This window comes from Xenopus tropicalis, chromosome 4 (assembly GCF_000004195.4).
Source record: "Xenopus tropicalis strain Nigerian chromosome 4, UCB_Xtro_10.0, whole genome shotgun sequence".
NCBI classification, from domain to species: Eukaryota; Metazoa; Chordata; class Amphibia; order Anura; family Pipidae; genus Xenopus; species Xenopus tropicalis.
In genome coordinates, this window is record NC_030680.2 from 122579398 (window position 1) to 122720654 (window position 141257).

Sequence of the window (141257 nt, forward strand, 5' to 3'; positions counted from 1 at the left end):
AAGCAACTTTCCAATATCAATTTATTAAAAATGATTAGTGCTTTAAAAGTCATATGTAAATGTAATTGCTATTGAAAGCAGCATTTGCTAAACTCCTGGTTGTTACTTTTTAAACAATGTTGCAAAGGTCAGTCTCCTCCAGCAAGGCAGGTCTGTCAGTCTGGTGAATTGTGTTACATTGTTTCAAATACAAGAGGCTCCAGGCAGAGAATAGAAAGGGCAGACAGACACTGCTTCTGATAGCAATTATATATACAAATAACTCAAAAACCATTACAAATATGTAATGAATGTATACTGCACAGTTGCTTAGAATTACGTTTTCTTTTATTAGGCAAAAAAAATTTTTTGGGGTTGACATGTCTGTGCTCAGTTTCAAACTTAACAAATCCATAGATTCACATATTCCAGGGGCAATATGACAATGTACACTTTTGTTTTTGCTTTATTAGTGATTTTTTTTTACTTCACCCAGAAGAGGGAGCCCATGCTTTGTTGCTAAGAACCTCTATACAGGTAATATTCCAAATACATAGGTGATCATTTGGAAATCTGCGGGCTGCAAGTGGCCCTCCAGGATATTTTGATGATTCCCTAGCCCACCCAGACGCTCCACAGATTCCTCTCTATAATGTCATCATTATGTGGTTTAGCCCCAGATATTAACATTCTATCTATTTATCTGTCTGTCTATCTATCTATCTCCCCACACAGGAGGTACAAGAAAATTCAAATACAAACAGGACTTTATTAGAAAGGTGAGTAAAAAGAGTTACACATTTGCAGAGTATAAAATACAAGGTGGGATTCTTAAGGCTATCAGTCCATAGACGTCACAAGCTCAATAAATAACCCCGTTTACTTAAGGCACAATGGCAAATTGTCATTAACCATCTCTAGATAAATGAAATCCATTACAATTTTCTCTTAACCGTTGGTTCACAAACCAAAATGCAGATACATTTCAGACCGTGACAAAGGGAAATGCATTCTAAAAAAAAGATTTATTTTCTATTTACCTGTCCCTGGAAAGTAAATTCTGATGCCATAAGCTTATTGCATGTCCTAAACATTCCTTCACTCTATGGGGCAGATTTAGCAAAGGGTGAAATTAGAGCTCACCACAGTAAAATATAACTCTAAAAATCCCATAGGAATGAATAGAAAATGGGGGAAATTTACTGTGGTGAGCTCTAATGTCACACTTTGAGAAATCTGCCCCTATATTTGTAATAATAGATTTGAAAGACTATTAAAAACCATTCAATAAAGAGTTGAAGGAAAAATATCCCTTCCATACGTAAGAGAAGAAAGGTGATTGTGTTCATAGGACACTTCTTCCTTCTCGGCCTACATACACAGATCTGTAGGGACTTTAGCTGGTGTATTTTTTGTGTCACCTCACAATAGCGACTGTGTCCCTAAATGCTTTAGTTATGGCAAGCAAAATGGTAGGCCTAACTTTACCTTATGTAAAATGCAAATATACTCAGGCCCCAAAGAAACACTCAATAACTTCCTTCCTGTTTCAGCCAGTTCAGCAAAACCATTTAAATACCAAACCTGCAACTTCAGCCTTTCCTCGCAAGGCTGCACTTGTTTGTGCAAGGACAATGAGCTTAACAGGAATTAGTCTAGAAATGTTATTTATGTCTATTGTATTACAGGATACAGCAGGCTAAATAACTGTGAGACACTACTTTAAACCTAGGCAGCAGCACAGACACAAGGGTCAAACATGGCTGTCCGAGTGTCATCCATGCAGCTCCACCCTTTGGTCTAAGCTTTATTGAGGCTATACGGACAGAAGTTTACTAGAACGGATAGTTTCTTATTAGAGGAGACATAAAATGAAAGATAAATCCTGCTAATAAATAGGGTATTTTGGTAATTTTTCAACTTTAAGTGCAGGTCTGTTTGTTCATTAAGTACTGTTCTACGATCCACTGCGTGAAGCAATCCAGTGCAAATTTGGAGCATGTAGGATGTTAAATACAGAAAAAATACACAATTAGAGTGACAATAAAAATGATATCTTGGCTGCTTGACGAGATTGGACTTTTTTTACTCCATAAAAATATGACACTTTAAGGTCAACTTATGCAGACGTACAAACATTTAAAGCCAGATGAGATTATGAAGAGGTATATGGTACATCTGGTTAGATTAAGAGGGGGGCTGTACATATTCAGAGCCTTTCTATTTCACATAAATGCACAGTATCTTTAAGCCACATCCTATTGTCCACACTTCTGTTCAGACAGTGTGATTTAGCACCAAAAGCCATATCCTTTCCAGCTATACCATAATGACAAATGCAAATAAAAAGCTTGCTTAGGAACAATACAGTAACGTCGGCAATTGCTGCTTATCTTAGATAGGCCATAATAATAGTCTAAAATGCTCAGTTGTTCACAGGGTATGAGTTAAGACAGTATGTTATATAGGATACCAAACCCTCACATTGCTGCACAGTCTTTAATTATCCCCACTAATGGGCACACAATACATCACTCTTACTTCATTCCAACACACTCATCACAAATAAACATTGAAGACCCAGTGTTGTTCATTTCTCCCCCCATGCAGTTGTTCTTGTACTGCTGCCCATAGCACCCACCCTGTGCTCTTATAAAGCACCCCAACTTCATCCAGTGCCATTTTAGGAAATGCACGGGCCACTCCAGTGTTTAACACTGCTCCCCTTACATCCACGACTGACATTTAAATACAATCATTTACAATTTAGCATCTGTAACAGATAATGTGGTGATTTCCCAGCAGGCCTCCGCACACACGGAAACTCTTCTGGGCTATGTGACCTTGTGACGTTGATTCAGCTGTGACACACAGAAGAGAAAAATCCCTGTTTAATAATAAAAATAAGAACTGTATAAAAATCTGTGATTCACATATAAAGGAAGCAGGTCTGTGGAGCAGGAGGTGGAGTCTTGATATCACAGTGTTCTTATATGTGCATATGATACATCTCCATCTTTTGGGAACATAGATCTGCTCTGTGTTCAGCAAAAAAAAAAAAAAGTGACAATTTTCAGTAAAACAACAAACGCACAAAGTTTGCAGTAACACACAGAAACCAATAAGACAAATGCTTTAACCAGATGACCAGTAAAAAATGTCTGATAATTAGTTTCTATAAGTGACTAGACCTGTCCCAAACTTTACAGCCTTTATTACAAAATCCCATTAATCATAAATGCACTCACTCGACACTCACACCTGTCTCACCATTATTCTCCTACACTGTTCCGCAGTGCGGCCTCTTCACGCAGTGCTGCCATTGCCAACCGCAAGTGTTCCTTTAGCTGGTCAATCTCACGCTCTGAGCGACTCTTAATATTGTTGAGTTCCATGTAAATATCCTTGTATTTCTCTGAGGCATAACGCTTATCCTGGATGGGGAACAAAATATATGAGTCACTACACACTACACAGGGTAGTGGAGTAATTGCCATGCAAGTCTTGATCTCATTTCCACTATTATACCATTTCTGATCTACAGTAACCTAATGGCAGTTAAGATCTTTGCCTCCAAACCTTTCCCATCTATATGGGAACCCTTGTCATGGGCCCTGCAGCCTTGTACATGCTCAAGCATGAATTACTGTGGTCCAATATTTCAGCCTTGATCTAGACTGTGGGTAGATTTGAAGACAAGTCTATGGATGCCCTATAAGCACTTGTATCTGCTTTCACATTCATATAAAATGGATATATATGTTGTAAAATCCAAATGCCGCAAGATTAGTAGTTCCTGTGTTGGCTGCACAGCTTCACAGAATCTGGGGCAGATCCCATAAAACCTAACCCAGACCTAAAACGACTGCTATCTCATGAAAAACTAAAATGTACAAAAGGCCTTATGGATAAGGCACACAAGGAGATTTGTTGTAAGAAGGCATTTCCTTGTGATTATACAGGATCGCTCCACATGTCTTATACATGCAGCAATTCTATTGCATCCGGGTGGGGAGGTATTTATCTGGTGAATCACTATGTATGCCATTGCCCTTCAAGTTGGATAGGTTTGCCAGAGGCATGCTGCATGGAAATATTATAGGTGTGTGCATCTTAACAGATGCAGGGCAAACCACGGCAGAAATGTACGATGCCTTAATGATTAGAATACTGAACTACATTGTTTAATGATTTACTTACTTATAAAAATGTTTGATTTGCCAGACTTAACCTTATTTTTATCTAATTTGTTTTCACTTCAGTCAAGCACATTTAGGCTAATCCCCCATGGAGAAAATAGACGCCTGCGACAAATCTCTGCTACTATGGGTGACTAATCTCCCCGAAATGTTTTTCTATCAGCAACAAAGTGAATTGTTGGTGAAAAAGGCATACGCATTGTTTTTCCAAAATCGCACAAAGTTTCCTCCTGTAGGCATCTTCAGAAAACCTGATGCGTAGGCCTTTTTCACCGGCGATAACCTTTACTGCAGATGGAAAGGCTTTTCGGGGATATTAAAGGAACAGTAACACCACAAAATGTATATATTTTAAAGAAATTAAACTATAATGTACTGCTGCCCTGCACTGGTAAAAGTTTTGTGTTTGCTTCAGAAACATTACTAGAGTTTATATAAACCCAGGTGTGTAGCCATGGGGGCAGCCATTCAAAAGAAGAAAAGGCATAGCCATTCAAAAGAAGAAATACAGCAGCTAACAGATAAACCTTGTAGAATACAATGGTGTCTTATCTGTTATCTGCTATGTAACCTGTGCCTTTTCTCCTTTTTTTCCAGCTTGAATGGCTGCCCCCATGGCTACACAGCAGCTTATTTATATAAACTATAGTAGTCTTTCTGAAGCAAACACCCCAGTTTTACCAGTGCAGGGCCACAGTACGTTATATTTCCATTACTTTGAAACACTTTCATTTTTTGGTGTTACTGTTCCTTTAATATCCACGGTAGCAGAAATTTATCTTGGGCGAGTAATCTCCCTGTGGGACATTAGCCTTATTAGCCCAGAACCTACAGAGCATACACAAGACCCCCTTTTTTATAGTGCAGCTATAGTGCAACATGGAGGCAATGATATTTACTGGCATAGGTCTCTTGTACCCCTTGGCTAATAAAAAAACCCAAGCCTAATCTTTTGTCTGCTCCAAGTGATAGCTGAAAGGAAGTTACAAATAAATAAAGAATCCCTCTTCAAAAAACCTAATGCAAAAAGATTTAAAGAATATAACATTCTACTCTTCCCACCCATGAGCCTGCAAATCCCAGAACTTATACTCAGGAATGAAGCACTTTGATCTGTTTCTTAGAACCAAGAATCTTAACAGTACGTAATATGCAACACTAGGGTTAAATCTTTTGAAATGTGAGCACAGGAGGCAACAAGTGAAGCAAGTATTTAATTAAGTGAAACCATTAATTAATCTTCAGTACTGGTGCTTGTTTTCCATTTTAACTTAGAAAGCTATTTAATACAGCTTCCCTTCAGAGCCCTACTACAAACCTTTGGGAATAAAATATTTGGAACATCCATTACACCAGGAATAGTACAAAGCAAGCTCTGAACAACTGTTAATAAACAGACTCAAAGCAGAAAACCCTAAGTATGTTTCCTATCCTTCTTCTCCAAAGTGCAGGTCCTCACCTTTTGCATATTCTCAAGATCTTCACGTAGGCAGGAAATTTCCTTTTGCAAATATTGCAGTTCGTTGTCTTTTACACGCAGTAAAACCTGTTTCCAAGAAAAAGTGGGAGTTATAGGAGAAATAAAACCTCCACCCCCTTGTTTTAAATGATAACACCCCACAGGGGACCCCTGCCCCTCTCCTAACTACCCTGTGGCACCCCATACCAGCTCTCTAACTACAGATAAACACAGTTGGGTTGGCGGACACCATCTACATTAGCATCACATCCTGTTACTATCTAGCAGAATTTGACAACCAGGAAAACATGCAATATGAATATAAAACACTGAGAGGAGCACTCAAGTATAATAAAATGGCTGACTGGGTTGCAAATGATATAAAGCACTGCACTCAACAGGAGGCTTCATTAAATTACCTTTATTTAAATAAAGCCTTTTCATTTTTTGCATAAGTCCTGTTGAGCGCAATGGTTTATATCTATGAAAGAGTGGAAAAAAACACCAGTTGCAAATAACTATAAATCAAGCTATGGGTTAAATTAAGAAGTTAAAAAATAACAAGAGCCCAATAAGCACAGCCCTTCCATGTGTGTAAGAAGTTACCTCAAGCTCCGTGCTGTTCTTTTCCCCTTGGCGAGTTCCATCACTGGGGCCATTGCTTGCAGTTAATGATCGAAGTTTCCCAATCTCCTCTGACAAACGTTTGTTCAGTTCCTGCACCAACAAAGGCAATCAGTAAGGCTAAGCCACTGATTTGTACTCACCTACATCTGCTAAAACTGCTAAACTTTTTTAAATTACAGTATGGGGTCTGTTATCCAGAAACCCTTTATCTAAAATACTCCGAATTATGGGAAGGCCATCTCCCATTCAAATTTTAAATCATGTTTTCACTGTAATGACAAAATAGTACCTTGTAATTATAACTTGTAAAATATAATTTATCCTTATTAAAGGCAAAACAATCCTATTAGGTTTATTTAAGGTTTAAATGTTACATTAGTACACTAATGCGTTAAGTATGAAGATCTAATATACAGATCCCTTCTCCAGAAAACGCCAGGTTCCGAGTATTCTGGATAATAGGTCTCATACCTGTACATCTTTTTCCTATTTGTTTCTTATTACTTTTGTGTAGAAATACCATTGTATTGCCTTCTGGAAAAGCCCATTATATGGAAAATCTAATTTACCTGATTCTGCTTCAGCAACTCCTGTCCCTCTGTCTGACATCTTTGTAGTTCCTTCTCCCTCTCCTCCCCAGCCTGGTTCAGTGCACTAATCTCTAGGCATTTCTGCGAGTAACGCTCAGATAAAGCCTGCAATTCCCGCCTTACAGATACCATTTCAGACCTGGGAAAAAAAGCCAGATGTCTTTTTATTTAACTGTACATTGAAGATTATCAATGCAGCCTTAAATCAACATGAAAAGCAGGGGTGTGATAGATTAGTAGTAGGAATCATTAACAGGGAAGACATAAAGAAAGGGAATGGATAAAAACATACTGGTTTTGTCGGCGAAGCAAATCTTGTGATGCAGAACCACCATGCTGGAATGACCGGGCTTTCTCCACCTCTCTCTGCAGCTCCTCTTTATGTGCATTACGAATAGATTCAATCACTAGCAACACAAAGAGGTGTTAATATATCTATATTGAATGAATAGTGGTGGGTCAAATATTACACTCTCAATAACTACCTGAACAACAACAGAACAAAACAGCGTATCAGTTGTATCAGCAGTATCAGGAGAACATCAGCCAAACTATTTTACATGATAACCATCCCCAGGATCTAATTATTTGTACAAATTACTGGGGCTGTGAGATCATAAAACATAATGCAATAGCCCAAAAGTATGGAAAAAAGGATTCAGACAAGGACTACAAAAATGAGCTGCTACATACAGCCCTCCATTGGTTTATAAGGGTTATATCCAGTCGTACAAATACTGCACATTCCTCACACGTACCAGATGCGGTGGCAGCTGCCTCTTCTGCAAGCAGCTGCTCTTTCTCCTGCCGTAGCCTCTGTATCTCCCATTCATGGTGTCGCTGGAGCTCAGACATCAGCTGTTGGTGGGAAGCCTCCATCTGAGAAAGACTTCGTTCACAGGCTTCCTGTAATACAAATAAACAATTCACAAGATTTATGAAATAGAGACAAACTGTACTGATGGAATTCACAATTACAGGGCAAAGAAATTTATGTTTACAGACAGACACACAGAGTAACCCAACTGGCAGTGAAAGAATCATATTAGCCATTTAATAAGATAGGGACAGCTTCCACTATTACCAAGAGAGTGTAACTTGTGGAAGATCCTTATCTTGCTCACCTCATAAACAGTGAACAAAGGGTTTAGTGTCACTTTAACCACCATTTTGCTTTTTTTTTTAATGAAACGATTATGCTTCCTTGATATAATGCAGGAATTCTGAAACCGTTTTGACTGTTATGTGTAAATTCATTAAGGGCATTTTCAGCTATTACTAGCCCTTTAAAGCACTCTATAGCAGAATGCACCCATAGGCCTCTTAAAAACAGAGCACCTGAAATGGCATAGAGGGAGTGTGAACAGTCAAGTAAACAGCAGACTCACCTGTGAAATGTAGCCAGAAGGAACAGCACTTCCTGATTTCTGAGACTCTAGCTCTCTTTTAGCTTTTTCCAGCTGTAGCTTCAGACTCTGAATCTGAAAGAGAAACCATAGAGGGCATTAAGTAATGGACATGCCCAAACAATCATGATTTGCAGCCAGAGAAAATGAGAATCCCCTACTGCCTTGTTTACAAGGGTGAAATGGACACACATTGTAGCCAGCATGTATTTGTCATGGGATATTTTGTTTTTCAAAATTCTGGCTGCAACCACCCAATGTGAATTCCCATAAAATGGGTGGGCATATTATACTATGATATGTTTTCAAACCAAAATGAGTTTGCCAATGGCCACTGTACACAGAGAACATTCAGCCAACAGAAAGTGCACCGAACTCAGTTTTTCGGGTTCGGCCGAATACTGAACTGATTAGCATATGCTTAGAATTTGGAAGGAAAAATTTTACACCTCCGTGTTTATGTGGCAACATTGACCTTTCCAGTTGGTTCTGCCAGGACTGTGGATTTGGCTGAATCCGAACCATGCAGAAAAAGGCAGAATCCAGGATTCGGTGCATCCCTAGCTGAAACCACCACACTTGAATTGAAAGTGTGTTACAGAACTGTTGCTGAGACTTTTCAGCTCAAAAGCATGAATGAAAAGCATGAATTATATACAAACTAGAATTCATTATGCAAAGGGTAATTTAAAATGCAAGCTGCCGTAGTTTTCAATGCACAATAATAATTCCAGCATAACAGAGGCCTCAAAGTGGTGATGTGCAATTCTTTTATGTCCAGTTACATCTGAACGATTGAATTAGCCCTATATCTCCCACCATAGGTGGGCATATTGGGAGAAGATCTGCTCATTTGGTGACCTCACCAAAGGAGCGGATCTTAATGTGTATGGCCACCTTAAGAAAATTCCCTTGGCATAGCCTTATTTACTGCTCGATACTAAAAATGGCATGAGAGTTAACTAAGAGTCAGTTGTAACATAATAAATATCTGATCATATTATTTCAACAATATTCAGCACAGCCCTTAAATTACTTTAAGCTTTCACCTGTTTTTCTAGTGCTCCATCGCTGTCCCCCAGTTTGTTCCTTCCTCCTCCTAAAAGACAGGTCAGGGGGGTCTGTTTGGAATCTCTGAGGGGAAGACGTTCTAGTTCCTTCCACTTAGCTTCTATCTCCTCATTAGCTTTCTGCTTCTGCTCCTCCGTAAGCACTTGAGGAACACGACGAGCGGTATGTGTCTCTCCGATAGGGGGTGCTTCAAACCAGCGCCTACGTTCTTCTAACCTCTGATCCCTTTCGTCCCCTGGAGAAAGTGGGGACAGCTCGACATAATCGAATGAACTGTGTCGGGTGCCGGTAAACTCTACCTTCCTATGCTTGACTTCTGATCCCAAACGTAACTCTTCAGGCCGATTAGTTGTGTTTCGTGGTGGAACAAAGGTATTCTCCTTGTTACTCTCAGACAATCTATAAAAAGCATAATATCAGTAAATATGCATAACCCACAACTAATCTAGGCAGAGGTCCTTCCTTAGATATTATCTGGTTCTAGCAGAACGTCCTTTCTATATATTACCCCCAAGTTTTGATTTGTACATTATCCTAGTTCAGCAGCTTAGCAACCAGGCAGAGGTTTGAATGAGTGACTGAAATATGAATATAAAAGGGGCCTGAATAGAAAGATAAGGAATAAACCGTAACAATAATAATAAAATTGTAAGCTCACAAATCAATAGTTTTTTAGCTGCTGGGGTCAGTGACCCCCATTTCAAAGCTGGAAAGAAGTAGAAGATGGAGGCAAAACATTCAAAAACAATAAAAAATGAATAATGAAGAGCAATTACAAAGTTGCTAGGTCTTGGATTCTATTACATATTAAATGTTAACTTAAAGGTGAACAACCCCTTCAAATTCATTTTTAGTATGTTGTACTAAAATTTCAAATTATTTAGTTTTTTGTTCAGTAGCTCTCCAGTTTGGAATTTCAGCAGCTATCTGGTTGCTAGAGTCCAAATTTCCCTAGCAGTCAGGCAGTGGTTTGAATGAGAAACTGAAATATACATAGGAGAAAGTCTTAATGAAAAAAACAAGTAATAACTGACAATAACAATAAATTGTAGCCTCAAAGAGCAAAAGGTATTTTGGCTGCTGGGGTCATTTGAAAGCTTGAAATAGTAAATAATTAAAAAATAAAGGTGAACCACCACTTTAAAATGCTCAAGATTCCTGAACCTTATGCTAGTCACATAGCCCCATTGTGGTTATTATTCTGCCTTGGCTATAGGTCCTACATCAACATTATCTCATTAAAATACCTGCCTTCTGTACTTATGAAAGAGACAGTTCAAAAAAGTTATCTAAAAGCCCAGGAATACAATGTTCAGGACATGATTCACACCCTGGAAAATGCACAACTACACAACACACAAATAATGCGAGTCACAGCAGCATGCCCCTAATAGCAGGTCCTGCATAGCACTGATCCAACCATAACAATAATGGCACATTGAGCATTTGGTGATATTTGTGAGCTTGAGAAAAGGCTTTAAATCCTAAAACTCATGGCAGGGTGGATGGTGCTTTATATTCCTAATCTTTTAGATTTGCAGAGTTACAAGCAGGTAGCCACACATCACCAGAAAGGCCTATTAGCAAACCCTGCAGGTTTTTTCTCTGCATACTAGTCTTTTTTGGACACTGGCCTATGTGGGGGGTTGCACAGACTGAGTGAGAAATTAAAAATAATCTGGTTTGGGTTTTGATACTGCAAACACAGCTGCAAATATCCTCAGCTTCCTTATTATTACTCATTATTAATATGCTGCTTCTTGGCAACACCCAGCAGGCCAGAATTCTAAGGTATATTATTAAAGGCTAATTATATTATTTAAAAAAAAGCAATTATTTTATATGGCTTTTTGTGCAAAGTAAAACAAGCGCACTCCCATGTCCAAAAGGTGCTTGGAGCTTGATAAAACCCAGCATGTGTTCTAACATTTTTCATGCTAAAATGCAAGTCCATTAAGAGCTATTAATACAGCTAGGAAGAGAATCAGCCCACATGTTATTAAAAGGAAAGACAAATACCCGAACCTATGTTGTAATAGATTAAGAGATATAGCTCTTGTTCTTAGAAATATATGTATGTGTGTGTGTGTGTTTGGCATGTTGGGGATTGACTAAATATATCTGTGGAACTCTCAGATGTGTGTTATATCTTCGGGATCCTGACCCACAGTTTCGAGGAATGCAGGTGTAGGGGGTGAACATATGATTATTTATCATATTCAGGGTTAGGGAGAGGCACATTTCGCCTAAGTCAGGATTTTCAAATAAACTACAAAAATATTCTCTTGTGCAACTTGCTCCCCCACCCAACATTCCATGCAGGACAGGCTGAAAGTCTCACTTGGTTACATCAGGGATGCTGACAGGGTGCACATTTTTTCTCAGTGCCTCAATCCAGTTCCTGCGTATCCCAGAAGTCATAGCAGAAAGTGTGAACACACCTTCACGTGTCTGCAGAGAAAGAGAAACAAAATAATATTCATGTTACGTTTCTAACACAAAACAACAAAAAATGATCAACCAAATGGATGGAATGTTTTCTTGATGAGCATCCCCAGTGGAGAGGAGTGAGATTTAGAGGTGATGAGAGATACTCACATGAATCTGAAAGCCATAATTTCTCTGTACGGCAAATTCAGGCACGTTGGTGCAAGTCCGGAGATCAATCTCCCCATCCAGCTCATCTGCCTGAGGTGAGCACAAAATACAGTATTGTACATGCAGTCAGTAGTCTTTTTCGAAATCATTTGTATTATAATATGTAATACACATTTTAATGACATAATTTAAATGTGTTACAGCCGTTTTAGCAGGGCAATTCAGGATTTTCTTTCAGAACCATGTGCTGTGCTGCCACTAACCAACCCAAACCTGATACACTGTAAGTTAGATAATTCAGAGACCATAATGTTATCAAAAGTCTTTGGGTTTACCCATTCCTTTAACTCAGTTAGAAATTGGCATATAGTAGTCAGTGATATGCCAAAGTTTTCTTTATGGCTTTGTGTTATGGAATATGCAAAAGTTACAATTTATTAGATACGTGGCCTTGTTACATGACGCTACATGTCACCCTTTAAAAAGAACAGTGGATCATTGGCCAGCTCTTGGCTTCCCCTTACAGGCAGCTCAAATTCCTGAAAATAACATTTCTGTCATTCTCAGGGAATCTAACTGCCGCAAGTAATATTACGAGGTGTGTTTTACCCAAGGTGTTCTCACATAGAGCTGAACACACATTTCAAGCAACTTACTTACTGATGATGGCTGTGGTAAAAGAAGATTTTCAACACTCTGTGGCTCTATTACATAGGGCAAAGCAGTGAATACCCTTAAAGGACAAGGCAACACAAAATATAATTTTTTGCCTTATAAAAGAAACCAAAGTTCTAAGCAGCTTTGCAATATACATTTATTACAAGTTTGTAATGGTTTTTGAGTTATTTGTATATATAATTGCTATTAGAAGCAGTGTTTGCCTGTGCTTTCTATTCTCTGCCCTGGTGGCTCTGACTGTTAAAAAATGTAACACAAGGCAGCAGCCTGACAGACCTGACTGGCTGGAGGAGCAATACCATTGCAACATTATTTAAAATGTAACAACCAGGAGTTCAGCAAATGCTGCTTTCAATAGCAATTACATTTACAAATAACGTTTAAAGCGAAACAAACTTTTAATTATTTCATATTGGAAAGTTGCTTAGAATTATGTTTTCTTTCATTATGCAAAAAATTATTTTTGGGGTTGACATGCCTTTTAACTTACACACAACATAAATTATGACAGGTTCACTTAAAAAAAATCAGCCTGACAGGTACTGATCGACTACAATTGCAAGGATCCTTAGCTTCCGGTACATTTTAGCTAAATCCTGTGTTGTAACCAAGCATATAATTACATTCTAATACATATAAGTCTCACCTCCTCTGCATTGGAATCCCTGTAATACTTGAGGCTGGAATCAGTCAGGACAAACCAGTGTTTCTTCCACTGTGAAAGACAGAATTACAGAATAAGTGTGTTTATAACAAGCACAGAGAGACCATGAACATTCACTTCTTAACTCCCCCAACTCCATGGCCCAGACATCACATGTTCAGACAAAGTGCAGCAAGGACTCGATCCATCACAAAAGCAAAGTCACATGCCTTCTAAGAGCAACTTGTACGGCAACTTGTATCTGTCAATTTCTAACTTACACAGTGCTTAACTAACAATTCTACCTCTACAAAAAAAGACACAACAAAGTCAATGTGCATACAAGTTGTGTTCTCACCTCTCCATTGGCATCAAGCAGGGACATCCATCCCTTCTTAAAATTGAGCAAGTCTGGCTGTAAAAAGAATAATACAGTGAGTGCCAGTGAGTTCTTTAGTCTGTAACAGGGAAAGCTGGCAGACAGAAGCTGGCAGAGAAAGGGGGAGTAAGTGGAGAAAGTGAAGAGTGTGCTGTGGGGAGGAATCTGAAGACACAAGGGAAAGTGACCAAAGACATGAAACACAGGGAACTAAAGACAGAGACAGGGTCACAGTGACACAGACAGCAACAGTCACAGGAAGATTCTGTAAAAAGGTTCTGCAGACAATGCCTGGTATTTTCTCTTCTACGGCAACATTTCAACCTTCTGCACTTGTGCTTTGATCACTTTAAGCGCACATACCTCCAAGTCTGTGCGGTCACCAAATTCTGATGGGTACCTCTCGCCCATACACAGCATGGTTGTGCCTTAGCGTGCCATCTGCGCTACTCTGAATAGTTGTCTGTGCTCCTGTTTCAAGCGGCCATGGCTGTGAGTTGAGAGCAGTGTAATACGTCCAGTCTCCAAAATTAATTCTTATTAACCATGTGTTTGTTTTTCGCTGTCTTGCCTTAGTTTGCTGGAGTATTACTCACCTTGTGCCTGCTACAGAGTCACTATGTACTCTTTCTGCCATGTTTATCCCAAGTACAGACAACAGGTATGTATGTAATAAATAAACATCTAACGTAGGGTAAGTCGTCTTATTCCCTTTTCATTCTTCAGTCTCTTTTTCTGTCACTTGTTCTCCGTCTCTCTAAACTGTCTCACTGCCTGGCTTAGTCCTTCCTGTTTTTGTGCATTTCCCCTCGCTAACTCTCTGTCAGGTTTTGCTAGGGCCTTTCTCATCTCCAGTTTCAGAGAGTGATCGTACGTGTATCTAGGGGAGGGGGGTGTCAGTGCCACCCACTATGGCTTTAGTCCTGTTGGTTAGATGTCACAGGGGGGCAGAAATGCATCTGAGGGATGGGGCAGATTCTATTACAAACTCTGAATACCACTCAATAGACACAAGAAAGGCAGAAGTGTCAGACTTGTAGAATGACCCTGAACACTAGATATCCAACACCACAGTGGGACTCTACGACATGAAATTAAGAGACAGCTTGGAAAAAGAGGACACAGAGACAGCGGCAGCAAGACACATCTCAGGAAAGAGATACACACAAAGTCCGAGAGAGAGACAGAATGGCAGAAAAGAGATGGAAGAAAGATGGAGATACACATAGTAAGAGACTGCACACAGAGAAAGAGAGAAACAAGGCAGACAGGTTGGGATGAAAAAAGAAAACTGGAGCATGAAAGGAGAGGCATATGTTTTATATCAGTCACAAATGAACGTCTTCAGCAGTATATTACAATAAGCAGATACTGTAAAACAGATGTGGATAACAAGGCCAGTAATGGGATGAATCCTCAAAGAGAGAATTATGACATGTGTGGGAATGGCCAAAAAAGAGATTAGCATAAAAAGTATCAGCCATTAAATGTTCATATGTGCAAAACACAAATAGAGGGCAGAGCTAAGCAGTGACACTTTCCTATCTTTCATGGGCAAGGTGAAAATATTAGACACGTTGGGTCACCAACCCTTTTGACCTGTGAGCCACATTTAAATATAAAGAGTTTGGGAGCAACAGAAGCTTTAAAAAATTTCTAGGGGGTGCCAAATAAGGACGGTAACTGGCCATTTGGTAGCCCCTATGTTAACTGTTAACCTACAGAAGGCTCTGTTTGGCAGTACATCTGGTTTTATGCAACCAAGACTTGCCTCCAAGCCAGAAATTCAAAAATAAGCACCTGCTTTTAGGCCACTGGGAGCAACATCCTAAGGGTGAAGACACAGAGCTACTGATGCGGATCATTTACTGATAATTGTCTCTATGTGTGTTGTAGCAGAAGCAATTCTCAGTCTGCAGGGTATTTTCTGGGGTTTAGTAGCTGTGACAATTACAGGTATGGGATCTGTTATCCGGAACCCGTCATCCAAAAAGCTCAGATTTACAGAAAGCATGTCTCCCATAGACTCCATTTTATTCAAACAATTCAGATTTTTAAAATATATTTATTTTTTCTCTGTAATAATTTTTGAATTTCTGACTTGGGGGCAAGTTTTGGTTGAATAAAAACAAGAGGTACTACCAATTAAAGCCCCTTTAAGCTGATAGTGTGCATAGAGACAGCCTAATAGCCAATCTTAGCCCTTATTTGGCTCCTCCATGAACTTTTATGGTGCTTGTGTTGCTCTCCAAGTCTTTTTACATTTGACGGTGGCTCCCGAGTAAGAAAGGTTGGGGAGCCCTGATAAAAGGTATGGAGATCCAAATTATGGAAAGACCCCTTATCCCGAATACCCTTTGTCCTGAGCATTCTGGATAATGGGTCCTATACCTGTAGTTGCTACTAAGAAGCTCCATCTGTCTTCACCCTTAGGGTGTCTTTACTCAATAGACAATACTGAGAATTGCCTCTCCAAAAATACGCAGAGACAATTATCAGTAAATAATCAGCATTATCTATTTTTGTAGCCGTGAAAAGTAGCTGCTACTAGTAGCTCCATGTGTCTTCACCCTAAGGGAGGTGCCAGACGGGAAGTTGAGTTGCTACCACAGGTGACTAATCTTCCCAAAATTTTATCCCACCGGCAAGAATGTAAATTGCTGGTGGTATGGCATACGCGTCACTTCCATTTTCTGAAGTAGGCTGAAGTTGCCTTACACGGAAACTTCGGGTGACTTTGGAAAACGTAAGCGATGCGTATGCCATCCCACCAGAGATTTACATTCTTCCCGTCTACCACCTTCCTAAGGGTTGCTAAGCAACAAGTTACTCCTGAGCCTCTGGTTGGGGATCACTGATCAATGAAGAAGATAATGTGAAGCGGTGATCCCCAACCAGTGGCTCACAGGCAACATGTTTCTCTCAGTGGTTTCAAAGCAAGTGCTTATTTTTGAATTCCTGGCTTGGAGGCAAGTTTTGGTTGCATAAAAACCAGATGTTCTTCCAAACAGAGCCTCCTGTAGGCAATCAGTCCATATAGGGAATACCAAATAACCAATAATGGTCCTTATTTGGCACCCAAGGAACTTTTTTATGTTTGTGTTGCTCTTCAACTCTTTTTAAATTTGACTGTAGCTCACAGGTAAGAGAGATTGGGGACCCTTGATGTAAAGAATATTTACAGCTAATTGGAACTTTCAACCCATCCCTTAGACAAATGTGAGGTTTGCATGCTCAGTACTGCATCTGGAAATAAAGGACTGCTGCAGCCCAGCAGAGGGTTGGGGGTAAGCAAGGATTGTATACTGACAAACAGAATGGCACTGGGCAGGCTGTCATGCAAAAATGCACTTTTGTACACCCAATATTGCAGGAGTATTACAAGTGAACCCATATATCACCAGGTTAGAATTGCTGTTCTAGAAGTTAAACATTAAAGTCTACTAAATGGTTATCCATTGCCAACTTCACGTGATCAGACCCTCGAACAGTTTCTCTGGAGGCAGTATTGTTATTTTCATGCAACAATAGGAAAGATATGTGAAAGACAAAATTGTAAGGACTTCTGTTGCCTGTGATCTGCTGCAGCAATGGCTCCAACGAAAGAGAGAAAAGATATGACCGACAAGGCAGCTCACTCACAACTCTATGGGCTGAATTATAGCAACCTGCTTTGGCAACTTTTTCCAAGTATCTAACAGTGGGTGCAAGCTAGGTCTCCCTTGACCATCAGCATCATAAAACACTAGCTGAATCCTATCTAGTAAAAGAAAAAGAACAGAAAGTCATTTTTGACCTTTTAAACATAAAATGAATCTGACTAGCTACAGAAATGCTGCTATTCTAACTGGACCAAATCTGCAGTATGCTTCAGCTGTATCATTCACTTAGGTCTGTACCTGCATAATGGGAACTGACTTAAGGGGACTATAACCTTTGAATTAACTTTAAGTATGATATTATGAGACCATTTGCAATTAGTCTTCTTTATTTTTTGTGTTTGTTCAATTATTTAGCTCTGTGTCCAGCAGCTCCTCCAACCAGACAGAGTTTCAAACTGCCAGCTGGAAAGAGGCAAGCAAATCACTACAAAGTATGCTAAATTATGACTAATTGAAAACCTGCTAAGAATAGGTAATTCTATAACATCATTTAAAAGATAACTGAAACCCTAAAACTACTATAGCCATATTTTATATATGTATTGCCCCAGCTTAAAGGCTCGGCATCTCTATAACAATGAGGATCTAGGCCTTCAAAATTGTCACAGAAGTTCACCATCTTGGATTTTTTTTAATTGTCAGTGACACTGCACATGCTCAGTGTGCTCTAAGCATGCAAAGCTTAGGGGTCATTGCGAATCATCAAGCGGAAAATGAGGTTTGCCATATCTTATGGCACATATCCTTACCACTAAAGGGATGAGGTTGCTTTGGGCTAGTGCAGAACCCCAAAACATAATTTGCTGCATTTCTACCATACAGTACTTCTTTGTTAAGCTTCGGTTCTCTTTTAAAGATAAATTACCTCTTTAACAAAAATCACTTGTGCCTGTCCAATATGCACGTAAGTCTGTAATGTCAATTAAAGCGGTAGTTCAACTATATAAAGTTCACTTTTAGTGTGAAGTAGACAGTGCTATACTTTTAGTAGCTATCTGGTAGGGTTCAACTTTTCCCTAGCAACCAGACAGTGGTTTGAATGAGAGACTAGAAGATTAATAGGAGAGGAGCTGAACAGTAGAAAAACAAAATTTACCAATAATACAAATTGTAGCCTTACAGAGAATTTTTTTTTTGTTGGCATCAGTGACCCTCATTTGCAAGCTGTAAAGAGGCAGGCAATTAACTTAAAAACGATGACAAATAAAAAATGAAGACCAATTGAAAAGCTGCTAATAGGACAGTCTTTCACATACTAAAAGTTAATGGATACATTCTGTCCCTTTATAGCTTACAATCTAGATGCCTCTATGAAATAATCTGTGTGTTAATCTTCAAAGCAGATGTTTAGATGTAAAGCCCCCAGGTCCCAAGCACTGTGTATAACAGATCCCAACCTGTATATAGTAATGTGCGCTGTGTGTGAGGCACTGAGCCTACTGATCAGTGCAAATGGGGATACACCTATGAAGCAGGATCTCCTTCCTGCGACTGAATGACACCTCCTGTCAGGGAGAGCTGGGAGTTGCAGTTTCAGGGCAGAATCAATGATCTCGGTTGAACACATGCAGAAACACAAGCCCCACTCTCATTCTTACCGTCATGTCTCCTCCTGTCTCTGTGGCGCTGCTGGGAAGGATGTCACACTCCCGTCACCCCACGGGCCTGCCTTAAAATTTCCCAACTATTTTACAAATATTGTAACCTTTTCTGCCAGTTTCCTAGGGTTTTTCCTCTTTGCAAACTTCCTGGGAGGGGACAGGAAAAGCGAAGGCCAGTTAGGAAGGAGGTGCCCGCTGTGGGGCGGAGGGGGAAACCAATTAGCCAATGAGGAAGTGGAAGCAGGGGGGGGGGAGGACTGTATAGCCAATGGGGAGCGAGGTAGGAAGTTCCCGCACTTAAAGTGCTACGCACAGGGACTGGTAACTTTTTGCTGGTGCCAGTTCTTTTGCCCTCTGGAGCGGGCATGCTGGGAGTTGTAGTCCCAGAAGAACTCTTGAGCGTTGCCTGCCCCTCAAATACACCTTTCAGGATTTACCCTGATGCCTGTACAGAATACATGTCAACATGTGTGTGTGTGTTATGAAGGTTGCTACAATGTAACTGATGAGTTGGTAACACATATCCATTGCTTAGTTGTTGCTCAGGATTGAGCCTTGATGCTGCTGCTGTAGGCCCTTTCACTACCCTTGCACTGCACATCACAACTACAGATTCTATTTATGGTGGTAAATAAGTCTCTAAAGCACTCTCTATAGCTCAATGTATGAAACAGTCTACAGTGGGGAAAATGGTGTAAAAAGTAGTGTAAAACTGTATAACTACTGTGTGACATATTCTATGTGTAAAAGCATCTGATCGTGCTTATGTGGTTTGTCCTCATTTACCACAAACCCAGTGTCACCGGTGTCAATGTGATGAATTCTGCTATAAAGCAATAGCAAAGGAACAGGAATTTGTAAACTCCCACAATCAATACAAATTATACTTAATGGGTATTACACAGTGATGTCTGGCATTCAGGCAGTGACTTGGTGAATTGGCATGCAATGTCTTACTCTGCTTAATAAAAAGACAGAAAGAGGGGCAGAATTACTGAGGTTTGGAATAAAAAAGCTCAACCTTTTTATATCTGACAAGTCGACATCTGGATGATTTTGATGGCCCCATACTAGGGCCGATAAACTTCCCACGTAATTATTCACTAATACTGAATAATACAACTTGCTTTATTTCATATTAAAGTGACCTTTCCCCATGTCTTTTTTGTATTTAAGAAAAGCTGGGTAAAATGTTTTCCCTTTTTGATTTTCTATTGCAATCTGTACTACAGATATGCTCTAATATCCTGCTGGCTTAATACCCAAAGTAGACCTTTTAAATTTAGCCCATCATCATTCAGTCTCCCACCATTCAGCTCAACTGTCCTTCTGTACATAATTAAATCTGGGAATGCTAATGTTTTAGACAGGTTTAAAAACCTGAGCCTAATGCACACCTCCGCAGACATCATAGAGTAGTTGTGTGTCAGGGGCAGCACACTCACAGGTTTCGGGCATACCTAGGTATCACCATCATGCTTTTTTTATTTTATGTATTCTTCCTTTGAATAAGGTTGCCATATTTTCTGGACAAATCCTTAATATTGTACCAGTCATGTAGATTCCACAGTTTCAGGCTTGGACTGGGATTCAAAGTAGGCCATGGCTGCCCCCCACCATCGCATTAAATAGTGACTGTCTATGGCATCTTACTGCAGCCCCTCTGGCATTTGCCTGAACCCACAGATTGTCAGTCTTGATCAGCACAGGTGGATCTATGATGAGTTTAGTGGTTACTGGCAACATGTGGCACATCACAATCAAAGGGTCCCAGGCCATACAGATTGGATTTTACCCACATCAGTTAGCGTATTTGCCAACCAGGTGGCACCCATACCTCTAAATGCTACATAGATTGTAAGCTCTACGGGGCAGGGACCTCCATCCTCTTGTGTCTTTGACTCTTATCTTATTACAACTGTACCTTGTATTTATTTGTATTTATTGTTATACTTTGTATTTATCTATTATTATCTTAATAACCCTGTTTGTATTAATCTATTCTACTGTACAGCACTGCGTACATAAGCAGCGCTTTAAAAATAAAGATATACATACATTCACTACTGCCTGTGACTATGGAATTGTATTAGTAGCAGTGATGTATGCAATAGTTTGAAAAACCAGAGCTGTCAGATCAGGCAGGCAGTGGGTCAGATTCTATGTAGGTACCTTCCCATTCTGTGACAACATGTTGTCCTACTCCTTTGGTGACATAACTGTGTAATCTCACTGCTTTTGTGACATCACGGGGTTGGGTTCTGGGGGAGAATAAAAATAGCAGAGGATGGAGGGCCTAACAGGCGTAGGATAGCACAGGGCTGGTTAGGGGCTGGTGTGGGTCCAACCCATGTATCACTACTTACTAGCCCTATCAATTCTAATTCAAAGGTATGCATTCTGATTCTATTCTGTGTAGTTCCTCCCTGAAGCAATTGTCCTTAGAAATATACATTTTTCACATATTTTAGTGAAGGTTCACAACAGTAAAATTGTTGGACATTTTGTGTCCCTCAGATCTAAGGTTAGTCACACCCAACGCGGCAACGCCTTATGCATTTGGTGATATTTCCCATGCGCGTGTATAGCAACATACCAGCGGAACATCAAGTGTCAAAGTTAGTTCACACCACCCAGGATGTGGTGGTATGCACGGAACAGGCAAGCAAGTGCTTGATAAAACATTTCCTTGGCAGTTGTGCAACTAGAAACTATTCCAAGGGAGTTCAACCTTTGCACCTTCAGCTTTTGTGGAACTACAACTCCCACATCCTCTGACACAACCCCTCCAGCCTCCCACACTTGTAAGATAGGGGACTGGCCACATTTTAACTCTTAATATGTCTCCTTCCATCATGTTTACTCACCCTTTATACAAACAAAAATGATATACAAGAACTAAGGTAAGCTTAGTAGAGACCTTGTGAGAGATCAGCCACAACGTACTACTGCTACTAACAATATAATATAAAACATTTTTAAAATGAAAACAAGCAAACAACTGTCTTGTAGATGGATTAGAGGGCAGTACTAGTTTCACAGCCTTTTTCTGGCAGCCACAGTTCCAAAGCCACAAGCTGCTGAGACGGACAGCCTTAAACACCCTTTACAAGCATTTGAGTGTAAGTAACATAGTACTTACTTGAGATAACATCCCCGTGGGTTCCCACTTCCTGATCCAGTCTGATGTAATAACAAGTGGAGTTTCGCATAAGGCCACTGGCTTTTACGTCACAAAAGAGAGGTGAAAGGTGGCCATTTAGCAGAATAAAAACAATGGTTAGCTCCGCGACAACATAATATATTAATTGAGTTTCTTGTTAGCTATCTGGTTACACTTTCCCTTTATAGTATGTGTGTGGGTGGGTGGGTGAAAGAAAACAGGGTGGAGACCAGAGTGCAAGGGGAGGAGAAAGGGGACTAGATTATGTATGTGATGGAGGGAGGAGGCATGCAAGGCAAGGGAACAAGACAGACCAGAAAAAGGGCAGTTAAGGGGGTTAGGCATAGAAGAGAAAATGGCAAATAAAACAGGGAGCTTATTTGGTTATGGATATTTTGTGAAACAGTAAAATATCTGGCATTATGCATTAATGTTAGGTGTGCGGGGTGGCCAAGTATGAGTGACTGTCCCTGGCCCACCCAAGGTAGCATCCACCAGTAAAGTGAAGGAAAAGTCAGTCATCAACACCTATTTGCCTTTTGGTTATACAGGTAGCAGATAGGGTGCCACAATTTCAGGAAAAATGTACCAGCCTTTTCCATTGGCTTCCTGTATAATTTTTAATCGCTGGGTCAGTAAAATACCAACCAGGTGCAAAAACCCTATTAACAAGGACTGGCACTGGGATAAAGCATATGGTGATGATACATAGTAACTGTGTACTAATTAAGGAGCTGATTTCCTGGCTGTATTAAAAGTTCTTAGTAGAACCGTTCTTCTTCACAGTAGAACTGTTGTAAAATTTAATATGTTTTGGGGTATGGAAAAGAATATACATTGGATGTTTAGCAGAAGGCATTTGTCTTCCATGCAGAAGCTTTTGGGCACGTCACCTTTTGTTAAAAATCTGCATATGCTGCAGAGGGACAAGTGCCTATGTTTAAAAGCAACAGCAGCCCAGGGAGCAGAGCAGCGTGAGTGGTGCTGGCAGAGAGGGAGTTACTTATATATATAAATATTTGTACTGTAATTACTTATTTATGCAGTGGTTACATTGCCAAAGGCTATCTATTTCTTTGCCAAGCAAGAGTTTGGCAAAGTGCTCTATGCCTTATTGGACATGACTTCAAACCCACAATGGCCAATGGCAGCATCCCCTACTAGCCAATTTTAATGAGAGTGTTTGGAGCTGTAACTGATGAGATAATCTTGGTGTAACTTAAGTATTTGCAGAACTCAGATATCTGCATTGTCAGTAACCTGGACTGGTTTAAGGGCTGTGACACATGGAGCTACTGTAGCCTGCTACTTGTTGTGGCTACAAAATGCCAGAAAATGACTTTCCATAGCAATACTGAGAATTGTCTCTGCTAAAATACACAAAGCAATTATCAGTATTGTCTATTTTGTAGGCACGACTATTAGCGTCATTGCCCTAACAGATGGACATGTGGTCCCTGGTCTCACTAGAGGAGTCGCAGGGACTGTTACATTGAAGCAGGGCTGCTTAAGGCTGATGGCCCACGGAGCGAGTTAGTTAGATCTTTAGTTAGTTAGATAGATCTTTTAGATCTTTGCTACCGTGGGCGACTAACCACTCCGAACTTCTGAATTTAAGCAAAGTTTACTCCTGCAGGCAAAGCTGAAGCGATATGCAGGCCTTTCCTTTGGCGATTCCCTTTGTTTCTGGTGTTTAAATGCATTTTGGAGAGATTAGTCTTCTGCAGTAGCAGAGATTTATCACGGGCAATAGAAAGGGGGTAGGCCTTTACACCGGTGATTCCCTTTGTTGTGCATTAGCAGAGATCTATCACAGACGGCTAACTTGCATCAGGCTAAGGCTAATGCCACACGAGGCATAGGGCTGAAATTTTGGGCAAGCGGATAAACGCTTGCCGAAAATTCAGCCCTACGCCTCCTACTTGTGCCTGCACCCGAATGAATGGGATACGCTCGGGTGCAGGCACATGTAGCCGATATACGCATTCTCTCGCGTTTTCATGCGTATATCGGCTACATGTGCCTGCACCCAAGCGTATCCCATTAATTCGGGTGCAGGCACAAGTAGCAGGCGTAGGGCTGAATTTTCGGCAAGCGCTTTTCCGCTTGCCGAAAATTTCAGCCCTACGCCTCGTGTGGCATTAGCCTAAGGGTGATGACATACGGAGAGATTAGTCGCCTGTGATAGATCTCTGCTACCATTGATGACTAATCTCTCCAAAATGCCTTTCCACTGGCAACAAAGTAAATATCTGGTGGAACAGCATACTCGTTGTGGAGGAAAAACAACGTAGGCCTTTCCACAGGTGATTCCCTTTATTGCTGGTACAAAGGCTTTTTGGGGAGATTAGTCACCCGCAGTAGCAGAAATTTATCCATGGGACACTTTCCTTAAGGTACCAGTCAACCCAGATTTCACAGGGGGGCTCTCACTAGCCAGTGATTTCCCCAAGCTCTTTTGAAGAGTGCTTCACCCAGCTTTTTTTTCCGGCAACTGGCTCTCGTTCAGTCCCCACCTTATGTGCCCTAGTAGTTTTCTTTTCTCACACCAGCAGGACTGTGCACTGTATTTGCAGAAGTGCACTGTCCTATTGGCTAAATATTGACTGCTACAAAAAATCTAAGATAGAAAATCTATCTAGCATGTGAACAATATAATTAGACAGGCAGTGAAGAAATGGTCTGTGCTTACTGAGGTAGACATGACCTCCAGGTGTGTTGCTCTGGGCCAACAGCCATGTGAGCAGATGAATGACAAAGTGGTGATGCCACAAGAAAAACACAAAGACATAACCATGTGTGCCATCTCTGCAGGATGCTACTGTCAAAAGTTATCACAGATGAAATGTCTTCTGTTGGCCCCCCTATCCTGGCAGCCTGGACAAATGCCCCTTTTGCCTATTTTTTTTTTTATTACTTTTTACTTATTTAGTTTTTTATTAACAGTTAAACAGAGAAAAATAACCATTAATTGTATCAAGTAGTTCAACACCCTTTTGCTCATTTCTTAAAATGTCCCTGCGTTGAAGGCAAAGATACCATGTATCTTTTTTTGGTTTTTGTTCAGCACTTAGTATGAAAAGTCTGATGAACATGCTGTACAAAGATAAGTTAACACATGTATTAAATCAAAAAATAAAGCCAGTCTTTAAAAATAATTACCAAAAATAATATGAGAATGTTTCATTGTTTTCATTGTCAGTGTCAAGCAACTGCTAATAAAATGTTAGCATGAAGATGTATGCCCCAAAAACTGAATTTATTGACAATAACAAAGCCACTAAAATGTCAATCAATCTGTAGGGATGTGAAAATAGTTGGAAGAATGTTCCACAGGGGTGACGTGTCCTGTAGTAGGGACGTATTCCCCCACTGCCTTCAGGTTATTATGGGATACCCTGTCCTCTAGTTGATAAAAGAGGAAGGATTGCCATAATGTAGGCTTTTGGTGCTCCACTTGAATAGCAGGGTTCAGAGGCCAAAGTAGGCCTTACTACTGGGATTAAGGGCAATGACAGATTGGGAGTTTTGTTGTCTGCAATTTGTTTCAGTGGTAAAACACCCGATAATACCTCTCAATTGGATGGAGAGAATTGACTTAAAGTGATTCTGTTATGATTTTTATGGTGTACTTTTTATTTCTGAATTACATTGCAAATAATTCACTCTACTATCTAGTATAAGTAAATCTAGAGCAACTGGAGACGTTTCACTACTCATCCGAGCAGCTTCTTCAGTCCACTGAATGGTGTGTGAAGTCCTGGGCCTATAAACTCTTCCAATCCAATCCAATCACAATGGCACATTGTAACTCTTCAGAGAGGTGACATCTCTAAGTCTCTTAGTAAGGACCCCAAAATCACTATCCTGCCAGCAGATAAAGCTCAACACAGCTCAACACAACTGACTATGACTGCAAAATGACCACGCTACTCAGTGATAGCAATACATATAAACCTTTAAGGAGAAACCCAAGCAGCAGTTACAAGAAAAAGGTGATAGATTGCCTACAACAAATTAAAAAGGAGAAAGTCATTCATTGAGCCTTATACCACCGTCTGTACCCCAGAGAAGCTACACCATGCTTATATGGACTCCCCAAGATGCACAAAGATGGAGCCCCACTCAGGCCTATTGTCAGCAGCATCAATTCAGTGACTTACAGCATTGCAAAATACTTGGCCAAAAACAGTGCATCATATTCAAAATGCCAAAGAGTTTGTCAAGATTCATGGAGTTAAACTAGAGACAGAAGAAACAATGGTATCATTTGATGTCACTTCACTGTTTACATGTATACCTACCACAGAGGCAACTGAGAATGTAAGAAATCGACTGCAGCAAGATAACACCCTCAGCAGCAAAACGAAGCTCAGTCCTAACCAAGTATGTTTGTTGCTAGATTTGTGCCTTAACACAAAGCAATGTGGTATATGCCATCTCAGTGCATTGTGCCTGAGTCTGAGCTTTCAGAAAGAGCCAGCGCTACACATTAGAACTGCTTTCAGATAACCTATTATTTATCTTACTATCATGTAACTGGAGGAGTCCCAAGCAGGACTTGGATTTCTTACTATTGAGTGCTATTCTGATATCTACTGGGAGCTGCTATCTTGCTCCCTTCCCATTGTTCTGCTGATCGGCTGCTGGGAGGGGGTGATATCACGTATGATACAATGGAAACAGTTATGTGTGGGCTGGTATGAGAAGCTTACCCATTAATATGGTGGGTCCAGGTGCTCAAGCTCCGGACCTTCAGCAAAGAGGAGCCAACTAAGTGCAAAACTTGACAGAGAGAGCAGCTGGCACATCCTGATCACCACCAAAACAAAGAAGACATTCCTTGGTTTAAATTAAAAGCATTCCAAATTTATTGTTGTTTATACACAATTATACATATATCCTGTTTATTTACACAATTTATGTATAATTCTGTATAAACAACAATAAATTTGGAACCAAGGACTATCTACTTTGTTTTGGTGGTGATCTGGATGTGCCAGTCGCTCTCTGTGTCAAATTTTTCCCCTTAGGGGGTGATAACACTCCAACTTGCAGCTCAGCAGTAAAGTGTGACTGAAGTTTATCAGAGCACAAGTCACATGGCTGTGGCGCCCAGGGAAATGAAGAATTTGGCTAGCCTTATGTGAAATTTAAAAATTAAATAATAAAAAAATCTGTTTGCTTTTTTGAAAAATGGATTTCAATGCAGGATTCTGCTGGAGAAGCTCTATTAACTGATGTGTTTTGAAAAAACATGTTTTTCCATGACAGTATTCCTTTAAAGTAGGGTGATCAGATCACTTGAAATTCAGGGACACTTCTAGAAAATCCAACTAGTAGGGCTGCCCTACCACATGCATTTATTAGACTTTACTGAATTTTCAAGTGATCTGGTAACCCTAACTTAAAGGGCACCTATCATGTTAATATTGTTTCTGCCAGTGGAGGTGTGGCTAATAGATCCTGCACTTTGGTTAGGGGAAATAATAGTATATTGTGAAGAAAACTCGCCTTGCAAGCCCTATTCTGTCTTCATCAGCAGAAAATGAAAAGGCAGTGTCCTTGGTCAGAGTGCAACTGTATATTATAAAGTGTCTCAGGGTTATATTTTCTTTCATTATGTAGAATACCATTTTTTGGAGGCAATTCAATAGGAGCCAAACATAATTCTGCCCATGTATAAATCATTAATTAAAGCATCTGGTCTATAGGGCACGGTTTTGGAAACCCAAAGAAAAGTAGATGGAGAACAACTGAAAGAGGTTCACAGAAGGGCACAATTATTTATTTAAGGAATAATAAGAGTGATCCAACATATAAATATACATAAAGTCAATATACACATTTGTCTAACAATCTCTTCTGCCCAAGGACACTGCAAATGGCAAGAACACATCCACTGAAACATTGGTACAGAAGTAAAGCCTCTTTCCAGGTTTCCATCCTACTCGTCCCACTCCGGTATCTCTGTTCCTATCACTCCCCTTTCCAGTCTTGAGCTGCTGTCAAGGGGCCACTCCTTTAAAACACAGGCCCTTGGTAACCTCATCATTATGCATGGTAAGCAGACTCATAAAATAGAACAAAGATCTCAAAGATGAAGCTTGACATCATATCTCCCAAATTACCCCCAGTAAAATACTTTTTTTATTATTAGTATTACTAAATAACTGAACCCTCCCTGAACTGAAAGAGCACAGAAGAGACATGGCAAAGTCATAGATATACCTATGAAGTAAACACACAAGGTAGAAGAATCATCTAATTGAATCCTATGCTGACATTCCTACAGAGTGTGCTTGCTTCTTAAACATGAGCAAACAAGATTTATTAAAGAGAGGAAGGATAGAAGCCTAACGGTAGCCACATTAGTAGAATACATGTTTTTTAATGCAGTTTTTGAAGTAAAGTGCAGGCACTATGTTTGCTATATAGCTGCAATCAGTTCACTATCTGCTCCCTTTACAGTAAATACGACCCCAAGTTCACCCACTTTTAGACTAATTTCACAACAATGCATTTTTTCCCAGCTAGAGACAAAACACCAGTGTCATCCATAAGTGTAGTACAGGTATGGGACCCATTATCCAGAATGCTCAGGACCGAGGGTATTCCGGATAAGGAGTTTTTCTGTAATTTGGATCTCCATACCTTAAGTCTACTAAACAATCAATAAAACATTAATTAAACCCAATAGGATTGTTTTGCATCCAATACGGATTATTTATATTTTATTTGTGATCAAGTACAAGGTACTGTTTTGTTACTACAGAGAAAAAGAAAATCAGTTTTAAAATTCTGAATTATTAGATTAAAATGGAGTCTATGGGAGACGGGCTTTCCGTAATTCGGAGCTTTCTGGATAATGGGTTTCCGGATAAGGGATCCCATACCTGTAATAGGCATAAATTAGATCTGCCTTTCCCTGTGCATACGGAATGGAATTGCTTGGAAAATACACACACAAATAGTTTTCTGCCAAAATCCGCTCTGTGTGTGTACAGTTACTACACACATAGCGTGGGATGTGTGTTTTAATGACAACAGAAAAAACCATCATGTGACATTAGCCTTGGGCTGAACCCTATCTAGGAATACAAAGCACCTTTAGCATTACTTTATTGTGCAAAAATAAACAGACCATAGCCAACTACACAGTCCAAAACATACAAAGCTGAATCTGCCATGAAAAAGGAGGGCTGTCTAGAGATCCAGTCAGTCAGTGATCTGCATGCTGACAATGCATGTCACACAGAGTACTATACTCTCTCTCTCTCTCTCTATATATATATATCCATACCTGTCCATACCCGTAGACCCAATAGGATTGTTTTGCCTCCAATAAGGATTAATTATATCTTAGATAGTATTTAGTACAAAATACTGTTTTATTATTACAGAGAAAAGGGAAATAATCTTTAAAAACTTGAATTATTTGATTAAATAATGTCTATGGGAGATAGCCTTCCCGTAATTCTCAACGTTCTTGTTTCTGAATAATGAATCCCATACCTGTATATATCATACTTCCACCAAAGCTAGGCAGTGGAACTACAAATTTGTGCAGAATAAACTCTACACACATAATTTACTGAAAAGGCTTGGGGTGATAAGACAGAATGCATCTCTACTTATGAGTAAGGCATACTTTGTTTTCAAATTTAGACTCCCTTTATAGCTCATATCTTGTCACAAACATGGAATACGTTTGCATATATTAGTACTGCAGATTTATTTTTATAGTTGTACAATATTTACAAAGATTTATTTTTATTGTTGCCTAGTCTAACATTCAATTCTGCATGTGTAGCATTAGATGTATGCTGGTCTGAATGTTCACCATCCTATACAAATCATTTATATTATTACTAACACAGGGAAAATGAAACCCAGATGTTGAGAGCAGACATATACATTGCTGCCACTTATACTGTATCTGCACAATACTCAGATGGAGCACACCTAAAGGCACATTATAGTATAGGACCCAGTGAGAGGGGCTCACAGGACAAAGGCATTACAGGTAGGTGGAACCATCAACTGACCAAATCAGAAGCCCCCCCCCCCAAACAATGGTACAGAAATAAAGCCCCCTTCCTGATTTTCACCCTACCTGTCTCACTGCAGTGTCAGTGTCTTTGTTCTCAAATCTCCCCTTTCCAGTTTTGATCTACTGTCTCTGCACCTCAAGGCCTTGTTCTGAGACCACTCCTTATAAATACAGGCCCTTGGCAACCTTGGAAGTAGCCTTCCAGTACAGATGATACAAAGCCCTGTCTCTCCTTTCCTGACTTCTCACCCTGACCCTCTCAGTCTGCAGAAATGAGGCTCCAGAAATGTAAGAAGTGAAAATAGGGAACAAATATAACAGAAAATATCCTAAAAAGTTACAAAAGGTGCAAAACATTTAGACAAATATCAGGATTTTAACTCCAAGCCCTACAGTTGTGACACTGGTGCATTTTGTTAGCTGTAGTTCAGTTGCAGGGAATGTACCATACATGTTTGGAGACAGATATAATAAGATAAAATACATAAAAATAAAAAAAAAAGACACTGCACGCATGCAATTCCAAACACGATATGATAAATACCTGTCCATCTTTCACACTTGTATTGAGATACAAGTCACTGTCACGGGACTCTGTGTGTTTAGGCACCTGCCTTAGGGCTGGTGGTCCCTCACTGAGGTGGTATCCTGTGGCTACTTGTTGAACTTGCCATTTCTCAGAGTGCAATGGACCATTAGAATGTTTCAAAACTGACCTGTCAGAGCCAAGTAAGTCAGAATTTTGTATTGTTCCGTAATAGTCTTTATTGTGTGATTCAGAAGTGTGTGGCTTTTGTGACCCTTTGAAGACACCATAAGTGGGATCCATGTGTGAGTTGTGCCCACCAGCAGAATTCCTTATTAAATCTGATGGCTGTCTATAATCCTCCAAAGAGTTATTCCTACTAGCTTCAACTGGAGGAGTTTGAGGCCTGAGATAACCTGTGTATGCCATGTCAGATGTTGCTCCTCCTGATGATGTGTAAGGTCTATGGGAATTCCTATATACAGATTCTTGAGGGGATGCAGTCCGTAAATGAATTGTCTCCTTGGGCACATGTATAGGAGAAGGTATTTCTTCCTCTGTCTGTGTTTTATACTGTGACCATTCAGTGCTGAGGTACGTACCAGAATATTGTTGTGGTTGTGGTTCTGGCGTATGGCTAGACAGTGGACCTGCAGGCTTATACTTGAGTCCATCACAGTCATTTTTTGAAATATAATCATAGCTGGAGCCTGTTATGCTATTATATAGTGGTTCCTGCGCAGGAAGGGGCTCTGCTGAAAGCTTGTACCCGGGCTGTGTCTTCTGATTCTGGCTTCCACTGGTGTTTGAAGACCTGTATTGTAGCTCCTCCTTCTGTGCCACAGGTGTCCTCTTTGTGTATTGATGCTGGGATCCCAGCGAGTTTCTGCGTAGGGGTTCTGCCAATGGCTCCTTCACTCCTTGGTGCTGAAAACATGGAAGAGAGAATAACTGCAACTTTAAGGGTTAGTGGAAATGCGTGGAAACCTTCTGGAAACCTGCTGCGTGTCTGATGGTATGACATGAAAAATGTGCCGTAGAAACATCTTGCAGATTTACACTTTTACCAAAAACACTTTGAATTAGCAACTTGAATACCTACTTAATTTTTTCTAATGCATATATATTGCAAAAATGCTTCTTTTGGCACTGAAAAGCCATATATAAATTTTATTACAAAGGTGAACCACCCCTTTAATTAATATTGAGAATTCCACACAAGTACACAGCCAACCACATGATCTTCATAGATCCCAGGAAGGAACTAAGGGGTAGTGACACTTATTTTAAAAGGTTATTGGAATAACATCCGGGGTGCTACCATTTCTCTCCAAAATGCCTGATTTTTTACACTAGAGCTGCTCAAAAGTTAGGGACATAGGGCAGCAACCTGGGACCTGGGAATGATATACCAATGAGCTTTTCACTGCTGTCTGCATCTCTTGAACAAACTTGCTGGAACCTGGGTTTCCAACAAGCGTGTTGTAAAACCCTGACATGTTTTTGTTAGGGTTTTACAACAGGTAGGATATCTACTGTACCTACAGGCCTGCTTTATACATTCACATCTTTCAGATCTGGATATTCATATTTACATGGTCCAAAATAATCTAAGTCTAAGTACATTACAGCATTACAGCTATTCTTATTATTTTCAGTTCCACAATACTGTATTTTATAGAATTGAAAAAATACTTTTATTTCTTTGATGCTTTCATTTTAAATGAATGCCAGCATGTCTGCATTTCCCTTTCAATTTTACTTGACATTTCACAAGGCATTGTTTTATCTAAATTTATTATACAGTCATAAAATTAAATAAATAGTGATAGTAAAACTTCAATCCTGCGGCACCGCCAGTACACAACATGTGGCATTTACATGAAAACTGAGACTGTGAGATCTATGGCACTGGCACTTTTATAGCGGTACCATATATTTTATAACACCCGGGACTGAAACGGTTAAAGTTGTGGTGGAGTTGTTTCCTGTTACTTGCTATATATTACCCTATTCTAATTAATATGGGTTCAAAATTTTGTGGCTAAGCTCCTGGATATATTTGTTTATTTTTTTTATTCCAGGTACAATGTGGAACAAAACACAGTCCATGCAACAAGTGCATACAGACATCAAACTGTATAAATCTAGTGCATTACATTGTGTTTGAGTCATGATAAATTATGTAAGTTTACATACAATGTACCATTGTAAATGTATAAATGTACAATTAAACAGATAAAGAGGTAAAATAGAAATGCAAGGTTAGATAAGGAATTAGTGAAAGAAGGGAGAAAACTGAAAAAGGAGATATATTTTTACAACAAAAAATATGACTGAGTACACAGGGTCAGTTTTACACTGATTTGCCAGTTTCCACTAATGATGCCATAAAGCAAATCTAATTTGTCACTGGGGTTGCCACCTGTCTGTTATTGAAGAGACTGCCCAGTTCAAAACCTCCTGGCCAGCACCAATTGCATGGGTGTGATGTCATAGCCCCACCATCAATGCCATTGGCAGCCGACTGACATCACTGCCCCCCCCCCCCTTAGTTCAGATTCTGTATTGTACATAGGTGCCTACTTGCCACAAGTTGTTGGATCAAAAAGTTTAGAAATTACTGCAGAATAACTACATACAGTAACACAGTGTCCCTCACCAAAATTTTATTGCTGCCCAAGGTAATTATTTTGCAAATCTATTGCCACTGCACCTCAGTCCCCCACTACACTCTTGGTAGACACTGGGTACGCTGCCATTTGTTATTGTGCATTACAACTTATTGTATGGACCTTTTTTTAGCACTGTATTAGGCGCTCCTTCTTATGGTAAAACTCACCTCTTTGTTCCATCCATCAGAGGAGGGAGATCTGAATGACTGCCTTGCGTAAGGATGTTCATTCTGCTTGGGGCTTACACTCTCAACCTACAAATTTGAAAACAGAATGCCTTTATCAGTGCTATTATATTTTACTATTCCAACCACTTAGATTGTAAGCTCTATGGGGCAGGGACCTCCTTCCTACTGTGTCTCATACCACATGGCACTTTCTCCCTGTGTATTTATACTTATTTATTGTATTTATTATAACACTTGTCCTTTATAAATAAAGTTATACATACATACATACATACATACATACATACAATGATCCTATTGTTAAAGGGGGAGCAATATTATCTGCAATATTTTAGTTTAGCCAGCTCAACAAACTAGTAAATCTTTGCCTGACAGAGGCCCATTGGCCAGCAAATGTGCTGTATGCACTAAAATAGTCAAATGAATGGTTACAAAAGACTTTTTACTTTATTTTACTTACAATGGGGGTTTTTGGTAAAGTTCCCTGGGAAAGTTCTCAGCTAGCATCATGGTTACTTTGAGTTTACTGATTCTTGTCAAAGCTATACTTAGTACTATATCTTGAAGTAGCATGTTATAGTGCATACTACTAGTCTTCCCTACCCACTGAGGATTTATTTTGGGCCCATTTTATTATTTAGTAAACCTACGGACATGAGCCATTGGATGCCATGTTTCAAAACCTTGCAAAGATGATCTTTATAGCTGACTTTAATCAACTTTTTATAAATGTTGTTATTTATTATCTTAAACATTTTTCACTATTTAAATACTCTGGTACACAAACACCTCCCCATGTTTAGGTATGTTTGTTAAAGTGAAGATATTTCTGCTGGCAATCCAGGCCCATTCCAATATAAAAGATAGAATGGTGATTCAGGCCATACCCCCCCCCCCCCCCCCCAAAGGTGGTATATATATTTAGAATTTTCTCACCGGTTTAAGCAACTTTTCTCTGTTGGTCCAAGGAATTTGATTATTGTTTTCTTTCTGAATAACAGAAAAAAAATGATTAGGAGTTTGATGAAAAGAAAGACAAATGGTCAGGTACAAGAGGAGACAGAGGCTTGGCATTTGGAATTTGTTTGCTGTAGATATTTATCCATCAGTTAAATTGCTTTATATTGTTGTACTCTTTCTTGGATGCTGGGGAATGATATGGGTGATATAAAGTTCCCAAATATCTAATGGTTGTTTTTTCAATATGTAAGGACAGGCTTGGCTAGTAACCTTAGGGTTTCCACCTGGCAACCTCTACTTACTGGTAAAATACCAGCCAAGGGCAGAGTTAATATAACTAATGTACTGATATACTAATGTGCCAGTAAATTTGTAGTATATAGTCCTCTGACCCTGACCCCAAATCACCTAGACAAGCTCCCCCTTTAGGGCTCTGGCACACGGGGAGATTAGTCGCCCGTGGCAAAACTCCCTGTTCGCGGGCGACTAATCTCCCTGTGTGCCAGAGCCCTAATGCATAAGTATGCTAATACATTATATTCTAATTACTTTAAAACACTTTCATTTTTTAAATATCCCATCACTAATTAAGTCTTTAAGAGCCCAGCAAATCAAAACAAAATTTATGTGCTCGCTAACCAGTTGCGGCGGGAGTTAAAGAATTTTTGCTTTTCCATTTTCCTCATGTAATCCAGAAAAGGCTTTTCCCTTCAAAGTACTTAGTTTATTTATGGGACCCATGGGGTTTACAGAGACCAGAGTGCAGCGCACAGAGCAAACCTTGTCTTGTCTTTCAGTAGGGCGTAATAGTTTATCCCTGTTCATCCATTCGGGCTCTGGAGATAACTGTCTGCCCTTTGAGAGAGAATAAATGGTGATTAGACAGATTCCAAAAGCAACCACTAATGTTATACTTACTTAATGAACCTCATCCCCCAATGAGTGTCTCTCTTTCTAGCTGGGCAGTCATTTACCTGGCTCCCTGTACGATGAGGTGAGGAGTCCCGGCTCCATCTGCCCGGGCTGCTATAACAATCCTTTTAAAACCAAGAGAAACACCATATTTTATTTAAAATGCTCTAGGCACATCAGCATGATTAATATAGAAATTTTACAATAATTAATGTAATGCTTTTTACTTAATACCCCTGTTCCATTTGTCTGCGTGCAGTTAATCATAGCAACCAATCTAATGTCAGCTTTGATCATCAATCTGCTGCTGGTAAAATCTGAAAGCAAACATATGATTGGTTGATATGATTTACTCCACTGAGGCATATGTTATAGAGGAGCAGCTATGGATCTTCTTATTGAGCTTGTTACTCCAGGGCAAGACTATTTTTGTACTTAGATATTTAAGCCTGTTGTGTTTCACTTTTGCATGTCAACCTATATTAAATGGACACTTTTATTTACAGGTACATTAGGCAAATCCAATGTTAAAATAGAAAAATATAGAAAGCAATTAAAAGAAAATATAATTTCTGCTGCTGCTTATTGTCATTGTGATATATCTGCCTTCTCACCCTGTCTGTTCTTGGCGGTGGGTGTAGACTTGCTCTCCGCGACCTCAGTTCTTGGCGCATAAGCACTGACTCCTGAAACCAACCATATTATTATAAGTACAAAATGAATTCAGAAAAGCAACCCTATTGATAAGGATACACTTAAGTTCAAAAACAGGACATACAAACTACAATACAATATAAGTGCCCTACCTCTTAATATCAAATGATAAAGTTTCATACAGAGACTTGCAAAAGTAATTCTTACTAAACAACAGATTTGAACCAGATTGAATTGGTATGTTGATTTAAATATCAACACAAAGAACAGAATTCCAGTATTCCAGTGTAGGATTTGTTACTTACAAGGGTCTGAATACTTTCGCAAAGGAGCATTATATTTTGCAATGAAAGACAATTTTGGTTTTGAGTTTGGCACAGGTTTCTGTTCCCCAAATCCACTGGTTTCTCACCTCTGGGTACAAACAGGGAGTAGATTGCCTTCTTGTGAGCCTCCTCTGCAAGGATGGGTTCTTATCTGGCAGTCTCTCAATTAATCCAGCCTCTAGGGCCTGAAAAGCTTCAAGCGCCTCTGCTGTTCTGAGACCCAGTACAATAAAAACAATTATAATAGTAAACAATTTATACAAGGAACAAATCAAGATTGGATGCTTACAGTAGTACTGGAATAATCATGCTTACAACTATAGATAGACAGAGGGATGGGACTGCTGAAACACACATTAAAGAACTATATTCTAAAAATTCAATAATATTAAACATATTAAAAATAAATCTTTTTAAAAATATGAAGCAAAGGGGGAACAGAAAGGGTGAAAAAATTGGTTCTTCACAGGTAAACAATGATAGTTTATATATGTTGGGTGGGATGACAATTCTCTTTCACGCAAGGATTATTTCCTTTAGTCTGTAAGGATAACATACTTTATAAACTTTATCATACTGTTTTAGGCAGACTTTCACAGCCGGTCTCTGCCCATCTGTACCTGGTATTATGTTACCTTAGTATCTTAAGTATCATACCTTCTGTCTTGCCCAAATATTCTCTCCACCTCAGCTCTTCCAGGGCTACGTGTTTGGTTATTCGGAGCTTTGCTCTTTTTAAAACCAGGCCCTAGACGTTTGGCTGGTGGTATATCTGCCAAAGCGGTGTATGGTATACGGTTACTAGAGCCTCGGGAGCCACCATCAGAGTCTAGGGAGCTTGTGGATGATGTAAGTCGCCGACTCACCCCAAGGTTTGGTGCGTTCTGAACTGTACGGGAGTGAGACTCTTTTTTAACTGTAAAGATAAGAATGACACACATTATTTAATATCTATAAAAACTATTAAGAAAAAAACTCCAATATAATATATCATCTGTCTTTTGTTAATTACATTTCCGCTATTTAATTTTGCAGCCATTGTTCACATAATTATTTTAATGTGAATTGTAATCCTTTAGTTACTTAATCATGAGCGCAATGTATTTAGGGTTTGTCAGGCTCGGACTGGGATTCAAAACAGGCCCTGGCATTTCAAGTACACAGAGGCCCAAACAGCCCCCCAACAGCCCACTAAATAGTGAGTGTCTGTGGCATCTTACAGCAGCCCCTCTGGCATTTGCCAGAATCCACAGATTGCCAGCCTTGGAGTGTGTCAGTTAAAAAATATATCAACTCATCTAGACTACTGTACTTAGGGGATTGTACCCACCTGCGTTTGAAACTGAAGGCCTTCTAGAAGAGTTGAGTGCCTGTCCACCATAAGAAGTACCCCTTTGTTCTGATATGGACATGTTTCTCTCAGGAGATTTGTTTCGCTGCAGGGGTCTTACAGGAGAGGTGCTTCTTTGGTGGAGAGTATTGGTGGATGATCTGTTATGCTGAGATGCAACAGGGGATGTACTTCTCTGGTATGATCTTGTGGGAGTTGTGCTTCTATGCCGGGATCCCAAAGGAGAGGTGCTTCTCTGACTGCATCTTCCCGGGGAGTCACTCCTCCTGTGGGAATTTACTGGCGAGGCTTGGCTCTGTTGAAGTTTTATAGCGGAGGAATTTCTCTGCTGAGATATTAATGGGGTTCCAATCCACTGCTGAGATTTTAATTGAGATGTGCTCTTCTGGGGTGCTTTCAAAGGTGATGGGCCATCATACTGATGTCTTTCTGGGGAGGTGCTCCGGTCCATAGGCCTTACAGGGGAAGCACTTCTTTTTTGGGTTTTTACTGCTGAGCTACTTCTTTCATGTGTTCTTATAGGGGAGGCACTCCTCCTCACATGTGGCCTTTCAGGAGAAGAATTTCTCTGACTTAGTCTTGCAGGAGATACACTCCTTTGGTTTGGCCTTCCAGGAGAGGTACTTCTCTGATTTACTCTCACAGGAGAGACACTCCTCTCGTTTAATCTTCTAGGAGAGGTACTTCTCTGATTTAGTCTCACCTGAGAGACACTCCTTTCATTTTGCCTCCCAGGAGGAATACTTCTGTGGTTTGATGGTGCGGGAGAGACACTCCTCTTTGGTGGCATGGAGGTAGAGCTCCTTTGCTGGGATTTTTTGGGGGGGTCCCCATGGTATGCCGCTAAGTGCATTTCACCCTCTGATTCAAAAATCTCAGCAACCTCTTCGTAAACACTACTTAGTCCCCAACTCTGATAAAACAAAAAGGGGTATATTTAGCAGGATGGGTATAAATTTGTTCAGAACTATACTATTCATACTTGGAAAAATTGGGGCACAAATATAAGAGAATAGATTTTATGTGTGGAACAGGAATAATTCAATAGAGACAAATGAAATGGAGCATTTTAATATAGGACTGTAAAACAAAGAGAACTTTTTGTATGGGAGGAACTTTAAACAAAGCAGGGTAAGGATGCTAAGAATAAGGTTGCAAATGAACTACAGGTGAAACCTTGAGCTATAAGTAATGGACAAGCACTTTAAAGGCAGCATATGGAATATGGTATAGTTGTGGTACAGTAAGTGGAGGTGTAACATAGATGGCAGGAGTCATATGGCCAACATTAACATTGTGCTTTACAAACTCCTGGTGATATGGTATAAATAGTGTGGGAGGCACCATGGAATATCATTTGGGTGTACATGTAATGAAATTACCGAAGAACTGAATCCATCCCTCGAGTCTTTACAGGTCACCTGGGTAACGGAAAATGATTCCTGCCAACTGGAGACAGAAAAAAATTATATTGCTGGTGCTACTCATATTTGCTCCTAACCTGCTGTTAGGGAAATGAATAATGTTTGCAACTCTTATGTATTATTATTGTAAATGATATCCACATATTTTCCTTGTTAGCCACCTATTTTACTCTAAGACTTAAAGAAACTGTCATTATATTACGGGACCTACCTGTGCTTGACATGCTCTTCTCCTAGTGTTGTATACAACTCACACTGAGGAGCGACAATACAAAGAGGGCTGCTGGAGTCACAGGAGTCAGATGTAGCAAGAACATCAAAATACAGAGGAGGAACAAATGCCAAGTCTGTGGAGCCCTGCGTGAAAGAGAAGAATATATTATGTCAGAAAAAAGCAGCTAAACTTGTACACTTGTGGGTGCATCTTATATCAGCTGGATATAACCAGTACAGCTATAAGGTACATACACACACACACATCTATATTTTTTATATCTATTTCGTGTGTGTATATGAGAGACAACAGAACCTGAATGAAGTAAGAAAGGAAAAAATTATGAAAAAAATAGAACTAGGGAAATTCAAAGACAGAATTGCAGAGAAAATATTGGGAGTTGGTTGTTTGCATAACTGTCATGTAAAAGAATTGACAGGGACCACACTATAGGTAGCTTTTCAATGCATAGATGTATTTGCATGTTCAAACTGCATGGAAAAATTCAGTTGTAGGGAAAACGTCAGGGTTCATCTCACAGCCAAATCACTTTGCTCTACCACCCAATAATCTGGGCAGATAGATGGCTGGCTTGTATTGGTATAGGCCCTATAGGAGCAACAGAACTTAAACAGCAGGGGCTGAAAAAAAGCAAAGGGGAAAAAGCGGGGAAAGAGCCTCCCAAATGGCCAGGGCAGTTTCCTCCTACAGGCAACTTTTCGCGATTTCTGAAAGCCAAAGCAGTGAGTAGGCCTTTCCACTGGTGACTCCTGTTGTTGCCGGTGGAAAGGCATTTCAAAGTGGTTAGTTGCCCTCAGTAGCAGAGATCTATGGCAGGTGACTAACTCGCTCCATAGGACATTAGCCTAAGATAGCAAGAAGTTGGTAGATTCAAGGCAAGGAAATTGGTGAAGGTGTAATGTACAAGGGGTTCGAGCCACCTTGTAAGCCCCCTGCTTACATCTTTGCATGTAATAAATGCATGTATGTATGTACATTTTTAGTTATAATTGTTGAATATTCACGTTTCCAGAAACTTGAATTCAAACTTGTGATTTATGTTGTAAAAAACTCAGTTTGCAGTAAAAACTTGTATTCAAATGTGGACAAATCATCTCCTTAGTGTTCTTGGGTATTTGTATATGACCCCCCTACAGCGTCTTGCAAAAGTGTTCAGACCCTTGAGATCAATGTCTTTTTTTTACTGAATAACAAATTGTATCTTCTGTGTTAATTTTATTTCAAACCATTGAATTTCAAAATATTTTGTTAGTGCCATTGTTTTATGCAAAAAAAATGAAATGTGCTAATTGCAAAAGTATTCAATCACTTTAATCATTTGTAGAGCAAGCTTTTGTAACAATAGCAATTTTGGGGTAATGATGTAGCTTTGGACATTGTTCAGGAGTGGGTTTGGCCCATTCTTCCAGGCAGATTTGCTTTAGGTTGTTCAGGTCGGTCAGAAGTAACACTGTTCTGTAGAAATGTTCATATAATACTGTGGCATGGCAGAGGATGGGTGGTTGCTAAGGTGTATGAGCCTAGCAACAGTATTCATTATGGACTGGAGAGGGGAGGGTCTCTGAAGGGGAAGGCCAATTAATAGAGAGTCACAGTAGTCCAGAGAGTGAGTGAATTAGAATTTTGGCCGCATCTTGGCTGATTGTACATTGGAAATAGTAAAAGTGACATGATTTGATAAATGGACAGATGGGGTGATAGTGGAATTGTTAACTGTGATAGATACCTCTGGGATATTATAGGTGGGGGAAAGAGAATTCATTCTGTCTTAGAGAGGTCTAATTTAATTTAACTTAGGGACATCCAAGATATGCTGTCTGAAATCCTCCCTGCCCATACCCCCTGATGAAAACCAGCCCGACAGGATGATGCTATAGATGCCATACACTATTTATTGGGCCTGGGAGGACTGTTTTTGCCTCTTTGTACTTGAAATGCCAGAGCCTATGGGATCCAGACCTGGTCCCATTTGAGCTGAAACCCTTGCCCTTTCACAATACATCTTGGGCTTCAACATGGCTCAGTTATACCCTCTTTTGTGCCACCCTCCCATCAGAGCCCTATGTGCTATGATGATTTACTTATAGTGATGTATGGTTGATGGGTAGCATTGTGCTGTGGGGCTGAATTTCATCAATGGGAAGTGCATATCTTGTTAAAATAGAGAAACAGACCGTGCAAAACACAGGCAAATACTACAATATGGGAGATGCTCTTTCAGTCTGCCAAAAAAAGTAGCAGAAAAAGAGTAGCAGGATAATGATCCCAGACACAGGGCCAAGGTAACACTGGAGTGTTTTAAGAGCAAGAATACAAATGTCTAACAACGGCCCAGGTCATGCCCTGATCTCAATCCCAATGAGAATTTGGACATAATTTGAAAGTTGAGGTGCACAAGTGTCACACCACAACCTGGGGGCAGATCTGCCTGTAAAAACAGACCAAAATTACTACAAACGGGCAAAGCTGGTATGTACTGGTACCCAGAAGTAACATATTTCAGAACACAAAAGAGACATAGGTAGATATCCCTATGAGACAGTCTCCAGAAGCATGTGGTGGAATTGTTTAGTTTTCCTCCAGACTGGAGTTAGATAAATCTTTGCAGGTGGCAACTGTATTTTCTAATGGAGTACTTCTAATGGAAATGTTTGGTTGTGCAGCCTGGAACTTTTGTTAGGGAATGCCTAATTGGGCAGAACCTAAAAACAAATTATTGGGGACATCAAATGTTTTTTTTTCTGTTTTTGGAAGGAGGTAAGGCTAATGGCCCAGTAGATATGAGCATGCACACAGGGCAGATTATGGTGCAAAAATGCATACTATTGTTTTCTTTGCCAAAATCCGCCCGTATGCCGATAACATGCCAATGCAATGCCTGTCAGTGCACTTACAAAGCACATAAAAGAGTGAACCGGACTTTTATCTGCCTGTATTTCTACACAGGTGGAGAAAATGCCCAAGGGATCATTCTTGACCCACTGGGGATACAAGTACAAGAGCACTAAGGGGCCACTAAGCGCTGCTCTGAGCACCAGTGCACATCTGTGAATGGCTGGTAGGTAGGATGTTGCAAAAAAGCTTAGCTGGTTGCCAGTTTCAACTGCTAATACTTCATGGCACACTGTTTTTATACCCATTTGCGTTCAGTGGGAATATAATGGTTAGAAACATGGCTGCCACCCCTGGTTATGTTAATCACTATAAGTTATAACTACCATGCTATCAGGTCTGTTAATCACAAATGTAATGTATATTCGGTTGGAGTGCTTCTACCCATACAAGTAAATTGCTAGCAGTTGCGATGGTGGGGGCTCACACCGGAGACATAGTTATAGATAAGCTAAAAATCCAGTGGTACACTAGTGTGTTGCCTTTTTTTTGTTTTGTTTTTGCTTGTTAATCCAGATGTGCCCTTAGTTGTTATATGTGCTATACATGGCAGTACAACTAGGAATAAGCAGAAAGTCTATGTCTAGGGGGCTGATTTACTTACCCACGAACGGGTCGAATGGAGTCCGATTGCGTTTTTTTCGTAATGATCGGTACTTTGCGATTTTTTCGTATGTTTTGCGTTAAGTTTTAACGCTACAAAAAATGCGCAACTTTTCGCGTAAGTTTTAACGCTACGCAAAATGCGCAACTTTTTACGCAACTTTCGTAATGGATACGAAAAACTCGCGTTTTTACGCAAAAATCGTATTGGATCCGAAAAATTCGTACAGAATCCGAAAAAATCGCAAAACATACGAAAAAGTCGCAAAATATTCGTTTTCAAGTCGGAACTTTTCCAATTCGGGTCGGATTCGTGGGTTAGTAAATCAGCCCCTAGATGTTTCACTTAGTAGAATGTATATAAATATACTATTAATAAAACCAATCCTTGTACTTATGAATTCACTTTAATTACAGCTTTATTTTGTGACGCTGTACAGTCTGGTTCAGTGTTCAGTATAAACCCATAAAAACAGAAATACACCAGAATAAATTTGCACTTTTGCACCCATTACACCACCCACTATAAGAACTGAGATAAAAAGGTGCATTTTAGTATCACTGTTCCCATTGGACGTAACCCTTGAGCAGAGATCTGGGCTAAACTCACATGCACAATAGACAACCTGTGGCCCTTCATGTTTCCGAACTACGACTCCAAGAATCCCCCAGCAGTTATTGCTTGGATCCTTGGAGTCGCAGTCCAACACCACCTGGAAAGAGCTGTCTCAACATGAACAGCATCACTCACACAATAAAGTAATACAACTACCCCCACTGAATATTATCTTCTGGCGGTTCCATCATTATATCTCAGCCCAGATGAAACTGCACAGCAAACACAGATGAGCCTTGCATGTTACACACCAACACACACTCCTACAGACCTAGGCTAAGCCACTTGTCAGTGGAAATGCAATGTTTCAGCACTTTCAGAATCGCTTTGTTACACGCTCTGTCGCCACTCTATCCACCCCCCCCCTCTAGTCAGCCCTTTTATCTCTGGGTTTCCATTATTATAAATGACAATACGCTATAAATAATCCCCCTCTACACACCCACCTCTCCCCCTTCCCGGGGCCATACCGCAAATGATGCCTCCCTCCGACTGGAGGACCCCCTTGGTTTAGCAGCAGACGCTGAGCAGATGACAGTAATGCGAGCACAATGGTGACAGAGAGAGGTAACATGACTCAGTGCAAACTGATGAATTAATAAAAAGGGCAGTAAATACACGGCCAAACCTGAGAGGGTAAGAAGAATGTTAGCACCCACATGGGTACCCGAGTATTAACCATTTAAATGCTAGTGGGCTATACACTGCATTCAGATATCCTATATAAATGAAACTCTATAATGATGAGATAGAACTTTATAATGAGCTGATTGTTTCAGTAATAGGCCCAAGAATAAGCCAAGCCACTGCGGATAAATACAGGCCAAGAATTCGACCCTACGCTGCCTTATAGTTGTGGCTGCACCCACAGCCATTGCATTAGCCCAGGGGCAGCCACACTAAGCACTATGCAGTTTTGTGCTGAATTCCGCTTAGTGTGGCTGCAACCAGCCTGATGCAATGGCTATGAGTGCAGCCACACCTATAACTATTGTATGTAATCTGTATATTTAATGTATCAACCATCTATTTTACAGTTTTGTGGAATATGTTGGCACTTTATAAATATATGTTAATGCTAGCTCTGAGCCAAGTCCAAGTGCGCCCAAGGCAAGATGCCCTCAACCCCCCCAAGGTGATGAGCCGTAACTTCAGTCTTTACTCTTTACCCTGTTATCCTTCTGTCCTTAGGGGCAGACTTATTATGCTGAGTAAAAAATGGCAGCAAAATTCACCACACATCGTCAGGCTTCGTCGTCTAAAAAACACAGTAAAATCAGCATAATTTTTCTTCCGCCATAACTCATAGAACTCACGGTGTAAAATCTGGCGTTAGGACAGCTTCGCCATTTATCTTACACAGCTTTTTACACTGGTTTTTCCGCGAATTTCATTTTATACAGCATAATAACATAACACAGGCAGTGTCTGTTGAAAAAAATTGGAAAGCTGAGTGGAGCTACAACATCAATAGAAAAGCCAGAGTGCTTGCACTATATATGGTTAGACTCAAACTGTTTTAAGGCTACGCCAATGATGTCATGCATAGAGGGTTAATGAAATGTATGTATGTATGAATAAAAATTCTTATATATTTGTAAATCTGCAGCCAACGCAATCCTGAAGTTGCATCTGCTCCGATTGGCTGATTGTAGCGAGTCAGAAATTTGTGCCAAACCACTGACATGCAGCATGGCGGGAAGGCTAAGAGAACGGTAGGAAAGACAATTTAGGCTGAGGAAGCACTGAAAGGTCTTTTACACATGGGCATTTTTGGGGGGCATTTATGATGCAGGTTTGATTGCTCCTAACACATCAGCTAACTGATGTTCCATGATATTCTGCCTGTTTGTACTCATGAGCATTCAGAGTAGTGCTTTGTTGCAGTTTTCTAGATGCAACATGCTGTATTTTCTTGCACTTTACATGCATTAAGGAGCCAATAGAATAAAAGGTTGTTTGGAACTCACAAAAATGCATTTGTAAACAAATAAGAAAGGCACCCATGTAGGAGCCTAATAAACCAGTTACATCTAAGGGCTCTGGTACACGGGGAGATTAGTCGCCCGCGGCAAAACTCCCTGCTCGCGGGCGACTAATCTCCCCGAGTTGCCTTCCCTCTGCCATCCCACCGGCGAACATGTAAGTCGCCGGCGGGATGGCAGACGCGGCGGGGCGATTTCGGGAAATCGCCGAAAAAGCCTCGCGAGTCTTTTTCGGCGATTTGCGCGAAATCGCGCCGCCGCGTCTGCCATCCCGCCGGCGACTTACATGTTCGCCGGTGGGATGGCAGAGGGAAGGCAACTCGGGGAGATTAGTCGCCCGCGAGCAGGGAGTTTTGCCGCGGGCGACTAATCTCCCCGTGTACCAGAGCCCTAAAAAGCCAGAAGAAAATATTTGTTATGCATTTCTACAGTTTAGTGTGTTTAGTAGGAAGCTACATTGCATGTTTAGTTATATTCCTACTGGGATTAATGTAAATCATCCGATGCTGCCTTGCAAAAGCTTCTTGTCTGCAGTAAATGCCTTAAATATTGAATTAGCGAGCCAATACTTTTTGACACGACTGCTTCTAGGTCAGAAAGGCCCATTTTAGGGCCCCATACTCAGGCTAATAAGCTGCTGACTCAGCTACTTTTATTGGCAGAGCATATCCTCAAAACTGTACTTCTTTCTGAATGCAATAGGGACAGCTGGTTACTATGTGAATTCCCAAAAAGATATTTTACCAAAGTGTATAAATTAAAAACAATTTTTAATAGAAGGTGCCTATTATAGTACACTCGTTCATATGGCAATCTCCATTAGGGCTATGACACATGGCCACCATGTTGTTTTTTAGTAGCTCACATTCCTAGGGACAAAGTATCCAAAGCTGGTCCCTTTGATCTTTGTGTGCACTGGGCCATTACACTTAGGGGCCCATTTATCAAAGCACGATTGCCTCCGAATACAAAAAAATTATATTTTTTCGACATTTTCGTACCATGCGTATTTTTGCCATTGTTTTTCTCACAATGCGTCAAACATTACGCGACAAAATCATATTGTCATGCCGAATGCAAAAGTTTCGGATTTATTCAAGCTTCAGTATCGTGACTTTCCTTGGGCCGGGTTGGAGCTGCAGAGTGCCATTGAGCCCTATGGGAGACTTTCCTTGGGCCTGGTTGGAGCTGCAGAGTGCCATTGAGCCCTATGGGAGACTTTCCTTGGGCCTGGTTGGAGCTGCAGAGTGCCATTGAGCCCTATGGGAGACTTTCCTTGGGCCGGGTTGGAGCTGCAGAGTGCCATTGAGCCCTATGGGAGACTTTCCTTGGGCCGGGTTGGAGCTGCAGAGTGCCATTGAGCCCTATGGGAGACTTTCCTTGGGCCGGGTTGGAGCTGCAGAGTGCCATTGAGCCCTATGGGAGACTTTCCTTGGGCCGGGTTGGAGCTGCAGAGTGCCATTGAGCCCTATGGGAGACTTTCCTTGGGCCAGGTTGGAGCTGCAGAGTGCCATTGAGCCCTATGGGAGACTTTCCTTGGGTCGGGTTGGAGCTGCAGAGTGCCATTGAGCCCTATGGGAGGCTTTCCTTGGGCCGGGTTGGAGCTGCAGAGTGCCATTGAGCCCTATGGGAGGCTTTCCTTGGGCCGGGTTGGAGCTGCAGAGTGCCATTGAGCCCTATGGGAGGCTTTCCTTGGGCCGGGTTGGAGCTGCAGAGTGCCATTGAGCCCTATGGGAGACTTTCCTTGGGCCGGGTTGGAGCTGCAGAGTGCCATTGAGCCCTATGGGAGACTTTCCTTGGGCCGGGTTGGAGCTGCAGAGTGCCATTGAGCCCTATGGGAGACTTTCCTTGGGCCGGGTTGGAGCTGCAGAGTGCCATTGAGCCCTATGGGAGACTTTCCTTGGGCCGGGTTGGAGCTGCAGAGTGCCATTGAGCCCTATGGGAGACTTTCCTTGGGCCGGGTTGGAGCTGCAGAGTGCCATTGAGCCCTATGGGAGACTTTCCTTGGGCCGGGTTGGAGCTGCAGAGTGCCATTGAGCCCTATGGGAGACTTTCCTTGGGCCGGGTTGGAGCTGCAGAGTGCCATTGAGCCCTATGGGAGACTTTCCTTGGGCCGGGTTGGAGCTGCAGAGTGCCATTGAGCCCTATGGGAGACTTTCCTTGGGCCAGGTTGGAGCTGCAGAGTGCCATTGAGCCCTATGGGAGACTTTCCTTGGGCCGGGTTGGAGCTGCAGAGTGCCATTGAGCCCTATGGGAGACTTTCCTTGGGCCGGGTTGGAGCTAGAGAGTGCCATTGAGCCCTATGGGAGACTTTCCTTGGGCCAGGTTGGAGCTGCAGAGTGCCATTGAGCCCTATGGGAGACTTTCCTTGGGCCGGGTTGGAGCTGCAGAGTGCCATTGAGCCCTATGGGAGACTTTCCTTGGGCCGGGTTGGAGCTGCAGAGTGCCATTGAGCCCTATGGGAGACTTTCCTTGGGCCGGGTTGGAGCTGCAGAGTGCCATTGAGCCCTATGGGAGACTTTCCTTGGGCCGGGTTGGAGCTGCAGAGTGCCATTGAGCCCTATGGGAGACTTTCCTTGGGCCGGGTTGGAGCTGCAGAGTGCCATTGAGCCCTATGGGAGACTTTCCTTGGGCCGGGTTGGAGCTGCAGAGTGCCATTGAGCCCTATGGGAGACTTTCCTTGGGCCGGGTTGGAGCTGCAGAGTGCCATTGAGCCCTATGGGAGACTTTCCTTGGGCCAGGTTGGAGCTGCAGAGTGCCATTGAGCCCTATGGGAGACTTCCCTTGGGCCGGGTTGGAGCTGCAGAGTGCCATTGAGCCCTATGGGAGGCTTTCCTTGGGCCGGGTTGGAGCTGCAGAGTGCCATTGAGCCCTATGGGAGGCTTTCCTTGGGCCAGGTTGGAGCTGCATAGTGCCACTGAGCCCTATGGGAGACTTTCCTTGGGCCGGGTTGGAGCTGCAGAGTGCCATTGAGCCCTAGGGGAGGCTTTCCTTGGGCCAGGTTGAAGCTGCAGAGTGCCATTGAGCCCTATGGGAGACTTTCCTTGGGCCGGGTTGGAGCTGCAGAGTGCCATTGAGCCCTATGGGAGACTTTCCTTGGGCCGGGTTGGAGCTGCAGAGTGCCATTGAGCCCTATGGGAGACTTTCCTTGGGCCAGGTTGGAGCTGCAGAGTGCCATTGAGCCCTATGGGAGACTTCCCTTGGGCCGGGTTGGAGCTGCAGAGTGCCATTGAGCCCTATGGGAGACTTTCCATGGGCCAGGTTGGAGCTGCAGAGTGCCATTGAGCCCTATGGGAGACTTTCCTTGGGCCAGGTTGGAGCTGCAGAGTGCCATTGAGCCCTATGGGAGACTTTCCTTGGGCCAGGTTGGAGCTGCAGAGTGCCATTGAGTCCTATGGGAGGCTTCCAAAAACATGCACAGAAGGACCAAAGTCAGAAAGGTTTTCCCGCCGTTTTTGATCGGGTACGAAAATGTTGTCACTTTCGGATCGCCAATATAATATTATCGTGACTAATACAATTTTTTCATAAGCATATTCATCATATTTGTGATCATCAGAAATTATTGTTTCTAATCTGAATTATTTCGGGATTCAAACTCGTACTTTGATGAATCAGCCCCTAAGGGTCTGAACAGAGTAGTAAGTCAAGCCATAATTATTAAAAAATTTAGATACTTCTCAATCATACAGGAAAGCTCCTATAAGCTTGTATGTTTTAAATATTCCTCTTCTCTTATACATTTAGGGCATTATTACATTAGAGGATTAATACAATATGAAGTCTGTGGGCCTGTAGAATATGGTAACTGGGTGTTTGAGCCTGTGGCTTTTATTGCTCACTAACCATAGCCAAGTTGCAAGCAACACTGCTGAGAGTATTCCAAGTACCGCATTGAGTGGCTGGTTCTGGGCAGCCAATAAAAAGGGTTGGGTCGCTGAGTAGTTTTTGTAGCCTGACTGCTATTACGAATGTGTAATGTAAAAGCTGATCTGAATACAAAACAAAGGTCTGGCCTTGCTGACCTTTTCTTCAGAAGCAGGAATATAATCTTTGTAACTGTACATATATATGTTTTATATATGTCTGTACTATTTACATAGTATATAAAATATACAGTATTTACACATACAAATAGGACCAAACAAACTTCTGTCTGTGTCACACTTTTCATTTAATTTTACAGTAGTTCTATTTAGCTAGTAGAATTAAGTCTAAAACAACTGGACTGAGTTTTTTGGAAACCGGTTCACTCATCCAAGTGGCTTTTTCAGGACTACTAGATATTGTATATCATGACCTGAATAAGAATCTTTATAAGCAATAGTTCTGTTTCTTTGTCAGTGCTGCAAAAGACAAAAACAGGTTGCGGCCCGCGCTGAGTAGTTGCCCACGTTAAATCTGCTCAAGCATGGGCAATTTATCTCCTGCAAATGCTTGAGGCTACATCGGGAAAACAAAGCAGCGTGTATGCTTTCCCACTTGCGATATGCATTGCCAGCGGGAAAGCATTTGCAGGAGACTAGTCAGTTAATAGACACATGAGTACAAGTCAACTCTCCATGTTAAAAATTCAAGTGTATAAAAGAAATTACAATATAATGTACTGCTGCTCTGCACTGGTACAACTGGTGTGTTTGCCTCAGAAACACTGCTATGGTTTATATACAGAATGCAGCTGTGTAGCCATGGGGGCAGCTATTCAAAGGAGAAAAGGCACAGGCACTTAGCAGATAACACTATTGTATTCTAGTCCATTATCTGCTATGTAACCTGTGCCTTTTCTCCTTTTTTCCAGCTTGAATGGCTGCCCCCGGGGCTACACCAGCTTATTATATATAAACCATAGTAGAGTTACTGTAGCAAACACACAACTTTTACCAGTGCAGGGCAGCAGCACATTATATTTTAGTTACTTTTATACACTTTCATTTTTTGGTGTTACTGTTCCTTTAACTTGCCTGGGTGCATGTGAAACAATAGATATGAAAAAAAAGCTTTGCACTGTGCACCAGCTTATTATATATAAACCATAGTAGAGTTACTGTAGCAAACACACAACTTTTACCAGTGCAGGGCAACAGTGCATTATATTTAATTTACTTTAGAACTCTTTAACTTTTTGGTGTTACTGTTCCTTTAAGGGATGTTCCCATCCATAAAAGCGAGAATACACCCCACACCTGGTATGTGAGAGATGACAAATAGAAGTGCACCTCCTTTCTGCTTGTGTTGGGCACAATAAAGATGGTCATGGCTTCCCAGGCCAGTTGTGAAGAAGGCCCAAGGGCCCTGCATGTTCTGGCTCTACTCCAGTGCCTCTGATCTGTGATGCATACTTAATTTCAGGTGCTATCATCAGAGGACACCCAAACCAATTCACATTTACTATGATAGAGATATTCTGACAATTTATAATTCAGTCTTCAGTTTTTTTTTTGTTTTTGATGTTTTTTAAACTATGCAGCTTTTTGTTCAGTAGCTTTCCAGCAGCAATCTAGTTACTGGGGTACAATTAAGTCTAGCAACCAGACAGTGGTTTGATTGAGAGGCTGGAAGAATGGGAGGTATTAAAGTAAGGTAAAAGCTAAATAAATCAAAAACACAAATAAAATAAAAGACCAATTGCAAATTGTCTCAGATGATCACTCCCTATGTCATACTAAAAGTAAATTTTAAGCCGGTGAGACAGTTCTCTCATATTTCTTATTTGCATAAAAACAGGTGCTAGAACAAAACATTGTGGAGGTAAGATGTGTCTGTTACTTGGCTTTTCTGGCAGCACTAATGCTTAATTCTGTACTTCATTACTTACCTGCATGGAGATACTAACCCCAAAACCATAAACAGGAATGTAAAGGGCAACATTTAACTGCTTCCCACAGTCTACAGATGTTTGCACTGCAGGCAGCATGGTTCATAGTTGTAACAAGCAGTAGGTATTAGAATGCAATAGATATTAAAATAAACCAACAAGACAATAACACCCTGAAAGACATTACTTTGCTACAACCTCTGCAACATTTTTCTGTGTTGAAAGAAGCCTAGAGACAGTACACTGCAGCCTGGCCCACAGACAATGGGAGCACTCATCCATGCAGCACCTGAAGCGCTGTTCTATAATTTAAGATAGAAGTACTGAAAATGAAACAGGGGTTTGTTTTGAATGCCAAAAACCTCCCTATGATCAAACCCAGTGAAGGCTGTGTCAGACACTGGAGTGAGAGAATATTGTGTATGATTAGTGACATGCATGTGATATAGCATTGCCTGTATGGCACTTAACTAGATGTTCCCTTAGATGACTTCTTCTGACTATATCTAATACCGGCAGAACACACCCACTGCCCTCTCTCTTACCTGCATCATCATACTGAGATCAGCTTCTCTTTTCATTCAAAGCTGCTGGGAGCTTTTTAAAGGACAAGCCACTCCTTCCCTGTGCCGACTGCACGCTGTGGTACAATGGGATTTGTATACAGAAGAGGCCATTGGTTGCTGAGAAATAACCTCTCCAGATACAAACAGCATCCAAAGGAGTGCAATTTCTGTCTTACCTTAGAATTCCAATTAATGCATGTTACACAGAGAACAAAGACTTTAATACTTAAATACTTTTTTTTTTTATCAGTCTAAAAATATAAAAAAAGCTTTTGGCTTTTACTGAAAAAAAAACATGAAAATATGTATCGAAAAATCTTTGGATGAGACTTTGCAGCCAAAATATTGCTGCCCTGGGATTTGGGATTGAAGTCCCCCTTACTGGGAGTATTAGGTGTTGGTACACAGCAAATCCCAGGAAAGAGTGCAGGTTGATATTCTTCTTCCATAGCATCAAATCATTTGAAAACACATCAGTACAGACAATAAAAGAGCATTAGTCTCGGTTCCTGCCGATCTTCCCAGTTTGTTTTCTCCTCTGAGCCTTGCTGGTGCGTCCTGACACTTGTTTGCCCGATGTTTGCTTCTTTTTATCATTAGTCCGTGAGGGGCGCTTTCCAGCCTTGCGCTGACTACGAGCATGCAAGGATGCAGTGAGGGAGCAAATCCTGCAGGCAGAAAATATTTAGGCTTTTATTCCCAACAATGGTATTCTAGCTCTCATCCAACCCAGGCCGAGTAAAGCTTTCTAGCTCTCATCCAACCCAGAGGAACAAACCTGAGAAGGGCTTAGGCAGGTTATTTAAGCCTTATTAGTCTGCATATTTGTATTTACTAATTTGAGTGGAATCAGCTAGGCCTGGAATGGATCAAAATGGCATAGAGGCATACAGCCCAAACAGCCCCCCACCAGCCCACTATATAGTGACTGTCTGTGGCATCTTACAGCAGCCCCTCTGGCATTTACCAAAATCCACAGACTGTCAGTCCAGGTCTGGAATCTACCATATTTCTCCTAATCAGAGGAACCAATTAAATCTAATTTATAGTGCTCACTGAAACATCCTCTCAGCAGACAAACGATTTCTGATACATTAATTTCAGAATACGCTTATTTTGTGTGAGAAAAGGAAGCTGGATAAAACGGTGCACACAGACTGGGCATATATAGAACGACTAGGAAAGAGATACTTCCTCCCCCCCCTTGTTTTTTTTAATAGTGAATAAAATGTATTGTCCCACATGACAAAAGGCACATACAGTCACATCAAGATTATCTTTACTAACAGATGCTCATATGATCTGTATTTTTCCAGCTAATTTTAATCACTTTGTAAAAAATTATTTGAAGCAAACTAGAATTCCATTTTGGAAAAAATCCTTGTTAAAGGCAAGCTTAAATTTTGTTCATGCCAACAGAATAATAATCTAAGGTACAGCTCAATGCATGCAAAAGACTGCACCAAACACTGTGCCCAATGGATGTGCTGAGAGTCATGGATGTTTATTCCAAAAACACCATTTGTATTCACCAAAGCACTTCCCATGCAGAAATCATTCTGCCTCTAGGTCAACTAAATGTATTTCCATCTTTATTCTAGCGTTCATTCATTTAGCGGACAAGTGTAAACATGAGCACACACTTAATAAAAAACCCAGCACACTGTATAGAATAACCCACTGTGGTGCCACTTTAGAAATGGAACTGCATTCAGTATTGGTAGTGATAAGGGTATAATGCTGAATTATTAAAATGAATGGGTGTGAAGTTGCATTTGCCCATTTTGTGTACTTTCCAGCATTTTATACAGTTGTAGTTTCGTTAAGAAGCATCCGATTGTATTATTCTTAAACAAGGTCTAGAACAGTGGAGTAAAATGTATCTTGACCTTAAAATATTTTGGCCCCCTACCACATTTAATTTTAGCACAAATGTATTAGTCACTAGGAGACCTCAGTTATGTTTTTTTCTATTATTCCCGTGCCCCCCCCCAACTGCAACTGTGTCTGTGGGCTTTACTATTTTACAGATGGGTGCAGTCCCTTTCCTTATTATAAAGAGAAGAAGGGGATGAAATAATTTCAATAACAAATTAAAAGCTGAAGATATAAAGTACTAATATTAATGCTTTGTTACACAGTGTCTGGTGTATTTTACTTGCAATCAATCCAGCCAAAACTGCTCCCTTGCTAATCCTGCGACATTGCTATGCATGGCCCCAGCTCACCTAGCAGGGAAACTTAACATTACTTGGTATAAGTTTAAAAAAAAAAAAAACAAAACATGTCTAAACTTCAAACCCTTTAACAGGCCTTAGAGTGCACAACTATCATATCAGATGACTTACTTTTTGGACAGAAATGGATCCCCGGCTTTTTTGGGTAGTGATACTGAAGATTTTGGCTGTTCCTCATCTGCATCTTTTTCATTTTCCTCCTCCTCTTCCTGCTGCACAAAAGAAACAACCAGATTATGGTAGTGCTATCCCTGAATGGGCCACATACAGTGTAGTGATAGGTTTCACACCAGCTCAGTGGCCAACAAATACCGATACTCCATCAACAGCCGCTCAGCAGCTTCAAAACAATAGGCTGCCAGGGCTGCCCTACATTATCAACAGGCTAAAGACCCTAAAGCTGGCCATACACACACTGATAATATCATACGAAACCTCGTTTCTTACAATATTCGGTGCGTGTATGGCAAGTCGGTGAGTCGACCGATAACACAGGAGGCTGCTGATATCGACTCGCCGATCGACCAGTTAAAAGATTTTGATCGGGCGCCATAGAAGACGCCTGAGCAAAATCTGTCTTCGGGGCTGAATCGGCAGAAGGAGGTAGAAATCCTATTGTTTCTACCTCCTTATCTGCCGTTTCAGCCCTGAACAGTTAGTGCCGGATTGTACGATCTTTCGTGCGACCAATGGTCGCACGAAAGATCTAAAATCACCACGTGTGTTGCCACCTTAATGTTCTCTATCACTAGCTCCACTGATAATTATCAAATTAAAAGAAGAAGGAAAGGTAAAAAATCACTGGGGGTTGCCAAATGTTAGGCATCCCCCAGTGACAGAGATTCCTTCTTCTTTAAATGGAATGTGGCCATTATGTCTGCCAATTATATTTTATGAAATAACTAAAATAAGCAAAAAAGCTTCAGATTCCCTTGCACATTTCTTCTACAAAGGTTATAGGAATTTCAATGAAGACTTCTATAAGGAGTGACTGATATCCACAAAACTTCAGCATTTAACTTTAACTTCATGTAACTTTAACTGTATTTATTTGCTTTCAGATATATCACAGATCACCACTTACACTGTAAAGACATGAGTTTACCACAGGTAACTATTACATACATATGATCATGGGGCCAGAATGGCTCTGGAACTTTGGACACTGCACCATATAAAGCTGACCTCTAAAGTGCAAGGTTAGAGCTTAACTTTTAGTACAATGACAAGATTATTTGTAGTTACCATCCTGACTTGAAGGAATACTATCATGGGAAAACTATTAAAAAAAACAACAACAACCCATCCGTTAATAGAGCTTCTCCAACAGAATCCTGCATTGAAATCAATTTTGCAAAAACCCACATTTTTTTATATGTAATTTTTAAATTTCACATGGGGCTAGCCATATTCTTCATTTCACAGGGTGCCACAGCCATGTGACCTGTGCTCTGATAAACTTCAGTTACACTTTACTGCTGAGCCGCAAGTTCAAGTAGTATCACCCTCCCCCTTTACCTCCCTGCAGCAGCTCAGCAGAACAATGGGAAGGGAGCAAGATAGCAGCTCCCAGTAGATACAAGAATAGCACTTAATAGTAAAAAATCAAAGTCTGGCTTGGGACTCCTCCAGTTACATGGGAATAGGAGAAACAATAGGCTACCTGAAAGCATTTCTAATGTGTAGCGCTGGCCACTTCTGAAAGCTCCAATGCATGGAGATGGCGCCTACACATCAATATTACAACTATACAACAAAGTATACCATAAAAATCATGACCAAATCCCTTTAAAGAAAGCTTGGATGTAATGGAAAGGACTAATAGCAAACGCTGACAAATGCCAATGAGTGCAAAAAGTAGTACAAAATGTGAAATAATTAACATTCTACTGAAAGAAAAGAGAAAATGAGGTTGGGTATAATTAATATTTGTCTCATGTAATGATCTGAATTTACAGGCATTATGGCTGACCACAGGGTAAAATCCATAGTAAACCTACTACCTCTACTGCTGCACACAGGCTTATGACTGTGTGGGACCAAAAAGGTAGACTGCGAGCAGCAGATAAATCACTAGCTAAATTTATAACAATATAAAATCTGTCATTGGACACTATTCATATAAACATGGCATGCTCTTGTGCATGTACATTTTGCTATACAATTGCACAGAAACAGAATGGCAATGTGACAATCAAGCTGTCGTAGAAGCTTTTCATGGAACAAAAAAACAACCCTAAAAGGAGTCAGCACACTGCGCCTGAGCAGATATTGAAGAATATATTTGCAGTTCCTCAATTCTACCACAAGAGGGCCTATGTGCAAACAGAATAGCTCAAAGCAATATCCCACAAGATAAGTGAAAAAGAATAGGCCAGTTCAGGAGACAGGGGTGGGTGAATCTTGGTGAGCAACAGAAGCATGCGTTTTGTATGTATAACTTGTTTTCCTTCTACTTTAATATGCATTTTGGGGCAAAAAGCATTTGAGCTTTTAAGAATGCTCAACAGACAGCAAAATAGCTTAAAATAAGAAAAATGAAGAGCAGGTGCTACATTGTCCACATTTTACTAAAATTTCATTTGAAACCTTTAATTACCTATTGTTCTGTTAAACATAACTAAAGGCTTAAGTCAGTATAAGATTCATTCAATACTATTATGGAATAGAGCTGCATGGTGGCTCAGTGGTTAGCACAATTTCTGTAAAGCCGTATTAAATGGCAAGAAAAGCAGAGTTACTGAGGGCTGGCAATTGTTAGGCTTCTCCCAGGGAAAAAATATGCATTGGCCAACTTAAAAATTGCTATAAAGCAGAGCTGCCCTCACATCTTACTTACCTTGCCCAGACAAACTCCTGCATGTCCGATAGAGGGCTGTATAAAATATTGGCACTCCAAGTGAATTGGGAATTCCTTGCTCTTTAAAATACATAACATATTGGCACCCCCAGTTATTTGGAGGATCTCTGTCATTTAACATGTTTGTGCTATATAGAGGATAATATAAAGGTATATGGGAATGTACCAGTGCAATCATCTTGAATAAAAAATAGTTTGGTTTCACCTATTTGGTTGCCATGTGCAGACCAACAGGAGGCTGTGCCACTGGAGTGTGCAATGTGTTACATTATGTTGCATGTAATGAAAGAACTGTACCTGTGCTTTACCCAAAGGCAGCAATCCAATGCCAGAAAGGTCCAGGTCACTGATAGTCGTCACTGTTACAGTGTGGTTAGGGTGATCATACTGAACCGATTCACACTTAGATGTCACCAGCCCCTCCAGCTCATCAGTTTCCTCTGCAGGAGAGACAGAAATTAGCAAACTCTCAATAGCAAAGATGTGGGAGCCCAGCCTATTTTATCCTATTCTCACTCAGTATAACCCTCGCCACCTTGAGCTGCTGAGTTTGCAGCAATATTTTTTTATTACTGCATGAGTCACTTTAATACTGCATGGGTCTATAGTGCTATAGCTCTATATGGCGCTAAAAAACAAGGCTTACATTGTAAAAGCCAGCAACCCGCTGTAGCTACAGGCCTCTGAATCTGAAAGTTACACCACTTTGCTAACAGCTGCTTTTATACCTGAAAAGGTTAAGCTGACAATTCTAGATGTTTATACAAGTACTATAAAGGCTATCTATTTATGTCTATGTTATGTTATTTTTGTGAGATCATCTGTTCCATTAGCCATTAGAGATGTTGACCCTATCCTTAATGGATGTTTCTTTAGATATTCAGCCTCTTCTAATTTTTTTTTTTTTGGTGTCTGGTAGTGTAACATGTTTGTTGGGTTGATTATCAGCCACAGTCCACAAGTTTTACACTTTCAGAATAACATTACAGAGTTTGCTGTATGTGGAAGTCTGCTTTGCAAAAATTCACATAAACCCAGAAAGCCATGTCAATTAAGGGAATGCTAATATTCACCCAGTGAAATCCATGGGCCATGTGTGCTGATGATAAGACAAAGGTGAAATGCTATAGTTACAGAGATCAATGTATGTATGTATGTATAACTTTATTTATAAAGCGCCACAAGGGTACGCAGCGCTGTACAATCTTACAGAATACAAAATTACACACAGGGAGGACAAGTGATAAAATAAATAAATACTATATATATATATATTATATATATATATATATATACAAGAAAAATACAGGTTTCTTTAGATGCAAATGGTGAAGTTTATTTCCGACGTTTCAGTCCTTACTTGGACTTTCGTCAGGTAAAGTCCAAGTAAGGACTGAAACGTTGGAAATAAACTTCACCGTTTGCATCTAAAGAAACCTGTATTTTTCTTGCCTGATTGGGAAAACCCTATGAGTGCCGACATTTTCTACTATATTGAATTTTTGAGCTCTGGCACCTAGGTCTAGCAACATTATTAGGTGTGCTCCCCACTCTGGACTCTATATATATATATATATAAGTATATCTATAAGTGCCATGTGGTATGAGACACAGTAGGAAGGAGGTCCCTGCCCCGTAGAGCTTACAATTTAAGAAGTTGGGTAACATACAGGCACAAAGCGGAAGGTAAGAGTGCATCAGGTATGGGCATTTTCCCTTAAGTGCAGGACTAGGCAAAGAATGCACTGCCAAAATATGTCAGGGGGCATTTATAAATGGCAGCTAAAGCCTTGGTACCATATGCCTTTATTACATTACTACTAATATATAAGACCGCTATACCTCAGGGAATTAACATTATGAACAGTATGTCCTCTAATTTCTAGCCATGTGCACAAGAATTTTCTATTGTGTGCGCTTTTAAGAGTGTGCATGGGTTGGTCCAACTAAGTACTTATATATGTGCTCCATGGTGTATATAGCCGGAGCGCATATATAGGAAGACAAAAAATATATACAATAGTGCAACAACGTTGTTGCACTATTGTATATATTTTTTGTCTTCCTATATATGCGCTCCGGCTATATACACCATGGAATTCGTTTTGGGACCCAGTCAAAGGGGTTGATCTAAAGCGGAGCTGCAGAAAAGAAACAGTATACACACACGATTCGGTATACAAATTACACAAGATTGGAGATTACATTACATTTAAAGCGCTGAGGACTTTGGTATTGTATTTACCTCACTACTTATATATGTGCGGTCACACAGAATCATATGGGAGCACCACAATTTGTTGTTTGCTTATCTTAACATTTGTGCACAGAACACAGGTTATACGGCTAACAGACCAAACAAGCTGCCAAACCAGAAGGAGAGTAAGGATATATCAGAGGGACATAATTTCACCTGCATAGGGCAGCTGGATAGAGGGATATAGTAGCAGGACTAAAGATGCCTTACTGCTGTCCTAACCAAAGATACACATTTTAAGGATAAAATTGATTGATACACTTTTACAAAAAGGGTTGAAAGTTCTGCACATAAAGCTACAGAGACTATTGCAGTTAACAATACAGTTTAGTAGAGCACAAAGCAAGTAGGTATAGGAGTACTCACCCAGCTCACACAGTGCTTCCTCTCTCTCCTTTAACATTTTCATATATTCCTTATGTCTCTAAAGAGGTATTATTACATGTGGAAAAGAAAACAAAATGCATCTGTTAAGGAAAATTACCCTACTTAATGCAATTTCTCTTTTCTTTGGTCTCTGAGTATAGGTAATGGTAAACAGAATTCTCACTGTGCTTAAAGAGAGAATGAAAGTTAAAAAAAAAAACAACTGAGGAATGGCAATTTGTTGGGTACCCCAAGTGACCCAAATGCTAATCCTTTCCCCCATGCATTGCAACTCTACCAGCCTATCTTTCTGCAGCACTGCCATGTTTTCCCAGAGAGGCATCCATTGTGCAGATTTAAGGTGGGTACATGTGCAGTACAGTAGACTTGCAAGATGCACAATACTACACAAGCACTGTAGCCTTCAGCAGTACCAACACGATACACTGAACAATATGCTGCAATAATTAACTGAAGGATGAGGACCCAATGCTTACTAACCTCCTCTCTCATCTTTTTCTGTTCTTCTTTAATCTTACGTTTGATTTCTTCCACGGCAGCTTTTCTCCTCTGCATCTTACGCTTGTGGAAACCAGTCAGGTATTCCCTGTAACACAAAGATGGGTTCTGGATATATGTATATTCTCATTAGGAAACTTCTGCACCCACCGGCTTGTAAATCAGCTGAAATTACTGTTGGATGATATTAACCTCCACAGCAAGTGCACCAATTTTCCTAACAGGAATTATATACCCCATGGTTTGAACCAGGAAGATGATTTAACTCCTGTGTTTAGATAGAATGTTTTTATCTTTGCATAGTGATACTTTTTATCTATATATTTGTTTTTTTTATGTTTTGTGTTAAGAAAAGGGGTTTCCACTGAAAGGTGGACTTTTAATATAATGTATCATATTGTGGATTGTTCTTTCTTCATTTAACCACTTCCATTTAAATCTGCAGATGTAAAAGTGCAAACAGTCCATGACATGCACAACTTATTGTGGGGCTATCCTCTCCTTTCCTCAGGTTAAAAATACAAGGAAGGGAGACAGACACCTACCCCAAAACATTGTCCACACAATACCCTGTTAGCACTTTATCTTATAGTCAAATATTTTAAGGAAAGGGTTTAATCCCCAGTTGGAAACTGGTGTCCTTGATTGCCTACCCAAGGCTCACCCTTTGCACAGAGCAGCAGCAGATAGCCCCCGGGGGTGCCAGGAAAGTGCTAAGTAACTGGTAACATATCTGCAGATAGCTCTGCCATGATTGTAAGTAAAGGCAAATCAGTTCCCAGGCAGGCAGATTTTTGCCTGATTTGACCCACAACACGATCACATTCCAGTATTTAGTACTGCCATCACTCACCTTCTCTTCTCCTCATCAAATGTCAGTTCCCGGCAGCTGGTTGAGCCTTTTTTCTGCTTTTTTTTCCCCATTCTCTTACAATCTGAAGCGACTCTCCGAGTTTTTAAGTACAAGTTCTGTTATTGCTAGAAAAACAAGGAAGGATTACACTGGAACTGTATGTAAAGTTACTACACATTATATACAACAGGGAAGGAGGAACAATCTGCAAGTCACCTAAACCACACAGACCTTTATGAATTGCCCCAATAATATATAATAAACAGTCGTTTAAATGAAATATTTTTAATTTTTGTGGTTAGTAAACATACAAGACCAATGCATACCTACAGCCATCTCTCTCTCTCTCTATATCTATCTAGCTGTCTCTCTATATCTATCTAGCTGTCTCTCTATATCTATCTAGCTGTCTCTCTATATCTATCTAGCTGTCTCTCTATATCTATCTAGCTGTCTCTCTATATCTATCTAGCTGTCTCTCTATATCTATCTAGCTGGCTCTCTATATCTATCTAGCTGGCTCTCTATATCTAGCTGGCTCTCTATATCTAGCTGGCTCTCTCTTGCAAGCATGTGTACACAGGGCAGCCATCAGGGTATTAATGGGCCGGGCTATCCCGCACTTACAGGGGTGACCAGCCCGAATGCTGTCAGTTAGCTGCAAACTTCCCAAGCGATTTTGGTTGCTAGTATGCCTGCATGGCCCCAACCCTACACGGCTTTCACACTGCCCAACACTGCAGTTTTCCTAACGCAGTCCCACAGCCCGCACTGCCCTATCGCTACTTACACCTCCAGCAAAGCGGTAAGTGCAGCTCCCCAGCCGTGCGTCTCACAGGAGATCCCAAGTCTCATCACGCGAGACTGACGGCAATACCGTACGCATGCGCAGAGAGCCGCTGTGGGGGTGGCGAGTAGGGTAACGCAGTCGGAAACTGCTACAAAGTTGCGCTACATCCACTCAGCATCAATTTTTGTTGTGCACGCACTTTCTACTTCTGTTACTGAACAGAAACAGGTGTAACCCTTTCTTGGCACACTGGCTTCTTTTGGCCTGTATACTTGTTTCAATAGGAAATTTGGTTCCCTTTGGAAATATTGGGAACTGGGATTTTAGCGCAGTGCCTCCACCTAGTGGACAGAGCGCACCTAAAGGGGATTTACACTAGGAAATAATCACACACAATTTGCAGCAAATATCAACTTCATATAATGTTGTGTAAATAAAATAGTGTTAACATGCAAACAGTAATAACCCTGCTTTGGAAACCTGTGTGGTTTTAGCCACTACTGGCTCAGTCTCTCTGACAACACAGTCCCACACTCCACTCTTGGAGGAAATACCCTTTCCCAGTTCAGTCCTGGCAAAGTCCTTCCCCAGAGCTTTTTCAGTTTCCCCAGCTAGCGCTACCTGCCCCAAAGTACCTCTCCCTTTGGAATAGGCAGTTGCTCCCACTAGCAGGCCCGGAGAAACACCTGTCCTCACACAGGGGACACACACAGTAGACTGTCAATACCTTTCCTCAGATGGATCACTCACTGGGGATCCGCGGGGGTAAAGGCATCTAACAGCAGTAAAGCCGATCTGTCTCTGCAGGCTTGCACCCCTGATGCCAAGCAGAGCTCCTCTCAGCATTTACCCTCTCACTACTGCTTGGATGGTCTCTGTCTCAAAACAACAACAGGGGCTCCCTTTATAAACCCCCGATTTTTGGCTCCAAACCTAGGCACACCTTCTCTCTCCCAACAGTGCCCTGGGGCATCCAGCCAATCAGGTTTCTCCCCAGTCTGTAGCGGGGCTAGATGATATCACAGACTGAGAAACAGGGGAAAAAGTGTTCTCTAATCCCCTACGCAGGAAAGACTCAACTTTCATGTTGGTTTCTCGCCATGCCTCCGGCTACCTAATGTCCCAGTTTCCTTAGTATTTGTTGCTCAGAGTTTCGAATTGTGCCAGGGAACTTTAAAAAAAATGCTCTTTCCTGGTTGCCAACAGTACCTGCCACTTTTAGAGCCACTCCTCGCGAAATGGCCAAAATGGAAAGCGGTTTTAGTGCAAACTAGGGCCATGTGAGACTGTCATCGTTTTAGGTTGTTTTTTTTTTACCCATGTTTATTGAATATTTTGTAAGTTACAATAAGAATCTCACACAAAGACCTGCATTTGAAGACATAAACATCATAAAACCCTGTATGCTTATATAATGTCTTTCATCACAGGCAATGGTTTATCTAGACAGTCAGCCACACACAAATTAATACTTACAAGGACAAGGAAAGTCATTTTGGCATATTATTGCCAATAGATTAACCACATTAGTGCCACCTAGAACGCTATATTTATTCTGCAGAAAGCTTTACCATACCTGAGTAAACTGCCCTAGAAGCTCCCTCTGTTTGTTAAAGATAGCAGCTGCCATTTTAGCTTTAGCTTCCTGCTGCAGCTCTAGCCCTTGGTAGCTCAGATCACACATTCTGATGGGGGGGGGGTGAGTTCTTATTCATTCTTATGGGAGGGGGGAGCAGGAGAAGGGAGAGAGGCGAGAGCTGAATGAAGGATTTTTTTGACGGAGGAAGTCAGATACCCTAAGAACATGTTTACAAAAAAGGAGACAAGAAATCCTATGTTTCTTTTGACAGAAGAAAAGAAAAACCACAGTCCTGTTACACAAAAGAAAATAAGTGGTTTCCAAGCTATTTATAACACAATATAATGTTACCAGCTCACTTATCTGTTTTACCTGGTCCCAGAAGTGTGTTATTACTGGGAATAGCAGCCAAATATGGTCGTGCTCTGCCTGCCCTATGCTGCCTGTGTGTGCCATACTCTGCCTTCCCTATGCTGCCTGTGTGTGCCATACTCTGCCTGCCCTATGCTGCCTGTGTGTGCCATACTCTGTCCTATGCTGCCTGTGTGTGCGATACTCTGCCTGCCCTATGCTGCCTGTGTGTGCCATACTCTGTCTGTCCTATGCTGCCTGTGTGTGCCATACTCTGTCCTATGCTGCCTGTGTTTGCCATACTCTGCCTGTTGGACCGTCTGTTAACATTTGGCAGAGCCTCTGCTCTCGATATATAAACAAAAGTAAACATGGTTTCTGTCTGTTTGTTAGAACCGCAACTTGTGCCAGGGAACAAAAAAAAATGTTCCTGTTGGTTACCAGCACTACCCACCAGTGCTTTAACTAATGCTAATTAACTTACAGTAAAAATAAGGAGAAATGTATGACTGCAAGTCCAGTAATCAAAGTTTAATTACAATTGCCATGTTGGTTTCCCCAGAATACAGCACTGTGCCTATTGATGCAGGCAGTAGGGGAGCCCCACTGTTTAGAGATCCCTCCTGGTGCGGGCAGCCAAGTGCTGTAAGGGGCTATATTTAAAAGAAAAACCTGTTTCGCCAAACCAGAGTGCAGATTCTATTATGCGGCACCTCTGGTGGGGGAAGCAGTTTCAGGGTGATCGTTATCTGATCTGACAGATCAAAATCTACTCTTCATAAAACCATCCAGTAGATGGCAGTAAGAGCAAATTAAACCACTGTACCACATGTGAACCAAAAAAAAAAAAGCAATTCGTGAAGAATAAGATATTTTATAGTTTAACACTATATAGATTAACACTTTTTCTTTTTTTTAACTTTCCAGGTATACCTATATATGTATGTAATCAACACAATCATTCATTGCACTTGTCTGCCTTGGGGTCAGGTTTGACTGTGTGCTTTTCTGTATTCTTCATTCCTCACATCCAATTTCTTGCAAAGTCTTGTCAACTACAACTTAGAAATGTTACTAAATACTAAAACACTAGTCTACTCATTAATCATCTCCTGCCTCTGCTATTGCAACCTTATTCCCTCTACAGTTTGTCCAAAATACTGCTGCTGCTCCTGCAAGACCAGTGTTGGTCTGGGGCACCAAGGACCCACCAGAGAAGCGGATATCAAAGGCCCCCAATCCCAATTAAACACCTAAACTCTTTTTGTTGGGAAATACACTGGAATTCCTGAGTTTGAAAGACTGATTGTTCAAACTTTACTACTTAATATAGCCATGCAGGCACTATCTCTCAAAACAATTTGCCCACTAGACTAGGACTCCAGCAAAATCTATGAGAAATATTTTATACATAGAGATATCACAGCATCTGGTGAGACAGCGTCCACAAACACATACCGAGGGCTAATGCTATGTGGGCAGTTGTGAGTTCTGGGCTGAAAAAAAACAATGACAGAAACGTTTGGCACACTTTCTGACAGTGCTATCCTGTGTGTATACACTGCATTGTTCTGTCCTCTCACACAGCTTGTGCTAGCAAGTAGAGCACAACATAACAGAATCTGGCGTAATAATATAGTAGGGTTGTTTGGTGTTGACAAAAGTCTAAACTCATGCTCTCTGAGTTACATGGTGCAAATTTTCCCTGATTTAACCCCCCTGCCAGCCCTGTATAGTCACCTTCCTCCCTGGATTCAGGAACCGCTAAATGAACTCCTTTCTATCTTTCTCACAAAGATATATTTTATGGTTTGGTTTCACACAGGCACCTTGCATTAGTCTTTTTATTTTTTAAGAAACAGTGTGAAATAAAGGTTATAGCCAGGCCCGGACTGGCAATCTTTGGATTCTGGCAAATGCTGCTGTAAGATGCCATAGTCACTATTCAGTGGGCTGGTGGGGGCTGTTTGGGCCTTTGTGTACTAGAAATGCCAGGGCCTATTTTGAATCCCTGCCTAAAAATTTCACCCTGACCTTAATTTACAAAGCTGCCATTAAAATGCCGCACCTTACATTTCAAACCTTTCTCCAGTTACTCTCCAAATCAACTGCTTTGTTTCTTCAGTTACCTTAGACTTTCCTCCACCCTAATAACCCCTTATTTTGAATGGAATTCATTACCACATCAGACATTCCCCTACCCTGCTGAGTTTCACATGTTACTATAAAACTCTTTCACCAAGCCTACACACTAACATATTCAATTCCAACAACTCCCTTACATTACAACTCCCCAAGTCACTAAGTTCCACAACATCAGCTTTCACATCACAAAAACGCTGGAATGGATGCAAAAATGAGTTTGTATTTACATCAATCACAAAAGTACTTGCAACCATACATGCTTCTATAAACTTATGGCAAGGACCAATGCACCTATTCCCCCTGCCTCAATAAATTACAAGCAATTGAGTATATGGATACTAGGCAACCCTAAAATTACCGTCAGCCTAATAAGACATGTTGTAATTGACACTGCACACATTGGCATATCAGAATCACACAATCCCAACTATGTGCTAAAGTTTGCACCAGACTACAGTACAGTTCAGGAAAATCTGGAGCTAATTTGCACTCATTGGCGAATTGTGTGAATGTTGCAGTTGCTGCTGCTTAGTGGGTTCCCCACTGATATTCTGGAAGAAAGTGCTGCATTGTGGGTAAAAAAAAAGTGCCAATTTGTGTCCAATTACTGCATTTTGCACTTCATAAATGAGCACTGTTATCTCCTCACTGACAGGTATGGATTTAATTTTTCTCTCTTCATCATACAATTACATACTTTGTACCTTGTGTTTCCCTTACCCTCATCGTTCTAGATTCTATGCACTTGGGGCAGGTCCCCCCATTACCTATTTTTTTCAGTGCTCTGTATTTCATGTACACTTATAAACATTATTGCTGCATATGCTGGCACTTTTATGAACCATCAGCATTTTCTGCAGAACTTTATATATATAAGGGCACTTAACAACATACCTATAGACCAGGGATCCCCAACCTTTCTTACTCGTGAGCCACAGTCAAATGTAAAAAGACTTGGAGAGCAACACAAGCACCATAAAAGTTCATGGAGGAGCCAAATAAGGGCTAAGATTGGCTATTAGGCAGCCTCTATGCACACTATCAGCCAACAGGAGGCTTTATTTGGTAGGAAATCTCATTTTTATTCAACCAAAACTTGCCACCAAGTCAGGAATTCAAAAATAACTACCTGGTTTGGGGGCACTGGGAGCAACATCCAAGGGGTTGGGGAGCAACATGTTGCCCCCGAGCCACTGGTTGGGGATCACTGCTATAGACAGTAGGCAGTAGGTTACAGACAGTACCAACATACCTTAACATACCGATAGACAGTAGGTGTCAAAGTCTGAAAGACTTACAGGGAGGGAGTGGGGATATTTGAGACATACAGTATATTGGGATATATCAGCATGTAACTGTATGTAATTGTATGCAGAGATTTGTTATGGAAACATAGTGGGACTTTAATACCATTTGTTTAAAAAAGTGCACATTCTGCATAATTCATTTTTTGGATGTCTCTTCGTCATCTGACAAGTTGGTAGGTCCAGGTTAAGGCTTGGCTAAAGGTAGGGGTTATAGATTTAATTTTATCTAATTTAATATGAAATTTAATACAAGACTGTATAGGTAGCAAGTGTAAGGTTTTGCAGAAAGCTGCACCAGAGAATGCATATTCTAGGAGCAGTTTGGTCTGCTGGAGAGAGGATAAGCAAATGAATGGTAGGGAGCTAGAGGTGAGGTTGCAATATCCTAATAGTGAGGCGATTAATGGACAAATTAGTACTGACCAGAGAAATCATACTTAAATAACGTAAGGGGGTGGGTATTGTAATCTATGCAGAGATGGGAAATGGGGAATGTTTCACAGGGAGATTAGTCGCCTGCAATAAATCTCTGGTACCACAGGTGATTTATCTCCCCAAAAACTTTTTCCACCACCAATAAATGAAATCACTAGTGGAAAGGCCTATGCATCGCTCCTGGGGGAGGAAACTTCAAGCGACTTTGTACTTATAAAGCTCTGTACTTCCATGCAATAAAGCTCATATTACAATTTTCCTTTTCATGATAGTTCCACTTTAACATCTCAGTTTTGACCTATTTGTTTACATTCTTTTTAGCAAAAAAGGAACCAGAGGTTGAATGACTGAATTCTCAATATAAGCTTTATTCCTTCTTTTTAATACATAACCAGCGTGTTCCTATGGTTCCTGGATCTCTCAAACTAGACACCCAACCCAGATCTGAGACTCAAATCCATAAGCGTTCCATCCAGAGGACTTGGCAGGTGGAGAAAAGCTGATCATAAGCCTTGTGTGCTACTCGCTCCAACTGTATATTTCTGCAATGTTGTTTGAGGTTACCATGGTGAGCCATAGCCTTGTCTCCTTCTAAGATACCTGTACTGCCATAAGGTTTCAGATAACTAGTATTCACCACCTTTGCTCTCAGGCATAAATCTGCTACCCAGGTGACAAAGAATCCAGAGTGACTCGAAACATTGCTTTTGCTTCAATAGAGGCAATTTTACTTGTGCTGTCCAATGTGCTCTGCGTGGAACTAATCTGTTATTCTGGGGTGATGGGTTCCCATTATATACTGTAACTACATGCAAAAAAAGTAAGTGCTTAACTGTGCCCAACCCGAAACCCTCCAGCTGTTATTTTATTGCAACTCCCTGCTGTCAGGGGATTCAAGAGCTGTAATTCAACAACATCTGGACAGAACAGATTGGACTAATTCATAAGATGTCACCCCTAGGATTAAGGCCCAAAGGCCAGTTGCATTGCTTATAATACCATTCTGATGTAGAGTAGCAAGGTGTAGGGGCCTGGAAAGATTTGTGAACTACAATTCCCAGCATTACTAGGTGTTTTGGAGTATTGTTGGGGTTCTAGTTAGTGGTATAAATCTGTAATTCCCACTACATACAGTTAAAGGGCTATCTCACATGGGTGTCTATCCTGTAACAGTCCAGCTGTTATTGCACAAACAATGTGCACTTTTTGCTTTCTTTGAATTACCATAGTAATCTTAATATCTGGTGTGGGTGCAAAGGTCCAGGTTGTACATTTAATTTTAAGGGCACATCAGCCCTGCGATGCTTCAGAATAGCAAACAACGCAATGCGCGCAAACTGATGGGCAATTGTGCATATGGAGTGATATCAAACTATCAAACTATAGTCTGGCCCCCCGACAGTCTGAGGGTTCATGATCTGGCCCCCGGTTTGAGGACCCCTCCCCTAAAATATAGCTTCCCCTTAATCTGCTTGTATGTGCGGGAACTCATTCTGCAAGTGCTACATGCATTTGACCAGTTAAAGGATAAAATAAATGAAAGCAAATGTTTTTCTGTATAATTTTGCCATATATATATATAATGGCAAATTTCCTTTTATTAAAGGCTGTGAGCTGTATTTAAGGCGTAGCCTGGCACTGTATCCATACAGACAGAATGTGTGAGTGCATGTGTGTGTACAAGTCCCGGCGGATTCTCCCTCACCTTTCTGGGAGGCTGGCTTTTGTTAGAATGAAATGTTGAAAAACTGGTTTTCTGACTCAGATTCCTCCCTACTGTGTCCGGAGCACAAAAGAATTGAAACAGCAAAGCCTTTTAGTTCCTGCTCGTTATCATACAGAGAGAACATAGTTCGGTGGCACCCTGTGCTCTGGGCACACCCTTACCTTGAGGATCCCCTGCTGTGCCTGTGCATGTAACATACTGCAGCAACACTGATACACACTTGTGGCTCTGCGTGGGGACGCCCTGGGTGTTTCTACAGGTAGAGAACACTGGCCTAACACCCCGAGTAAGCATGTCTGGAGAACATAACTGGAATGCAGCAACTGTCAAGAATTTAACTGCAAGAGAAGGAAATGGAACCTGTGCAGACTGCAGAGCTCCAGGTGAGGTTAAAGAGGATGGGTGAGGGTGAGCTTTTTTCTGTAGGTATATAATCAGGGTGGGTTTTAGGGCACAGGGGGCCAACATTAGAGGGACCCTGTGGTTGCAAAACATAGATTCAAGCACAATGTTTTATATTATTGAACACATATGAATATTATTGACATGAAGAGTCATTTTTACTAACCAGTACAGATGGTTAACTTGTGCTTAGAATAGCAGCGCCATCAAAGAATTAGTAATGGTACATTGAGGCTTCTCTAAACAGGGTGGAATTCTGCCTGACTAAACATGCCTTGAAGAAAGATTGGAACATTAAGGCTAGACAGATGTATGAACAGAAAATGGTACATTTACCAATGGGCTGTCTGTTTGCCTCTGCTAGATCCTCAGTGGGCTTCCCACACACTGGGCATCTTCCTTTGCGTGGATTGCTCAGGCATCCACCGCAATCTGCCAGAAATCAGTAAAGTGAAGTCTTTGATTATGGACAACTGGGATGACACCCAAGTTCAGGTAATGAGACACTATTTATTTGAAGTTGCTGATATCCACATCAAGATCAAGGTTGGTGGCAATAGCAAATATTTCTCCATAATGCCATCCAACTGGCAAGAATGTGAATCACCAGTGGGATGGCAAGTGAATTGCTTTGGTTTCCTCAGGAGGCAACTTCGGGCGATTTCGGGAAAAACGTAGCAACATGTATGCCTTTCAACTGGCAATTTGCATTCTTGTCGCTGGGATGGCATTACGGGGAGATTAGTTGCCCACAATAGAGAAGATTTATCATGGGTGACTAATCTCCCCATGTGCCCCTGTCCTTAAAGTAAACCTTCCAACTTTTTAAAAATAATGGGGAATTATCTGCCTTCACAGTAACTAAATGACAATGTGTATTAGTGTTAGAATTTTCCTTGACAAGGATAACTGTGCTGAGGGTGTAGTGCAACTATAAGTGCAAAGGACAGTGTAGACCAAAAAACAACCCTCTTTGAGCACATTAGTAACCTTTAAAAGAACCAGAATAAGGACCCCAAGTGTGGGGAGACAATAGGAATCCAGCACCTTCTCTGCTACCAACTGAATTGAAACAGCTGACTGACATAACAAAGTCAAACTCTCAGGACCTTGGAAATAGTTTGTGCCAGTGCTGAAATGACTCCATATCTGTAGAATTTAAAAAAAAATCACAAGGCAAATATTTTTTGCCTGGACTGCAACTCCAGTGATTATTGAAGCCTTGATAATATGCTAAAGAGTGATGGTAGTTATAATCCAGAACACTGCTATGAAGGGTATATAATTCTTGAAAAATCAGTACAATTTAGACAACACCCCATCTAATCCAGTTAAACCCCCTCTATGCAGACAAGCGCCCAATCAACCCAAACTCTAGTACTTTTTGTTAATCCCCACAACATTTGGGTCCACAATTTAACACTGTCCTGCCTAAATAGGGACAATGGAAAGACGTGCCTGTAGGGCTGCACCTCACCCCTTCAAACTATTGTCTTATTAAATGCTATCTTAATTGGCTAATTAGAAAGGAATTTAGATGCCTACTGCATGGTTTCACTTAGGCTTATGCAAAACGTGGCAGACCTTTGGCCTTTGGGTAAAGAATCTGCCCCTACGCTTGAATCATTGCTTTTCTGTGTCTGCACCCAAAGCTTATGTGTTAGCCTGGGTGTGGACACATGGAGCGGATTTCATCTCAGTGAATACCTATTTATAATGGATAGTAGTGATTGGTTAGTGCAGTTCCCATCGTCTAACAAGTAGATCAGCGCTGTCCGACTTATAACATGTAGTTGGCCAATTATATGTCATACAGCATGGTGGAGGGCTGGATAAAATTAAATCTATGATGTCATACAGTGAAGTCTGTGGAGCCTCTGAGCACACTAGGGACCATAACAATACTTTGGGGGGTCACATCTGGCATGTGGGCCTCCAGTTGGGCAGCCTTGAGCAAGATAATGTGCTGAGAAACATGGGAGCTGGAGATCAGCAGCAGCTGGAGGAATGGTATGGACTAGTAAATCTGTAATTTCTAATTGTAAGGATGATGGCACATAGAATTTTTGGTCCCCTCTCTAAATGTCCTGCACTAGAGGAGATGTAGAGTGAGTGACAAAATGACCCCAATGTTTGCCTAGCTTGCCTTTTTCCTCTTTTATTTCACATTGTATCTTTACAGTTGTTGCTCCATTGAATTGATTTTGACTAGTTGTTGCATAGTCCTGCAGCCCTTTCTTTTGTGTTTTGGTTCTGACAGCCGCCCCTCTCTTCTTTTCACAGTTCCTAGCCAGCCACGGGAATATTGCAGCCAAAGCAATATATGAGGCTCATGTGCCTGTGTATTACTACAGACCAAAGCATACGGATTGCCAGTAAGGAGTCGCACTCTGCTCTGTGCATCTAACTCATACTTGCGGGATTCTCTTGCATCAGTCCTCTCAGTATTTCAGTTCTTATTGCAGCTATTCGTATTACTAAAGCTTTTCAATTCATTTCTTTTAAAGTCTATATCATTCCCTCCACTAAAAACTCAGTTCTGAATCTTAATGTCTTTTAGTGTTTTAAGAGAGCAGTGGATTCGATCAAAGTATGAGCGCAAAGAATTCATTAAACCCAAAGGAAACATTTCTAATGGTAAGATTTTAGCTAAGCACAGTGGTTTATGGGTAGGGCTGGAGCCAGAGGGGTTTTTAGGGTAATATACAAAAATCATTCATTTGAAAAGTAATTAAATTGAATTTATACTTTAGGCAAGGACATTTTATGGCAAAGGGAACTGTTGGCTTGGAGGCTTGCATTACAGCAAAGTTATAATCACTGGGGGTGCCAAATGTTTGGTTACCTCCAGTGATTATAATCACTTACCTGATACCCCAAGCCTGTGCTCCTGTTGAAGTAATCACTGGAACCCCAGGCCAGTGCACCTCTTCCCTACAAATGAGAATATAGTGCTGGGAACTGGCTGAATTACTATCTGATATAAAATAGGTTCACTGCTTTACTTCCCTTATTACATGCTGAGTGCAGACTCATTCTTTTAATCACTAAAACATGAATAGAGCAAAGTGTCTATATTAGTAGGTATCTCATAGGCATAGCTTCTGTTAGCTGCTACTGTGTGTCAAGTCAGATTTTATTTGCAGGCTCAAAAGAGGGGAACCTTCTCAAGCGAGGGCGGGATAATGGACAGTACCTGCCGAGAAAATTTTTCCTGTCCGAGATAGATGGCACCCTAAAATACTTCACAAAGCCTGACGTAAGCATTTCAGAATGGGGAGCTTAAATGGCATGGGGTGGAGGGGTTCAAGAGTTTTTAGGATAAATTGATGTAATTATGCATAGATAATGAAACTTTCTGCTCCCTCCTGGACCCTTCTGGTCCTTAAAGGGGAAGTTCACGTTCAAGTAACTTTTAGTATGTTCTACATGGAGAAATTACAAATTCTTTTAGAACACTACTCTATGTACTATATTGAAAGTTAAATTACAGGTGGGCTACCCCATTAAGGATTCTGGTGGTGCCTGTCAGTATATTTATCAGTTCAATATGTTTTGTTTACATTTCACACAAGGTTGTCTCACTTTTCCAGCAGGCCTATGTATTGATGCCACCAGATTGGCCTCATGAAGAAGTGAATTTGTATATTATATATGTGTTAAAGGGCCCATCACCTTGATCATATAAGAAGTAAAAAAAGTGCCAGATTTTTATGTGGGCTAAAAATTACACCTTTATTGGAACTTCTTGTATAACCTTTGACCCCATCATGCAAATCAGGGGTGGGCATGTCCTAGTGGTCCTTAGCCCAGAAGCACAGTAGGATGTGGGTAGCGAAACACATCTATGCCCTTACACAGGGAAAGGTAAACATTTAGTGCTGTCAGATCCATTCAGCCACTAATTGGCTGTCATCCTATAGAACAAATGTCTGAGTGCTGCATGGTTTTCCGCACAACCAGCAAGAAGTGGAATGACTGGTGTCAGCAAAGTTTTTGGGAAAATTTTCATTAAAGCGCTATGAAAAGCAACTTTTACAGGCACAAGTTTCTATTTTTGGAGGTGTGTCTACAGGATGTGCCTTTACAAATCCAGAAGACAGGGCTACTATTATAGTAGAGCAGAATGGGGAATATGCTCTGAGCCACCAGGAAAAATATGAATTTTTGCACACAGGGTGGCCTATATTGTGTACTAACGATTCTATATTTAAGTTATCAGCAATGTTTCAACCTGCAGCCCTTAGCTCTTGCTGATATGCACCCTTCTGAATCCCACAGACAGCCTCCATTTCTCAGGGGACACAGAGTTTAGCTCATGAATAGCTGGAGGATAGCAGGTTGCTCATCCCTAAGTTATATACATTTTCTCCCCACAGATTGCATTCCTAACTTAAGTGCTTATTTACAAATACAAATGCAATTGGGTCCCAAGTTTTTTAAAGCTGAGATTTAAGAAGGAACTTGAATTACTTTCAGCTTGAAGGTGGCGGTAGCTCAGGGGTTCCCCTGCTTCAACAGGCGCACTTGTGCAATATACTGGTGCATTCTTGGTCCAATTATCTGCAAGTGTAAGGAGAATGCTTGGGTGCAAATACCTTTAATAAATGGTGGCCATACACACACAACAATTGCACCAATGACTGTGCGACTGCAGTTGCGGCTACATTTATATATAGGAAATATAGTATTAGGCCATTAAGTGAAATACTTTCTAGGGAATCAAGTCTCTTTTTGGTCCAACATCCTTGTTTTTTGTGATGCTCAGAACTACCATCCCATCTGCCCTAGGCCAAGGAACCAAAGACAGTGATCAGAATTGACACTGTTAATGCCAGCTTCCAGCCCGTGAAGATGAAAAATGCCAATGGCTTACAGATCACATATGTCAAGGACAACAAGACGAGAAATATATTCGTGTATCACAATGACGGACAGGTGAACTTGTTATCTGGGGTTATGTTTATCTGTTATAAGCTCCTATTTTTCTTGGTTTTACATAAAATTCATTGCTTGAACTATGTGTGTGAAGAAAGGACACTGTAAATAACTTGGTGTGTGTGTGTAATATTAGTCAGTGTATGATGGGCCAGTACAGGAGAAATGTGTATGAGAAGAAGCAAAGTTTATTGTATAAGACAAGGCTGTTCAACTGAAGGCCTATGGGCCAGATGTGACCCTCCGAAGGATTTTTATGGTCCCCAGAGACTCTGCTCAGAGACTCCATAGATGTCTACTGTGCTCTGCCCTTCACTTGTTATTTAAAATTTAGGGTGAGGTATAGTTTGCAAGGCAGCCCTGTCCTTTTCTTCTGCCATAGGCAGAGACACTGCTTTTCTCTGTTCTAGAATTGACAAAGGTCTCTGAGTTCTGTTTCAGAGCACACAGAGCTGCGGGATGCCCCGATGAATACAGTGCTGCCTGCATTTGGCAGCGAGTGAGAGGCATGGCTGGAACTAGGGGTACGCTGAAGAGGCAGATACCTAGGGAGAAACAATGGGGGGGGGGGGGCTGCTAGGCATGTTCCTCTCTGTTGCCTACCCTAGTCTGGGGCCTTGTTCCTCCATTATTAACCTAGCTGGGTATTGAATGTGAGTAAATGAACTATTTCATGCATGTGCACAGGGGAAAGACGAAGCTGGCCGGGTTGCCTAGGGTGCCTTGGAGGGGGATGGCACATAGGCATGAATCAGACATTTAATTTAGGAAACAGCAAAGGCCACAGACACAAAGCAGTAAGGACAGGGTCGTTGATCTGTGCCCCCTTAGAGAGCATAGGCATTCCCCCTGACTAAAGTGCTCCATGCATTAGAGCTAAAGGGAACATTCTTGCTCCACATAGAGCCCTTGCATTTCTGTTCGGTAGCATAGCTAATGAGAAAAGGGGCGTGAAAGTATCTTTTGGGGGCAATATGGAATACATGTGAGTACCACATCAGTGCAATGGAGAATAGGGGTAAGTGTAAAGCATCAGAAAAACATTTTAATGCCTACAGTGCAGTAGTTGTGGCTCTAGATACACTTATTTCACTGTTATTAACAGCCAGGCACTTCAGGTCCACACTGCTTGAAACACTCTGTTGTGCTTACCTTGTATAAGTACTGACAGGGCCAGTTCTGCAGGTAGACTTTATGTGACTAAAGGCACTGGAATGAAACAGTGCTTTGTAAATGCTAACACAAAAAATATGTTGACTTCCTCATATATTTGTTATAGGAGATTGTAAGCTGGTTTAATGCCATCCGATCAGCCCAGTTCAGCTACATGCAAATTGCCTTTCCAAAAGCATCAGACAAAGAGGTAACTGGGTAAAAAAAAAAATAAAGGAAATGTAAGGGGATAAAAAATGACAAATTGCCGACACGGAATAATTACCTTTTTGTTTTCAATGTCATTTTATAATAAATATAAATAAACACTAGTGTTTAAATGAAAAAGCAACTGATTTAGACATGTTGCTTGCATAATCTAGACCCTAGCAACTACATAGCTGCTAATATTCCAAACTGGAGAGCTGCTGAACAGAATGTTGTATAATTTAAAGCCACAAAAAATAAAAATATCACCGTATGCATCATACTGAAAGGGTCTTTGATCTTGCCATGAGTTTTATGAGACTTCTGCTTTACACTACTTAGCATTATATTGCATATTCTTTTCAAGTACAAATAAAACCTTTTTGGTTTGATAAAGACAATGAGCAGAATGATGGGGAAAGAAGGTATGCAATTTTCTTGTTCATAAAACACTCTATTGATGTCCTAGATCATCAGTCGCCTGACCCGAAATTTTTTGAAAGAAGGTTACATGGAAAAGACTGGACCCAAGGTTAGATCATTTTTTATTCTTCACAAGCCCTGAGCACCACTCTGCATTCCTTGTTGCGGCTGTACAAATACAAGATAACACCAACTGTGCTATATTTGTACTGTTACACATACGTTAGGGAGGAGGCACGTAGTAATATTCACCATAACATGGTAACCCTCTCATTAACTTACTTATTTGAGATATTTTACCCAGAATGCTCAGAACCTAGGGTTTTCCAAATAAGGGGGTCTTTCTGTAATTTGGATCATCATACTTAAAAAACTAAAAAATACTCCCATTAGGATTGTTTTGCCTCAAATAAGGATATTATTGTACGAAACCTAGTTTCGTAAGATATTTGGCCAGACAGGCCAGACGACCGATATAGCAGGAGTGTCAGATATCAGTCGTCTCGTCGATCGTGTGGGATGAAAGCAAAATCTATGTTATGGGCTGAATTGTCAGGTGGAGGTAGAATCCCTATTGTTTTTACCTCCATATCTGAGTGGATGGAATAGAGTCAATGGAAGAAAGCTTTACCGTGATTTGGTGATATCTGGATAATGGGCTTCCAGATAATGGATCCTATACCTGTTTTGGGTATACTGCTTGTTAAAGTATAAGTAAACCTTTAAGATTAGGCCTCTTCCTCGACTACGTCATGTTTGAAAAGTGACCAGCAGGTGGCACTGTTTAACAAAATGCATTCATATTAACAGTACTTTAACCCATTATATCTTGGAATAAAAGAAAATAAATATTTAATGTAAATTGCAAAATAACAAAAGCCAGTTTTGTTCACCCATGACTAGTGTGCATAGCTTGTTGATAGTATCAGGTATATAAAAGTTGTAACCTGTTAAATATGTCAAATATGTTTTTATTGCCATTTCCTTTCTCTGCAGCAAACTGATGGCTTTAAGAAAAGATGGTTCACTCTTGACCATCGAAGACTGATGTATTTCAAGGACCCTTTGGTGAGTAAGGTGATTCTCTGGCCAGGCTTGCTCGGTGGCTATTGGGTGAATTTATTTAATGGGTGTTTCTCTCAATCATTATCAATCAGGATGCTTTTGCCAAAGGGGAGTTGTTTTTAGGAAGCAGTCAGAATGGTTATGAGGTGAAGCCTGTGATAGTCCCCTCCACACATGGTAACTGCACCTGGAATTATGGCATCTCAATCACTACCCCAGAACGCACCTACCTTTTTACCTGCGAGAGTGAAAGTGAGCGGGAGAACTGGCTCCTTGTGTTCAAGGAGGTGATCAGCCAACCCATGACTGTTAGGGAATTCTCAGGTTAGACTCTCACATTCACATTCTCTTACTTCCCATTCCTTTTTCATGTTGTCTTTCTCCATGCTCCTATATATTGGCTTCTTACTTATTTAACCTCTCTTCTCTACAAGGTCCTGGGACCAACTGTGCCCCAGATTACATAACTCTTACCTTATTCTTTTTTATCTACTTCTCTATTCTACCTCTTACCCCTCAATCTGCCATTTTGTATACTGTGCACACTGTGTTGTGGGCCAGGCAGGAGGGGGCACATAGGCGCTCAGGTGCCCATTAGTTCTTTAGCACTTGTGCCCGGGGGAAATAACTCCTTGTGTGTTCTTCAACCCATCTGTATTTGTTTTCTCCTTTTTTGACTTAACACATATTCTTTTATTTTCTCTCTTTGTATCTGTACATAGCATTCTATATAGTAACTAATTGGTACCCTCTTTCTTTTCAGTTGAAGCACAGTTTAAGACAAGGTCCTAACACGATGCCTCTTCTGTACGACATGATCATATTCACTCTTCTAAGACTTTAAATTTGTGGTGCCCATTTCATACACATCCTGTCACTTTATTTCATTGCTGGAGCACTGCATGAGGCCTTTTAGGAGTAAGAAGATTTCACATAAATAAACTTTACAGCAATAACAACAAGAAAAAATATAATGTATGTGCATTGTTTAAATATGGGCAATCAAAATCCTCAGTATGTTATAGTATGTCTTAAAATGCCCTTCATGGTTGAGGACCCTCAAACACAGCAGGATTCATTAATTGTTGGACTGGGGTGTGTGGGGCTCACCGCTCAGTTGCCCCCACCCCAGTTACAAGCTGCTCTGCACTGCAAACCCAGTCTCCACTCTTTCCCCTGCTGCGCACATGCACCTGCGGCCCGTACCTTGTGTTCCCTTACAGCCACTGCCAGGAATGCCCACAGTTCCTGGTAAGGAGCAGGCCTGGGGCAACAGGGCTCATGTTTTTCCCAGTGTCCATCTGGTCCAGTCTGACCCAGGGCTCATTTACACATGCTGGACAATTTGGACCTGAGCAGTAACATGGAAACCAAACAAATTTTTGCTTTCACCATTCTATTTGCAACTTGCCATAAAAAAAAAAAAGATTACCAACCAGATTGGTTCCGATGGGTTACTGCCCAGGTCCAAAATTGCCCACTGTGTAAATGAGCCCCTGCAATGTAATAATAGTTCCTAAAGGTGCAGTAAGCATACCAGCCAATTAGATGTTTACTTTCAAAGTGCAGTTGTTGATTTGTTGCTGTGAAGCAAACTTTACACCTGTTGTAACATATCCTCAGTAGAGTTGAACAGCTGAGGGTTTGATACTGGTTTCATGTGACAGGCTGCAATGGTGGTCACAACCTGAACCAGTGGCATAATTATATGGGAAGCAGACCCTGCAACTGGATCACCTGTGACACTTTAGCTGGGGGAACCCATAGCCATAGCCATGTAATTCCTGTGATCTGAACACCAAAATGCCTCCCAGCAGGCACTGACTCTCAATCTGGGGATTCTGGCAAATGCCAGAGGGGCTGCTGCACGACACAATAGAAAGTCACTATTTATTGGGCTGTTTTGGCCTACTTAAAATTCCAGGGCCTATTTTAAATCCAGACCTGCCCAGTCCAGAGCTGCCCCCCATTTACCCCCTAAACCATTCTCCATAGCAGCAGGGCATTTAGAAGAGAGTAAATCTCTTCTAAGCCGGTTTGACTACATTATTCCCTGTCTCTGTCTGTCCCTCTGCAAATATTAATTTTGTTTTTGTAAGCTAAGCCTTAATGATTGGTTTCAATAAATGTGTTCCTATTTGTATGATTGTTAAATATTGTTTGCATTTCCTAAACCTCTATAACTCTATAACATAACTGCAATATGTGTTCCGATGAATTGTCCTCATACAGTTTGTGCTTCAGTCTGTGTGGTTGCTCTGCTCTCTGGCAGTTTAATGGTGAAATGAGAAGGAGGAGGAGTGCACGAGGCAGAGGAGCATAAAAACACAATTGCCTTGCAAACCAACAAGAGCTCCCTTATGTTTCAGTTTTTTATTGACAAAGTGCCAAAAAGAGAGATGGAGAGTGAGGAAGGAGATAAAAGTGAATCAACTCTGCAGAGTCGGAGGTGAGCCACCAAAGTCATTGAAAGCAGGAAGAGTTTCTTCTTATTCCTAATTCTCAAGTCCCTGTGGCAATTTATATCAACATGCTGAGCTTTACTGTCCATACATGCCATCATAACTGGCACAGGTTGGATTAACATGGCACCGGGAGAGATGCTGTGAGCTATGATAAATGAAATCAGTTCCTTCTGCACTGCCGTGGACTTTTAATCTTTGGTTTTAAAAGATATTCATCACAAACAGATGTTTGTTTGCTCAGTGTGGAGACAGAATGGAAGAGTATGAAGGAGACAGCAACTCTGGTGAGTTATTTGAATTCCCAGGCTCCAGAGAAGAAGAAATCTTGGTCACCTCTACCCTGAGCGCTGTTCTAGCAGCTATGTTTCTTTTGGGGATGGCAGGTAACATTTATGTGCTCTTTATCAATATGCTTTCGGCCAAGCCAGCTGGCTGTATGTGTGTACATGTGATCAGTCTAGCGTTGGCAGATTTACTGTATCTCTCAACAATTCCCTTTGTGGTGAGTACATATCTTGCTCGAGACTGGTATTTCGGTGATGTGGGATGCAGAGTTCTCTTAAGTATGGACTTGTTCACCATGCACGCTAGCATTTACCACCTTACTGCCATGAGTGTGGAGAGGTACCAAGCAGTGGTGCATCCTTTAAAATCCCGAGTTTCGCAGAGTCATCACAAATTCACCAGTGTAGCCATCTGGCTTACATCCTTGCTTCTCACCTTACCCATGATGTGCATGATGCAGCTTCAGGATAGTCCTTATGGATCTGGAAAGAGAATTTGTTTTCCCACCTGGACACCAAATGGTTTCAAATGTTACTTGACTGTTATTTTTTGCACCAGCATTCTTGGACCTGGACTCATTCTTATATATCTCTATCTACATCTTGCCAGGGTGTACTGGATGTCTGGCATAGAAGTTCAACAGTCCAGGCATAAACTGAACCAGTGCCTTGGTTTCCGCATCTTCACCATCATTTTGGCGTACTGGGCTTGTTTTGTGCCTTTTTGGGCTTGGCAGTTGGCCAAATTGTACCAGTGTGATTCTATGAGGTTGACAGCAGCAGCCCAGATATATCTCAACTTTGGAGTCACGTGCTTAACCTACGCTAACAGCTGTGTTAACCCACTCCTTTATACCTTGCTGACGCGCAATTATTGGGAATACCTGGCTGGCCGCGGCCGCGGTACTAGTGTAGAACTACGAAAAGTTGGCCATGGCCAACTCTAAAAATGCAGCTCACCAATTAAATTCAACATTCATCTTGGTTAGGGTGTTTTTTTTTTTACAAAACTGTACAATACGTGTTTTTATGGATAAATCTAGAAGCAAATTTAACCATTTGTTTGGTTTCTTTTTTTGTTGTTACATCTACTATAACATACTGTATTCTGTTTTATTTATGAGAAGAAATCAAGTCACAACCCTATTTAGCCATGATAGTGTTAATAAATACAAAATAATTATATATATATACAAGGAGACTTGCAAGGCAACATTAGAGGACATTATAGACAGATAGCAGGGAATATTTTTTGCCATAGAAAAGATCAGCGCACCAGAGGCCACTTTATATTAAAGGGACAGAGCCATGGGCGTCCACAGAAGGGGGCAAGAGGGGGCACTTGCCCCCCCCTGGAAAAGTAGCAAAAAAACCAAAAACCTTACTCCGTTTCTGCACTTTCCCCTCAAGCCCGTTTTTGCTGTGCTCCGATTGGATCTTTCTTCTTGTGGATTCACCAATCAGAGCACAGCTTCCTTGACAGACAGTAAAATTGACCAATCAGAGCACAGATGCACACAGGGATCGGGAGATTTTGCAAACTGGAAACAGAAATAAAGACTGAAAAGATGAATCTGCAGCTGTAACTTTACCTGAGAACCAACTCTCAACTTTTGCTGCAGTTTTCATCCCACAGGTACTATCATGGGCGTCCACAGAAGGGGGCAAGAGGGGGCACTTGCCCCCCCCCTGGAAAAGTAGCAAAAAAACCAAAAACCTTACTCCGTTTCTGCACTTTCCCCTCAAGCCCGTTTTTGCTGTGCTCCGATTGGATCTTTCTTCTTGTGGATTCACCAATCAGAGCACAGCTTCCTTGACAGACAGTAAAATTGACCAATCAGAGCACAGATGCACACAGGGATCGGGAGATTTTGCAAACTGGAAACAGAAATAAAGACTGAAAAGATGAATCTGCAGCTGTAACTTTACCTGAGAACCAACTCTCAACTTTTGCTGCAGTTTTCATCCCACAGGTACTATACAGTTCTAAAGAATCACTAGCTGACATTAAATTGTTTAATTTATAATCTATCCCCTACCCTAACACATGGAGGGTAAGTTAACTCTTTCCCTCTGAAAAAGCTCATTGTGAGTTTATAAATGTGTTGTTGTTTTTTGCACTTACTATTTTTTTTTTTTTTTTTTGTCATTGTTTTGTTCATTTATAGTAAGTTACAGTGGGGCCAATGTTGTGTATCCGTGCCAGTGTTATAGTGCCAGGGCCTGAATATCTGCCATCAGTACCCACTGCTCCTCATGGCATATAATGTGCTGGGTTTGTAAATACGGACTGCATCTCACTGTATATAATGGGGAGTCAGTACCCACTGCCTTTCTTGCTATAAAACTAACATAAACACATCTAAAGGGGTGGTTCACTTTTAAGTTAACCTTTAGTATGTTATAAAATGGCCTATTCCTAGCAACTTTGCAATTGGTCTTCCTAATTAATTTTTTTGAATAATTTGCCTTTCTCTTCTGCCTCTATACAGATTTCAAATGGGGGCCAAAAAATATTGCTCTGCGAGGCTACAATTTTATTATTATTATAATTTTGTATTACTTATTTTTCCAAGTAGGCCCCTTAACTATTCATATTCCCATCTCTTGTTTAAATCACTACCTGGTTGCTAGGGTAAATAAGACCCTAGCAACCAGATAGCTGCTGAAATACCAAATGGAGAGCTGCTGAACAAAAAGCTAAATAACTGAAAAACCATTAAAAATAAAAGTGAATTCGAATGCGAACTACCCCTTTAAGCTAACTGATCCCAAACACAAATGTTTGCAGATCCCCTAACAGAAGTGCGCGTATGAATACTTTTACTACTAATACTAAACATTTTAGGGTAAAAAAAAAAAGCACCCCCACCCGCACTTTTGTACAGTATCCCTGGGAGTCAGTGGGAACGGCAAGAGGTAGTTGGGAGGTTAACTTTTTACGTCAGCAGTGAATCCACTAAGTGTCACATTAGCCGTAGGTCAGTCTGTGTATGGGCCATATTTAGCCTCCCCTAGTATCATCCTGCAAAAAAAAATATATATATATATATTTATCTGTTGCAGGATGATGCTAGCTTACTTGCCCCCCCTTGGAAAATTTTCTGCGGACGCCCATGGACAGAGCTTCCATTTGAAGCAGCATAGGTGGTTTTTCACGGTGAGGGAAGTGAGATTGGGGAATGCCCTTCCTAGTGATGTTGTGATGGCAGATTCAGTTAATGCCTGGATGTTTTCTTGAACAAGCATAGTATCCAAGGCTATTGGGCTATTGTGATACTAAAATCTACAATTAGTATAGATACTGGTATATGTTGTTTATATATGTGTGTATATGTTGTATATGTGAGTGTATAGATGAATAGCAAGAATGGGAGCAATACCCCTTACTTCCATCCTCATGGAACTCCAAGGTCACTTCTAATATCCTCATATTTTACAACAGGGGGTATATTATTTATTATAATACACAAGTTTCAGTGATTTTTATGAGGGAAATGACATCACTAAGCACTGATTATAACTGATGACACCGCTACGCATAGTTTATAAGGATATTTATGGCACTTATCATGTGTGTATAATAGCAGGTTCTTTGATTGCCTGTGTACTGATTACTAAAGAAATCACTGAGGATCACTATAGCCCTTCATGTTAAAGCATGGGTATATATCCAGGGGGAATTAATTCCATTGGGATTATAAATCACCCATCGTTTAATTTCTCACCACAACAAAAAGGTTCCACACAGCATGGTTGGTATTTTATAAATGACTGGGCATTCAGTCCCCAGTACATTGTGGTGTTTAAAGAGTGTGGGTAAACTTGACAGGTACAGAAAGCAGAAGAATTTCATAGCTGATTCCTAAATATTTCTTCAGTAAGACTGGATGTGATAGGAAGCTCAGTCAGTCTCATAATTTCACAGTAGGGTATAAAGTGCGTAGGGGCAGCAATGCAATCCCTGACTTTGCACCATCAGCACAATGAACAGAACCTCAGCATCCATAGCCAACATTCAGCTGTATTTTCTTACATGCTCAACACAGTCAAATGACTTGAGTTACATTTTGTACACAGCCCATATCAGGCTGAAGCAATTAACCCAGAATTTGATGCTCAGTAACTTCAGAAGGTATCATGTTTAGCGATTTAACATAGCTCAAATCCAGCAGGCATAGGTTATGCATGTATTTGCCATGTTCCACAGTGCAAAAGTCATTCATGTCAATCCCTGCCCCAGGAAGATGCAGTGGAATCCCATGCAGATATGGGGAGAACACATATCTCCATGCAGACTTTGCCTTGATTAGAAATGAACCCAACTCCCAACGCTGTGAGGCAGAACTGCTAACCCCTGCACAGCTGTGATGCCCACACATAAAGCCACTAATCCTATGATCCTACCTGGGACTCCATACAGACTATTTAATACTGTGCATTATATTCTATAGACTATTCATTTACTTATTTGTAAAAGGTGGTTCAACTGCAAGTTAATTTTTAGTATCTTATAAAATGTCTCTCTAGCAACGTTGCCATTGGTATTCATTTTTTTTTAGCAATTTGCCCTCCTTTTCTGCCTCTTCCTAGCTTTCAGTTGGGGGTCACTGACCCTAGTAGACAAATAACTGTTGCTCTGTGAGGCTATAATTGTATTTCTTATCAGTCCTTTGCCTATTCATAGTCCAGTCTCTCTTTCAAATCACAGCCTGGTTGCTAGGGTAAATAACATCCTAGCAACCATATGGCTTTTGAAGTACCAAACTGGAGAGCTGTAGATTAAAAAGCCAAATAACCGAAAAACCACAAGTAGTAAAAAACAAAGACAATCAATATACTGATAATTGTCTCAATATGTGTTTTAGCAGAGGCAATTCTCAGTATTGTCTGTTTTGCAACCCACAGCCTGCTGGCCCATTTATATGCTCACAACACGCTAAATACCCACATTTTTTGTGGGTAAATGATCCACTGAAGGACTCTGCTCTTATTTAAAGCTGGAGCTGATTTCTATGTTGTTTTGACTTTACAGCAAAAGAATCTGCTCACAAAGCTACAAGGAAGTTTTCTGAATATATTCCCCCAATAGAATGCCAGGATTAACTACTTCATGTTTATGGAACAACACAGGCATTATAGCAAGTAACAATTTTACCTTTGTCTGTACCCTTTGTCACTGATCAGGCCAGGAGTTAAAATTAAAACACCTTTACTGTATTTCCTTGTTGGCTATCAGGCATAAATGTACAGGTCAGGCCTGAGAACTTGAAAACACACCAAAGACAAAAGGAGACTTCCGCTTGATAACTGTTCTATTGTTGAGCATGGCTTGTTTTTCAGGTAACAGGTTGGCCATGTGCCCAGACCCTGTAGGTCGTACCTTTAATCAAGTAATGATATTTTGATTTGTATAAATGCAGTGAGATATTAGAAAGCATTTGTATATTGAAAATAAGTGGAAATAAAAACGTACATGCCTTCTTTGATTAACTTTCTAATTAGCAGGGCGGCTCTTCTGTATAGACATCTGCGGGTCTGTGCCAGGGCAGCAATTATTTAACCCCCAGAGCAATGCCAGACACGTGCCAAAATCTCCTGGCAGAGTTCATGAATAGGGGCCTAAATGATTGGCATATGAACCATTTGGGGGAGGGTAGTGACTAGGTAACCACAGCAGCAAATCAGACTTTTCCTTTATTTTAACTGCATTTGACTTATCAAGACTTTGTTGGTTATAACCTCAGAAAGGCAAATTTCTTTGTTCAAAATTAGGTAAGCTTAAGTTTTTTTTAACTCTTTTTTCGGTGAAATCTGAATTGGAAAAAAATCCAGCTATTAGTAAATGACCCCCTTAGATCTATAATAAATATCAAAGGTATTCTGTTACGGATCCTTCTTTGAGGTACCCGTGCTGATCCATTCCAGGGGCTGGAGTAAGGTCAGGGTGAGTTAAGGCAGAAGCAGTAAGAGGAAAGAGAGATGCTAGAGAAGCCATTTAATATAGTTTTTGCTGATAGAGATGCTGTGCTTATAAGTTCTGGGAAAGAGCATGTGTTAATATATTATGGGGATTCTGGCAGAAAGGTAGGTTGCAATATTTTAGGGATGTTTGGGGTGAGAATATATGTTGCATGATTTGTAATGGAGAGAGACTGTGATACAATATTCTGATGCTTTTTATACTTGTGTATCTATAGGATAGGGTTAATGCCTCAGCATTTGGCTCTCAGTCTCAGCCTTTTTGCTAAAACCAATAAGCATTTTTTAGTCATCATAACAAAAAAGGTTTTTTACCTCCCCCTGCTGGTGATTCTCAGTTCTGTCAGCAAGCACAGTGGACAACCTTAACTTTTCCCTTTTGTAAACCACTTTCATTACAGTTACTTGTGCCAAAATGCGCTCTTCACACTTTCGTATAATTGCGCTCAGTGCCAGTCAGCCCTTCCTGCCTTCCCAAATCAGGCACTGCTGCACCTATTCACGCAGGGGAACCTTTGTGTCAATAGCTGCAGCACCAAAAAAAAAATGCTAGGGATGCTCCAAATCCAGGATTCGGTTCGGTATTCGGCCAGGATTCAACCTTTTTTGGCAGTGTTTGGTTTCAGCCGAATCCACGGTCCTGGCTAAACTGAATCCTAATCCAAATTAGCATAAATTAGCATTTGGTAATTAGCATTCGGAAGGGTTAAATGTTAAGGAATTTTTTTTAACCCTTCCAGATCCTAATTAGCATATACTAATTAGGATTCGGATTCAGTTCGGTATTCGGGCGAATCTATCAGGGTGGATTCTGGGGTTCGGCCGAACCCAAAAAACTAGGTTCGGTGCATCCCTAAAAAAATGCACACGTAATCTGCAAGCTGAACACCAGAAATTACACCAGACAGACTTAAGAAATATTTAGTGCAAGTGTGCCTCATGTGTGATTAAGCAAAGGCCTGAATTATTCAAAATTAGAATGAAATGCAGTTTCATGCTGTATGTATAATGTAGCATAGGATCCCACTCATAGCAAAGTGAACTTAAATTCTGGTAGAGGACAAATACCTTAACTGCTGCCTAGTCATGAAGGCTCCTTTAGCAGCAGAAAGTTTCATAGAAATTGAGAGTTTCAGTGGGTGGTGTTGCTGCAATAATGTATTAAATAACTTAAAGGAGACATATCCTATAAAAATTAAGAATGTACCAGAGAATTATACTCCTCTAAATATAGATTGTGCTTAAAAATGTTGTGTTTCTGACTGATTTATTGAGAAATTACACCAAAACCCCACTAGCCCCGCCCATTAGTTCCATTTCCTGCTGGCTGAATTATCTGGATGAGCTGGGGAGCCGCCTGCCCTCCATACACTGCACTGTAGGATAGGAACCAATCAGCAGCTAGGCTGACCTGATAGGGAACTGAAGCCTGTCTTTGCTTGTGGGAGTGCAGGGCTGTGATTGGCTCTCCCCCTCCTACTGTGCTTCTGGCAGGGACCATTAGGACACGCCCACTCTCCATTTCAAACTCGGACAGAGAAGTGATAGGATCTATAGGGAGCTCCAATAAAGGGGCCATTGTTACAGATAGGGTTAATGTTTAGCCCAAAGTGAAACCAGCACCGTATATTATTCATAATTGCCTACAAAATTAGGGTTTTCCCATTTATCCAATATGTCTCCTTTAAGGGCACAAAAACACCCAAAATAGGCAGGCAGCAAGCTCCCTATCACCATTCATCCAAATTCACCTCATAACATGTCTGAATGATGTAGTTGAATGTATGATGTTAGGGGGCAATTAGGAGGCTGAATAGAGGTCACCAGTGTGCCACCCCTCCTGAATACAGTGCTGCCAAACTCATGAGCATTGTATTCATCAGCAAGACTCAGGTCCTTGCACTCCATTCTGAAGTGCAAAGATCTGTGCCTGTGGGTGCTCAGCGAGCAGTAGGGTGCTAAGTGAGAAAAATATCATGACACTACCAAACCAGGGACAAATGAATGTAGGCTCTTTCTGTGCTGCACTGATTGCAAACCAATTGCCTAAAAATAAAAACAATCAGTGTAGCCCCTTTAGTTGAAATATCTAGAGGTGTCCCAGGTATTTCACATGATTGGGTAACCTTAGCATATAGTCAGTCCTGGAGAGTTTAGAAAACACTAGCAAGAGACAAGAGCAAGCACAGACAATAAATGAAACAAAGATTTATTACTTCATGTTTATAGTAAGTACAGAGAGATCTGCTAAGGATATATTGCATAAGATAACATAAAGCTTTAGTAGCTTTTGTGAAAGAAAATTTTCTAACTAGGAACTATATAGTCCTCCCCACAGCTTGTCAGTGACAGTGCATTATGGGTCGAAGAACATTTCCTGTATGACATGTTATATATGTGGCCTAGTGGCTTCTATTGACTGTGGAGGCCGCAGAGCTGTTAATGAAGCGAAAAAGACTTGAGCTCTATTCCATCCATACAGAGGAATGTAATGGTATCCAAGGGCATTCGGATGGGGAAGGTGAATTCTTGGCCATCGGATAACTTCACCTTTAAATGATCTGCTTGATACTCAAAACAAATCTGTCAAAATAGAGATAATGATTGCTGTAAGTCACACAAATAAAGACAAATATGCTGACTTAATTCAGAAAGACAGTGCCGGATAACTTGTCTGACTATAAATCCATCATCAAATCTTGTCATACTCTTCCTCATGCTGTTAAACCTTTTAACAAGGAGCACTGGGATGTTCTCAATGCTCAGTCCCTGTGCTACTCTGGCCCTTACACAGCTATTCCAGTGGCTCTCCCTGATTCTAACTACTTGCTTATGCTTCACACGCTCATGCTGCTATATTACCAGATCTTAGAGCAGTGTTTTTTTGCGTTTTTGGATTTATTTCCTCGTTTAAGGTCTAACATTTGGATGGACCCCCTTAGCTAACAAGGTTGCATATATATGAAAAATTATGATGGATACAAATATCTAAAACATAAAAGAAATGTTCATCCCAAAACTCACTGTAAAGGGAGCCCAGGCTGAGGTTTCAGGAGTATCTAGAACAGGGATCCCCAACCTTTTTAACCCGTGAGCCACATTCAAATGTAAAAAGAGTTGGGGAGCACCACAAGCATAAAAAAGGTACCTGGAGGTGCCAAATAAGGGCTATGCATTGTAAATGTCCTCTTGTATTCCCCACATAGTGGAAATAAAGTATGCTCATCCTAATTCTACACTAGAAATACACTCAACCTGGCTCCCCTCATCCCTCTATTATAAAAAGACACTATTAATAGGGGTGCCCTCTGGAAGAGATAGCTATATATCATTTGCATTTAGGAAAGAATCATTCACCTCGTCCAAAATAGTCAGGACACGGGATCACTCTCACATTTTGTATATGCTCAGAATAACCTGATTCTATTCACCATAAATGTGGCCTCAATCCATTCACTTAATCCACCAGTCACATGATCAGTTCATATAACAAATGTGTTTTATACAGGTTTCTGAACCACCTGGGTGCATCACATCCCAAAGAGTGTCCAGCAAATAGCATATTTCATTCTGGACTTTTATTTTGAACTCCAACAGCCTTGATTGGAGGCCAATCCTACCATTTTACAGAAATATTCATTAATCATGTGACCATCATATGCTCATGCTTACCGATGTCTCTGCTCCTTGTTGGAATGGGAAAGCAGTCTCCCTCTGCTCTTTCCCCCAGCAGTTTTCTTCCTTTGAGTTGCAGATGATTTTCTTGTTGTCGCCTTGGTGGTCAAATCGAGGATTAAAGTGAAGGACATAGTTTGAACTATCTTTTCCCAGGTTTATTGCAAAGCTTGAAAAAGTAAACAAAATACATGTCAGAAAGTATTGTACAACCAACGGTATTGAGTACAATAATTAGTGTTAAACAGTACAGTAATTAGGTGCCTTTACAAGGCCCAGCAGGAGCTCATGTAATCTAGACCATGTCCTGTTATTTGCTCTAGGAGACAGGCCATTGTTAAAACAGAATCTTGTTAAAACTTATTAGTATCCCCTACTATCAGCACTATGTATATATATATAGGGCTAGGCATACGTGCATTGTGTAGCCAGTGCATGGGCATCAGGTCCCCCATTTTGGCACAAGATTTTGGCATGATGAAAAGCTTATCTTCATAACAAAATGTCCAAAATGGCACCTGCCTACTTGCTGTGATTGTGAATTCCAGGATTGAAGGAAACAAGATTTAAATAATTTATATGGTGTGAATAAAGTTGATTTTTCTTGACAAACACAATAGAAAACAATTTGGAATTATTTATTAGGGTGACAGGTCCCCTTTAAATGTTTATCTTATTTATGCATTAGAAACGGCTAACTGCACATTCCTCTCTGCAGATATGCAGACAAACATTTAAAATGAAATGAGACTCTAACCTATGATCTTTTACAAATAAAAGAACCAATTGAAACACTGACCCACTATTCCCCCTCCCTTCCAACTCGTGCACTAGTCTCATGGCATTCTCACAGTAGCTTTAGTCATTTGGCTATCACTATACAGAGGGCTGGTAGAACATTGTTCTTTCTCATTAGTACTAGGAACATTATTTAATCATTGTTGATCTAATTAACGAGCGCCTTCTGTTTAGGAGTGAGGTAAAGCACACAGACTATGCACTGTATATTGATATTAAGCTCCCTTACTTGTGTGACCATTTCCTTGCATACAGAACAAGACTAAATGAGAGATCAGTGTAGAGGAAGACAGACTGCAAAAGCCTAAGCATAACATTTATAATCATTCAATTTATTTTCCCTTATACATTTTTAACCAAAAGAATCCAGACACCCCTACTAAAACTGCATATGCATAGTTGGAACACTAACTGCTAAAATACAATTTTGATGGATGGGGAACAAGAGCTTTTCTCTGGCATGGTTTGGTCTAGGGCAGTGCTGTCCAACTTCTGTTGTACCGAGGGCCGGAATTTTTCTGACCTGCGTGGTGGAGGGCCGATAATGGAAGCCAGTTTTTACCACTCCCCTTTTTGAAACTGCACCCACTTGAAACCACACCCATGTTATCACATGACCATACCCATACCCATTAATGGTTTTAGTACAGCAAAAACCTGCCATACTCTGCCTGCCTGTGTGCCATACTTGGCTGGTTTGTGCCATACTTGGCCTGTGTGTGCCATACTCTGCCTGCCCTACCCTGCCTGTGTGTTCCATACTCTGCCTTCCCTACCCTGCCTGCGTGTGCCATACTTTCACTGTGTTTGCCATTCTTGGCTGGTTTGTGCCATACTTGGCCTGTGTGTGCCATACTCTGCCTGTGTGTGCCATACTCTGCCTTCCCTACCCTGCCTCTGTGTGCCATACTCTGCTTGCCCTACAGTGACACAATGCTGGCACTGCTCCTACAGTCTGCACAATAACTATATATTAAAAAACTTTATAATTGCAGTACCACCTCAGTATATGTTCTTTTTGTAGTGTGCAGGGATTATTTGTGGGTTTCTACTGCTCCTGAGGTGTGAACAGGGGAACAATGGGGGGGATTACAGCCTGAATCTGAGGTGAGAACCATGCAGGGGGGGCAGTTAATCTCAGTACTGATACCATTTAAAGCTTACACAAGAATAAGCCATCAAAGCAGCCAGACAGGTGGGGGGCCACACAGAGGGGGGTCGCGGGCCGCCAGTTGGACAGCACTGGTCTAGGGCAAGGGTCGGGAACCTTTTTGGCTGAGAGAGCCATAAACACCACATATTTTAAAATGTAATTCCATGAGAGCCATACAATATGTTTGGCCGCAGATGCTGCAGGGCAAGGTCGGGTGGGTCCCAAGGATGCCGGATGCGATGCAGAGGAGGGCATGGCCTGCGCTCGGCGGATAGAAGACGTGTTCTAAGGCTTAGAACACGTCTTCTATTCGCCGATCGCAGGGGCAAGGTAGGGTGGGTGCCAAGGATGCCGGATGTGGATGTGATGCGGAGGAGGGCGTGGCCTGCACTCGGCAGATAGAAGACGTGTTCTAAGGCTTGGAACATGTCTTCTATCTGCCGAGCGCAGGCCATGCCCCCGTTATTTTTTTTATTAAATATTTGGCAGCGAGCCAGATGCAGCCATCAAAAGAGCCACATCTGGCTCCCGAGCCATAGGCTCCCTACCCCGGTCTAGGGCTTCTGAAAGTAAACCTTAATGTTTTGCATTGAGTAACATTATTTCAACATGCTCATGCCTCTATGCAGTCACAAGCACAATTTCTCAGATAAGTCCCCCCCCCCACTGAACACCAATGGAGGTGGTTGCGAAACAAAGCTTTATTTCACATTAAGCCTGACACATTTAGTGTCTGTCAACTAGGGATGCACTATTTTTGGATTTGGGCCAAATCCAAATCCTGCTGAAAAAGGCCAAATCTTGGCCAAATCCTGAACCAAAACCTGGATTTGGTGCATCCCTACTTTCAACACGTAGTCATAGGCAAAACTGGTGACTTTGAATGTGTTTTAACTAACTGAGTGACTTAGAGCAGAATTTGAGTTTACAAAGTTGGTTAATGCCTCTATGCACACAACGAGGTCTGTACAACATTGGTTTGCTCAGATGAAAGACAATGATTGTCCTCAACAGAGCCTTAGGGCTCTGGCACATGGGGAGATTAGTCGCCCGTGACAAAACTCCCTGTTCGCAGGCGACTAATCTCCCCGGATTGCCATCCCACTGGCTAAAATGTAAATCGCCTGTGAAATGGCATACGCGGCGGCTCGATTTCAGTGAAATCGCGCAAGTTTCCTCTCCAGGCAAGAAGCGAGACATTGTACCTACAAACCCAGACAGCAATGTGTGCAATGAGTAATATAATTGCTAATGTCAGTATTTCACACATGTAAAACCTGTAACTTATTCCTCACAAGATTTCATACCTTTTAGCATCTTTGGGAATGAGGCCTTTCAGTTCCAAGCAGTGGCCTTGCTTAAGGCTAAAGTTATTCATGACAATTCCCTGTTCAAGATGAAAGCCAAAGATTAGTTAAGCTTAAACATGACGAATAGCATTCACAGAGATATAATATATAGTTAAAAAGTGATTGGTTTATCCCAGAGTTCAGCTGAGCCACAGAGAAGCAAGAAACAAACCCAGAATTAAGCTACAACAGTACCTACATACTGTAAATCTTAAAAAAAGCAGTATAATATGATAAATACTGAGTTAATATTAAAGGGAGGGGGGCTGCAGTTAGTAATTGCAACTTTTTTCCTCCATCAGCACAATCTGTGCCAGTGTCTGCATGTTTTCAGGCCCCATTCTATAGACAGTGACCATCTCCATTTTGAAGCACAAAGTTTTCCTCTGTCCTTCCCTGACTTGCATGGGTGTGGCATATGTAAATGAAAGAAGGGGTAGGGAATGGAGGCCCAGGTGTCATCTGTAGTGGATGCCATTCACAGAGGTATTTGACAATGAGACAAGCAGAGAACCTTGCCACGAGCGGCACTTTGCAGCCACTGTAACAGACACGTTTCCCTGGCCCTGGGGCCCGCTCTGAGTGCAGGAATGGGAAGTGCATGGGTGGCACTGGGTTTGTCCCCTCAGGCAGCAGAGAGGTCAGAAGCTCCCAAATCAATGCTTATCATTTTAAACTGGCATGATTTTAGTAGGGCTCTTATTTACTATTTAGGGTAAAGTACAAAATATATTTTCCCCCCAAATGCAGCATTTCCCCCCCTGAATTGCATGGTAGTTACACCAGCTGAAAATTATTAGGTACAGTTGGTTGCATAAACATCGGAGATTCCGCAAATAAATATAAATGTGTTTTTTAGACATAACTGATTAGTCTATACCGAACTTGTACAAAGCATTTTCCAACCCATTTTATTATACAGCCCATCCCGCACCTTGTTCCACTGGGAAGTGATGGATTTGGAGTCTTTATGCCCCTCTGTTTCCATAGTGTGTTGGACTCAAATTGCCTGTGTAGGGTTCCCCAAATTTTGGGTCCCCTAGGATGGTTGCCCCGGGATAGACCCCAAGGGAGGGTAGTACTTTAGTAGTGGGACACCTTGGGTGGTTGGCACTATAAGGGTTAACAGGGAGTTAGCTTCTCCTGCAGTTCAATACTTAGGCCACAGGGTGCACACAGTATATAAGGCTGTGCAGCCATGTGCCTGCAGGTCTTTCAGCCTGGGACCCCTCTTGGAGAAGAGTTTAACAACAGGTCAGAGTTAGACAGTTAGAGATTTGTTATAGACCACTCTAGGAGTGGGAGACAGGCAAGCTAGCTGGGCAGCGTGGCCCCGACAGGAGGATTTACTGGATTAAGATCCACCAGCACTCATAGCTGGAGTCAGGGTATAAAGTGCTAAGTGTAGGAGATTTGCCTAATCCCGGGGTATCTAAGTGGAAGTACCGGGGTGAGGTCTGCTGAGGGGGTGTCCGCTTGGCGAGAAGTACCGGGAAGTGCCCTAAAGAGGGGCTTCTGGCGAGAAGTACCGGAGGGAACCCCTAAAGGGAATCATCTGGCGTGTAGTACTGCTAATATCTCGTGGAGAGAGGGTCTCTTAAGGAAGAGGGATTGTACCCTGACTGTCTCATTGCTCCTGTATGCAACCTGCCTGTCTGATACATCTGTGACAATAAATAAGTTCCACTGGTTAAACATCAATCCAGTGTCCTGTCTCTGCATATCTGGAGGATCCACCTGCCTGGTAAGCAACTACCCCAGGGAGGGGGCAAGGTGCCAGGAGTGCTGGGAGTCCCCACACTGCAGTACAGTATCAAGTTCCCAGGAGGGGAGTTATAGTTCATTCTATCCCTATCCTGGGTGGAGGCACGCCAAAGTACAGAGTAATAGCTGTTCCCCAAAGTAAGCGGGGCTCAGGACTCCTGAAAGCGCCAAGTATAGTGATATATCAGCAGGTAGTGCCACATCTGTTTATAAAGTGGGCTACACCTGGAAAGCAGAGGGACTTTAAGTCCCAGAATGAATCAGTTCACAATAGAATAAGGTGAGGGAGGGGTCGCATGACAGTGTGAGCCTAAGGGAGGTTGGGAAATGATTTGTATGAGAAAGACGACAATGGTTTCCATTTAATCTGAGAAATCAGGTATATCTGTGTAAAAAAATACATTTATATCTGGAAGTTCAGATAGTATTTATGCACCTTTTCTACATAAACCTAAATGAATGAGCTTATGTCTAAACGGGGGTATATTTTCCCTTTAATGCATTATCAAAAGGGCACACTATAAAAAAAAACATGCAGCAAGAGCAGCTCTACTAATTGCATTTAACATATAATTATATCAGAGAATCTGTTTTGTATTTAGTTATTAGCACTAGAGGAAGTTGGAACAGACAGAACATTCAGGCTCAGGACCCCATCACCGCAAGGAATCTCTTCTAACCACTAAGCTGCCGTGTCTGCGTTTCCTCTGGGTACCCAAGCCCCTATAGGCTACAAATATTTCCAGTTCCAGATTATAGATACAGATGCTCTGGACTTTCTGGGTGGGCTGTTACGTGTCATTGCGCTACTCCTGGTGCACTGGGTGTGGCAGCTCCGCAGTTTGATTTCTCCAAATATGGTTTATTTTTATACAATAAATTAGCTGCACGGACTGCAGTTTCTCAGTCCCACGCCAAGGAATAATGTTCCGTTAGGGAAGCCAGAAAGAAGAGGGAGGGGTTGGAGGGGAAGAACAGAAAAAGAATTTAAACAAAAGAAAAGTAGAAAAGGGAACAAAGACAGACGCGAGATAAATGCAGAATGCAGAAGTGTGACATAGGGAAGTTGGGAAAATATGGAATTAAAGCACATATACAATTAGCCAATACAAATAAAAACTTTCCTACAAAAAGTGAAGAAAAGAACTTTATGACAAGGAATATAGTAAATGCAGTTATAATCAAAATTCCCCCAAGTGCTTGCTTGTTTAACCATAAATGCCCACACCCAGTGCCCACCCTACGTATTCACACACACAGCCATCATTGCAATACTTACAGCTGCCATTTTTCCACGTCCAATGCTTCTGGTTCAGTACCTCTAGCTTGGTTGGCTTTATATCTTTGGCATGGACCCCACCCTTACCCAATCATAAAAGCTAGCGATGAGGGGTGTTGCAACATTGGTCCAGCCCAAATGAAAGGAAGGAGGTAGAGAGGGAGAGAATCTGCATGACATACTTTCCATATGATGCGTTTAGACTTTAGAAAGTCTAACAAAACCGAGAAGAATAAAAAAAAAATAAAAGCTTGCAGAACCCAATTTTTCTACAACTGAGCTACACGGACTACTCAGAATAAAAGCACATGAACAACACACAAGTGAGAGAGAGACAGAGGAAATATTCATACAGTTGCAAATCCTAATTAGATTATTAGCCTGTTGTTGTTTAATAAAAGTAAGGATGTTATTATTAGGGAAGGAACCCATAAAGAGAAAGCTATTTGAAAGGAAATAGGTCGGTAAAGCCTTTGTATTTTTGTTGTATCCGCCTGAAGTAAGCTGCCCTTTCTTTTTAAACTGTTTTGCTGAATCAAAACTGCATTTATTTTTCGTATGTTGCTGCTGGCTGAATAAAAGCCATTTTTGTTTAAGAGACTTTTGACTGTCCTGGCATTTACATTGAGTGACCCTGCCATACTCTTAAAGAAAGAGATCTGATTGGATTGTTTGGTGGATGTCAGCCATACTGCTCAGTTGACTTGACATCTATGTTAGCTTAGGGCTTCACTTTGGCAGACCATCTTATGACCCATCATTTTCAGATAATCGGTCTGGCTTGGGGGCTACCCGGTACCTTAGCAGATAAGGAAGTGAAAATGGGTCACAGCTCCTCTTCCCTGTATGCAGACAGTTGTGCAATTTAGACTTGTCTGGCCTGTAGGTTAGATACCTTGAAGGCTCAGCCAGTGTATAGCTGCCTTTATCTGTGGTCCTACTATTATTTTTCAAGAAACAGGGGCTGGCTTAGAAGCTAACTGCAGTGACTGGATCCCTCAATCTTATGTTGTCAACACTGTGGAACAAGTCAGTTCATCTTCTCAAGCCTATATGTAAATAATATACCCTCGAATGGCTGCTACAAATGCTCTGTCCTACCCTCTTTTCCATTATCATGTGCCTATTTTCAATACTTACAACTGTTATATATGACTTACAATTAAGACACAAAGTACCCTGTACCTTATGTTTGCCATTGACCAGGCACTTTGCTACCTTATAAATGAGGCGATTAAGGGCCAAAAGACAGAAATGAGAATGGGCTTGTTTTAGTCAAGTAATTCCCAATAAGGGTCACCCTAATAAGACAGATTTGTCCATGTAATTACAGATAATGAAGTAAAACAACTATTTGTTATCTACCACCCACCATTGACTGTGTGCTGGCTCCTGGGTTATTAGCTTGCTCAGTCCTTCAACTCAGTAAGGTTGGTTTACCTACTGTATGGGATAACTTAACCAGGTACAGGTTCAGCCCCCCACTTTATTAAATAGATTAAACTCTATTACACATCTCAAACTGCAAGAATCAAAAATGGTAATTCTCTGCCCATAAATCTATGCACATTTGTCATCTTTCAGAGCAAATCTGACACAAAACACATTTTGCAGGGGCCAATAATTTATATGAAGTAGGTCTGCATGAACTACGACCCCTCAGCTTTCTACAGCTCCCAGCATCAAGAACAACCAAGGGACCATATGCTGGGCAACACTGTATCCATCCTACCCTACTATACTTGCCATACCTCACTCCTCCTGCATACAACTAGTGCTCTGTAGTTCCCTACTATGTGCTGGGCCTTGACTTAGCCCATGACTAAATGCCTTTTGGGCACATAACGCTTAGGCCATTGGAGTGGATTGGAGTTGATTTGTACTTTCATTTTTGTGACCCCGTGGATTCCTGATGGTGTGTGCCTGGGGCTCCCTTTTTCCCTGATGCTGGGCCCTGATAGGGCCAGGGTTGATAGAGGTTGTATAAAAAAAAAGATTCAATTAATGTTGAACCTCACAAATAACCTACTTATTGTCTCATTGAATGACACTAAAGGTTTTTATTGACACTACATATACTTACTATTATAAGCTGATTTATACATAGATGAATTGGATACATGATTGGATTTAGCTCATCTTCTTTTACAAAAACAATTTAACTGTGTCTAAGTTATGTACAGGTCTTCTTTCCTTGGTTTGCAGCCCTTTCTAGCCTTTAAATATTACTGGCTACTGGCCAAACTTTCTGCTGGGAGTTCCCCATTGGACACATTCTGTTACTAATGCATGTTTAAAAGTCCAGTAGAGGTATTGGGTACAATGTGCAAAATTGTGCTCGATTTAATTTTGTTAGACTTAACACTCAAAATCTACTTTTCAGCATTTCACCCAATCTTTAACATGAATGCAATGAATAGGGCTTGTGCTGAACATGCTTTTTGCCTATTTTTGCAATCACAAACATTTTTTGATTTTTGTTATTTATTGATCTTTACAGCGAGACTAGAGCTCCTCCATGTTTGGTTCTGACAAGGTAGATAATTCGATTATAGGCATACAAACTCTCCCTTCCACTTTTGTTGTGACTGTTTTGTTAGCAGGAATTTATTACGCAGGAGGATTTTCTGTGATTCACTGGTAAACTGATTATCTGCCTTACAAGGACTGAACATGGCCGCTTCAGTTCCCTCGTTTGCCCTGATTAGCTCAGGAAATTACAAAAGCCATTGATTTTTCCTGATAAAAATAGTAAAAAGTATGTTCAGCACAAGCCCTATTTATTGCACTCATGTTGAACAAGGGGTTATACTGCCCTTTAAAGGACATGTCAACCCCCAAAATACATTTTTGCCTAATTAAAGAAAACATAATTCTAAGCTGATACCCTCCAGTTGTTCAAATACAGCAGCAACCCACATCACTATCCGCCTCCTCTTGCCAGAGTTGAAGGATGAACCTAATTCAGCACAGAAGAGTTAACCTCTAGTTCAGTAGATCACAACGGAAATAGGTATATAATATCAACTGCTCCTTATACTATATCTGAGCCGAATACGTGTGTGTGCAAGCTGTGTGTGTGCAAGCGTTTTATTTGGAGTTCTCCTGCAAAAGCTTTCAAGCATAAAATATAGTTTGCTGAGATGGAACCCTAGCTCACATCTTTCTTCTACTAAATATAAAAAGGTTTGCAAGATTCTGGCAGATATGAAAGAAAATTCTTTCTTGTGGTTTTTGTGCCAAAGTGGTGTGGAAATTTCTGTTCATTGCTGGCACTTGACATGGTCTGTGTCATAAGATTAGGGGGTAGGGGCAGCAGAAATGAGTGGGTGGGAGGGGGAGACGGATGACAGGGTGAGTCAGAGGAAAATGAATTAAAAAAAGGGAGGCGAATAGAGAAGGAGAACAACTGTAAAAAGGAGATGAAGATGGCTCTGGTTAAACAAAAGGGCATATATTGCAAGGGATACTAATGGAAAGAGAGATGGTCTAGAAACTGGGTATAAAGAAGTGATCAGACAAAAGTCTGATTGTTAGAAGTAGGAAACAAGGGCTAGAAAGGGAACTGAAAAGAAAAGAAATGCTTAAAAAAACAAACAGTAAAAGAAAAGACTGAGCTGAAAGGTGAAAGTAAGGGTTAGTTAATACCCCACCCTACTATTTCCATAATATACTGTGTCTAAATTTGGACCACTCTGCTATCCTAAGGCTAATGTCCCAGGGAGAGATTTAGTTGCCTGCAATAGATTGCTGCTACCATGGGCGACTAGTTTCTCTGAAACGTCTTTCCACTGGCAACAAAAGGAATCCGCGTAATGCGTTGCTTCCAGTTTTCCGAAGTTGCGCAAAGTTTCCTCCTGCAGGCAACTTTGCATGACTTGAGAAAGCTGAAGCAATGTGTAGGCCTTTCCACCAGCTATTCTCTTTGTTTGGATTTGCCCCTTATTATAAACCCCTTTAAAAAACTGGGACCTCTTGCTGATATTGCTGGACTTTGGGTAGCTCCGTTACATCTGCATTGCTATTTCATGCAGTCCAATATCTAAGGTGAATCTCTCCATGGGACATTCACCTTAGATATTGGACTGAATGAAATAGCAATGCGGATGTAATGGAGCTACCCGAAGTCCAGCAATATCAGCAAGAGGTCCCAGTTTTTAAAGGGGTTTATAATCCTTGATAGGCTTGGCTTCATGTTCCTGCCTGGGACTAAATGATACTTTGTGACATAAAGTAGCAAATATTTAAGTAGAATATCAGTGAAAGTTTAGGAAGCCTTATGTTTTGCTGAGTTGTAAGGAAGTTCCCCTGGAAACGATTACTAGAAATGGCAGCTGTACAAAAAAGTGCGGTTGCTGTGGTTTTGTAGCCAGAGTAGAGGGAAATCTGTGCTCATGGTATGCATGAGGAGTTGCAGAGAGGCTGCCCTACTGAATAATGTGAGTGCGGGAGGGAAGGGGGTGAGTCACAGATGCACAGAAATAGGAGAAGTGAAAGAATGGCACAGATGGAGGAGAGAAGGAAGAAGAGGCCAAAGAAAAAAGGGAGAGCAGTGGCACCGCTAGGGATAGAATGTGTGCTGCTTATTCATATGCTTTGTATATACAGCATGTGATGATGAATCAGTGTTAAGCAGTGACACCTTGCAATTGGCCTTTTAGCAAAAATGTGGTTATATGTGCCTGGTGCATGAAAAATGCAAGATGTGATTATCTGCATCAGCTAAAGGTACTTATACTTATCCTGTGTCAGCCCTGCCAGGGATTGGGCCTAGACCTGACCTGTGTTGGCGCTCCCGGCCGACTGTTTTCCTCCCCTGACACGTTAAACTGATGCGCTCAAGGGAGGACATTGGGCGGGGGCACCTGTGGGTGGTTAGGGGGTGCAGTGGGGGCCCCTGGGGGTTGCAGCAGCCCTGGTGGACCCTGCACCCCCCAGAACCTGAGTTCTGCTGCTAGTATGGGTTAAAATACGTCTGGTATAACCCACCACCTAGAATTCTTGGCTTTATTTATTGACTCCGAAGTGGTTCTGCAATATTTCATGCAAAATTTTACTCTCTTAAGTCATGGAAGTGCATAAAATGTACACTTACATTTTTGTATATATAGCACAATGATATAATGCTAAATGTGCTTATTTAAAGGAATACTGTCATGGGAAAACATGTATTTTTCAAAACACATCAGTTAATAGAGCTTCTCCAGCAGAATCCTGCACTAAAATCCTTTTTTTAAAAGTGCAAACAGATTTTGTTTTATATTTAATTTTTAAATTTTACATGGGGCTAGCCATATTCTTCATTTCCCAGGGTGCCACAGCCATGTGACCTGTGCTCTGATAAACTTCAGTCACACTTTAAGGCTGAGCTGCAAGTTGGAGCGATCCCCCCCCCCAGCAGCCAATCAGCAGAACAACGGGAAGGGAGCAAGATAGCAGCTCCCAGTAAATATCAGAATAGCACTCAATAGTAAGAAATCCAAGTCCGGCTTGGGACTCCTCCAGTTACATGGGAGTAGGAGAAACAATAGGTTACCTGAAAGCAGTTCTAATGTGTAGAGCTGGCTCCTTCTGAAATTTGTGAGATATTCAGTGCGTGTATGGTGGATCGAAGAGAGAAATGATATGGCGAAGGTTGTGGATATCAGTCGTCTCGTCGATCGGGTGGGTTAAAAGATTTTGATCAGGCGCCATTGAAGGCGCCTGAGCAAAATCTATGTTTATGCCTGAATCAGCAAGTGGAGGTAGAATTCCTATTGTTTTTACCTCCATATCTGACGATTCAGCCCTGAACATCAGTGGGGGAACCGAACGATCTTTCCTGTGACCAATGGTCGCAGGAAACATTGTTATTGCAACGTGTAGGGCCACCTTTAGAGGCAACATTCCACGTGAGGAAAGAAAATGTTTCTCCTAATTCAGTTCCAGGTTTTCCCCATAGAATTCTGTAGAGTTTTCAGAGATAAATGTTTCTCATTAAATTGCATCTGGCTCTATGGGAAAATGTAGAATTGAAATAGGAGATAAGTCTTTCTCATTGAGTAGAATTTGGCCTAATATCGCCAGTTGCTTTTTTTTAAAATTACCCAGCTGCAGTTTAGCAACTCCCAATAATTTATCCATTTCCCCCTATCAGTATGAATCAGGCAATGTGGGGGTGATATTTCTTAGCTATAGAGTTTTTGGATGCAGTGTCCTTAGACTGGACTCCTTATATGGCTTCTTTGGTCTGTATTTATATTTGCATCTAGATAGCAGAATATGCGCTTGGCTAGTGAACATAAAATAAGCAAGCATTTTATTTCTTTTTAAATTCTTTTATTGCAATTGCTTTTGTTCAATATTAAAATATGCATGCCTGGTAAAACTCTGAAGGTAGAGCTAACCTTTTTTTAATTTATCTCCAAACTGTCCACGTTGGCCAAGTCCTGCCAATTAACTACTTAGCAGAGTGTTTATCCCATTGCTGCATGAAAGTATTGGCGTTGTTTGCTTGCCTTTAAAAAAAATAAGGACTAGAAAAGTGAGTCCTTATTGCCATAATGTGTATAGCGATGAAAGGCACAGTTTAGGGGTTAGTTGATATAAGGCAGTGATCCCCAACCAGTGGCTCGGGGGCAACCCCTTGGATGTTGCTCCCAGTGCCCCCAAACCAGGCAGTTACTTTTGAATTCCTGACTTGGGGGCAAGTTTTGGTTAAATAAAAACAAGAATAACTACCAAATAAAGCCTCCTGTAAGCTGATAGTGTGCATAGAGGCAGCCTAATAGCCAATTTTACCCCTTATTTGGCTCCTCCATGAACTTTTATGGTGCTTGTGTTGCTCTCCAAGTCTTTTTACATTTGACTGTGGCTCACAAGTAAGAAAGGTTGGGGATCCCTGATATAAGGGATCATTTATTAGAAAGCAGATCCAAAAAATAATGAAATGTTGTGCAAAGCACTGTTTTACCCACATTGCATCAGTCTTTCCAAGAATTCCAGTGTAATTACAGTATCTAGTGAGGATAAGTCTAAAGCAACCTCTGACTATTCTTCACCACTTGGCTGAGTGGCTTCTTCTGGGATTTCCCTGCATTTTAAACCTGTAAGGGTAATACAATCACCAACATCCCATCACAATGGTTTCAGGTAGGTGTTGACTGAAACTTATAGGTGCAAAAGTGTGTAAAAGTGTCCAGCCGCAATGGTACCATGAGTCTCATTGAGAACCAGTGACTGCTGCAATCTGGTGCGACCCTTTGGGTACAGTACGAGAAGAACAAAGATTTGTGCCAGACACACATTTGTGCCATGGATTACATTTGGGTTTAATCTTCAATCAGTAAAAAACATCTCTATAGATCAGGCTTGGTGCCAGTGTGCCACTCTTAAATACTGACTACATGAAACACAATGGATGCAATAAGACTTTATTGTTAGCGCAGGTGAATATTCAGGTAGCACACAGCCCTATGTTAACAAAAGCATATAATGCACACATAGGAAATGCTTAATTAATGTATTCCTTAATGTATTAGCAACTGTGATCAGACACTGTATATATTCTAAAATATTAGGTGAAACTCATTTTTTAGAGGCTGAGCAATGGATAGAACAATGAAATGACTTCGCAGCAGATCTGTGTTTTGGCAAAATCAGCAGCCAATAGCATTACAGCAGATGAAGAGGTGCAGCCTATGCCTTCTACGCTATGTGAAATATATAGTTAATCTATATCAGGATCATTACATATCTGTGTCATTGGCCCAGTGTCATATTCTCAAGACTTTGCTTTATCCATACAAATCAGTTAACGAACTGTGATTGAAGTGAGCTCAAGGCCGCAAAGATCCAGGTAATTAACCACATCTATTGGGAACCGACAGGCGAATTTAATTTCTTTGCCATCAGGTAAATGCACAGTTATGCAGTCGTCAAAATCAAAAATCAACTGTAAGAGAAGAGAAAGGGGAGTCAATGAAAGGTTTGGGCAGACAACCAACACATTTTAAAAAGGTATCCAGCCCTTCCTTAACTATACTTACTAACTGCCAGTGCAATCCCTTTAGGAATAGAATTTCACAGCTTTCATTTTTTTCAAGTATGAAACCTCCTTTCTTCTAATCTGAAGCAATTGCAATATCTCAGGTATGAATAAGGCCAGCTCCATGTAGTGGATACACGGAACGTGGTATATGGTTATATATGTAAATAAAAGGGACCTGTATTGGAGACACAACTTATAAAACCATGAATTCTGCTGAGGTTTCTATTTTGGACTGAACTAAAAAATGCTTCACATCTGCTTGGCTGCCCACTGCTATACTCTCATGTATACGATCGCACGCACTATTTCTAGAAACAAAAACGGTTACTACAGCTCTTAAAGGTGATCTATTAGAGCAGGGAGGAAGGCCAGCGGAGGTACTCTGGGGATGGATCAAGGGTTTTGTTCTCCTTCAAATGCTGCTAGGGCAATCTGGATATTATTTTTAGCTTCAGATAACCTGCATACATACCCACTGAAAGGTAAATATGACTATAATAGTGTTTCTTAATTCTGGGATTTTTGGTCACCCAATCATTAGATGCTTGAACCTTTCATTTTGAGTATCATTTCATCCAAATGATACACTAAATGAGCTAAAGTAAGCAAGAATATTTTTAGCCAAAAGCATGCAGACGCTGCATAGTAGTCAGCACAACAACTATAGAGTATGAGATTTTTAAAGGGTGATAAAAAGCAAACAATCCTAACATCATAACATGTCAAGTGTCGGCTGGACTGACAGCCATTGGGTTTTGGAGCAGTGAAAACACGCCCTCTGGAGAGCTAAATGGCATTTTACCATCTAGCAGTCAGATGTAAAAGTCTGGGTTTGGCATGAGAATACAACTTGCCTGAGTGAATAAAGCATATGGTAAAACCTGGCGAAGGAAGAATAATGGTGCTGTTATCTATGGTTTGAGCTGGGGCCCCTGGTTCCTCTGAAAGCTACACAATAGAACAATAATCTGGATAATTCTGTGCTTCCTGCATTTCAACTTTGTAGTTTTCGAATGTTTGTAAAAGGCTGCATATCACAAAAAACATAGATATCTGCCAAACGCAGAAATACATCCACAAAGTTTAAACTCATCAATGTTGTCCAAGTGCACATTAAAAAATGGAGAAGGTGAGCCTAATGGGGTAGGGGTGTCTGACTGAGAGGTGTGCCCCAAGCTATCTACTGGATCTTGAGAACTTGGCCCTACTGGACCTGCAAAAGCCTCTGTCTGTGAGACTCTAGCCCCCATATGTAATTAAACACACTATGTTTGCCCAGTAGCAGTATCCTTTAGCAACCAATAAGATGTGTGCTTTTAAACAGGTGACCAATAAATTCTACCTGCTGATTGGTTGTTATGTGTTACTGCTCTTAGTGCCTTTTATTACATAACCCCCAAAAGTTACCCACAGGCCCCTTTGTCAATGTAATCATTTTTTTCACCAACTTCTTCCCTTGAATGTAACAAACTCAATTTTATATTTGAAAACACTTTCCTCCAACCATTGTACCAAATCCACAGATATGTCATGTGTCACCAACTCTTTTGTTTTTAAGTCTGAAATCAAATTTTTGGTGGTTTTTAAATCTTTATCACCCCGCTCAGTTACCGACAAAATCAAACTAAACCATCTACACCATTTGCTTAGATACTCTGGAGGATTATTGCTGCCCAATGTAGATATATTGTTGGGGCTACCAAATGACTGTATTAGTGGGCAGTTATCTAACTGGGAATTTTACTTACCAAGGTTTCCGAACCCGCCTTGAATGGGAACGCCGGTTCCTTCTGTTCAGTCCCCCAGACGTCATTTATCTTTGCGTTGAGAATGATGGTGTCTTTATCCACGGAATAGTCAAATCGAGGGTTGCAGTGCATGATCAAATTCTTGGCATCTCTTCCCAAATTAACAGCAAATCTTAATAAAATAATTGAAAAAAGGGTAGACATTATTTTTTCCACTGCATATTTACAAAGGGCTACGCAGCAAAGTTAACTTCTGCAGTGGTCAATATTTCAGTTCTATTTTAGATTAGAGTCATTGGGTTTTTCAAATTAATCATAGCTTTATACAAAGAATGGAAGTAGAGAACACTAGGGGGCACATTTACTAATCCTCGAATCCGAATTCGGAAACGCAAATTTTGCAATTTTTTCGTCGCCGTCGCGATTGTTTCGTATTTTGCACAACTTTTTCATCGCTGTCACGACTTTATTGTATTTTGTGCGATTTTTTCGTCGCCGTCGCAATATTTTCAGACTGAGCAATTGTAAACGGTGGAAAAAAAAAGTCGTGCAAAATACGAAACAAGCGCGACGGCGACGAAAAAAATCACAAAAATACCGATCATTACGAAAAAAACGCATTCGGACGCTTTCGGACGTTCTTGTATAAATAAATCTAAAGCAACTGGACCTGTTAAGTAATCATTGAAGATGTTTCACTACTCATCCGAGAATAGTGAAACGTCTTCAGTGATTACCTAACAAGTTGCTTTAGATTTATTTATAGTAGATATACCATGACCTGGATGAATGAAAATCTACATAGTCAACACTAGGGGGCTGATTTACTAAGATACGAATTCCGACTGAATTGGAAAAATTCCGATTGGAAAACGAACATTTTGCGACTTTTTCGTATTTTTTTGCGATTTTTTCGGCGCCTTTACGACTTTTCGGAAATTATCGCGACTTTTTCGTTACCAATACGATTTGTGCGAAAAAACGCGAGTTTTTCGTAGCCAATCAGAAAGTTGCGATTTTTTCGTAGCGTTAAAACTTGCGCAAAAAGTTGCGTTTTTTTCGTAGCGTTAAAAAAAAAGTCGCGATAATTTTCCGAAAAAAATCGCAAAATACCGATCATTACGAAAAAAAACGCAATCGGACGCATTCGGCCCGTTCGTGAGTAAGTAAATGGGCCCCTAGGGGTGTTTTGGCACTAGTGATGAGCGAATCTGTCCAGAAAACTTCATGAAACACGTAAAATTACAAGAATTTTTTTTGACGCACAGCAAATTTTTCCTCTTGTTTCTTGAAACTGCCAATGGTGAAACACGGAAATTCGCTACAAATCCATGCCTGACGAAAAATTTTGCTCATCACTTTTTGGCACAAATTGTGCAGCTTTTCTACACAGGATGCTACCATTTTTATTAGTGCCCAAACTGTGAATACAGTAGACAGAACTAAATGAGGGATACAAAGAGAACTTTGCAAGAACAAAAAACACATTCATATCTCTATATTAGTAAGGTCAGTTTTGCCTTACCCACCATGCTGCACAGAAGATAATAGATATACAATCTCCCTACCAACAATTTGTGGGAAAACTGCTGGTACTGGCCATGTGAGGCATAATGCTCTGCAATGAAGCTATTATACAGTACTTTGTACAATCTTAAGTTGGTCTTCATTCTTTAATTCTAGTTTTTATAATATCTGCCTTTTTAATGGGGGGGGGGGGTCACTTACCCCAACAGCCAAAAGACTATTGCTCAGTGGGGCTACAATTTGTTATTGTTACATTTCATTACTTATCTTTCTGTTCAGCCCCTCTCCTATTCCATGAATAAGCATGTGGAGGTACCCTAAACAACAGTGCCTAAATATCAATTAATTGTGTAGATATAATATGGAGTACTGGAGGCTAGCTCCCCGTTCTGTTTCTCAGGTTCTATCCATTCCATCATTGTTTGCACCAGAGATGTTAACCACCCAGGAACCAAACCAAGAGATATTTGTGTATGTCGTTTTTATATAGTGTTATTTGTTTACGCAGAGCTGTACTTTACCATGACATGTTCTAAGAGACACAAAAGGATAGAGATCCCTTCCCTTTCAGTCTAAGTAGGTGAATAACAAGTAGGAGGGTAATAAGTGCTGCCATTCACAATGGTTAGGGCATTGGCTCATTAGGACTAAGACTGTAACGAATACTGTACTTGTGCTCCAAGATTAAGGATTTGAGTTTAATTTTGAAGAGGTTGTGGGTGTGTTTCTTATGGAGCAATGTAGGGACGGAATTCTAGATGAGTAGTGTTTATGTTTTTTTTTGTTCAATGATTATTTGGGGGTATTTGAAACATTGAAAATAGGTAGAAACATGTGAGTTCAGTAAGAATACATATTTTAGGTATACAAATACATTTACTAAGAAACTATTGTCAATAGAGTGTTCATTTGTCATAAGTGTAGTACAGGTATGGGATCCCTTATCCGGAAACCCGTTATCCAAAAAGCTCCGAATTACGGAAAGCCCGTCTCCCATAGACTCCATTATATTCAAATAATTCAGAATTTTAAAACTGATTTTCTTTTTCTCTGTAGTAATAAAACAGTACCTTGTAATTGATCCCAACTAAGATATAAATAATCCTTATTGGATGCAAAACAATTATATTGGGTTTAATTAAGGTTTTTTTTATTTTTTTAGTTGACTTAAGATATGGAGATCTAAATTACGGAAAGACCCCTTATCTGGAATACCCTTGGTCCCGAGCATTCTGGATAACGGGTCCTATACCTGTACTGTATTAATTATTTCTTGATGTTTGTTTGTAATTTGAGCATGCTTATTGCTGCACTGCAGACATTAGAAGTTGCCCTTTGTAGCAAGAAAGCTACGTATGCAGACATTCTGGTGAGGCAGCCATGTAGAGCAGAACTGGGGTTTGGTTTATCTTGTTAAATAAACTCTGCAATTAAAGCCTTATGTATGCGTGGGTCATGAAAGGTGGCACTTGGCAATATTGGGAAGGAAAAAGTGACTCATTTTGGTGGTGACATTAATATGATTAGAGAAAGAAAAGGAAGACTCAAGAGTACACCCAGGCAGCAGGCTGAAACAAAAGGGTTAATGAGTATGTAATTCATAGTAATGGTATAATGAGGACAGGTTTGTGCAAAATGTCTTTTTAGGCTTTTAAACAACTTTTTTCTAGGGCCCTGTAACCTCCATGGTGCAAATTGAAAATTTTCAGATGCAAATGGTCATGTTTTTTTAACCCACAAGCAAAGCATTTTCATTTTGGGCATATGCTAACCTTGTGCATGATGAATCAATAAGGACACAAATAGCATCCACTTAGCAAGTCACGGTCTCCACAGGATTTGTGTTAGAATGGCATCACTTTTGGGGTGCAGCATTAATGATATTAGCATATGTATAGGACATTCAGACATTCTGTGCATTAAGCTCCCAAAGGGGAAGAAATTTCTTGGTAGCTTAATGCACGGAATGCCTTAATGTCCTTTATATATTGATAATGGGTGAGTGCAGAGAGCCTCATGTTGCTGTCTTTATGAGTGTTGTGTCACAGCCTCATTGCACCTGATGTATATCTGGGGTATCAGGTAAGTGATTATAATCACTGGGGATATCTTTAGTTCTGCTTTAAATATAAAACCTCTTTTATCCTAATCTGAATGGATGCCCTTGTGTCTGTTGGAATGGACCCCTGATATATTTATATCTAGTATAAAGCACCTTTTTTCCAGTGTACCCAATCCCAACTTGGCAAATCTTTCTTCATAACTCAGCCCTTCCATATCCTTTGTAGTCGCTCCTCTTTGGTTTGATAAATATCACTTGTAAGCACTTGAGACCAAAACTGCACAGCATTTTCTAGATGGGGCCTGTAATAATATTGTTTAGGGCCTTAGCAGTTCTTTGTAAAAGAGAAGAATGACCCTCTCAGTGGGTCTAAACCCCTTTTAATACAAGACGATAACATGCTGGCCTTTCTTACTGCTAACTGGCATTGGTTATTAAGTCATTAATGAACAAATTAAATAAAGTGGACCCAAGACAGAACCCTGTGGTACCCCACCCCTCTATTTCAATAAAAAAAGGAACCATTGACATCTACTCTAAGGGGCTGATTTACTAAGACACGATTTCGAATCCGAATTGGAAAAATTCCGATTGGAAACGAACATTTTGCGACTTTTTCGTATATTTTGCGTTTTTTCGGCGTCTTTACGATTTTTGCGTAAAAACGAGAGTTTTTCGTCGTCTTTCCGTTTTTTGCGTAAAAACGCGAGTTTTCCGTAGCCATTACGAAAGTTGCGCAAAGTCCCGATTTTTTCGTAGCGTTAACACTTGCGCGCAAAGTCGCGCCTTTTTCGTAGCGTTAAAACTTAAAAGGCGCAACGTTTCGCGCAAGTTTTAACGCTACGAAAAAATCGCGACTTTGAGCAACTTTCGTAATGGATACGAAAAACTCGCGTTTTTACGCAAAAATCGTAAAGACGCCGAAAAACTCACATTTTTACGCAAAAATCGTAAAGACGGCGAAAAAATCGTGTTTTTACGCAAAAATCGTAAAGACGCCGAAAAAATCGCAAAATTACCGATCATTACGAAAAAAAAACGCAATCGGACGCATTCGGCCCGTTCGTGGGTTAGTAAATGTGCCCCTTAGGGGCTGATTTACTAATCCACAAATCCGAATCCCGAATAGGAAAAAATCGGATTGGAAACGAACATTTTGTGACTTTTTCGTATTTTTTGCGATTTTTTCGTCACCGTCGCAACTTTTTCATAGCCATTCTGACTTTTGCGAATTGTCACGACTTTTTCGTATTGAGCGCTCAAAAAATTCGCAACAATTCGCGAAAAAGTCGTGACGGCGACGAAAAAGTTGCAAAATACCGATCATTATGAAAAAAACGCATTCGGACGCTTTTTGGATTTTTGGACGCGTTCGTGGATTAGTAAATGTGCCCCTTAGGATGTCAATGGTTTTCTATCCAGTTACAAACTGCTTAATGATAGAAGTTATTAGTAGCCCAATCCCTTGCTGGGCTTTAGCTCATATATCTAGAGGTGGCCATACATGCACCGATAATATCGTACGAAACCTCGTTTCGTACGATATTCGGTGCGTGTATGGTATGTCGGCGAGTCGACCGATATCGCAGGAAGCTGCTGATATCGGCCGACTCGCCGATCGGACCAGTTTAAAAATTTTGATCGGGCGCCATAGAAGACGCCTGACCAAAATCTCCCTTCAGCGCTGAATCCTATTGTTTCTACCTCCTTACCTGCCAATTCAGCCCTGAATGGTGTGTGACGGATCTGACGATGTTTCATGCGACCGATGGTCGCACGAAACATCGTCAGATCGCCACGTGTATGGCCAGCTTAAGTCTCTGCCCACAATTGCTACAGTTACACTCATACTTCTGTTTTGTTTTGATTCGCAGAACAGCAGGAGTCACGTGAGCAGTTCCTGAGGCTTTTAGCATGACTGAATCTTTCCTATGAGGTAAAACCTACCTGTTAACATTTTTTGTGATACGTCCTCTCACTTCCACACAGTGCCCTTTATGCAGGCCGAGGTTGCTTATTTTAACATCCTGTGTCAGAAACGGAGAAAAAAGTCAACGGTTTTGGCCATGGATATATTAATGATAATAAAATGATGAGTATACCCTCATGGTGTGTATTAAAAGCAATTCAGTAGCATGTCAAGTTTCAGTCTGTTTAGGGCAAGGGCAAACGGGCCTCAAGCAGCAGGGATTGGCCAATTTTTAAAATGAAGGGGACACTAAACTCTGCTGCACTGCAGATACTTTACGTTACTCTGTTGTTGCTGGACTACAAATCCCATTATAATTTAACATATAATGAAGGAAGAGGCATGCTGAGAGCCGTAGTCCAGCAACATCAGGGTTGTATTCTTAAAGCAATATTGCACAATAAAACTTTTCAGGCTCTCTAGTGCCTGCGGCAGCATTGAAATGTAATCGAATCCTCCAATGAGAATCTGACTCCATGTTCTTTGTTCCTGCAATTGGAGTTGGAAGCATTAAGCACAGTTTCCCATGACTGAACAAGTCTGTCCTTTATCCCCATGTCTGATTCCTGTGTCATATAATGACTCATAAGGATGGCCACTTTCTGGATTTAGTCTTTACTAAAAATCTGTCCCTTTCTGATTTTAACAGTGTCCCCTTTCCCTTCTCTGACCATCACCTCGTTACATTTTCTGTCTCTCACTCTCCTTCCCAACCTGCTCCTTCCCCCGCTGTATTAATTAGAAACACACGTGGCGTAGATCTCCCGGCCTTAGCTCGCTCTTTCAGGTCCAGTCTCTCCTCCTTCAATGAGTTGTCTGACCCTGATACCCTGGTTAGCGAGTACAACAGAATACTAGCCTCCACTATTGATTCATTTGCACCCCTTCAGCCTAAGCGCACTCGGGTGCAAAACCCCCGCCCCTGGCTGAATGTGCAGACCAAATTCCTACGCTCCTGTGCGAGGTCTGCGGAACGTATGTGGAGGAAATCCCGTACGCAAGCAGACTTTATCCACTATAAATTCCTATTAGCCTGCCTCAATTCTGCCCTGTCGAAGGCTAAACAGGAATACTACAACACCCTCATAAACAGTAATAAATCCAACCCAAAACGCCTATTTTCCATATTCAATACCCTTCTGCGTCCCTCGCAGACTCAATCACCTGACTTTATGCACTCCCCCCAGGACTTTGCTGATTTCTTCCTGAACAAAGTGGAGTCCATCCGCAATCAAATTCCCCCCTCTAATACTAACCAGCTCCTCCTTCCTCAGCCCCCCTCTGCATGTCTTAGCTCATTTGGTCCCGTAACTGGCTCTGAAGTCTCCCGGCTTCTGTTGTCGGCTCCGCTCACCACTTGCTCTCTAGACCCCATGCCTTCTTCTCTTCTCAAACACTGTGCTGCTGAGCTTACTCCGGCTCTTACTCACATCTTCAACTCTTCTCTGTCTTCTGGAAGTTTCCCCTCTTCTTTCAAACAGGCCTGTGTCAAGCCCATCCTTAAAAAGGCCACGCTGGACCCGTCCTGTATCGCTTTTACCGCTTGCCTCCAAAATCTTAGAGCGCATTGTCTTCTCCCGTATCACTAACTTCCTTAATGCACATAATTTACTGGACCCGCTGCAATCTGGCTTTCGGCCTGCGCACTCTACTGAGACAGCGTTGTGCAGAGTTACGAATGATCTTCAGGTTGCCAAAGTCAGTGGTCACTTTTCTGTACTAATCCTCCTAGATCTATCGGCTGCGTTTGATACGGTTGACCACTCCCTCCTAATGCAAATTCTGCATTCGATTGGTCTCCGTAGTCAGGCTACATCCTGGATCTCTTCCTACCTCTCTAACCGGTCATTCACTGTCTCCTACGCTAACAAAATCTCATCTCCAGTTCCTCTTAATGTGGGGGTACCCCAAGGCTCTGTACTTGGGCCGTTGTTGTTCTCCCTTTACACGCTGTCTTTGGGAGATCTTATCCGTTCATTTGGCTTCAAATACCATCTATATGCTGATGATACCCAAATTTACTTTTCGACCCCTTCATTAACAGTTGAAACTGAGACTCAAATCTCTAACTGCCTCCTGGCTATCTCCAATTGGATGAACCAACGCCACCTCAAACTCAACCTAACAAAAACTGAACTAATGATCTTTCCGCCTAAACCTGGTCCTACTCCCCCCTTTTCTATCTCTATTGAAGGCACCCTCATCAACCCTGTCAATTCCATGCGTTGTTTGGGGTGATCTTTGACTCCAGTCTCTCCTTCTCTGACCATACTAACACCACTGTCAAAACCTGTCACTTTTTCTTACGCAATATTGCCAAAATCCGGCCCTTTCTTTCTACTGTAACAGCTAGGCTGCTCATGCATGCCCTCATCCTATCCCGACTTGACTACTGTAACCTGCTGCTAACCGGCCTCCCTAATTCCCATCTTTCCCCCCTACAGTCTATATTAAACACCGCTGCCAGAATTCTCCTCCTCTCATCCAGGAGAGTTCAGGCCCTTCCCCTGCTAAAGGCCTTATCATGGCTTCCTGTTAAACAAAGAATAGTTTACAAACTCCTTCTCTTAACCTTCAAAGCCCTCCATTCCTCTGCCCCTCACTACATCTCTTCCCTGGTGTCTCCGTACGTTCCTGGCCGACTCCTTCGTTCCTCGCAGAGCAACCGTTTGGTTCCGCCCCCCACTACTACTGCTGTTTCCCGCCTTAAATCCTTCTGCCTGGCTGCCCCTTACATTTGGAATTCCCTCCCTGATGTCCTCTGGAGAGAATCCTCCCTCAGTCTTTTTAAAAATAAACTTAAAGACTACCTTATGGAGCACTCGCCCAGCACCTGATCTGGAAACTGGCACTTATACTGTAATGTCACCCACTGTGACCTATAGCACTTATATTTGCCTATTTGTGTCTGTAAGTTACCCTCCCATATAGATTGTAAGCTCTACGGGGCAGGGACCTCCTTCATCTTGTGTTTCTGACTCTTATTGCAACTGTACCTTGTATTTATTTGTATTTATTGTTGTACTTTGTATTTATCCATTATCTTTAACCCCCCTGTCTGTATTAATGAATTCTACTGTACAGCGCTGCGTACATAAGTAGCGCTTTATAAATAAAGATATACAATACAATACAATATAATGAAGGGAAAAAATGACACATTTATCTCTATATATACGGTTACAGCAAGATGCCTGACGTAAAGTAGGGAATCAGCATTCCCATTGGTCAATTCTCTTGCATCTTTAATTATGTTTTTGGTCAGTAGGATTCTCATTGGTGAATTGGTTTCCATGTTAATTATGTTTTTCTCCAATTTCTATAGAGAACTAGAGGGTTCAGTGGGACAGCTTTACAGTTGGGTTTAGTGTCCCTTTAAAATCTGTGTCTGCTAGTGCAGACAGCCCTATTGCTCTCTCTGCACTAGCAATGCGGACCTCTCTGTACCTACTCCGATGCAAAAGTTGTAAGCAAGGAGTGGGAGAGAGGGGTGGCAGCGCTAGGTTCGCTGCTGCACACGGGGTATTGTCAGGCTGCAGATAAGTACAAGCCGCCAATCTGCCCCTATGCTTAAAAAACTTCTAGTTGTTCCTATACCCGGAAGCATTGAATCTATGCAGGTGCAGGCACACACAGCTCATTTGTGCCAACAAACGCGCCACTTGACATTTATTGGCTGATATCGGCTGTGTTTGCCTGTACCTGGGTGGATTCAATGCTTCCTGGATGCAGAAACCAGTAAAAGAGTAGAGGCATACTGGCAGTTTGTGCATATCTGCAGGCCCCTGTGTGCCCTGAAAGTGGTTCTTTCTTTTGGTACCACTGCCAACAGTCACCAGCATCTGTCTAGATAATAAATACCTATATATATATATAAATAGCTTTGCACTGTGCAGGTCTGAATCAAAAAACTTTTTTGGTGGAAAATTAGTGGTCCAACTTTTCAGTCACAAGTGTGTAACCTTCTGTCCCTGAAGAAGGTCACACACTTGTGAACGAAACGTTAGAAAAACATTAATTTTTCACCAATAAATTAAGATTTTTGATTCAAACCTGCACAGTGCAAAGCTTTTTTTTCATATCTATTGTTTCACATGCACCCAGGCAAGTTAAAGGAACAGTAACACCAAAAAATGAAAGTGTATAAAAGTAACTAAAATATAATGTGCTGCTGCCCTGCACTGGTAAAAGTTGTGTGTTTACTTCAGAAAGTCTACTATAATTAATATAAATAAGCTGCTATGTAGCCATGGGGGCAGCCATTCAAGCTGGGAAAAAGGAGAAAAGGCACAGGCACATAGCAGATAACAGATAAAACACAATTGTATTCTACAGAACTTATCTGTTATCTGCTATGTAACCTGTGCCTTTTCTCCTTTTTCCCAGCTTGAATGGCTGCCCCCGGGGCTACACAGCAGCTTATTATATAAATTATAGTAGTGTTACTGTAGCAAACACACCAGTTTTACCAGGGCAGGGCAACAGTACATTATATTTTTATTACTTTAAAGCTCTTTCATTTTTTGGTGTTACTGTTCCTTTAATATGTACAGTCAAGCGAATGCACCTCTTGGGACTTAACTATATATATCTATACATAATAAAGATTGGTGAATAACCTTTACAAACCTAGTAGGCGTGAGTGCTTTCTACTGATGTAATATATATATAGGTATATAAAAGTATATATATATATACAGTATATTGCATCAGTAGAAGGCACTCACCTCCACTAGGTTCAGAGGTAAATGAACAATGTTTGTGGCCACCTGTAATATTAGTAACATTGGTAATGATGCATCAAATGAGTGATACCATCTGTGTTGACTGATAATCATATGAGGCGCACCTATAAAAAAAGGTTATAGGAATAAAGGTTGAGGATCATGAGCACAGCTAACACTATATGTAAGAAATATAACAGAGAATATACATGTCAATCATTTGAAAAAAATGAGAAGTGACTAAAAACTAGAGGAGGAAGATCACCATCAGAAGCTTTTAAGAAGAAACAATAACAGCAGTATCTTAGTACTATATAATTAGGTTATATTTTATAATGTGAATACAATTAGCTGTTTGTGGGTGAGTTCCCCCTACCATGTGTCTAATATCCATGTCCTGTTACCATTACAACTACAGCACCTTTTCAAAGACTACTTACTGGTTGCATGTCCATCTTTGCAAGCTGAAGGTTCCTGTCCCCTGGTTCTAGTGCTGGGCTCAGGCTTTATATCTAAAAGCTGAACAATACTGTTGCCAATTATATATATAGAAATGCAGGAAGGTGTATGCTCACCTAAGCTCCACCACCACAAACATAGCGTGGAAGAGAGGTTCTCCATGTGATGCTCCACAAGACCAGCATTTTGTTTGTGTCACCAGACAGACCTTAATTTTAAATTTCTGTCATTTACCTAAAATTATATTCTACATCACCCAGCCCTATATTCTGTTTTATTTTACATTATACTATGACTATGACTATATTTAAAACAGATGGATACTATATATACTATATTTAAAAAGGAATAAATCAATAAATACAACATAAAACTACAGCCCTATAGCAAATCCTTTGTCCTTGGATACCAGCAACTCTCAGCAGCTTCTGCAGCCTCTGTTTCTGATTGTAAGCCCCCTTTACACTGTCCCAAACTCTTGGTGCTTATCCTCTCTTTATTACATATATTTAGAAATAAAATATAGCTGTGCATTCCACTGTGCTATGTTTTCCACTATGGTGATTTAAAGAGTACCAATCGCCCTCAAACTGTTTTCCTCACCAGAGGTGTGGGCTTCGGTTGGGGGAAACAATAGCTTTTTTTAAAAAAAATAGCCCCCTCCAGGAGGGAGATTGCGGTATGGGCAGCCATGTTGTGACATAGTGGAAGCCACTTTGGTTTTCCAAAATGGCAGCTTGAATATGGGGCAGATGGAGGAGCAGGGAATATTAAGGGTAGCTATCTATTCAGTTTATAAAGGGGCAGTAGGGCCTAGTAGTTCAAGTAGTAGTATTCTAGTAGTTCCCAAGAAGAAACTTCATGGTTATATGGGAAATTAGAGGGATGATCAGAATATTCTTACAGACTCCTATATAGCTTATAGGTTTCTAGTGGAGGTGGAGTTAGCCTGTTTAGGTACTGATGTTTTACTGGCCCATAAATCACAAGAAATGAGCTTGCACTAGTGTGTTCTGCAGAATCTCACCTTGAACATTGGCCGTGACAGGAACAATGAATTATTCATTCTCAAGGTGGCGACTAAAGCAAAGTCCATGGCAGTGCTGGGCCAGGCGGGCCGGGTGCCCTAAGCAAAGCAGCCGGCCATGAAGAGGGAAAGATGAGGGAGCATCAAGGAGTGGGCTAGAGGGAGATTGTTAGTGGGACTGAAGGGCCAGGACTAGGGGTGGATTGACAAAGAAATACTTGCCTTGTGCCCCCCCAAGCTTTGTGCCCTAGTCATGTGCCTCTTCTGCCTACCCGTAGTTCTTGCCCTGGCCCATAGGGTTCTATCTACATCTAAAGTCTGCAGCTCTGCAGGAACCTCTGTTACACTTCATACCGCCTATACCAAGCTAAGCACAAGTGTTTGTTCTTATTAATTTACTGGTGTACATTTAGGTTTGTTATGTATCTTTTAGTATTGTTTTTGTCGGTAGCTGTTTTGCAGTACCTGTTGGGAAGCCATAGTGTGCTGGTGTACATGTTTCCTACACACTTTGAAAAAAACAAAACAACTATATTTTTAAAGAGAAGGCTGGATTTAATAAGTACTGCTGATTTCTCAATGCGTTCCCCTTATCGTTTTCAAGTCCTGTATATTCACCATATCTTATATATTATAAAACAAGAGTTAGCGATAAAATAGTTTTGCAGAAATGGCTGCTTTTATTTTAAGTAAAAAAAAAGTAGTCTTGGGAAGCATTCAGCCACACCAAATGAATTGTATCACAGAAGGCTTATGTAGGGACCCATAGGGTTAACACTCCCTATGGTCTTAGACCAGTGGTTCTCAACCTTCCTAATGCCGCAACCTTTTAATACAGTTCCTCATGTTGTGGTGACCCCCAACCATAGAGGAGCGGTGTCTCAGTTCCTAAGACCATCGGAAATGTGTTTTCCGATGGTCTTAGGCGACCCCTGTGAAAGGGTCGTTCGACACCCAAAGGGGTCCCGACCCACAGGTTGAGAACCACTGTCTTAGTCCTACACTTCCTAGTTTGCTGTTACTAAGCAGAATGTTATGTTTCAACTTTAGATATTTGCATCTGTGAAATTATTGGCTCCTAGATAGAATGACCACTTCCTGTACACTGTAATGTATGTATGTACTGTATATCTTTATTTATAAAGCGCTACTTATGTACGCAGCGCTGTACAGTAGAATAGATTAATACAAACAGGGGGTTATTAAGATAATAAGATAAATACAAAGTATAACAATAAATACAGAAAAATAGATACAGTTGCAATAAGTTAAGAGTCAAACACACAAGAGGATGGAGGTCCCTGCCCCGTAGAGCTTAAATTCTATATGGGAGGGTAACTTACAGACACAAATAGTTGCATAGTTACATAGGGTTGAAAAAATACCAGAGTCCATCAAGTTCAACCCATCCAAGTAAACCCAGCACACACAACCCACACCTACCGATCTATACACTCACATACATAAACTATAAATACAACCACTAGTACTAACTGTAGATATTAGTATCACAATAGCCTTGGATATTCTGATTGTTAAAGAACTCATCCAGGCCCCTCTTAAAGGCATTAACAGAATCTGCCATTACCACATCACTAGGAAGGGCATTCCCCAACCTCACTGCCCTCACTGTGAAAAACCCCTACGCTGCTTCAAATGGAAGCTCTGTTCCTCTAATCTATAGGGGTGACCTCTGGTGCGTTGATTGTTTTTATGGGAAAAAAGAACATCCCCCAACTGCCTATAATCCCCTCTAATGTACTTGTACAGAGTAATCATGTCCCCTCGCAAGCGCCTCTTTTCCAGAGAAAACATCCCCAACCCTGACAGTCTAACCTCATAGTTTAACCCTTCCATCCCCTTAACCAGTTTAATTGCAGTCTCTGCACTCTCTCCAGCTCATTAATATCCTTCTTAAGGACTGGAGCCCAAAACTGCCCCCCATACTCAGGGTGAGGCCTTACCAGGGACCTATAAAGGGGCAAAATTATGTTCTCATCCCTTGAGTCAATGCCCTTTTTTATACAAGACAGCACTTTATTTGCTTTAGTAGCCACAGAATGACACTGCCTGGAATTAGACAACTTATTATCAACAAAAACCCCTAGATCCTTCTCCATTAAGGATACCCCCAACACACTACCATTCAGTAGATAGTTCGCGTTTATATTATTCCTACCAAAATGCATAACTTTGCACTTATCAACATTGAACCTCATTTTCCAGTTTGCTGCCCAGTTTTCCAATTTTGTCAAATCGCTCTGCAAAGCGGCAGCATCCTGCATGGAACTTATAGTTTTGCACAATTTTGTGTCATCAGCAAAAATAGAAACAGTACTGTCTATGCCCACCTCCAGGTCATTAATAAACAAGTTAAAAAGCAAAGGCCCAAGGACTGACCCCTGCGGTACTCCACTAACCACACTGGCCCAATTAGAAAATGTTCCATTTACCACCACTCTTTGTACTCTATCCTTCAGCCAGTTCTCTATCCAATTACAAATATTATGTTCTAGGCCAATATTCTTTAATTTGATCATTAACCTTCTGTGAGGTACTGTATCAAACGCTTTAGCAAAGTCCAAGTAGATGACATCAACTGCCATTCCAGCGTCAAGGTTCCTACTCACCTCCTCATAAAAGGCGACTAAATTAGTCTGGCAAGATCTGTTACGCATAAAACCATGCTGGCACAAACTTATAGTATTGTGAACTGCAATGTTTTTAAGTACCCTATCCCTTATTACCCCTTCTAAAAGTTTTCCTACTACTGATGTCAGACTAACAGGCCTATAGTTTTCAGGCTGAGAACGGGATCCCTTTTTAAATAATAACATTAGCAATCCGCCAGTCTCTCGGCACCATGCCAGACCTCAACGAATCCTGAAAAATTAAGTGAAGAGGTTTGGCAATCACAGCGCTCAGCTCATTTAATACCCTGGGATGAATCCCATCCGGTCCTGGACCTTTGTTTACCTTTACATGTTCAAGTCTCTTTTGAATTTCCTCCCGAGTGACCCATGTGTCAGGCAAATATAAGTGTTGTAGGTCACAGTGGGTGACACTACAATATAAGTGCTTGTTATAGTGTTATGCAGGGCGCGGGCACTTCATCTCACCAGCAGAAGATGGTGTACATTGAGTGTGGGACCCAACTAGGCCCACAAGCCTGTGGCCTAGAGGAAGCCAATCCATCTAGTTATTTTAAGTCGGGGATCAGGGACCCTGTGAATGAGGTGAAGTCTTTTGCAGGTTAGGCCTCAGTAATAGCACGCTCTAGGAGTGTGACTTAGCTCAGGGTTATTTAGCAAAAGCAGCTGTTTGCTCCAACAAAGGAGAATTTAGTGGGTTTAGTGCACTCAAGGCTCTGCTGCCTTATTGTGCAATTCAGACATAGGATTCAGGCTATTTCTAAACCCTGAACCACAGTTGGCTCTAGGGATCCGGGCCAGTAAAGGTGGACAACCTTAGGACTGTCTATTATCCCTCATCTTTCTCCACCGTGGTGCTACACTACTCTACTTATATTGCAACTGCATCTGATATTGTACAACTATACCTTAGTGCTGCAAGTATTAACCCTGCATATGCTGTGCATTCCATGAATAAACCAAGTTCTAGTACAATGCAAAAGAACCTCTGGCATCCATAATTCCGTTATATACACATTTTTCAGTGCAGGGTTGCAGTTGAACAACATCTCATAAACGCATTTCTTCCCATTTGCGAAGGCCTATCCTGCGTGTTTGAGTCAAATGGGCCTATGCTCATACCCACTAGCTGGACACTAGCAAATACTAGCCAAAATGGGTTACACTTCAATTGTGGTTTTACAAGTCTATAGGCTACTTCTTTACAATATAAATAACATTTACAAATGGCATGAGACACAAAATTACTAGTAAGAATCCTATAGGCAGTGGCCCCCTCTCTCTCACTCTGTGCTTACAAGTTTAGTATTGGAGTGGGTCCAGAGGGGGCCTCAACAACTAAAATTTAGCCCTGAAAAGTTACCAGAGGTTCTCACCTTGCAGGAACAGCCCTGCCTATAGGTTAATAATAACCCACCCTAAAATCCCATTGGTCAAATCTAGCCCACCTAAAGATGTCCTGCGTGGGAATGCTAACCCTTAAACTGCAGGGTAGAGATAAAGGTGATTAAGCTTGGTCATCTCTTGTTCTGTACGCCCTATGTTTTTACACAGAATAGTTGATGTGACAGTTCTGTAACCCCTTCTTGGCTGTAACCAAGCCAACAGATGGCTAGTGTAGGTTTAGAGCATGGGGTACACGCGACTCAATCCTTCTAGATGGGCCTTCACTAAGTGGAAGTGACCAAACAGAGCTATGGTGTATGCAACTACAACCCATTGTAACTGTGCAGTTGAACAATAGAATTGGTTTATTGTCAGACAATCAATATGCAGCGTTATTGAAATAATCACACAGAGGAGATATCAGGTAATCGCACAGAAGGTAGAAAAATATGGTGTCCACCCGTATAGCCCACCTCAGCCGAGGGTGGGGAAGGTACGGACCACCAACCAGCACGGCCTCCCTGTGGAGAGTAGCCTGGCCCAGTATTTGTGTCCTCAGGGTGTCTCTTAGCAGCCAAGGATCCCTCACAGCCGACTATGGATCAGGGATAGAAACTGACCTTATACCTGCTTCTTAACCGTGTCCTGCTCTAAGGCAACAATGCCTGTAGGGAAGGGTACTTCCAGATAATCTCTCCTGGTTGGAGCTGAAACTGCTCTTTCTAACTAATCTCACTATCTTCTTTTCTAGAAAGTGCTCTTTATAACATAGTAACATAGTAACATAGTAAGTTGGGTTGAAAAAAGACATACGTCCATCAAGTTCAACCATAATGCCTATATATAACCTGCCTAACTACTAGTTTATCCAGAGGAAGGCAAAAAACCCCATCTGAAACCTCTCTAATTTGCCGCAGAGGGGAAAAAATTCCTTCCTGACTCCAAGATGGCAATCGGACCAGTCCCTGGATCAACTTGTACTAAGAGCTATCTCCCATAACCCTGTATTCCCTCACTTGCTAAGAATCCATCCAGCCCCTTCTTAAAGTTATATAATGTATCAGCCAGTACGACTGATTCGGGGAGGTAATTGTAAAAAATCACTGTAAAAAATCCTTTCTGAATATTTAAATAGAACCTCCCTTCTTCTAAACGGAGTGGGTGCCCTCGTGTCCGTTGGAAGGACCTACTGGTAAATAAAGCATTAGAGAGGTTATTATATGATCCCCTTATATATTTATACATAGTTATCATGTCACCTCTTAAGCGCCTCTTCTCCAGTGTAAACAAACCCAACTTGGCCAGTCTTTCTTCATAACTGACACTTTCCATACCCTTTACCAGCTTAGTTGCCCTTCTCTGGACCCTCTCTAACTCAATAATGTCCCGTTTGAGCACTGGAGACCAAAACTGAACAGCATATTCTAGATGGGGCCTTACCAGCGCTCTGTAAAGGGGAAGAATAACCCCTTCTTCCCGTGAATCTATACCCCTTTTAATACAGCTCAAAACCTTGTTTGCCCTTGCAGCTGCTGCCTGGCATTGCTTGCTACAGCCAAGTTTATTATCTACAAGGACTCCAAGGTCCTTCTCCATTATGGATTTGCCTAGTGCAGTCCCATTAAGGGTATACGGGGCTGCATATTTTTACATCCCAGGTGCATGACCTTACATTTATCCACATTAAATCTCATCTGCCACTTAGCTGCCCAGATTGCCAGTTGGTCAAGATCCTGCTGCAGGGATGTCACATCCTGGATAGAATTGACTGGTCTGCAGAGTTTTGTGTCATCTGCAAACACTGATACATTACTCATAATACCCTCCCCTAAGTCATTTATAAATTATCCTGATACTCACTACTTCTAATTCACGGGGTCCCTGTCCCCGACTTCACTAGAGCTAGATGCAGACTCTAGGGTAAAAGGCTTTACTGGGGCCCTGTTGATCCCAGGCTCAGTGGAACTTCTACCTGAGTCAGTAGATTCAGCCAGAGAGGAAGACCCATCCCCCCGCTAAGCACTATATCAGAGTGCCAAGGGATTGGTCTCTCTGTTAACCAATAAAACACATAGGCAAAACTATAAACTGATACATGGGTCTTTGCCCACTAACAGCACAGACTAAGGAAGTTGTAGGGTTTAAAGTCCTAGAGACATGTTAACCCTATGGGTCCCTACATAACATGTCCATATTGTTTATATATTTATATATTTACTATTCCATCTCACCTGCCTTGGGTTATCTCTCTGGGGATACCTGTGGGGTCTTAGGCCAGTCCAGATTGGCAATCTGTGGATTCTGGCAAATTCCAGAGGGGCTGCTGTATTGGCCGTTTGAGACACTGTATATTTGTAATAAGGACTATTTTAAATCACAGTCTGGACTGAAGTGTCCCCTCAGAACTTCCTTGTCATTAGAAAGTGTCCCCAACATTTTATACCTATGATCAGTGGTTTAACCTCATCAATATCAATATAAAAATCCTTAGTGAATGTAAAGTAGGAGGGTAAAGTTGGGGGGGGGGAGGTATCCAACCTTTTAATCCAGCATGTTTCTCTATAACACTAGAATACATGGGTGGACCACAATTAAGAAGTCTTTAATACCCCTTTTGCTAATGATCTCATTTGCTCTACAATGGTCACACAGAATAGTAGATCAGCATCATTGATTTTGGAGCTAGCGGATACTGAATTCCAAGACTGCAAAGATCCTCCATCTCCCTTGCTGACCCAAAAAGAACTCTGTTTTTCTGCTAGTGGCTCCCCTTTAATCTCTTGCTTTGTTACAGAAGAGACATTTCCTCTCCTTCTTCTGCAAAGTCTGTTATGCACAATAATCCCCAAATCCTTTCAGTGGTTAAACAATATTTGTGGTGCTGGATTTTCTAAATAATTTCCAGTAGCTGTCTGTAAATAGACTAGATAAAGGTTATTTACTAGAACAATGACCAAAAAATTTACAATTTGTCATCCTTTTTACTTGCAAAACAAAATCTTTGCCAGAATTTCATTGGCATTCTATCTGCCTCAGTCAGGTACAAACATTTTCCCCCAGATACCCAAGCTTAATATCGGTTGCCCACAAAAGTACATGTTGCACAAGCAAAAGAAGAATATGGCATGCAGGCAGGGCACTTCAATCTTTGTAGTACAGGTATACGACCCATTATCCAGAATGCTCGGGACCAAGAGTATTCCGGATAAGGGGTTTTTCTGTAATTTGGGTCTCCATAGGTTAAGTCTATTAAAAAAAATCAATAAAACATTAATTAAACCCAATAGGATTGTTTTGCATCCAATACGGAGTATTTGTATCTTAGTTGGGATCAAGTACAAGGTACTGTATTATTACTACAGAGATAAAGGGAATCATTTTTAAAAATCTGAATTATTTGATTAAAATGGAGTCTATGGGAGACAGGCTTTCCGTAATTCGGAGCTTTCTGGATAACGGGTTTCCGGATAAGGATCCCATACCTGTATAAGAGTACTCATTGAAAATTTGCTAGCCACAAAAAGAGAGCATATTGGTCCCATATATATGATATACATAATCTGCTTGCAACTACTTGCGCCCAGCTATATTAGCACCATGCACCAGTTTTACATTTACCACATATTTCGCCTGAGCATGAAATTGCAGTGTGTAGGTAATACCTTGACCAGAGCGTATGTACTGATTCCCTTACCATGTTGCAACACTCAGATCACTGGCAAATGAAATGTATGTAAAGGTTTCCCTTATGGCCCATGGCCTATACCCGTGTTTTCCTTTACAGGCCCAAGTAAATGCAATTTACTAACTGTCATAGATTCTGGGTGAAAGCATTTCTCTGCGGTTAAATAAGCATGGCAGATTTAATTTTTATTTTGTACCTTGCACTTCTTATTTGACTAAGGACTAGAGGGTTTTCTGGTAATCTCCTACATAACTAAGTGCCATTTTCATTTTTAAATCTATAAAAAACAAGCAAAAGAATGAGCAGTAGACTGAAGAAATTATTACATGGGTGGGTCACTTTATTACCGGCATTACTAAATACTTGGTAGCAGTATTTTAAAACAACGTACAATCCTTAATTGTTTTTATTCATAGTGATTTTAATTATTTAAATGTTTGCATATTTCCGAGCAGCAGCTTAGCTTGGAACTGCGATCTTGTTATGAGTAATTATTTGCCTCAGTCAATTTTGTTAAAATGTTGTTTTCCCAGGAAGCTAGATAGCAATTTCTAGAATTAGGTAGAACAGGAAATAATGAAAAAGAATTCATACCCAGTAAGTAAACAAGAACAACTAAAAAAGCTGATTGGACAGATCCATCTATAATGAACTAAAATGTCATTTTAATTTGAACAGCCTCTTTCAAGGGGTGGTTTACCTTTAAGTTAATGTTTAATATAATATACTACTCCTAGCAACTTTGCTATTGGTCTTCATTATTTAATTTTTAGAATGATTTGCCTTTCTCTTCTACATCTTTCCAGCTTCAAAATGGGGGTCACTGCCAAAAACTATTACTCTGTGAGGCTACAGTTTTATTATTATTGTTACTTTTTATTAATTTCTATTCATTCCTTTCCTATTCATATTCAAGTCTCTCATTCAAATCACTGCTTGGTTGCTAAGAGGTAAACAAGACCAGATAGCTGCTGAAATACCAAACTGGAGAGCTTCTAAACAAAAAGCGAAATAATAATAAAAAATGAAAACTAGTTGCAAATTGTCTCAGAATATTATTGTCTACACCATACTAAAAGTTATGAAATCTTTTAATCTGAGCCAATCTGTGGGGATAATGAGCCAGGTCATCCCAATTACTTAGGTTTCAGCTTTGGCGTCTGTTTGCTTATCCTAGGGAGACATTACACCCCTGACAAGCAAAATAAATCTTGGCTTTCTGATCAGAAGCTTCTGTGCAAACACAGGAACATTGCTGGCTGACGATCATGTAATGCATCTGATGTTTGTTGTTTATTTGAGTTCATGATTTAGATGGCATTTCAGCCATGATACAAGGTTGTCCTTGTTTAAGGGGTACACAAGATGGCGTGGCAAACAGTTGCTTACTGAAAATGTTTTATTTAGGGAACTTTACAGCCCCTACCCCTAGCACTGCATAACAGCCAGTAGTATTTTTGCATGCAGAGGGGTGCTGAAAACTGTAATCAAATGTAACTTTATCCCTTTGTAGAACCCAGCATCCACACAGATATCAACACAACACTTTTATCACAATGTCCTAAAGTTGTACAATCCCTCATTCACTTTAGACTGAGGGTGCATTTCAGGAACAATGTTCAGTACAGTTAGGATTCAGCATTTTTTTCACAACCCCTCTGCTAGTCCACCTTGCCATACTTTTCTCCCCCCGTGATGTTTCCAAGGAAATGTCTCCAAACCATCTACCCCACTGCACTAAAACAGTAGGAGAAGCCTTTGTTCTGCAGGAGATTGCCACCTCACAACAGGTCATGGGTTTGAAGGCAGCTTTCCTGAGAATATCCTGGGAAAATACATTTTCACCAGTGCAGCCTCACTTCTTTAAAGGAGCAAGGAAAGGTCTGCTCAGTGCGGCTTTGACTAGGGCAGTGATCCCCAACCAGTGGCTCAGGAACAACATGTTGCTCACCAACCCCTTGAAAGTCGCTCCCAGTGGCCTTAAAGCAGGTGCTTATTTTTTTTAATTCCTGGCTTGGAGGTAAGTGTTGGTTGCATAAAAACCAGATCTACTGAGAAACAGAGCCAAAAAAGGCTGCCAGTCCACATACAGAGGTACCACATAGCCACTTTCAGCCCTTATTTGGCATCCTCTAGGAACATTTTCATGCTTGTGTAACCCTATTCTGGCTAGTTTTTGCCAGTACCGGCTAGTAGGTATGAGCACGGGCACATGTGACTCCAACACACAGGCTAGGCCTTCGCAAAACGGAAGAATTACACTTGAGAGGTGTTGCAGAACTACAACTCTCTACTGCCACAACGTGTATATAAGTAATTATGGACGCCAGAGGTTCTTTTGCATTGAACTAGAACTTGGTTTATTGATGGTACACAGCATATGCAGGGTTAATACTCACAGCTTTGAGGTAGAATAGCACATAAATGTCAAATGCAGTTGCAGATAGCAGGAATAGTATGGCACCACTATGGAGATAGGTATAGGGGATAGCCAGGAGTCCCAAAGGTAGTGTCTGCCTTATCTGGACCGGATCCCTACAGCGACGGTGGTTCAGGGGTTAATAACAGCCTAAATCCTATGTCTGACACTGCGGTCCCTTCAGTAAGGCAGCAGAGCCTTGGGTGCACTAAACCCTCTATAGTCTCCTATGTGGGAGCGTATAGCTGCTCATACTAAATAGCCCTGAACTAAGTCACACTCCTAAAGCGTGCTATAACAGAGTCTAACCTGCAAATGACTACACCTCATTCACGGGGGCCCTGATCCCGGACTTAGAATCACTAGATGGATTGGCTTCCTCTAGGGCACAGACTTCTGCGCCCAGTTGAGAACCCAGGCTCAATGTGCAACCTGTTCTGAAGGATAGGAATGCCAAAGAGGAAGTGCCCACACCCTGCAAATCACTATATTACAGTGTGCAGGAAGTGGTCATCCTAACTAAGGGCCAATAAGTGCATAGTGACACATAACTAAAGTGGCAATATTACAATCTGCTCAGTAACAGCAAATAGCACAGTGTAGGGCTAAAGCCATAGGGAGCTTAGTTCCTATGGGTCCCTACACTTGTGTTACTTCCAAACTCTTTCTGCATTTAAATGTGGATTAAAAAGGTTGGGCACCCCTGTAATAGAGCAATGTGACCTCATAGGAATAAGCAGTAAGGGGAGGAGCTAAATGTGGAAGTTAGATTCTTTACCTTAGTGCTCATGAAGGAGGCAGTTTCTTTATATGCTACAAACTCCATGGTGTTGCCACTTCAGTTTCCTTAAAAATATCAGAAAAATGAAATGTGCAATCCTCTAGAACAGTGCTGTCCAACTGGCGGCCCCCCTCTGTGTGGCCCCCCACCTGTCTGTCTGCTTTGATGGCTTACCTTTGTGTAAGCTTTAAATGGTATCAGTACTGGCCCCCTGCATGGTTAACACCTCAGATTCAGGCTGTAATCAGGCTGTATTGTTTAAACATGTAATCCCCTGTGTTGGTCACACCTTTTAATCTCTGCATTGTTCACCCCCTGCAATGTTCACACCTCAGGCTCAGGCTGTAATCACTCCCATTGTTCCCCTGTTCACACCTCAGACAGACTGTAGGAGCAGTTTTTTAATATATAGTTATTGTGCAGACTGTAGGAGCAGTGCCAGCATTGTGTCACTGTAGGCTGCCTGTGTGTGCCATACACACAGGCAGCATAGGAAAGGCAGAGTATGGCACACACAGGCAGGGTAGGGAAGGCAGAGTATGGCACACACAGGCAGGGTAGGGAAGGCAGAGTATGGCACACACAGGCAGGGTAGGGCAGGCAGAGTATGGCACACACAGGCTGGGTAGGGAAGGCAAAGTATGGCACACACAGGCAGGGTAGGGAAGGCAAAGTATGGCAAACACAGGCAGGGTAGGGAAGGCAGAGTATGGCACACACAGGCAGGGTAGGGAAGGCAGAGTATGGCACACACGTGCAGGGGAGGGAAGGCAGAGTATGGCGCACACATGCAGGGGAGGGAAGGCAGAGTATGGCACACACATGCAGGGTAGGGAAGGCAGAGTATGGCACACACAGGCAGGGTAGGGAAGGCAGAGTATGGCACACACATGCAGGGTAGGGAAGGCAGAGTATGGCACACACAGGCAGGGTAGGGAAAGCAGAGTATGGCACACACATGCAGGGGAGGGAAGGCAGAGTATGGCACACACATGCAGGGTAGGGAAGGCAGAGTATGGCACACACAGGCAGGGTAGGGCAGGCAGAGTTTGGCAGGTTTTTTCTGTAATACTACCATTAATATGGCTATTGTCATGCAATAACATGGGTGTGGTTTCAAGTGGGTGTGGTTTTAAAAAGGGGAGTTGTCAAAACTAGCTTCCATTATCGGCCCTCCACCACGGAGGCCGGAAGAATTCCAGCCCTCGGTACCACAGAAGTTGGACAGCACTGCTCTAGAATATGAGACAAATGTGATCTATTTTTCAGCAACTGACAAGATAATTTACAAAATATGTTTTTTCTGTTCAAATTCAGACTATTGTCTGAAGGTGAACATCCCCTTTAATCTTCCAAGAGAAAGAAGTAATCTGAAAATTTCCAGAGTGAGTTTGCAGGACAAATAACCTCACTCTTTGTGCTCTTGGAGGATGTACTTTATTATCTGCTACAAACTCCATGGAACTCCCTGAGAGATATTCCTAACATGCAGCAATTAATTGCCACTGACCCAGCTCCTGTTGCCATTCAGGCATCAGGCCTTAAAGTGGGTTATAATGGACCAATCAGTTCAATTGGCTGATGTTATTGACCTGGCTGGCTCTTATGTTACTCAAGGTGGAACAAGAAGGCTAGATATTAAAGTCTAGCCTTGAGCCTCTCTTATTGCTTCCTAAATGGCTCTAATGAAACCATTTCTATTGCCACTATTTACTGGGCAGACCTTCAACCATGTGACCAGTCTAAGAATGTCTCACCTCAGCTACACTAGCCTCCTTAATATTACTTCCTCCCATCGATATGGTTTCTTCCAGGAAGTTGCACTCTCAGGAAGCAGTGAGATCTCTAGTGGCTAAATCTAACATTATTTTGCTATAAGCTCTAAACTCATATTTTGATAAATCTACCCTTAAAGGAGAAGGAAAGGTAAAATCACCGGGGGATGTCAAAATGTTAGCCCGCCCCCCGCTAGTGATTATAATTGCTTACGTTATACCCCGGGCTGGTGCTCCTGTTTGAAGAAAACCACACCAGTCCGGGGTAGCTGCAAGATAGTAAAATATTTTCCATTATTTTGAACTTTAAGATCATCTTAGAGAACTGTCAAAAACATGATTAATTGCTTTCTGTCCACTCTAAAATATTATTGTCTTCTGATTCAAGGGACATTTAATTGGAGGGACTACAATAACCAAGGATACAGTGCAATGTCTCCATCTTCCTATTATATTCTAAGTAGTTTCATGGGTTTTTTCCAAAACTTTCCTAAAACAATACTGCAGACCATCTGACATAGGGAGAGTAACATTAATAAAAAACAACTACTATGTGGGTGCTACTCTTCCATTCGCTGTTAGCTGTTGCTAGTTGGCAATCTCCCATAGATCAAAGAGGCGCCTGAAAGAATCAACAAGCTGCAAACATTTGTTGTAGGGATAGGATTGCCACCTAACGGCAGTGCCCAGCCTTGTCCTAACCTTACATTTTTTTCTCTTGGCTTCAGCCACAATCCCAACAAAGTTGGTTTATCAGTCTAAACCCAAGGAAAACTAGAAATGATGCTACTTTATCTTTTTGAAACTACTTAATAAGTATTGTTTAGGCTCCTTTGGTTATTCTCATAATGAATCTTATGTTACTGGTAGTTACATTTCATACTTATCTGTTTCTAAAGACGATAGCCTCTTTCCCTGTTATTCACATCTATACTGAGAACTTATATTACTTGATCTGTTTTTGATCAATATGTATTCCTATTAAAATGTATATTCTAAGTTCATCTATAAGACAATTACATTTACTTGAACGGCATCTTTATCTCTTAACATTTCTTTTGGACCTTTACTGCCAGAAGATTCCCTTATCTTTAGGATTGTCATACAGCAGACTCCCTGTAACAATTCTTACTTCTACATTCAGCCCCTCCCCTTCCTATTCTTTCCGCTAAGGTCACACTGCTCCACACTGTCCAATCAGCACTGAACTGACATTTGCTTGCTTTGAAAGGGACACATATTTTACCTGGAGAGACGTGAATCTACGCAATGCAAAGAGAATTTTCATCACTACAAGGTTTATTCTCCAAAACTTGTTGTATTTTCGTTTTAGTAGATTATTGATGCTAAGGAGAATTTTTATTTTTGGTGAAACTGCTCCAAATTTTCACTTTCAACCTTTAGTAAATATACCCCAAAGACATAAGAAAATCAGACCAACATTTCCTTCTCCAATCTTAGCCCTTATTTGGCTCCTCCATGAACTTTTATGATGCTTGTGTTTCTCTCCAAGTCTTTCTACATTTGACTGTGGCTCACGAGTAAGAAAGGCTGGGGATCCCTCTATTACAGTATCTAATGACTTATTACTTCCTTAAGCTTTCCTACCACCAATGCTAAACTAACAGGCCTATAATGTTTAGGCTGAGAATGGGAATTACATTAGCAATTTAAGTCATAACAGGATTCTGGGAAGAAATTCCTTAAGGCTCCTAGAAAAGTCCCATTTACATGGGTTTATCCTATAGATTAAAGCTCACCCACTGGGTTTTAAAGCAGAAGCCAGGATAATAGCTGATCAGATTCCCAACTACAGACCGGTTTCGCCCTTCTTGGGGCTCATCAGTATAGTGCAGGGTTTTCTGATCAGCTTAGGTAGAGCCAGGAGTGGGGATTCACGAACAAGCTAAAAGGGTTGAGGAGACCGCCTCATACATATGTAAATAAGTCATAACAGGATTCTGGGAAGAAATTTCTTAAGGCTCTTAGAAAAGTCCCATTTACTGTACATGGGCTTTGTCCCATTTGCATGGGTTTATCCTATAGGTTACAGCTCACCCACTGGGTTTTAAAGCAGAAGCCAGGATAATAGCTGATCAGATTCCCAACTACAGACCGGTTTCGCCCTTCTTGGGGCTCATCAGTATAGTGTAGGGTTTTCTGATCAGCTTAGATAGAGCCAGGAGTGGGGATTCACGAACAAGCTAAAAGGGTTGAGGAGACCGCCTCATACGTATGCAAATAAGTCATAACAGGATTCTGGGAAGAAATTCCTTAAGGCTCCTAGAGGATAAACCCATGTAAATGGGACTTTTCTAGGAGCCTTAAGGAATTTCTTCCCAGAATCCTGTTATGACTTATTTGCATACGTATGAGGCGGTCTCCTCAACCCTTTTAGTTTATTAGCAATTTACCAATCTCTGCACCATGCCATTAGGCTTTTTTGTTTTTAAACATGTTGGAATAAAGTTCGAGTTTTAACAGATCCCTTCGAGTCCGGAGTGCTTGACGTCCTATTTTCTAGATCTGCACCATGCCAGACCTCAAGAATCTTGGAAAAAGTGGTTTGGTGAACACAGAATACTGGCCATTTGTTTACTTTAAAGGAACAGTAACACCAAAAAATGAAAGTGTATAAAAGTAATTCCAATATAATGTACTGTTGCCCTGCACTGGTACAATTGGTGTGTTTGCCTCAGAAAGACTACTATAGTTTATATAAGCAAAGCTGCTGTGTAGCCATGGGGGCAGCCATTCAAAGGAGAAAAAACACAGGTTACTTAGCAGATAACAGATAAACCCCCATTATATGGGGCTTATCAACTAGTTATCTGCTATGTAACCTGTGCCTTTTCTCCTTTTTTCCAGCTTGAATGGCTGCCCCCATGGCTACACAGCAGCTTATTTATATAGTAGCTTTTCTGTAGCAAAACACCAATTTTTTGCAGAGCAACGGCACATTATATTTTAATTACTTTAAAACACTTTAATTTTTTGATGTTACTGTTCCTTTAATATGTTCTTCTCTGTTTTGAACTTCTTCTTGAGTCAACCAGCCATCAATATTTAAGTTAATAGAAATGGGTCTATTAAAAAGAAAAACAACTTTTTTTAGCTGTGTTAGCAGAAGTGAAATATGAGTTTAAAATCTCTGCTTTGCTTTGGTAGTCTGCTCTGGTACTAGGGTGCAGATTTACATTTTTTGCAATTCGAGAAAAAACATGATCATGAATATACTTAAGAATATATTTTTGTAAAACCTGAATAGTTGCAATGTATTAAAGAAAGCAGTTAATTTTCTAGAAAATTACAGTAATGGGAATTGTCTGAAGATTTCAAGCAGCTGAATTTTATTTTTTTTTTCCCCCACTTGATTAAAGCATTCGCGATTTTAGCTTTATTGACGATAACTGTAACATTGCATTTCATTGTGGTTTGTTCTTCTACTCAGTCCCACTCTGTGTGGCCCTCCACCATGTGTAAGATTTAAATGGTAATCCACACTCACCAGCACACCTCGGGCTTTCCACTCTGTTCCGCCTGGTGCACAGTATTTAGAGAGACTTCTGCACTCTCTACCACGTTCCAAATAGCACAAAAATACCGGCACAACAGGACTCGTTTAAGCGGGATAAACCCTGCTGATTTTTAATAGTAGCAAACCATATATATAGTATATTAAACCAGTCCTGTTGTGCCAGTATTTTTGTGCTATTAAGATTTAAATGGCCCCCTGCATGGTTCTCACCTCAGATTCAGGCTGTAATCCCCCTTTATTGTTTAAACATGTAATCCCCTGTACTGTTCACACCTTTTAATCCCTGCATTTTTCACCCCCTGCTCAGACTGTAAGAACCACATTGTTCACCTGTTCACACTTCCGACAGACTGTAGGAGCAGTACCAGCATTGTGTATGCTACCTGTGTGTGCCATACTCTGCCTGCCCTATGCTGCCTGTGTGTGTCATACTCTGCCTGCCCTATGTTGCCCCTGTGTGCCATACTCTGACTGCCCTATGCTGCCCCTGTGTGCCATACTCTGCCTGTCCTATGTTGCCTGTGTGTGCCATACTCTGCCTGCCCTATGCTGCCTGTGTGTGCCATACTCTGCCTGCCCTATGCTGCCTGTATGTGCCATATTCTGCCTGCCCTATGCTGCCTGTGTGCGCCATACTCTGTCTGTCCTATGCTGCCTGTGTGTGCCATACTCTGCCTGCCCTATGCTGCCTGTGTGTGCCATACTCTGCCTGCCCTATGCTGCCTGTATGTGCCATACTCTCCCTGCCCTATGCTGTCCGTGTGTGCCATACTCTGCCTGCCCTATGCTGCCTGTGTGTGCCATACAAATATCAAACTTCGCAGGAGATGGCCACCATCCGCCCAGACAATTGAAAAACAAGAAAAACCTAATAGACTGTCTACCAAAAATAAGAAGGGTTCCTTCCTGGTAGACCTTACACTCTAGATGGAAATTAACTTATGGGTCCCTACACCTATTTGGTAAGATTCTTTAATAGGTCACATTATGATATAAATTATCTGTTAAACACATGAACTAACAGAAAACAAGCACAGCAATAAAATGGATGCAAAAGGAAATATGCACATAGGTACATGTGTTCAAACATGTTCTCTTTCAAGTGCCGGATACCTGTCCAGCCCTCTCTTCTGAATTGTGTACAACTGTATGCATGGATGCAATGGAACTCTGGACTTACCAGGAACTGACAGTGATTTAAAGGTTCCGTAGCCAGGATGTGTCCATAGCCACAACTGACTCTATTGCCATTATTGTTTGTATTAATTCATGCATTGCCATACAATGGAAAGCAAATAAAGGGTACCATACAGGAATGTATGTAAAAACATTTGTATGTAAGAGACACAATTAATTTCACAATTATATCACTAGTTAGCCCTTGATAGAACAAGCTTATTGGGTCCTTGCCTTTCTCAGCTATAAGGGGTCATTGAAGTGCAATGTTCAAAGTGCAATTTTGGATGCAACTAGCCATATCTTTTATTCACAATGCAGCATTTCTCACTATAATTCTAGCATGATTGCAGCCATGCTCTGTTTGCGTCTGCTGCAAAGCTGATGAAATTGAGCATGCTATTTAATGCAAGTTATGTCTAAGATCCTCCGAGTGGGGGTTGGAACCAACTGTGGGAACCCTGGAGCTTCCATCAGGTCCAGGGTGGCGGTAGCTCCAGGGTTCCCCAACACCAATAGGCAGAGTCACATACCATTCATCAAAAGGATGGATTCATTGGCAACCATGTGGAAGTGCAGAAGTTTGTTTGGACTTAAATACCTTAATAAGTTGTATCAATATGCACTCTCCACTTTCCAGTGTATTCATAAATTACCCATGACCCTTATAGTGTTCTTGGATATGATGTTCTTATATATAACATATTTACAGGATTTGCATTTATATTTACAGCTAGATAGCAGTAGATGTGCTTGACTAGTGAAAGTAGATTGCCATAACAGATGTCAGTCCTATGTATCAATAAGCAAGCATCTGGTTTTGCTTCTATCTTTTATAAGATTCTTTTATTGGACTTGCTTTATTTCAGTATAAAAGAAAAATGCAAGCCAGGTAAAGGGAAAGGTCATGTCTACTGAATTTATCTTCAAGTTGTCAATATATATGCCCACCCTGCTAGATATTTGGCTAAAAATATGCCATATAACTATCGGGCAGGATTGAAGATCCCATCAGGACAGGGCCTCATTGACTTGTTGATGTGGTCCTCTCCAGAAAGGCCTTTATAGACACCCATTATAATCAGATTTTGTCCAGGGCCAAAAAAGTTATATTAGCCAAGAATATACATGGATGGCCAAACCAGGAAAAGATTTGCACTTCTGGCAAACTTGCCAACCAAGTGGAATTTAACAAGTATGGGCAGCTAGAATACTTCTACTCAAAGCCAAGAGAGAACCTGCTTCTTCTTTGTTAACATTGTTATCATATCCTCCTGCAAAGCTGCAAAATCCTTAATTACTCTCCACCTCACTAAATCTATTTAGTTGTGCCTCCGCGTGTTCCTGGTCATCTCCTCTCTTCTTCTCAAAGCCTCCATCTCTTTTTCGTATCTTATCTTAAACCTTTCTTTTTTGCTGTTGAAATTCCATTCCTCAAGTTCTCCATAAAGAACTCTCTGTCAGCCTCTTCAAAATAAAAATCAGTTCTTACCTTTTGGAGCCACAGCATAATATCTGGTCCTGTCCAGTCATTTATACGCCATTGCCCCCACCACTGTGCCTAGCAGAATCCATTACCCTCATAATTGCCCTGTTATTAACCACCCACTTAAATTATAGTCAATATAGGGCATGGGCCTCCTTCTTGTGTCTCTTAACATGTGATACCTAATCTCTGTAACTGTAAATATAGGGATGTATTTATATAGTAAATAATATACCCCATTGTGTAAAATACAAAGATACAAAGTCCCCAAAGACTTGACCATATAAAGGCACAAAGTAGAAGGTCTTATAAACATGACTTTAAATGAGCCATATCACAGAAATGACATCACTAAGCACCAGGATATTCATGGCTGGTGTATTATATTTATATTTCCCAGTTCCCCTCCCTCTGTGCTCTTAATGTATTGCAAATTGTACAGATTGACATACTGTGCTACAGGAGTAAAGGATGACATACATTCTTATTCAGGAAGAAACATCCCTATAGGTTTGGCTTGGTGCCAGTGTGCCACCTAAATACTGTCTACAGAAGACAGATGCAATAAGACTTTATTGTTAGTGCAAGTGAATATTCCGCTGGCACGGGACTCAATGCTAATAAACATATAATGCACACATAGGAAATGCTCAATTAAAGGTCTGTGATGCCTAAGTAACTGTGATCAGACACTATATACATTCTGAAATAATAGGTGAGACTGAGCAATGGATAGAATAATGAAATGACTTTGCAGCAGTATTCTGATGAAAAGCAGCAGCCACCAACATTACAGCAGAAGAAGAGGTACAGGCTCTGACCTTTCTAATGTGAAATACGAAGTTAATCTATAACAGGATTGTCCTGTTATTATAAAATATATCTGTGTCTTTGGCCCAGTTTCATATGTTTGAGTCGTTGTTTGAGTCGTTTATCCATATAGATCAGTTAATGAACTGAGATTGAAATGAGCTCAAGGTTATAGAGAGCCAGGTAATTAATCACATCTATGGGGAACCGGCAGGTGAAAGGGACTTCTGTGCCATCAGGTAAAAGCACCGTGATGCAGTCTTCAAATTCAAAAATCAGCTGTAAGAGAAGAGAAAGAGGAGTCAGCGAAAGGTTTGGGCAGGGAACTAACACATTAGCAGGGGAGTAAAACCACTGGAAATAAGCTCATAGTTACGCTGTAGCTGAGGTTATACAAACAACAATGCATCAAATATAACGTTTTGCATAAGAAAATTCTACTTTCTAAGCGATTCATAGGAAGGTGAAAATTCCTCTGAAGATGCCTCTGATGGCAAAGAAATATTCCTTGCTGATTGTAAATGTGTGATGGAAGCAGACCCTGCAACCAGCATTAATATAAGTATTTTTTCATTTTCTGACTTGTAAAATGGTATCCAACCCTTTCTTAAAACTATATAATGTATCTGCCAGTGCAACGTCTTTAGGGATAGAATTCCACAGCTTCACAGTCAAAGGTTTTAAAAATCAAACCTCCTTTGTATCCTTTGAACATTCAATCTATTGGCAAATAAGGCCTCCTTCAATATTTATACAGTGATAATATTCCCCCTAAAATGCATCTTCTCCAAATTTGCACTGCATCTTGTAGGTGGTGGCCCTACAGCACAGCACATAGTAATAGGGTCACATATTCAGTAAGATGTACAGACACTGTCACATATGGCAAATTTAAAGGGGAAATTTGTACAAAAAGGGGGTCACCCTACTCTGTAAGGTACTGATAAAGAAAGTGAAGTAGTGGCCTTACCCTTGTGGCCCACAAATAAGCCCTTAGCATTTCTTGTGTCCCTCTTTAAACATGGTGCTTCTAATTGGACTTCCCCCTGTCCAGGGGACAAGACTTCGTTTCTGGGACTCCATGTTCAAAGTATAACATATGGGTCACTCTGTACCCTACTGAGCAGTATAGACGTTTTGTTGTTCTACCCCCTTGAACATGCTGATGGTTGTCCTGCAAAATGGCACCATGGACAAAGTCATTCACTTTCTGTTTATTCCTATAGGATTTTTATAAGCATATTTATCATTGGGTGAGTGTACCATTTGATAAATATCCTTCTAAAAATCACGTAGGAATAAATAGAAAGTGGGTGAGGTTTTCTGTAGTGAACTCTAATGTCACACTTTGATAAATCTTCCCTTTTAGTGTTACCTGTCCAACCCTATCAAAACATTGGCTGAGGGGTCCACAAAATGACAGGATTCCTAGATCCACATGTTCTCCCTGGTCTTTTTCCTATAGTAGTAGACTAGCAGTAGTAGACTATAGTAGTCTGCCATTATAGTCCCATTAAGGGGTTAAATTACTGTTACACCTTGAGTGATGTTCTTTTCATGTAAAACGTATTATTTCTTCCAGCTCTTTTTAGTTGGAGCTGTATGGAAGAATGGATGGATGGGCTTTGGGAGCTGCAGTGGTAATGATCCATTTAGGAGTGGTAGTGACTAGTATGCCTACATTTGACTGACTATACCTAGCATTACCATACTGGGTAGAAAGGCTGCTAGGGGCATCTGGCAGATACCAGTGGAAGAACAAATCATTATGGAAGAAATAATATCACACTTGGAGGGGCTTTATCACAAAGTCGAAGTAGCCATAGAACTGCAATCCAAGTATTTTACTCAGAATACAGCAGGAAGGAGAGTTATTAACCTAGTTCAATGTGGCCCTGAGGTAAAGAGTTTAAAAAGAGTGATGGCCAGGGCTTGAAAGTAGTGAAAGATCCAGATAGTCTACATTGGTGCTAATTTGTGGCATAGGGAATGCTATGTTGCGCTATTTAGGGCTGTGGTAGACGGAGACATTAGTCGCCCGCGACAAATCTCCCTCGTTGCGGGCAACTAATCTCCCTGATATGACATCCCACCAGCTTGAACGTAAATCGCCGGAGGGATGGCATATAAGGCCATATTGCCTTGAGAGGAAACTTCCATGATTTCGGGAAATCGCAGCGCCGCATATGACTAATCTCCCCGTCTACCACGGCCCTTAAGCACAAAGATTTATAAAGTTTGGGTTGCTTGATGGTGCATTTACTCTTTATGAAGAACACAAATACATGATTAATGGGGAAAATATCACCTATTATTACTACTAAATGTTTAAGCAATATGCAATGGCTACTTATACAAGCTAAATCCATATTAAAAGCACAGGCTAAAAAAAGTCACCTTAACACGCAAGAGAGAAGCATGGCTTTGCATTTGTCTGACTGAGCTGGCCAACTACTTTGGTAGTTTATGTCTTTCTGGGAGCAAATCTGAAGTTATTAAAACTGACTAACACAATGCTGGAGATGAATAAACATGGATTGTCAGAATCATATAATGCTGGAGGCTCTAAGGGTAATGTCAGATGGGACTTTCATTGCCGGCAATAAATCTCTCCTGTAGGCGATGAGGTGCCAGACAAGACCTGCTTATCCACTTCCGTTTGCATCGCCGCATGTAAAACACAAGATTTATCTAGCAATCAAATGATTCCCCCCTCCACATAGAAATAAAAAAGTGCAAGACCTTGTCCCATACTGACATCATGGACATCACCAAATATGGAGATTGTGTACCTTGGCTTGCCCAGCGCCTGTTGCACCAATAGAAGCTTCTGTTGGAATGGGCAGGGTGAAGCTCACATTCACCTGGGGAGTCTTTTGTTCATTGCAAATAGGAAGCCATAATATTATTATAGCACTTGGCATGGCACCAAGTACTTAAAGACATTGGGGCTCATTTATCAATGCATCGCAGCACACAAACCAACGCAATTATGATTATGCACCATTTTGTGTGCACACGCAATTGCATATGCGTTACATTGCGTCGGTTCATCTATTTTTCCGCCAGTTCTTTTTATGCACATGTCGCAAATACTGGGCAATAATGTCGCAAGCAACAACGTGTTTTTTGTGGGTGTGGCTAGGGGCGTGTTTTAAGTGTCCGATTTTTGCATGAGTGTGCACTTTGCGCCTATATATGTGCTATTTGCGCGTATATATGGGCAGATTTGCGCAGGCACGGCTGCATTGAAATCTTTACGCCTGTTCATTTGTGGCGTAGTTCTGACTGCGTGTTCTTCACCATTTGCACTAGTATATTCGCAGATTTGCGCTACAATAGACTAATTTAGGTATGTCATTAATAAAACCAAGTTAATGTTTCTCAGATTATAAAAATATAATTTTTAATTTGTTTACAATGTTTTAATAACATTTACCATTTTTTTACTTTGTTCTAATCTATAAATGCAGTTTCCCTTGTTAATGTGATGGAGTCTTTCATATCTTGTTTCCATTTAAACACCAGCTGACTAGGTTGTTAAGTTAGGAAGCATGTAGTTAGTATGGGCTTATTAGAGCATTAGCTTGCACCATCTATGCACACAATTTATGACAAGATTTGCGTCATCATATGTGCAGTTTTGCGACATTATATGTGCATGTTTGTATGGCGCAGCAGTTTGCGTCAACACTAGCGCATGAAACTTTATGCGACTGTGTTTGCGCTATACTGTTAAATATGCTTATGCTCAGGGCAAAAGTTTTGCCTCTGCGACTATTACAGCGCTGCGATGCGTTAGTAAATG

General features: G+C 41.1%; 9 protein-coding genes and 1 further gene across 17 annotated transcripts in view; 2 read left to right on the forward strand and 8 right to left on the reverse strand.

Annotated features, from left to right (window-relative positions):
* Window positions 1-728: 728 nt before the first annotated feature.
* On the reverse strand, window positions 729-22256 carry triobp (TRIO and F-actin binding protein). Of its 3 annotated transcripts, none has more exons than XM_012961489.3 (14): window positions 22035-22256; window positions 13609-13665; window positions 13254-13322; window positions 11930-12019; window positions 11673-11782; window positions 9310-9730; window positions 8243-8335; window positions 7613-7760; window positions 7147-7261; window positions 6834-6993; window positions 6244-6354; window positions 5638-5724; window positions 3250-3413; window positions 729-3017 (listed from the first exon to the last, which is right to left on the reverse strand). In XM_012961489.3, the coding sequence occupies exons 1-13, from the start codon at window positions 22044-22046 to the stop codon at window positions 3252-3254; spliced, it is 1635 nt and encodes a 544-aa protein (XP_012816943.1). In that variant the 5' UTR covers window positions 22047-22256; the 3' UTR covers window positions 729-3017; window positions 3250-3251. The 3 variants fall into 3 exon arrangements, with proteins under 3 accessions (XP_012816943.1, XP_012816944.1, XP_017949148.1); XM_012961490.2 differs by lacking the exon at window positions 22035-22256 and adding an exon at window positions 18890-19086; XM_018093659.2 differs by lacking the exon at window positions 22035-22256 and adding an exon at window positions 13993-14315.
* A 7886-nt stretch (window positions 22257-30142) lies between these two features.
* On the reverse strand, window positions 30143-35308 carry LOC108647343. Its single transcript, XM_031900387.1, has 4 exons — window positions 35238-35308; window positions 34434-34487; window positions 33477-33563; window positions 30143-31561 (listed from the first exon to the last, which is right to left on the reverse strand). Exons 1-4 carry the CDS (start codon window positions 35280-35282, stop codon window positions 30536-30538), a joined length of 1212 nt encoding a protein of 403 aa, XP_031756247.1. The 5' UTR covers window positions 35283-35308; the 3' UTR covers window positions 30143-30535.
* A 63-nt stretch (window positions 35309-35371) lies between these two features.
* On the reverse strand, window positions 35372-43494 carry LOC101731880 (TRIO and F-actin-binding protein-like). The gene is made up of 8 exons (XM_031901342.1): window positions 43465-43494; window positions 39336-39481; window positions 39083-39149; window positions 37680-38613; window positions 37007-37265; window positions 36436-36562; window positions 35984-36055; window positions 35372-35494 (listed from the first exon to the last, which is right to left on the reverse strand). Exons 1-8 carry the CDS (start codon window positions 43492-43494, stop codon window positions 35372-35374), a joined length of 1758 nt encoding a protein of 585 aa, XP_031757202.1.
* An 8541-nt stretch (window positions 43495-52035) lies between these two features.
* Window positions 52036-62582, reverse strand: nol12 (nucleolar protein 12). Of its 5 annotated transcripts, none has more exons than XM_031900041.1 (7): window positions 61719-61835; window positions 60929-61053; window positions 60058-60163; window positions 59557-59614; window positions 57231-57373; window positions 54185-54282; window positions 52036-52504 (listed from the first exon to the last, which is right to left on the reverse strand). In XM_031900041.1, exons 2-7 carry the CDS (start codon window positions 60997-60999, stop codon window positions 52333-52335), a joined length of 648 nt encoding a protein of 215 aa, XP_031755901.1. In that variant the 5' UTR covers window positions 61000-61053; window positions 61719-61835; the 3' UTR covers window positions 52036-52332.
* Window positions 62583-69292: 6710 nt separating this feature from the next.
* On the forward strand, window positions 69293-79589 carry adap1l (ArfGAP with dual PH domains 1-like). Of its 2 annotated transcripts, none has more exons than XM_012960771.3 (11): window positions 69293-69644; window positions 69911-70158; window positions 71947-72038; window positions 72224-72300; window positions 72810-72922; window positions 74455-74601; window positions 75881-75964; window positions 76430-76492; window positions 77380-77451; window positions 77541-77772; window positions 78212-79589. In XM_012960771.3, exons 2-11 carry the CDS (start codon window positions 69976-69978, stop codon window positions 78238-78240), a joined length of 1092 nt encoding a protein of 363 aa, XP_012816225.2. In that variant the 5' UTR covers window positions 69293-69644; window positions 69911-69975; the 3' UTR covers window positions 78241-79589.
* Window positions 79590-79909: 320 nt separating this feature from the next.
* uts2rl2 (urotensin-2 receptor-like 2) lies at window positions 79910-81252 on the forward strand. The gene has a single exon (XM_004913885.2). It carries the CDS (start codon window positions 80167-80169, stop codon window positions 81142-81144), a length of 978 nt encoding a protein of 325 aa, XP_004913942.1. The 5' UTR covers window positions 79910-80166; the 3' UTR covers window positions 81145-81252.
* A 1075-nt stretch (window positions 81253-82327) lies between these two features.
* On the reverse strand, window positions 82328-83316 carry LOC100145554 (uncharacterized loc100145554; the record flags this gene model as incomplete). The annotated part of the gene is given in 1 exon segment (NM_001126985.1): window positions 82328-83316. The product of NM_001126985.1 is annotated as an uncharacterized loc100145554 (mRNA).
* Window positions 83317-88367: 5051 nt separating this feature from the next.
* On the reverse strand, window positions 88368-96302 carry lgals1.1 (lectin, galactoside-binding, soluble, 1, gene 1). Its single transcript, XM_002934214.5, has 4 exons — window positions 96198-96302; window positions 93113-93192; window positions 89852-90023; window positions 88368-88762 (listed from the first exon to the last, which is right to left on the reverse strand). The coding sequence occupies exons 1-4, from the start codon at window positions 96204-96206 to the stop codon at window positions 88619-88621; spliced, it is 405 nt and encodes a 134-aa protein (XP_002934260.1). The 5' UTR covers window positions 96207-96302; the 3' UTR covers window positions 88368-88618.
* Window positions 96303-103593: 7291 nt separating this feature from the next.
* Window positions 103594-116726, reverse strand: lgals1.2 (lectin, galactoside-binding, soluble, 1, gene 2). Its single transcript, NM_001130208.1, has 4 exons — window positions 116697-116726; window positions 111511-111590; window positions 105975-106146; window positions 103594-104130 (listed from the first exon to the last, which is right to left on the reverse strand). The coding sequence occupies exons 1-4, from the start codon at window positions 116709-116711 to the stop codon at window positions 103990-103992; spliced, it is 408 nt and encodes a 135-aa protein (NP_001123680.1). The 5' UTR covers window positions 116712-116726; the 3' UTR covers window positions 103594-103989.
* A 20279-nt stretch (window positions 116727-137005) lies between these two features.
* The window catches only part of lgals1.3 (lectin, galactoside-binding, soluble, 1, gene 3), a 14246-nt gene continuing 9994 nt past the window's right edge, over window positions 137006-141257 (reverse strand). The window contains 1 exon segment of the mRNA NM_001142237.1: window positions 137006-137728. Coding sequence (NP_001135709.1) covers window positions 137588-137728 — 141 coding nt within the window. The 3' untranslated portion in view covers window positions 137006-137587.

Coding starts and splice junctions, on each gene's coding strand:
- LOC101731880 (XM_031901342.1), bottom strand. CDS start 43,494: ATGAAGGGCCACAGGTTGTCTATTGTGCAT. Junction 38,614..39,082: donor GGGATGGATTCAGTTCTTCG/GTAATTTCATTA, acceptor TTGTTTTATCAG/AGTTGGGGACTAAGTAGTGT. Junction 36,056..36,435: donor CTCCCTGTTTGTACCCAGAG/GTGAGAAACCAG, acceptor GGTTGGTTTCAG/GAGTCAGTGCTTATGCGCCA.
- uts2rl2 (XM_004913885.2), top strand. CDS start 80,167: ATGGAAGAGTATGAAGGAGACAGCAACTCTGGTGAGTTATTTGAATTC.
- triobp (XM_018093659.2), bottom strand. CDS start 14,049: ATGCTGTGTATGGGCGAGAGGTACCCATCAGAATTTGGTGACCGCACA. Junction 6,994..7,146: donor TTGCTTCGCCGACAAAACCA/GTATGTTTTTAT, acceptor TTTTTTTCCCAG/GTCTGAAATGGTATCTGTAA. Junction 6,355..6,833: donor AGTTGCTGAAGCAGAATCAG/GTAAATTAGATT, acceptor TTGTTGGTGCAG/GAACTGAACAAACGTTTGTC.
- nol12 (XM_031900040.1), bottom strand. CDS start 60,999: ATGGGGAAAAAAAAGCAGAAAAAAGGCTCAACCAGCTGCCGGGAACTG. Junction 59,615..60,057: donor AGAAAAAGATGAGAGAGGAG/GTTAGTAAGCAT, acceptor ATACCTCTTTAG/AGACATAAGGAATATATGAA. Junction 54,286..57,230: donor TGCCTTTGGGTAAAGCACAG/GTACAGTTCTTT, acceptor TCTTTTGTGCAG/CAGGAAGAGGAGGAGGAAAA.
- LOC108647343 (XM_031900387.1), bottom strand. CDS start 35,282: ATGAACAGGGATAAACTATTACGCCCTACTGAAAGACAAGACAAG. Junction 34,488..35,237: donor CTACTGAAAGACAAGACAAG/GTTTGCTCTGTG, acceptor TCTGTTATTCAG/AAAGAAAACAATAATCAAAT. Junction 33,564..34,433: donor GAGAAAAGTTGCTTAAACCG/GTGAGAAAATTC, acceptor TCAAATTTGTAG/GTTGAGAGTGTAAGCCCCAA.
- lgals1.1 (XM_002934214.5), bottom strand. Junction 90,024..93,112: donor ATTCCCAAAGATGCTAAAAG/GTATGAAATCTT, acceptor TACTTTTTCAAG/CTTTGCAATAAACCTGGGAA. Junction 88,763..89,851: donor AACAAGGAGCAGAGACATCG/GTAAGCATGAGC, acceptor CTATTTTGACAG/ATTTGTTTTGAGTATCAAGC.
- adap1l (XM_012960771.3), top strand. CDS start 69,976: ATGAACAGAAAATGGTACATTTACCAATGGGCTGTCTGTTTGCCTCTG. Junction 70,159..71,946: donor GGGATGACACCCAAGTTCAG/GTAATGAGACAC, acceptor TTCTTTTCACAG/TTCCTAGCCAGCCACGGGAA. Junction 74,602..75,880: donor TGTATCACAATGACGGACAG/GTGAACTTGTTA, acceptor TATTTGTTATAG/GAGATTGTAAGCTGGTTTAA.
- lgals1.2 (NM_001130208.1), bottom strand. Junction 106,147..111,510: donor ATCACAAAAAATGTTAACAG/GTAGGTTTTACC, acceptor TATTTTATTAAG/ATTTGCTGTTAATTTGGGAA. Junction 104,131..105,974: donor AGGCGGGTTCGGAAACCTTG/GTAAGTAAAATT, acceptor CTTCTCTTACAG/TTGATTTTTGATTTTGACGA.